The following is a 120,826-nucleotide window of genomic DNA, read 5'->3' on the forward strand; positions in this document are numbered from 1 at the left end:
TTCTCGCACTGCGTTGATGTTTGCCATTACCGAGCCGCCCTCAAGACTATTGTGTCTGCCATCAGGATTTAGCGAAATGTGCCTTAAGTTATACCATACTAGCCTAAGAAGCCGATGTAATCACGCTCTAAAATACTGTAGCATTGTATTCAGTACAGCACTCATCCTGATATTACGTTGTAGTGCTTTTCTTCGTTAATGATCTTCCATGCTTTCTTTTCAGCTGACGTTGAAAGCAAGCACATCATAATTGAACACCAGGCCAGTGCGAGAAAATGATATATTTTGTATTGGGATTGTGTCTGGCTTTTTTTACGGTCAATCTTGCGTCCACTACGTTTAACGTTGAAGTGGTGCGTAACGGCCAGCTCAAAAGGCCTACATATGTCCATAACAGTACGTAGGGGTAATACTTCTTATCTCTATCAGTGTATATTACATGTCTATAATTAGTATGCTTTGCTTCGAAAGTTGACAGTACATTGATACGATATATGCTAAAGAGGAATGCGTACGCCACTGTTTAAACTTCGAAGAGATTTCTCACGCGAGTCGAGAAAGCACCGGGGAGAACATCGAATGAAGTTATAATGAAGCAACGGAACCTAGCCTTACGTTGCCATCTTCAGACACAGAAAGAGAGCTGTCTGAATTCGACAGCAAACAGGATAGTCAGTGTTCTAGTGGACATTACGAGGGAAAAGTAGAGTTAAACACGTTATGGTAATTGTAGTGCAGATGGTCGTGTCGTTTAATGTAGGTACAAAATAGGTACCAACGAGGAGGAGGAGGAGAAGGAGAGAAAGGAAAGGCAGGGATGTTAACCAGTCTAGAAGGACCGGTATGCTACCCTACACTGGGGGAAGGGATGGGGGAGATATAAAGATAGAGAGAGAGAGAGAAGGAGAGCACGCACGCACAAAAAGTCACACACATTTCACCAACGAAATTCAAATACGGCTCAGGATGGCAAAAAAAAAATTGCTGGTGACTTGACAGAGAAAGAATGAAGCTGGCAGTGGCATAGAGGTTAACCAAGCGCATTCTTTTTCTTTTTTGGACGGGAAAATGTTTATAAGTATTACTGAAAATTTTAGTCGAAAAATATTATTTGCTGGCGACATCATGGTATAAGATGGTGTAGTAACTGCAGACTATATTTGGAACGTATCACCACTAGTGAATTGCAGACAGCTGATGCAGTTTCACAACTGTAATTTTTCGTAGATAAAAACAAGTACGATATGTATTCTGTATATCTTGCTTTAATGTCGTTGATTATAAAGAGAAAGTTTTCATAAGTGGCGTTATAAATCGGCGTTTTCATCAACTGATTTGTTGTATAGTGGCACTAAAACTCTGTCGTAAAAAGTTCACTGCAACGTGTAGTGCGAGCGATGAAGACGGAAAAGAAGTACTTGGGAGGACTGCCATTTTTCCCCGTCTTCGCCGTTCCTGTTTTTCCTTGCAATCAATAGCAAGCAGCGCGCCAAATGTCCCGTTAGATTGTGTAGAATGTGGATGTTATTTGTAATTAGCCCTGCATGCCACTTCTACCTCGCTTTTGCGACCTATGCGGATCATCCTTGCACGTACTATAGCGTTCAGAATAAGCTGCACGTGCGAACGCCCGCAGAAGCGATCTTTCAGTGCAGTTGACGGCGTTGGCGTGTGTGGCTAGCAAGAAAATAAAATAGAGACGCACATACTCTCCCTCTTTGCTGTCACCTCCTCTACACAGACAAAGAATACGTTGCCTGAGACACGTTAGGTAGCATATGCCCAATGTGCTGTTCAGTGAGTCATTTTTTATTGTTCTGTAATGAATGTATACCACAAAATGCTTGGGATGTCTTCAATCGGAGAAAGGTAAAACCCTCCGATGTTGTTATTCCTTCCGTGTAGAATCCGTGTGCTCTTTTATCCAAACTATACATGCGTACCAAGTGCGGTGACGGTAAATCGGAAAACAAAAGCACTGATTTGCTTCTAATCTTTGCGGAAAGATGGTTCTACTCCTATATCATGCATGATTTTGTGGAACCGATTGTAATCATCTGAGGAGAAAAGGCTTTGAGCCAGTTAATAGTACAAACATTAAGGAATGTCATAACTTAAGATTGGAGTCATATAATTCGTAGAAGTAAGTATAAACAGCAATTGAATCTCACAAACCAATCATCTCTGACTCGCTGCGGCGCCTGACCGATCAGATCTACAACACTGGCTTCTTTCTCCGTGACTTCGGCAGAGCTCGAGACACCTAACTTTACCTGAGGAATACACGAGGTTACACGAGTGCCGATAACGTACATAAAAGAGATGCAATGGGTTAAGCTAATGGTTGTGTATGATAGAGTGAACCCTAAAATATCAGATACCTTAAAAATACGCTAAAGGACCGCGAACATTTTGCGTGTTGACGTCACCTCCTCCTCCCTGCAAGCTCTCCCCTTCCTCCCGTTGCGCCATCTGTGCGCCGGGTTGCACAGTGTTCGCTTCGCATGCGTCACAGGACACGGCGCGTGCAGGGTGAAGTTGCTCCAGCGTTTGGCGCGTGTCGCGCGCCTCACCTCCTTCCTCCCCTCCACTATGGAAGAGCACGCGCCTGCTTACGTCACCAGTTGCGTTTCTCGGTGTGCCATGATACGTGAAATAGAAGAGGGGTAGTGGTCACATTGGCGCTGAACGCGTGATGCTGCCGATGTCTCCTTGGGCGCAAGCATCGGTCACAGACGCTACATTGATCTCGACAGGCGCGACACCTTGTGCGCAGCAGTGTAAGCACCCTTCGCTCATTCGCGTCGCGTCTCCCTTCTAGCACTTCCCGAATCAGGTGTCGCGACCGTCGAGATCAATGTAGCATCTGTGACCACGGATAACAACAGCAGCTTCACCTCCCCCGTTGCCGCTACCACGCACTGAGCCCTCTACTCCTGTTCTAGTTATCTGTAGCCGTGGAAAGGAGGACCGTGCGTGCGCTGCCCCTACTTCTAAGTGCGCAGCACTTTAGGGGCCCGGCTTGTCGTCCGTAGATCTCATGTGGCGTAATCACGCTCACCATAGGCGTGCGCAGGGTTCCCCATCAGGGGGGCGAGCTCCCCCCCCCCCTGCTAAGTCAATGTACGAGGCAGATTTTACGCCCCCTCCCTCTTAGGTGACTAGGGAGGTCAATGTATGGGGCAGATTTTGCCCCCCCCCCTCTTGGTTACTCAGGGGGGGGGGGCGCTCCCCCTGCGATTTCTCCTCCCACCGACGCTTGTCCGGCGCTTCGTCGCTACATCTGAAGGGGGAAACAACATGACGGAACTCGCTGCAGACGACACGTATCTCAACTGCCGTAACAAGCAGGAAGTCGAGAAAGCGCAGCAAAAAGTAGCGCGCCATGTCGCACACCGAGTTTGTGAATCTCCCTAACGAGATTATACTCCTGCCGGGGAAACCGTACATGCTTACCCCCAAACGTTGACGTCATTGCCGGTTTGGTAGACGGAGCAGTGGGAACTGTACGAAAGGTCATTGAAGCCATAGCGCTGATAAGACAGGGACCACAGAGAGAGGACGGGAAGTGCGCTACTCACAACTCCGTCCTCTTTCTGTGGTCCCTGTCTTATCAGCGCCATGGCTTCAATGAACGTAACCAACCAGCTAGCCCAAAAGTCTGTCCGCTTAGATTTCATTTCTACGAACGGGAATGCTGCGAACCTATTCCGCTTTCCTCATTTCTTTACAGACCAATGCGTCCTGAGCAAGTCTGTTTCATTGAATGATAGCGAAGAAAAAAGCTTCCCACGTCCATGTATAAAACTTACATGCCTTTTAAATGAATCAATGGTGTTAGAAGACTAGTAAGTACTGTGTTATTTCTATTGCTTTATATATCTTTGGGCTCTTTGCACCTCACAGCTTTTTTTCTTTCTAATTTGGTAGTTAACATGAGCATGCCATCTTTATGACTGCTTTATTGTTTAATGCAGCAGCTGTAGTGCGAACTTAATTTACCTATTCCGTAAATTCAGAATTCTGTCAGGCTCTCTAAAAAATTCCTTATTACTTAAACCTACTCGCGAACTATGACGTTACACGCGAACATGCGCCTGGTAACCATAAGATGGTACGGAAAGACAGTGTGTTCAAAGGTATGGCTTTCAAAACAAACATATTATTTGGAAACTGTGCGACAATGATGATGCGGAGTGATACACGCACAGATTCGTGAAGTTCCCTCAGAAGAAGTGACCAAGACATACAAGATGAATGAAGGGCTGCACAAGCGCTTCATGCACTAGTAGTCTTCGTAATCACGTATGTAAATATTCGTCACAGCTACCTCCCGCCTCCGCCACATCTGGTGGAGCTTCTGGGCACGACACGCATCGCAACGAAACTTCATAGCAGCCCTCGTTTGGAGTGTCTCTATATGCAGTGTCGGAAGATACAGCTTCTGCGCCTTATCCCGCAGCATAATCGGTCGTACTTACATGCCCATGGAATCCAGTCACGTTTAGGCTTCGTTCATGCTAGCGAAACGGCAGGAGAGCGAGAACGACACAGCTGTCGGAAATTGTTTTCTGCGTTTCTTCAAGATCTTCGCATTTATTCTGCCGCCGGCGCCAGCTTCGCCACTTCTACCTACTCTTAGTTCCCAAATGATGATAATGTATCGCACATTACTTGATATTTTTCTTTTTATTTCGTAAAGAAAAAATAGTTTTGAACTCTTCGAGCCGTTATTTTAAGTTCTCGCGGGTCTCTTTCGTCCTTTGTCGCGTCCCCGTGTATGCTTGCCTATCCGTTTTGTCGCCTGCTCCGCACCGCCATCGTCGCCGGCCTCTGCGAGTAAGCGCATGCGCACATGAAAGGCGCTTGGAGAATTATTTGCACGTGCTTGGATAGACGGCGCTACGGAAAGAGAGTAGCTCAGACCAAAATGATGTACGAAGAGAGGCTAAGGAATATGAAAGAAAGTAGATGGGCAGAGAAGGTGTTCCGGTATTTGTATAGGAATAGCGATGACTCGCAGTGGAGAAAAAGAACTAGAACTGCCACCAGCAAGTATATGGCTGGCAGTGTAAGCGATATGGCAACAAAGAGCGTTAAGCGAAAAGTCAGCGAGGCGGATAATAATAATATCTGGGGTTTAACGTCCCAAAACCACGATATGATTATGAGAGACGCCGTAGTGGAGGGCTCCGGAAATTTCGACCACCTGGGATTCTTTAACGTGCACCTAAATCTAAGTACACGGGCCTCAAACATTTTTGCCTCCATCAGAAATGCAACTGCCGCGGCCGGGATACGATCCCGCGACCTTCGGGTCAGCAGTCGAGCGCCATAACCACTAGACCACCGTGGCGGGGCAGAGAGGGCAGATAGCAGCGATGAAAAAAAAAAAGCCTCCGACTAACTACCGAAAGGACAAAAGGGTTAAATAAGGAGGGAAGCATTTTTGTGATAATTCGAGGGGAAGCGCTTTACCGTTTGAAGCGAGATTGGGTTGCCTTAGAACGTCTAAATATAAAGCAAGATTCAGTAAAGAAGAAGGAAAAACTTGGATGACGCCTGAGCTTCGCCTTCGAGAGTATTACGCAATAGCGTAATCGCGCCCCGTGCGCATCGCCTTTCTCAATTGCTAGCCTGTGTTCGGCTTTCGGTGCATGCCTCAACCGTGCCGTAAGGAAACGAACGACTGTGCGCGTAACATTGGCCGTTTCATAGTATCCTAGAGTGCCTACCGCAAGTACAGCTGTTACGTGGCCACTACGCTATAATTATTCTTTTTGCGAATCAGCGAAGGGCCCACTACGCGTGGTGAGCAGTTACACATCACGAAATTTGACAGAGGCAAGACGTAGAGATGTAATAAATATTTACAAGCGTATAAGGTCTAACAGACAGAAAAGGCGGCTCAAGGGACACACGAGCAAAGGTTTCACAGCGCTTGTGGTCTTCGTACAATTCCAGAGCATCGCACTAATCCATGTTCGTATCGCATTGTAGCAATATCTTGAACTAGTGAAATAATCTTATTATTAGAATGTATGAATAAGAACACTGCAGTCCGCGATGTTGGCTTTTGCTGCAAGGCCTTTAGAACAATGTGAAAGCCTAGAATAAACTGCACGGAAAATCGGCAGCAAAAACAGCACGTTTAGACAAATCTAACGTCTGTGTGTGCGACATATTGCTAGTCAGAGGCGTCTTCTTTGTGTTATTGTGCTACTTTTCCATGACACTTGTCCTTCGCAAGCCCTCGTGTCGGCCCTGTCTTGTCAAGGAACTCAACCATCACTAGGCCCCTCTTCTAGAACACAGTCGGCCTGCACACCTGCATGGGCGTTTTAAGTCAGGGGTGGTAATTCTTGAACCGCAGTGAGGGAGATTATAAAGGCTATGAACATCGCATGTGCGGGGAACATATGTGTGAGCAAGGCATCGGGGGCTGGCACTACCAAGGAAAGACCTTGCGCTTTTAATCAGCACAAGGCTGAGTCGTTCAATGGATATTGCCTATTCTCCTCTTGTTTTATGTTTCTTGGTGATGGTTCGTGTAGGTATTTATACGCGGCAAACGCAGGAAATAAAGAGCTGATAGTCAGCGCTCGTGTCATCGTGTGTGTTCCTTCCTATTTCAGTGCTATTATGTTCGCGCTGTTCTTAGCGTCATGAATCACCAAAGCTTCATCACCGAATTCGGCACGCGCGCTGGCCTCTCGGTCGGAGCTCGTACGCATGCAGAGCTGGCATGTGCAATGCGGCTGGATTCGCTTGTCGTAACAGGGCTGTCGGCGTTTAATTTGCTTGGCTCGCGACGCCTGCATCGCACAGCGTGGTGTGCGTAGTACTCGAGCGCTGACAGTTTCTGTGGCAATATGTAACGAATGTTACATTGCTACAACTGCGGATAGCCAAAACTTCAAAGTCAGTTGGTGCTGCCCCAACACCAGGATGCGTTCAGAATTCGCATTAGGGAGTATCGTAATCGCTGGTGAATTTTTTGTGACATCTGTTTCCTACTGTATTTTATACGACTTACCCAGAAACAGGGCTAGTTGGTTAGTGGATTCAGCAGAAGTTTTTCTTTTTATTTTTTTACTGCGCAAGGCAGACCCGACGAAAACAGGAACACAGACGCACACACGAGGCACAGAACTTCCGACCGACTTCGTTTCGGCTAAGCAGGTGATTTATAGGCTCTTCATAAACAAAAACCCATCAGATCAAGGAACAATCGCAACGACATTGTTGAAAAACAAAAGCAAGAATACTGTGCGTCACGTGCGCGAGAGTGACCTTATGTGCCTATCTAAGAATTCTATTTTTTTCCTTGATAGTGATATAGAAAGAGGTCCCACACAGCTATCTCCCCTTTTTGTGATGTGAGATGCCTCGATGACTTTCCTTTCGCTTCGAAATTTAGCCTTTGATAGGAGCTTAGTCATTTCCAGATGAGGCAAACAGTTTTGATTTTCGCAACTCTTGCAATTCAAGGCGAGATTACGGCCGATGCCGGTGCGCAAGGGTCGATTGGAAAAATTTTTGCTGAATCATATTGCCCCTTTCCCCAGCATTGGCTAGCCAGCCGGTCTGAGAACTGTATAACCTCCATGTTTTTCCGTCCATTTCTTCCTCTTCCTCCTCCCTAAGAAAAGCATCCCTATATATTTTACACAAGAACAGCGACACCGATAGAGGTATCGGAACCACTCTGGTCTGATGCGGCAAGACGACTTTATTTACTAACTTGAAATCTTACACGCACGTTTTGGTCGCCTGCCAGCTTCCAAAGGTGTCAGCTATATAAACTTGATCCTTCGCTCAAGCTACAGCTACCATGGCGAATTTCCCGCTCCGATGCGACGCTGTTATGCCGCCTTTGGTTGGGCGTTGCATTCACAGAGGCGTACTCGTTTCGCATCGGTATGGCGGGCTTTTCTACATGCGACTCCTGCGGTACCGAAGAGACAATCGAACACGTCCTGTGCAGCTGCGCTCGCTATGACGCCCAGCGATGCCCGCTCCGGACGCTTTTGGACCAACTGGACTCCAGACCATTTTCTACAAAAAAGATTCTAGGACCTTGGGCATGTGCTTCGAGAGTGCAGAAGGCAACTAAGACGCTACTGAAGTACGAGCGTACCTGAAAGCAACAAATCTGAGCGACCGCCTGTAGACTGGATGTGCTCCCCAAGTGTGCTCGTGATTCTATCATCCCTCTTCTCTTCCTCTCTCTTCACTCCTTCATCCCTCTCGCCCAGTGCAGGGTGGCGAACCGGACGTGCGTCTGGTTAACCTCCCTGTCTTTCCTTGCTTGTCTCTCTCTCAGCGACACCGAAGAGGTAGGCCTCGCAGGTATATGTTAGCATTTTCTTGAAGTGACTGAGTGGGAAAAATTATTACTTTTCTAGACAGCGTGTCTTGGAAGGTTTCCACCTTAGTTTGCTTTCGCTGGTAAACATTTTCCCCCTTACCATGGCATGGTGGTACTGCAACCCCTCTTCACGTATATATGCCACAGAGGAATGTAGCGTCCTGGTACGGGATCGTCTAACGTATTTTAAATGCGAAGCATTTCTTAGCGAACCAAAGGCACTTGGAGCGTTTCTATCTACGTATATACCTATCTATCTGTCTATCTGTAGCCGCCTACGTCTGGGTGCTGTCGTGATCACCTCCTTAACTTGGTGTAGACCAAGATTGGCCTGGGAGGGTAAGAGGGCTTGACGAATATGACTGTCTGGTCGTGACATGAATAACGTGAAAATCTTGTCACGTACGTCATCAGACTCTTTCCTCCAGACACGTGTGGCACATACCCGTTCACCACGGGCCGCGGTATACGGGTATGCGCTACAGGTGATTGACAGTTTATATCTACCTATTAACGGCGAGAGCAGACATTGGTAATTTAAATGCGAGAGCGTTAAGAAAAACCGGCATCGGCAGCGTTGACCCGACGAATGCAAAGAGTAAAAAACACGATCCGAGCAGGAATCGAACCCAAACATGCTGCTTGGCAGTCAGATATTCTACCACAGAGCCACGCGAGCTCTTGAAGCTGTTTTGGAAAAAACGCTATGTAGGCATAATATCAGTGCAACGTTAATTGTGGTTGCAATACTGGCTATCTAATTTTATAACAAAGCAATAGACATCACTTATGTACTCCTACGATACAGGCGTCATGTCGCGTTAACGTCAATTGTGGTTGCAGCGTTGGTTACGCTTTTATAGCAGTCTAATAATCATTACATTTCTATTCCTATGACTCAGCAAGCTATATTCAAGCGTTGCTCGACCCCGAAGAAATACGCTAGCGAAAGTTACGTATGATATTCACATCATCGCACCGTAAAGTGCACATCGTTTTGATGATACTGACGTATGTGCTCTAACGTGAGTGCTGACGTTATGACAGATGATAAGTTACCCTTCAACCGCCTGTGTTGTCGACGTTCCTGGTGAGGCCATGATGGGCAGACTACGCTTACAAAAACACGTCTGTCCACCTCGTAACGCTTGGCTAAAAGGCAAAAAATGCAGCATAGACAATTACTCGCCGGCTGCTTCGCATGAAACCGATTCCCACAAGGCGTGGGATCTGGCCAATTTATTTCTTACGGCCACAAATGAACAGTGCGGTCCTTTTGTGCTCTGAAGCGCGGACTTGCAGGGTTGCTGCATGGTATTGTGCATTTGTGACTGCTGTTCTCTAGCTTGTGCGGCTGTCGCCCCGTCCTCCCCGCGACGCTGCGGGCATAGCTGCGTGAACCTGTGCTCTCTTTCACGTGGGCTACAGAAATAGTTTTTGGTATATGTTTACGCCACTGCAGACAACCATGTGCTCCTGTCGCCTTTATTTAAATTAAAAGATCAACCTTAATTGCCGCTATCATTGTCACATTAGTGTTACTTGTCTGCTTATCCAAGATAACTCAATAATAATTTCAATGTCTACAGATTGTCCTATTTATTTATTTATTTATTTATTTATTTATTTATTTATTTATTTATTTATTTATTTATTTATTTTACCCTCAGGGTACACAGTACATTTCAGAGGGGAAGGGCAATGCACAACAATGAAAAAACAAGGAACACAAAGGAAATGGCATACAAATATAGTCACTAATTGGGGTAGAAAGATGAATACTCCTAACAACTTACATCATAAAAAAGCAAATGATGAACAATAATTTTATTTTTATTAGATGGTGAAGGCAAAAAGCAATATAAATCAACTGATGAACAAAGCATAAAGGGGGTAATTAGGTAATCATTGTTTTAAGGACATTCTTAAATTGAATGGAGTCATTGATGCTTGTTATTGATGCAGGCAGGAAGTTCCATTCATTACAAGTTCTTGGGAGATATGATTGGGCATATGTTACTGTGCTGCAATGGGGGACTGTGACAGACAGACAGACAGACAACGAACTTTATTGGATCCTGAGGAGTTACGACCCCCTAATGGGAGGCCGTTGCAACTGCTGGCCGCGCCCACGTAGAGGACAGAACGCCGTGACGCTCCGCCCTTTCCTGGGCCCTCTGGATAGCCTGGGCTTGCTGTCGGAGTGCCGTGCTTCTGATGGCCTCCTCCCATTCGGCTTCGCTGGAGAGAAGGGTTTGAGGCAACGCGGGACATCGCCAGAGCATGTGAGCCATGGAGCAAAAGGTTTCACTGCAGTCGGGGCAACCGGGGTCAACGTCCGAGTACATCTTACTGAGAATGCCGCGCGACGGGAAAGACCCCGTCTGCAACATTCTCAGAGTAGCTGACTGAGCTCTGCTGAGCTTCGGGTGAGGAAGAGGATAGACTCTCCTGCCAAGTTGGTAATGCTTTGTTACCTCATTAAATGTCAGAAGTGGATCATTCTGCTGAGTCCCTTCCTGCCCCTCCGGAGCCTCCAGACCGGCGCGGCGCGTGAGTTCTTGCGCACGATCGTGGGCCAGCTCGTTGAGGTTTGGGAAGCCCTCGAGAACGTTCTTCCCCATGTGTGCAGGGAACCAAGTGATAAAATGAGAGCCGGGACAAGCCCTCTTCTCTAGAATGGAGGCCGCCTCTCGAGCGACGTTGCCCGATTCGAAAGCTCTGATTGCCTCCCTCGAGTCGGTGTAAATGTAGGAACGCTCTGGGTCAGACAAGGCCAACGCTACCGCAATTTGCTCCGCTATACCCGAGGTGGCCGCCCTCACTGAGGCGGAGGAGCGAAGCTCCCCCCGCCCGTCTATAACCGACAACGCGAACATTCTCCTGTTCCCGTACTGCGCTGCATCGACAAAGACGGCGGAGTCCATGTCATCTTTAACTCTCCTCAAGATGGCTCGTGCACGGGCTTTACGTCTACCCTCGTTATACTGCGGATGTACGTTTCGCGGGAAGGGCCCCACCATGTAGGTCGCCCTCGTTTCCCGACTCAGTGTTGTCCGCCGTTCCTCCATGATCCTAGAAGCCATGCCAACCTCGTCAAGGATTCTCCTGCCAGCCTTTGTTGACGATAGCCTAACCACCTGGGCAGTGACCTGCGCCTCTATTATCTCGTCTATGTTATTGTGCATCCCGAGTTGATCTAGCCTGTCGGAGCTCGTGAAAATAGGCAAGCCTAGGACTTTCTTGATGCTCTTGCGCATGAGCGTATTTAACTTCCTTTTCTCTGTTTTAGTCCATATTAGAGCTGACGCCACATAATTAATATGGCTCATGAGAAACGCGTGGTACATCCTAAGGAGGTTGTCTTCACTTAACCCCTTCTTGCAGTTGGACACCCTAGCGATTAACCTTAGCATATTCTCTGTCTTGGCTGTAACGTGGGTAATTGTTTTGGCATTACATCCCCTCGCGTCTACGAGCAGGCCTAGGATTTTGACTGAGTCGACTCTAGGAATTTTCTGTCCACTCGCATATAATGCCACGGGGAGCTGGTTTAAAGGTGTTAGACCTCTAACTCCTTGCCTTGCCGGTCTGTAAAGTAACAGCTCCGACTTACTCGGAGACAGCTTGAGACCCGTGTCCGCGAGGTAGGTCTCCGTCTCGTCCAAGGCCGCTTGTAAAGCTTGCTCGATGTCCGCTAGGGAACCCCCTGGGCACCAAATCGTGATGTCATCCGCGTAAAGTGCGTGACCTATGCCCCGGAGGCCACCCAGCCTGTCTGAAAGACCCTTCATGACTATGTTGAAGAGCAGCGGTGAGATAACTGAACCCTGGGGGGTACCCCGAGGTCCCAATTTGTATTCGCTCGACCGAATCTGCTCCGCTTGAATAGTAGCAGTTCTGTTCATGAGGAACGACCTGACAAAGGCCTGGAATTTGACTCCCAGGCCCATGCCCGCCGTGGCCTGCAGTATGTATCGATGGAACACTGTATCAAACGCCTTAGTGAGATCCAGGGCTAGAATCCCCCTCACGTCCCGAGTGCCGCTATCAAAGATTTGCTTCTTCAGCATTAGCATAACATCTTGCGTAGATAGCCCGTGCCGGAAACCCATCATATTATGTGGAAAGAGGCCCATACGCTCTATATACCCGGAAACCCTGTTAAAAATTGCGTGTTCTGCTACCTTGCCTATGCACGAAGTTAGCGATATCGGTCTCATGTTGTCCGAATCAAGGGGTTTTCCAGGTTTTGGAATCAGTATCACCGAGGCCGCTTTCCATTCGTCAGGCACATCTCCTTCCTCCCATACTCTGTTGATCTCCTCAGTTAGTAGTTCCACTGCCTTATCGTCCAAGTTCCGTAATAGTCTGTTAGAAACCTTATCCGGCCCCGGAGCCGATCTGCTATTTAAATTGTGCAGCACCACCCTTATCTCCGATTCGGTGAAGGGCGCGTCCAGATCCTCCACCGTCGCGCACTCGATCTGCGGATAATCCTCGTCCTGCGTCGGCCCTATGGGGAGGTATTTATCCGCGACCGCACTCAAAAACGATTGTTCAGTACCTCCCTCCTGCTTGTGCCTGTGGATGACTTTACTGAGTGTTTGCCTTTGATTCCCCTTAGTCTGCGCGTCACCCAAGAGGTGTTTTAAGAGGTTCCACTTCCCTCCTGTGCGCATGGACCCGTCTACTGCCGCGCATACCTCGTCCCACTGTAGCCTATTGAGCTCCACGCAATATCTCTCTATCTCTCTATTAAGCTCAGCAACCTTTTTTCTTAGCCTGCGGTTTAGCCGTTGTGTTTTCCACCTCGTCAGAATCGAGGATTTGGCCTCCAACAGGTGCGCTAGGTGGGAGTCCATCCTTGGGACTTCCGCTTCCGTTTGTACTACCTTAGTAGCCCTCTCTACATCCTCCTTGAGCGAGGCGATAACCTCGCTGAACGAGGAATATGTGTCCGTGCGCTCCTTCCTAATTGTCATAAACTGGTCCCAGTCCGTGACTCTAAATACCCTTGTCGGTTTGGCGTCGACCTGTAAAGTTACCGCTGCTATGAAGTTGTCGCTGCCCAGGTTCTCCTGTTTATTGGCCCACGTGACGTTACCTACGTTCCTCACACATGCCAAGTCAGGCGTTGTGTCTCTAGCAACCGACGTGCCCAGCCTAGTGGGGAACCCTGGGTCCGTGATTACAGTAAACGCGAGATCATCCAGGATCCTCACCAGATTCTCTCCTTTTACCGTCTGTCTCGCATAGCCCCATGCATTATGAGGGGCGTTAAAGTCCCCGGCAACTATCAGTGGAGAGCGCTTGGCTATCGACGTCGCCTTCCTAAGGAGACGGTTAAACGTCTGTCTATGGTCCGACGGCGGGCTATACACATTAAGTACAAAGACGCTCTGCTTGAGCCGTCCGTGCGGTATAACCTCCACGAAAAGGGCCTCCATTTTACCCCGTCCGGATTGGATTTGGTGTTCAATATAGGCTAACTTTTTGCTTATCATCGTGGCTAGTCCTCTTCCTCCCTCGTTCCTGACCGACACAGTTTTAAAGCCAGGGAGGGTAGGGACATCACATAGTGTCTCCTGTAATAACAATAACTGCGGCTTTTCCACCTGAATCTCCTTGTTTTTTTTTTGTGATTACGGCGAAGAGAAGTGAAGGGAGCAGGTTGGATTAAGCGGGAACGAAGTTTCGGACTATGATAAAATATTTTATGAAACAGGCAAATTCGAGTGTGCTTTCGGCGGGTAACCAGTGGGATGAGGTTTAGAGATGCCTTCATTTGGGTGACACTAGCTGAACGATGGTAGTTAGCCAAAATGAAACGAACTGCACGATTTTGAACGGATTCCAACATGTGTGATAATGTTACCTGACCGGAGTCCCAAACAGATGAAGCGTATTCCATTTGAGGACGGACGTATGTGGTATATAGTAGTAACTTTAGTGACGATGAAGCAAGAAAGTAAACTTGCCTGCTTCTTCATAATGACAGTACTGCAATTACACGTTACAGGTACCCTGAAAGCGATCCTAATTTTTTAAAGTCTTTATTGCCTTATGTGTAAAGAAAAATATGACATCTGTTCATAATTTAATTTAATTTTATTACCATGCGGCTTTACAAGCTACGTACTTGAAGTGGCTATGTTTTCCAAGACGCTCGGTTGTATGCTCTACTAGTACTCGTGCTTCTCCCAAAAAAAGTTAGCACTGCAGTACAATACAAGCACAACGTCAAGAGTAACTAGCATTTTAACAACAGAGCTGATTAAGCCTAGAGAAGCCCCGTTAGTCATGAATTCAAATTATCACCATCATGAACCGGCACGCGCTCTCTTCGTCCTCTTCTTCCTCTTCGTCCTCTTTTTCATCTTCCCCTTCGCTCCCAGAACACGTTCGCCGATTTGTTCAGCATGGGATACAAGAACTCTGGGGGGCAAGAGAGCGAGTATGGAGAGAGATGGAGAGAAAAAAATCACAGCATATCCACGGAGTGAATGATGATGAGTGGGCGAAGCTGCGGAGGTTCATCGGTAAACCGTGAATCTTCCGTGAATTCTGCCCAGTACATCATCACCGACGTGAGATCGGGCGCGTTTGTACTAAAGGTTCGATGAGAGTTATGACGACTTGCAGCTCACTTTAATTTTACATGTACGCTGTGAATTTTCATTGTTTAATCACGCACAGGAGAAATCGCACACACGCACTACATTGGAGGTCAAAATCCAGTGCCTATATATACGGGGTGGTCAGTGAACGGTTGTGCAGCGCGAGCGGTCGGTTTTTTCAATCAAGACGCTGCCGCGACGCTGCCTGCGTCGGCGCCGCTGCGCCGCGAGGCAAGATAGGGGGGGGGGGGGGACCGTAGGAGAGGAGAGGGTGATACATATCACGTACTGTCGCAGCGCATTGTCTTTAGGGCGCCTTCATGTGTGCACGCCCCCTCCGTTTTTAACACTGGTGATGGGAGGGGGAAGGGGAGAGGGGAAGGGGACATGGGGATTGGTGAGCGGGAGTGGAGAGGAGGTGTGTGGAGAGGGTATGCGCATGCGCAGTAAGGGTGGTCACGCCGCACACCACCACCACCGGACAGATACTGCCGTTTACTGCCGGCTGCCGGGAGATACGCCGGACAACGGAAACGTGACAAGGTTAGACTAAGAGGAGCTGCGCCCCTAAAAGAGCGAGAGTGAAAGAAATAGATAGAAAGAAAGTGAAAGAGAGAAATTCTTGGCGAAAAATTGCTGGCAGCTTGCACTAAGTCGCGCAAAGCTTGGCACAACGAAGCACGGACCTGTCGCCGCTCGTACTCCGTCGACCGACACGCCTAGCTTCGCGATGCGCGGCTTCCTCCTCGGGAGTACGCAGCCAGGCTATGTATGCACTATAGAGTGGAGGCTGCGCGCGATGTCTCCGTCGGGGGGCGTGGCTCAGCGACTGCGCATGCGCCGCTTGGCCAGGTGGCTGGGAGTCTGGTCGCTAGATAACGCAATGCTTGCTTCCTCTTTCTTTCTATCTTTTTCTCTCTCTCTACTTCTTTCTCTCTCTTTCGTTGATGTCGTCTCTGTCTTTCTTTTTCTTTCTGCGTTTTTTTCTAATTCTCTCTTTCTGATTCGTTCTGTGCTGTACTTTACTCTCTCCCCTCCTCCTTTCCCTCTTCCTCAACATCACATCTCTCCTCCTCACGCCCACTTCTCTTTCCCACCCCCTTGCAAAACTATACTATACAAGGTTATGCTATGCTTTGCTAGCGTTCCTAGATAGCCGAAGTCTTTTTGACGAGACTTCGGCTATGTGCTAAATCTCTATATAACTCTTGCCAGCTAGTTGTAATGGCGCACCCTTCAACATGCTTCTTCTCAGTGGAATGCATAGCCTGTGGAAGACGCGCATGTTGCAGAGAAACGCAAAGGCAATAATTATTTCCTCAACAGCCCACTTCATTAGGATGCTCCCTCAGCTAAGAGATGTATACGAGCAAATAGAAGGTCAGCCAAAATGGTACACGGCATTGATTAGATGCTTATCCTTGCCGCTGTTCTAGCGTATAATTGGAAAAGGCCGTTACTTGATGTGTTCGCTATACACATGATTGCGAATTCTATAGTGCCGTCTGTTCCTCATTGTGTCGCGATAAGAGCATAATCAACATACTAGTTCTTTGTCTGTGATGAATTGCGTTCAAGTGCCATGTCTATGTTGAATAAATACCGTGAAAAAAACAAAAAAATCCCTGGTAGCCGGCTGGTTAGGACTCTCGCCTTCAGATCGAGGGTTCGCGTGCTCGAATCCAACCTCAAAAGGAACTTTTTTTCGGCAAGGATGTTTCTTTTTTTCTTTCTCTATACCTTTCTTTCCGTCTCTCTGTTTATTTATCTCTTTCTTTCTTCTTTCTTTCTTTCTTTCTTTCTTTCTTTCTTTCTTTCTTTCTTTCTTTCTTTCTTTCTTTCGCTCTGTCTCTGTATGCGTTCTCAGGCAGCCGCTCAATGACACATACCCGTTAAGATGATGATAGCTTTCTGCGATCGACTCACAAGGAACGATTTGCTAAACAGCTTCGATGTTAATGAAATTCTTGGCGACGTAGGTGATACTGAGCCCGCGTATCCACGACCCAAGGCGTTCGTCGTAACCACTCCGCTATCGAGGTACGCTAGCAGAGCATAGCATCGCCTTGTATAGTCTAGTATAAATCCCTTTCAGTCACGAATTATGATGCACTGTCTGCAAATGCATCAAATTTCCATGGCACGATTTCAAGGCACTCAGTATTACATTCCAAGAAATAAAATAAAGGAATGTGTTGTTTTATGTGTTACAGTAATTAATACTAATTAGCATGTAATTAAATATCTAATTATTCTGCAATCAGTCAGCTTCATTCCTTGCATAAAAAGAATCAACTATTAGGCCCAAAATGCAAACACAGTTTGTTTCTTGGTTGCATGCTTCTCGAGCGAAGAAAAAAAATACTGTTGACGTTGCTCCTTGAACGTCGCACGTCGAACGATCGTCGATCATGGTAGTGTCTCTAGCAAAGTGATCATCTGCAGCAATATACAGCATAATGAAGTTAAATAAGCGCTAGTTGTCCACTCAGGAAGCCTGCACGAATGTGCATACTAAGTTTCAGGTCATTCGAAGAAAACACGCGGTGCGTGATGCTACTTCGAAGTTGATGTGTACAATTGTACACATCGTGACTGAAAGGGATAAGAATGTTGTGGGAAGAAGAGCGAGGGGGAAGAGAAGAGCTGTCAGGGTGAGGAGTAAAAAAAGGAAGAGGGGAGCGAGTGAAGCATAGCGTAGAAAGAAAGAGAGATAGTGATAGAGTGAAAGAAAGATAGAAAGAAATATACATAGAAAGAAAAAAAGAATGAAAAAGCAAGCAGGAAAACAGAGAGAGAAGAAGAAAGAAATGGAAGAAAGAGAATGAAAGATAGAAATAGCAAGAAAGTGAAAGAAGTAGATAGAGAAAAAAGAAATAGAAATAAACAGACACAACAGACACGTGGACATGGAAAAAAAAACAGAGAGTATAAAGAAAAAGAAAGAAAACGAGGAAGAAAGAAGGAGAAAAAATAAAGAGAGACAAGGAAGGCCGCACAGTTCCGCGCTTTCTTCGGGCTTGCAACGCTAGTGCGAGGCTGCCTTAACTTTTACAGCGAAAGCTGTTATGAGATCATTTCACCGGCCGTTTTGGCGCCGTAGTTGTCCGCCGCCGCCGCCGCCGCCGGTGTCCGTAACCAGTATCGCTCGAAATCTAAATAAGAAAAAAATTCCAGGATGGAACGAGGTTCGAACCTGGGCCCTCTGCGTGGGAGCCCATTATTCAACCTCTGAGCCATGCCGGTGCTTGAAACTGCTTTGCAAAAAGGTCCTATACAGGCTTCATGTCGGGAAGGAACCACATTAGCATATGCAATATAGCGTGGTAGAAGAGTAAAATAAGCACCAAGCGTCGCACAACGCGAATTCTGTAACCAGGCGTCACACAATGCGAATTGCGCAACGAGTAGGTTGTGAAATGCTTCCAACCCATTACAAAGGGCTCTGCCATAATTCTTCGTCGTCATCAGGCACAGCATCAACAAAGTGCGCATAATGCCTTACATGCGTTTAGCAGGTACCACGGCTCTCCGTAAAATGACGAAAAATGACACAGTGCCTGCTGCCCTACTTCTCAAAAATTACAATTATTCAGAGCGTAGTGGGTTCCTCGCAAGTGCACTTGTATTGGTTGCCAAGGAAGCCCATAAGCGCATGATCCATGTCCTCGGGGTCTCAGTAAAATTACAATGATTTATAGCGTAGTGGGTTCCTCGCAAGTGTACTTGTATTGGTTGCCAAGGAAGCCCATAAGCGCATGATCCATTTCCTCGGGGTCTCAGTAAAGTTCATCGCCCCCCCCCCCCCCGTCTCTCTCCCACGTCAACGTACGCTATACAGCATGACGGGAGAGGGAAATAGCGAGCGGGCGTCACCCAATGCAAATTATATAACTGGTGGGCCGTTTAAAGCATTCAACCCATTACAAAGGGCTGAGCCATAATTCTTCATCGTCATCAGTCGTCGCGTCAACAAAGTGCACATAATGCCTTACAGACGTGTAGCTGGTGCTTCGCTTCTCCGCAGAATGACGAATAATGGCTTAGTAGGTGCTTCCCAACTTCACAAAAATTGTGATTTATGGCGTAGTGGGTACCTTTCTAGTGTACTTGTATTGTAGCCCCAAGAGAGCTTACAACGCCGCTCTCCCAGCTTTCGCTGTGACTGTGCTGCGGTTTCAGCGCAGGCCTGGCGTTTTTTGTTAATTGCGCCACTATTTCTTCTGTTCCAGCTGCACGGCGGGCTTGCAAACGGATGATGTTCAATTTGGCGCTGATAGCGAGAGAGCACCTTTCCCTTTTTGCTGTCCCATGTACACCGGGCTAAGCAAAACGGCCAAAGAATAATGACTACCCTTGCTTAAAATGATCCTGAACTGCAAATGCGTTATTTGTTTGTTCTTACTGTATATTATTAAAGAGTCATTGAATAAATTGAAGCAATTATTTGACTAAGCACAGTTTTGGCCCAGACATTATGAACGATGCACTATATTTTGTTGCTTCAGATTTAGCAACATTGTTGTTTAGCTGTCCAGTGGGGCCAGAGACGACACGAGGCAAAAAGGACGTTAAGGCTGTTTATCCATCTCTTTTTATTCATACGAGTCTCTGTTTTATAATGTACTGTTAACTGCGCTGTAAAGACTTCAGCTCTATCTCATTCCTCCTTTTTTTCATCACTATCCTTCTTAGAGAATGTGGGGAAGCCCTTTACCTTTCATTACCGCCTTCCATATCTGACACGTGCTGATGTCAGTTCTTCAGGAGGCGAGTCATGCGGAATAAATAATACTGTCTCCTGCCCCGGCCTCTGATTCTTTATCGGTATGCTCACCACTGAGCTCATCTTCAGAGATTTCGGCATTTATAAAATTCATATCATTATCGCTGTTATCAACGACGGGTGCATTTGCGATGGTTGCCAGGACATCGTAGCGTATTTTGAAACAAGACGACTGACCCATACTCGCACATGTCTATGGATGGTCAAATTAAGGCCTTTATGGCAATTACAGTCTGTCACTGCTGCTAGATTCAGAAAACTTTCCTCACTTCAAGAATCAACAAAAATTAAAAATTTGAGCTCAGGAATCCAACCCTCTGCATTTTATGTGGTATAACCAATGGTGTCCCACACTTAAAATTATTTATGAAATCTCGCTACCGTACCCTCTAGTTAAATTAGTTTTACAGAGGTCTACTCTGGGGCCACCTCCATTATGTCATGGGTGTAAGGAACTTGAAACATTCATCATCTTTTACTGAACCAATATCTACTCCAAAACTAAATGAAAAGTATTCTATGATACGGTGGGCGGCATTGTTTTTGGTGTCGTTGATATGTATGCAACAATTCACTACCGAGGTTAAGATTTAGAATGGCGCCACTTTGCAAAATGCCTGGGCAATTGTAAAGCCAGTGCGATTCGCATTATAGCTGAACTGAGTCCACATGCGAGAATTAAAGATGCTGTTTATGTCACAGCACGATCTAAACTACGTTATATGCCAACCGACACATATGCCAACCAGAACCGTGATCTTATACGTATTGATGTTGCCGGCGTCAAATTGTTACTGTCCATGCGTCATACAGAATTATTACACTCTCCATAAAGGAAGCTGTACATTGATTGTGTTCACTCTTCTCTTTGCAGCTGCTATTACTCTCACCTTACACAAGCTATTTGCCAAGCCTTCTACAACGCAGAAACATTTTTATTGCATATAACTACCACCCAACCAATCGGATATCCTACACTTCTTTTTTAAAGTTTTCACTGCATCTAAAATCCTTAGCTCCTCAAATCCATCATTTACTTTCGATCATAGGCAAAAACATCGTTTATATCTCAACAACTCTGGGCGTTGTAAAAACATCAGCTTACTCTATCAACAGCGGCGTTGTTCTAGAGCTGGGCCTGACGACAAATGAGTGTCCGTGCTGAATGTCACACTCTGGACGTCCGCGCTGGATGTCACGTTCCCAGGTATACCCGTAGACGGCGTAGCCTGGGTCAACGCAGCGTTACTGCATAAAGGTAGCATATACAGTAGCTCTTGGTTGACGTGAAGTTGTGTCCTCATCTTTAGTCCTCGTCTTTTAAGAGCCTTCCCACACTCATCGGGTTTATTGTCCATCACATCCAATAAGGTTTATTCTCCAGTTTTAAGCAGCGAAGGCGTGCTGGTAGGTCCTTTCGCGCTGCGGATTTGCGTCCTATATTCCCAGGTTGGCTGAGGTGTAGGTAATGGGCAGGGCTTGAGGAATATGCAATATGAATGCCTTGATGGCCGCAATAGAAGCCACAGTTAAGGCCGACTGGGATCAGTTAGGGCGAGCGTTCGTATGGAGATGATAAAAGAGGCATTCTCCGATCCAATATGAACACTAACGACGCTACTTCTACAAACACATTAAATCCCGATTCCCTACAAATGTCCTCTGAAGACAAGGAAAATATAAGGAAATTTTTTGCTTACAACACTTTCACTTTTGGTCTGGATATTCTAGGTGCTGTCAAAGTGAATGCTGTCGACGAAACGTTGAAAGCCTACATGATATTCTCCGTTGCTGCCCATATAACCCAGTAAAATAGATGGGAACGGTATATTTCTGTTGTCGCGGTCATTGAAGAACCACGAAAATATGATTGAACTCACCCAGATTTGTCATTTGAGAAGATGTTCACCTTACGTGTTTACTGCGTCAAAATACTCTCCACGAATCTCAACCTGCGTAGCAGATCTTTGCCGGGTGCATTCCTAGAAATGAGCAGCCTCGATTACTTGAACGAAGAAGACATTGAGAATCGTCTGAGCTCCAGCTCGACCATCATAGTAAAAGCCATCATCTGAGCGTAACTGGCCTCTGGCAGCAAGCGCGTCTGTGCGTCCACGCACAAAACGAGAATCAATGTTAATGTTAGCCCATGATGTCCATCTTTAAAGCAGACAGAAAAAAGAACCATTATTTAATTTACATCTTCCACCGTAGCGACTTGTGCACTCTAAATTAAAACGTTTCTTATATAGCCACGTACCGGTGACACTCTGTACGACAGGAGTAGCTTCGAAGCCATTGGTAGCATGGAGGCAGTATGTATAGAACCTAGGCAGTGAGCTGCCTCGTGAACTATTGTTCCCTACAATACCGGTGGTTATCAGAATGCGCTAAATGATTACCTCAGAAATCTGATTTTTGTTTGCTTCTTTTTTCGTTATGTACTAATGTTCGGCCACAACGTGCACTTAAATTAAAATAGGCATACAGTTCAGTCCCTACAAATGCTTACTAGCGAAACTGAATTTTATTGCTTGTTTTGTATGATCTTGCTGTAGCTCATCTATGCATTTCCAGCTGTCATATGCCCGCGAACGATACATAATCAAGTCAGGCAATCTCGCACGTTCAGCTATGCCTCCGGTGACAGCACTGCGAATTATCAGAAGTAAATATTGAATGAAATAAAAAAGAGGCGGTAAGCTTGGGCCGGCTCTGTGTTGTACTCTATGCGGTTTCCATGCATAGATTTTAGTAATACTGTAACTTGGGCTAGCTGGGGGTATTCATGATCCATCTCTTCTTTGTCTGTGTGTGGTTGTGGCGCCGCTTATCACGAAATACGTTGTAACTGTGACTTGTTATACAACATCATGTCACAACCGTCGAAAGCTGGGCGAGTTGGTAAGGTCTCATCTTCTAGCAAACTGCGCAGCAGACGGGACACAAAGAGGGAACGAAAGACACAGACGAGCGCAGACTCACAACTGATTTTATTGTAAACGTAGTCGACCTGAATAGTGTCCTGCAAAAGACAACGTGTTACAGTCAAGTTTATCGGCGTACCGCAACGCCATACCAAAAAAAAAAAAAAAAACCCACACATAGGGCGAAGAATAATAGAGGCTTTCCATATTAGAAGAAAGGGAGAAGGGTGCGTCAGTGAACCCTCTATAAGTCTGTCGGATAAGGAGTACGCATATCTCAGTTCTACATGCTACTGTTGACTCACGTGGCCTTGCACGTGCGCCTTTTTAGAATTTTTGTGTGGGTTTTTTTTTGGTATGGCGTTGCGGTACGCTGATAAACTTTGACTGTGACAAGTTGTCTTTTGCTGGACAGTATTCAGGTCGACTACGTTTACAATAAAATCAGTTGTGAGTCTGCGCTTGTCTGTCTCTTTCGCTCCCTCTTTGTGTCCCGTCTGCTGCGCAGTTTGCTAGAAGACGAAACATCATGTCATACCAACTCGCCCAAATGTGCATCCTTCTGCAAATCATGACATAAATTGATGCCCATTTAGATAGCCATTTTAAACACCGAACGCTATGCCTATTATATTCCACTGTATGACACCATTCCCTTCTGCTGGCTGATATTTCTGAAGTATAAGTGATTTGTTGGATCACTGTCCTCTTTACACTTCGCTACGTGAAGCATGCAGTTACACCTCAACGTCACTTTCTTCTTGCATAACTGTACGTGTGCTGCCGAGAATCAATACATTCGTCAGAGCTGTCATGCCGTCTACTGCGCGTCTAAGACGGCGGCCAAGTCTCACAGCAGTCCCGTTGTGCTTACTTCGCGCATGGCTGCGCACGTGACGGAATATTCTGAGAAAACGGCGAATACCTTGTCGCTAAGGGTGTTCCTGAAGGAGAACCACTGGCTCATCAACAACTCTTACATAAAAAAAGAAAGTGCCAGAAACTGACGCCCTGTTTGCGCATGCTTCTTCAGGCAATACATGACCCCAAGCAGAGAAGTTGGAGTCTCACCTAATTGTTTAAAGAGTGAACGTAAAGAACAAAGAAAAATAACTTCTGCACTGCACCCGTAGTTGCCCGCGTCATAGTATTTTTCGTTAACGAGGTTCTTGTTAGCCAATATAAGCGACTCGAAGCTGAAGTGCGCACTTGTCATTGCGCATTCGTGACGAGCAGCAACTCAAGTCTTCGAAGATGCGCACTCTCGGGGCTTCTCTTTTCGTTCTCGTCGCGATCAGTGTCGCTTACTGTGACGTCCAAGAGCGCGGCCATACCTACGTGACCAAAAATGTGACTGTGGAAAGTGGTAAGCACCATTCCGGCTATATTATTTGCTTGATTTTATTGTACGATGATTTCCAATGGCTTCATAGCCGAGATTGCACGCTACAGAAAATGTGTCGCTTCACCCTTTGCTGCCAGCCTAATATTCTTTTTTATTTTATTTCACGATCAACTCTGTGTTTTCTAGACCCTCCTACTGAAGAAGTAGAAACTGGATGTCGAAAAAATTTTCCTACCTGCTACGGTGGTCTAGTGGTTATGGTTATCCATCTTGCAATGCTAGAGTCCCGTGTACTTTGATACAAATGCATGTTAACGAATATCAGGCGGTGGAAATTTCCGAAGCCCTACACTACGGCATCTCTCATAATAATATTTTAGTTATTTATTCATGTTAATAATTACAAAATTTGCTATTTTAAGGGTGCTGCGCAGTCCTTTGAGAAACACTTTCTTACGGCGGTACAAGAAAATTATGGTAGACCTAAAAAACAGCTTGACTACGTGTACGATTAGAAAAGGCTTCGCTAAAATACTTTGCAGTGGGTCAAACCACCTGGTGAGCATACAAATATCCGATAGGGGAATTTTTCAGTGAGTGCTATGAAAATCTATTTGTTGCACTTTCTGGCAGCCTGCTGGCTGATATAATAACATTTTACATGAAATGATGAGTTGCTCAACAAAAGAAACTGCATTTCCTCCTACTGAAAATTCTATCTCGCTTCTTAAACCTAATGGTATTTTATCTGATTTTATTTTTATTTAGGAATACCACCCCAGCCCGAAAAAGGCATAGGCTGAGGGGGGCCTATGGTACAATTCAATACATGATATATCGGATGCATACAAGGCTTCATAAATTGTGAAAGAGCAAATAAATTTCCATTTTACAGACATGAAGATGTTAGAAAAAAGAAAGTAACAATGAAAAAGAAATTAAGAGATAAGCAAAAAACAGCAAGAAGTTGCATAGCATGACAGCCAGTATTGCATAAAAAATGCTTAACACTGCCAGGATGTAGTACAATTGCCTCACTTTACATTATATGATATAAATAAGCGCGTGACATTGCAATGGGCAGTGCAATCAACATTGAGACAACCGAATACCCTTTAAACACCTGTAATCGTGTTATAATTTTAATTTTTAGCGTGATAAATAGCTGACGTTTAATTTATGAGGAAATGAACACGATATACGTGAACCATGTGAGGGTGAGGCAAAGCTTAACACCTCGTTAGATATTGGAGGTTCCTTTAGTTGCTTTATCTTGTCCTTGTGTTATGAAACGCACTTCAGTCATGCATTTGTAATTAGCTTATTGGATCTTGCGTCCCTCGTCGTGTGAACGCATGCTTTCTGTTGTCCTTAGGTGCCTGCGTGTTTGAACGCAACGTTATTCCGGATGGTGAAACCAAAGCACTGAACAGCCCATGCGTCCTTTCCACATGCTACGCAGCTGACCGTAAAGTGAACTCGACTCTGTGAGTATGGCAATCCATTATGATGAACACGCGCCCCTTCTATAGAAAATCAGTGGTCCACCTTCTTTCTATCAGAAAACACTCTGAAAAAATCATTTTAACTGTAAACACCGTAAATATTCTTGAACAGTGATCAGCTAGATTTTGGCTAAAGATCCTGTTTTTTCTTTTTTTTACTGACGTGATGTGACGAAGCTGTTGGCACACAAATAAGGCGCCAGCTACTCCTTCGCTCTGGAATGGATCGAACATACAACACAACAAAGCGCACAAACAGTACGACATGGAAACATAACGCACACACACACATATGCCGAACACCACCATCACAGCTTAAAATCATATGTCCGAAATGCAATTAATAATGTGCCTAATATTGTCTCTAGACATCATGAAGATGAATCCTCACATGTGGGCAACATTGCTCACATACGAGGGCATGTGGGCATTGTTGGGCAAGGACATAACAGTCAACGCATCATAATAACTGGGACATACATGTAATAAGTGACCTTAAAGTAATTGTAACGTAAATGTCTTAATAACTGCCAGCAGTATCGCTGTTTTCAAGAAGCGTTTTAACGCTTTCAAAGCGTACGTCTATAAGGTTCTGGTTGACCATGAGTCCAGACGTTTTGTTACACAGGAAGGTCTGCGGTCAAATGCCATTATTTCTGATATAAGACGGCGTCTCAGCGTGTCATGATGTGCATTAGTTCCATTGGCAATTTATTAATCGTAACGTTAGCTGCGGTCAGAGATGGCTTCTTGACAAAATACAAGTCCGGGTATTGCTTCATTTTGCTTTTCATGCAAAGATATTTCTGAGATATTTTCGGTCTGTTCGCACTCACGCTGGAGACGTACAATTTGCTTCAGTTCTTTTGAGGCGCTTGTTCATTGGGTCTGTTCTTTGATCGATTGTGGTCTCTTGAGGTCGTGTGCTAAATTATTTTCTCTGTTTCCACTACTTTTCTTTCATACGCAACTTCAGTTACGTTAAAATTTGGTTGTTTAGTTTGCTAAACATGTTATTTCTGGTGCAATGCTTGAAACATGAAGGAAGAACAGAGATGGCTCTCTGTAAAGCTTTGCAATTACAAAGCTTTGAAAAGCTTTGTAGTTGTTAAAACAAACTATCAAACGCAAATTAAGTCATGTACTACGTGAACCTTAACCAAGATAAAATTATACCTTACATAGTGTGGTTTCGAAGACGTTATATACTTGTGCGAGCAGAAAAAATTCGGCAATAGCGTAAGAATTCTTTTAAGAAGCAATTTCAAGCTTTAGCAGAACGTTGTTTTTTAAATGGCGCAGACGTTTCGTCTTTTTGGAATAACAAAATGGCAAGGCACCATCGCATATGAGTCAAAGTGAAGTGCAACTTTTGTCAGTAGGCGTGATCAACGGACAGGAAAATTCTCTAAGTCAACTTCTGCAAGTTCTCCTTTTACATCTCTTAGAAAAACAGGTGATATCGAGCACCTCACGGACACAAGCTCGATCTTTCAGTATCTTATAGTTAGGGCAGCGTTATCTATCTCATAAAGCGTAAAGCAAATATTCTCAGCAACCGGGCGTCGTAAAACTGGAGACCCAGAATGATAATGTTTCCCGATTGCACTCATCATGATGCACTCATGATGGTGACAATATACTGTGTTTTTTGGCGCAAGAGCCAGTGGCTCTTGCACCAAAATCAATTGCATCTTAATACAAACAATTTAAAATTGTTTTGATTAAAATGCAGTTGATTAAATACCACGCTAGCATTTGAAATGAACGTGTTTCCGGTTTTGGTCATGTTTTCGCCATTTAACTTGCAGGAATTGGTGAAAAGGTTTAAGCAGGAATAAAAAGAAAATAAAATTTGCTCTAATTCGCTTGCTATTCTTCAGAACGTTCTGTGCATTAAATATCAAGTCTATGCTTCTGCGCTGCTTGATAATTACAAAGTGATATTTCCAGCAGAACTTTTGACCTCAGTGACCGTGAATTCCGTGAATGCCAGCACATGTTTAAAATTGCTTTGGATTGGGAGAAAACTGCATGAAATTCGAAGCTGGCATTACAAACAGACGTTTTCCGAGTATTCAATCGAGTTTTCACTCTTCTACTTCTGTGAATCCGAAGCTGGGAAGAAAACAAAACAATATTTCCTATTTTTTGGCTTGATATTCTTCTGTACATGTTGTGAATTATACTCAAGTCCATGCATCTGCGCTTCTTGAAGATTGCGAAGTGATCTTCCCAGCACAACTTACGGCCTTCATGACCGAGTTGGCCAGTAATAAATGCCTGGTAGCTTACGCACGCACTAACCGTGGTACACAAAGGTAAATCATATGCAGCAGTTGAAGCAGTTAGCTGGGCTAGTTGGAATACTGGTGTGATACATTTCCAGCACGTAAGGGAAATAAAAAAAAGCATGAACACATGGACAGACGAAAGAACAACAAGAACACTAACATTCTTACTGTTCCAGCGTTCTTACTGTCCTTTTGTCTGTCTACGTCTCCGTGTTTTTGTTTTTTTTTTATTCCTCTTAAAGGGACACAAAGAGAAAGACGATTTTTCTCGTATTCGTAAATTTACTTTTCACAATACCAAAATGAAAGTGATTGCTGCCGGAAGATGCTTGGTAAGCGAGAAAACGCATAAAAACAAAACGCAGGTGGCGATGCCACCTTGTCGTGGCCCGTACCAAGTCGAAGTGACGTCATAGATTTTCAAGGCGTATACAAGTGCCTACGCAGTTCCTAATCGGTAAAAATGAAATGCGTTGTCCTCTGATGGTACCAGAGATTTGACATATCAAGTTTCAGGAAATTTTCTCAGCTTTTTTTTCTCAGTTTCCATATCAGCAAAGTTACACGGGCGCCTAAGTATGCTGACTGTTACTGAGTGCCAAAGCACGGCGAATCTTGGGGTTACGATTGTGTTAACGTCCGAAATATGTCGACGTCCATGTCGCGTGACGTTGTGAGATGACGTCATCTCATAACCTCATGTAATGACGTCAAAAATTATATGATCACTTGGTATAGAGGTGACGTTATCACTTGATGACGTGATGATGCCATCGTGATGTCATCACTTGGTTATACGGGAGTTTTCTTGCCATCGGGAGGTAATACTGCTCGCCGGACGGACGCCAGATTTATCGCTTCATAACGCCCTTATAATGCTTTCGCATTAAAATGGCTATTTTTTAGAGTTCTTCATTCGTATAGCAAACCCAAGTTTTTGCACAGAGCCTATCTACGTTAATTACGTTATCTAAAACGATGTTTCTTTACCTGTTCTAAAATTCTGATGCAGTTGACCTTTAGTAACTCTGTACGGAGAACTGTATACTGCATTATCTGTAGCTGTTCGTTAAATGTATATCAGTCTTAAGATCTCGTGCGGCTTTTTGTTTGTATTTCCAGCTGCCCGAACATCGGAGTTGAGGAGGGCTGCCATGTGGAGTGGACCCCCGATGGTGTATACCCGAACTGCTGCCCGAAGCACGTGTGCCCCACGGCCCCTGCTAGTTCTTAATCGCGTCACATCTGCAAAAAATGAAGCATCGAGACATTCTTCTTTATGCCTTAAGAAATTAAACCACAAAGTCTACAAAAATGCATCCGCTTCAAATATGAACAAAATGCAGGACCAAGTGCTGTTAGGTCTCATGCTAAGTGCAAGCTAAAATAAACATCTGAATCAGCGTTTCTATTTTATATTGTGTTTCTTATAGAGTGAAAAAACGTATGCTTGGGCATGTTTGTAATTCATGTTCACTACATGGCACGAATGGGAGGCGCTGCTGTCTAGCCCCGCCCTGAAAGATCAGCTACGACTGATCCAGAGAGCTGAACGGATGACTTGTGCCAGTGGGGCCTTGGAATAGGAGCACCACCCTGCCGGACAGACTACGCTTTTCACCTCCATATTACCTGCGGGGCACTGGGGTTCTAGCATGTCTGGTTTCTGTACACAATAAAGTTCTTCTACTACTACTACTACTACTACTACTACTACTACTACTACTACTACTACTACTACTACTACTACTACTACTACTACTACTACTACTACTACTACTACTACTACTACTACTACTACTACTACTACTACTACTACTACTACTACTTCTTCTTCTTCTTCTTCTTCTTCTTCTTCTTCTTTCTTTCTTCTTCTTCTTCTTCTTCTTCTTTCTTCTCTTCTTCTTCTTTTCTTCTTCCTTCTTCTTCTCTTCTTCTTCTTCTGTCTTCTTTCTCTTCTTCTTCTTCTTCTTCTTCTTCTTCTCTCTTCTTCTTCTTCTTCTTTCTTCTTTTCTTCTTCTCTTCTTCTTCTTCTTCTTTCTTCTTCTTCTTCCTTCTTCTTCTTCTTCTTCTCTTCTTCTTCTTTCTTCTTCTTATTCTTCTTCTTCTCTTCTTCTTCTTCTTCTTCTTTCTTCTCTTCTTCTTCTTCTTCTTCTTCTTTCTTTTTCTTCTTCGTAAGCGCACAATAAGAACAAGGACGGAAAAGACAACGTGAAAGTGTTCGCGTCGTTCTTTTTCGTCCCTGTTTTTACGCTGTGCTTTAAAAGAGGACCTTATGTAATGGCGATGCTCTATTAGTGTGGAAGCTGTCTTGCACATATATGTAGCTTATAGTTTGAAAATCATATTTAATGTTATGAGAGTAATCAAAGGTTTGCACTGTCACAGACACACACGCTTCTTAAAGGGGCCATAACACCCAATTTTCGATCATAATCTGTTGTTAGGAGTGTGTGCGTTCACAAGCAAGCTAGCAAACCTTTAGCTCTTTGATCGTTAGCATAATTTATAATTGTCATCATCATCACAGCCTGATTGCGCTCACTGCAGGGCAAAGGCCTCTCCCATGTTCCACCAATCAACCCTAGTCTGTGCTTGCTGCTGCCACGTTATAACCGCAAACTTCTGACTCTCATCTGCCCATCTACCTTTCTGTCTGCCCCTCGCGCGTTTGCTTTCTCTTGGAGTCGCGTCTGTTACTCTTAAAGACCGGCGGCTATCTTGCCTGCACGCTACATGCACTGCCCATGCCCATTTCTTCTCGATTTCGACTTATATGTCCTTAACACTCATTTGCTCCCTGACCCACTCAGCTGCCTTTTTGTCCTTTATAACAGTATATATTTTATAAACATGCTAGCGGCCTGAGAGTCGGGCAACACTGGCACACTCGCGAGTCGTGACGTAACAAGCTGCTGCTTGCTTTGCGAGCGTCTGCATTCCGGCGAACGATATTGTTTCGTGGTCACCTGCGCCTGCAATCCGGCTATTTCCGCTTTGTTCATTTTATCATTGAATTTGAACGATTTGCAGCTGCTTAAACCTTGGTAAAAGACGACGGCTCTGCTTCATGTATCACATGACGTCACACGTGCCATGGTAAAATGGTGGTCGCCAGCGGTAGGCGGGATTTATAGCCGGCGGCTTCTGGGACTTAGTTTGTACTGAAATAATATATTACAGTCCATTCTTCATATATGTGTAGTCACAATAGCCCCTCTACTTCTCTTTTTCGCTGAAAACCGCAAATTGTTTCGTGACCGTGTCATGTTCGCTTTAGTGCACACTGTCAAAGCTTGACACTTTGGCAACACACTTCAACTCCGCATTGTGAGCGTACAACGGCATGACGCTCAATTGCCGCAGCTGGGGATCACGCCCCGCTTGCTCAAGAGCACGTGTGCGCGTGGGTGATTGCTCTCGAAACGAACAAGCAGCGAATGCTACATGGAGGTGACTAGAATGACATAAGAAACGATGCTGAGCGAGGAGATTGCACTAAGCGCACGCGCCTGACTTCTTGCATTTTGCCATTAAACTCTGTGACTCATTTCAAGCCCTGTCGGTCCATAGACGTTCGCTTGAGTGTGTACAAAACGCATGGAGCATTGCGCACTCGATTCCTTTTATTGTTCTTGTATGCTGAATTGAACCTTAGGCAAGCTTAAAATAGAAAAAGCTCACGCAGGACAGGACGGGTTGAAAGTCATTGGAAGACATAAGATAGGCTCCTGCAGAAGACATAAGATAGGCTTACGATGACCACGATTTGTCTATCGCAGATAATACATTAAACCTGACATAAAATTAAACACGGAATTAAGAGGAATCAATATTTTGTGCTGATTTGCCTAACAGTGTACTTGTTTGTTCAGTTTAATGTACTCATCTTAGAAAACTTAATAATTACTGCATTAATTTATTAGGACATAAAACTACTCTTTATTGTTATTTTATTCAGAGGTACAGCTATTATTATTTTACTTTATTAAGGTAAGTATAATTCACTTTGCATATATTTGGGTGGAACGAAGGCGTGAGCAGCCACTTGTGATAAATTTAATTTCAGAGTTATATCAATAACTGTCATGATTTGGTACCGGCTACGTCATCGCAATAGCCAGAAACTTCTTGGGAGTGCGATCTGCAATTAACAACACACAGAGCTCATTGAACGATGTCAACTGCACCTTAAACCACTTCCTAAAGCACCGCACGTGCAACGCGGGTATGGCTTCACTTGGCTACTAGCCTGCGACAACTTTCTTTTTGTTCTCTTTTGTAAGCGTGTGAAATTGAGCTTGTTGGTGTGCGATCAGAGTGAAAAAACTTCGTGATGAAAACACGAAACAGGACCAGCGCAGAATACCAACAAGTTCGTTGATTTGGGCTTCACAAGTATATGTACGCATTCTGAAAAGGGAAAAAGACCGGAGGAGAAGAAACAGATATTTCTGACTCATACGCAGGTGCCCCCCAAATTCCTAACCCATGAAACTCTGCAGTTGAGCGTTGCACGTTCATCGACAAGCATGGGCACCTGTGCACGGGTTAGCAAAATTTTTCACTTCTCCTACTCTCGTTTTCTTTCCAGAATTCGTATATACTCATGTACAAGTTCGTCTACGAAGGAAGAGGTGTCACAATTCACAAGACAAGAAATTTTGCTTACAAACAAGGTTAATGTTACCGGTAGATTCTATTTCTAAAGGAAAACCATACGCATATATATGAAAAACACTATAATGCCACATTTTATTTTCCATGCGGACAACAATTACTAGGCAGAAAGATCAGAGCGGGAGGATGTCGTGGGTTTCAGGCCGATCTAGCCTTGCGGCCGTATCATTCGGCCTTCATGTCGCCTTTGGGTCTTATCCTCCTACAAACAATTCTGGGACAGCAGTGGGGATAAGGTCTTCGCCCTCTCGGCTTTCTTATCTTGCAACGTTCTGAATCCTCCTTGTCTATCTCCACGGCGCCGCAGCTGCGGAGATATTTCACCCCATATATTTACAAGACACTATGTTATCTGTACGTGCCAAGAATTCACACCCACAGATTATACTATATCATACGCCTTCCTTACGCAGGTTGAAGTGAGAATTGACAATTCGTAGTCTCCCATTGTTTCATAGAAACGCCAGATATGAACAGTCGTTAAAATACTTTTCGGTGGCCTCTATTATGCGAGAAGAAGAGTCAACGGCGCCCCACATTTCCACCAACGTCTTCTTATACACGCTTACTTTTTTTTAATTCAGTTTGCCTGTCATCCAGTGCTTCCTATTTGATGATATTTAATTTCGTGAATTAATAGACAAAAATACGTGCACCGGTTTTAGAAAGTGCATATTTCTTACGCAGACATCAGCTATCTTACTTTGTTTAGCCTAATGTTGCTGACATGAAAGCTGAATATTCAGGTTTCCAACGCTAACTCTCAAGTCAAACATAACAATTTCCTAAATTGCGCCGGTTGGAACATCTAAAGCGTGCGTAACTTACATGATTATGCAGCATTCTGAAAGAGACAAGCAAGGCACAACAGGTAGCGTGGCAAAATTCTCAGAAAGAATCGCCAATGTCTCGAAATCTGTCTCGAAATATTCATACAGGTGTAGGTACGGGAGTGTTGTTACTTTCTCGAGTTATGAATGCGCAAACTGCGCACTTCATTTCTTATTATATACTGACTTCAGGATTCTTTACATCTATAAGGCCTTAAAGGGCCCCTAGGCCACCCAGAGGTCGAAATTTAGTTATCGTGTAGTAGTCGTGCGCGAGCCTGTAACAAGCACCCAGCCGCGACAATTTTTCGAAACGGTGCCGTAATAGCAGAGTTACACGCGCTTGGTGATCGAAAAGCGGCCCTCGCTAGTTTAGCTTTTCGCTACGCTCTGTTCGTCGCCACGTCTCTCCTCGTGACCGAGTGCTTCTTGCGAGGAGGAAAAGCCAAGAGCGCACCTACCTTCGAGCAGACAAACAGGTTCTTGCCGTTGCTCACATGACCAGATGCGCGTGGTGACGTCACGACCAACGCTGGCGATACCAAAAAGCCTGGAGATGAGCTTTTTTATTTTGTTGTACACTCTTGGCTCGTAGCGCTGCTGCGTTTCGCATTCTTAGTTGCGATGTCATTCTGAACTCAATGTGCGCGTTTACTTGAAATTAAAAAATATCGGAGGTAGTTAGGGGCCCTTTAAGTCAAAATTAGGCTTCATCTAGTAATTATCGGCTGACTTTCGACCTCAGCTGAAAGACATTTCATTTAAGTGGGGGTCAGAATGATTAGATAACCAAAGCATTCCTATGTTTCACACTTATTAGTATGGCGCAACCATAGCTGACACAGCTATAACGCCTGAGCTCCGATTGGGCAACGTCGCGATGCCACAAATACAAGTAGGCCACTTATATGGAATTTCTTGTTCGCAGGCGGAAGGCAGATTTAAGTTTGCGAAAGTTTGCCAGCGTGAATGATTCCACGCACACGCTACTTCTGTCACGCATTGCATGCATCACAACGCAGTCATAGTCTATTCGGTAGCACTCTGACGAGATATACTTCGCTCACCCAGCAATAAACACATTGGCGTATGACGCATTCAGGGATTCGCACGTCAGCTGTAAGCAGGGTCTAGCGAGTGCGAGACTTTTGCCATCCTCAATTTTATGCCGTTTGTAGTAACAAGTTTCTGAAACATCAAGAGAAATTCTTTGTCACATCTGTATGAGGATAAACATGGTATCTGTCATTGTAGTCCAAGAGAGGTTTGACCACTGCGTACATTTAAGGCTGATTGGCTGGTGGGGTGTCTAGCACAACAATTAAGGCATGGTTACTAGCCTAACAGAGCAGAGATGTGAAAAACGAACATGGTATCTCGCTAGGCTTCAAATGAATGTTATTGCATTAGAGATGCCACCATGCATACACCCGCTCACCGCATGCGCACTAGAATCCCTTCATCACTATTCGCAGTATGCGAGACGCCTGTGCCATCACACTTCTGAGCAGAACTGAACCATCGGTGGTCGTCCTTTTTTTTATGTATTTAACATGTACGCGTCAGTCACCACATATCATATAAAAAGGGTACTAACATGCAAACAATCCGAAATGTCAATAGTATAGAAATAACAGCTTTCTCATTAAAATCAACCAATGCCTCCACTCTGGCCTCTAATTTCACAAGGTACATCGTGTTTGCGTTGGTTATTCACCATCGATTCACGACTGCATTAACGAAGTTAAAATTTGCCTTACCACGCTGCAGCGGCACTTCCTTAACTCCTACAGATTCTTCGGAGAGGTCCGTCACTACGAACGTCACCATAAAAACAGATATGACATGTGCAGATAAGGCACCCATATCACCTGACCTTAAAAGTATGGAAGTGCTTCTCACAGTGTACTGTACTCTAAAAATAAGTCACGGCGTTGCACTGTTGGGAAATATTAACAACTTTTAAAAGCCTGAATAATGCCTTCTAATAGAGGCTTCACGAACTGCTAGTACCGAGTACACGGGAAATAGTTGCTCCTTAGCGCGATAGAAACCAAATGTACGATCGTTTCTTTTTCACCGCCTCAAATGAACTTCGCTGCTATGAACCTGCCTCTGAAAGAAAGGATTGCTACGGCAGAACAGTGCTTTAAACAACGACGCAAGTATGAAAAGTTGTGTGGCCTCAACAGGGCCTGAAAGAGAAAGTATGACAAAAAACAAAAGTTGCAATATGTTTTGTCCAACAAAGTGTAATTGATAAAGGCAGTCATTTCGTACAATATGTCGTCGAAGTTCCACAAAGCACAACTGCGTGGTGCGGACAATGCCATCAGGTGACATCAGATATAGCGCGCTATTTAGGCCACGGGAGAAAATCTCAGCTGCGGCGGCCTCATTTCTGTAGAGGTTATAACTTGTACTGCGCTGACTTTCATAGAGATGGCTTGTACTGACGTCAATGAAACAGCCACGTTGGAGCACAAACATTGTGTGACGGGAACTTTGCAATGTCACGTTAGTGTTATACGTGCATCACATGCTGGTTGCTCTGTTATTCATGCACAGAGGCACAATAACGTTCCAGCGATGTCGTTATACTCGTGGTAGTCGAAATTACTTGGTAGCTGCGATAGCTGTGTTGTGTACTACGTGTGTTGCTCTTTTTTTCTTTCTTCGTGTTCTAACGGCGAGTCGCAAGTATCAAGTATGCAGAACCAACTAACCCCTACTCTGCCATTTCTACCTTCCTTCAGGCTTGGCACCATGCATTGGTATGAAGCTGCCATAATTTTGTCTGTGTTCATTACTATACCCTTCCAATCATTTTGCCGATGCGCGAAGGTTGCTGCAATATAACCTTACATTGTCCAGCCTGAAGAAAATGGAGTGTGTCCTACATTCTGCCCAAAATTTCGTCGCGGCCAGCAGTCCAATGGTCTTTTGAAACATTGTAATGAAACAATTGAGGCACTTCTAATTTACAAACTAAATTTTAAAAACGTAAACATTACTCCGCTGCTTCTTGACCTGCTTGGTGTTTGTTGCACAATATTTCGCATACTACGCTTTCGCATGCTACCAATTATCGGCATGTAGGAAGGAAATTGTCAGCAGGGAGAATTACGCAATGAGAAAGAAAGAAAGAAAGAAAGAAAGAAAGAAAGAAAGAAAGAAAGAAAGAAAGAAAGAAAGAAAGAAAGAAAGAAAGAAAGAAAGAAAGAAAGAAAGAAAGAAAGAAAGAAAGAAAGAAAGAAAGAACGTCAGTCAAGCACAAGCCAAGCTTCGCTTGCCCGCATTTTCCCGATAGAGCAGGGCCTCCTTAATTTTTATTACAAAATCTCACCGACACTCAGTGGTAAGGCATGTTCTAAAGTCACGATACACCATGTATTCACTGTGCTCATCTGAGATTCACAGCTTCATATTTTAGCCAGTAGAGTATGAGAGTGCAAATGTTGTTCCAACGTTTCCTTGCGACATGCAGCTGGTTGGCGCCAAGGTGCGGAGCATCGTCCTGCGCCCCAATGAGGTGTCATTGCCGTCAACAAAGTTATTGTTTCGTGATTTCTATTCCTTGCGGCAGAAAGTCGGCAGCATGAGCTCGAACATTGAGCGTGGAGATGTCGTGCGTGCGTACATTGTTCTGTTACACCTATTCGCGTAAAAAGCACAGCTGCGGCCGAAACCACGTTGAATGCTTACGTCATACTGCTTCAACCTGTGCGGTTTTCTGGATTTATGAGGCCTTGAATTTGCTGTAAAAACACGCTATGTCGATAAAATTGCTTATTCTAACGTTAGCCGCCTGTTCTCGACTTCGGCTATCCGGCGCTGCAGGATGCTTTAACCCTGTGCCGCTCTGTAAAAGTAAGTTGCTTCGTCTTCGATGCTTCCTTGCACGACGTTGATTTTTCATACGAAAATGATGCCGCTTTTTGCCTTTTCAGAATATTGCTTTTTTGGTATTGTAATAAATTGACTTGCACGGTTTCGGCCCACAATTTGGGGGTAATTGCGCGTGCACCCAGCGTTAAACTTATACGCAGGATAGGGTTTCAATCACTGTACGTCCATACACTGTCTGGAATCCTGGCATCGGGAAGCCTTAGAAGCACTCGCTTATATTTCGCCCACCATGTTAGACCAACATTGCCAACGGTTAGATATTCTGATGTACTTATATATTGCGAGATTAATGGCTATATATGCTTATGAGAATGCTTTGCGCCCATTGTGCTAAAGCTAACGTTCTGAAATAAAGTAGCACAAAAATTTACTATAAAACAAAACCAGGGGTTCTGCATCACCTGGGCTATGCTCGTAATGACGTTGGAAGACATTTATAGATAATTTGCACATTTGTTGAAAGAATTGCCCATGTTCAACTACACGGGCTTGCCTGAGAGATGAGAATATGCATCACTGTTAACCGCATCTTTTTTTTTTTCATCAATGAGCAGCGCAAAGGAAATGCAAGTAAATTTAAGCAATTCACTGCCCAAATGATACAGCAAGTTTCTACATAGATAACTATAATCTAAATTTTAATTATTTTCTGTTGCAGGAGCATGCGTTCACCGCGGAATTCAAGTTCGTTTACGGGAATCTATTAATTTGCGTGAGCCCTGTGAAAACTGGACGTGCCTGGGATTAAACGCTACTCACGGAGACCTTCTTGTGACACAGTAATAAGGCGTTTTCTAACGTTCGCCCCTGGATTTTGCTTTTTGCTGCATTGTACTTTACGCATGAGTCGCCGATGTATGCCTCAGTTAATATGTTCGTGTAACGTGTTTATCTAAGGCTTCTCTAAAAGTCATTCACAGCGTGTTTCTTTATAAAACACTGCCACATTAGCTCAATTTATGATGATTTGAAGTCACAAATAGGAACTGAATGTAATTCCCACGGTTTCATATCATATCTCCAAAGCCAAGATGGCTACCAGGGTGTCTAAAATTCGCATTGAATGTTTGTGATGCATCCATAACTGTTTAAGAACATGAATACAAATTTCGAGCTTCCATGATGAAATGAGATAAGAAAACCAGAATCGTTCATGTGCACCATGTGCCCTTTGACCGCTTGCGCGTAGTATAGTATCCAAGCTTTGGCAGTTTGGCGTACGCATCGGTACACCGTAGAACGAGGAAGGAGTCTCTTGACATCAGCGATTGAACTTATCGCAAATTAGTCTGCGCCAATAGGCGTCTCTTTCGCTTCCGGACGCGAGCCACTACATATGAATGAAAGTGTTTTATGACCGATACAGGGCAAATGCTGTGAACACCGAGGTATTCATCCCTGAACATTAAAAGAACAATCTGACCATGAGAGTGCCGAGATTGCTTCGGTACTTTGCAGTTGAGTTGAAAAAAGCGTAAAGTAAGTCTACCACATCTGTTATTTTCCACTAGGAGGAATAAATGGTGTTGACTGATGAGGAGTTAACAAAAATGACTTGATGCCATTAGGCTTAAAGCTGGAAAACTTAACATTCAATTCCAGTCGATAACATGATTTCACGGGTCTATAACAAAAGGGATAACAACACAAACGATGGGTATGCTGATTCTTGTGTTTGCTCTCGTGGTTACTTGTTAGTAGGCCCATCATTTTTGGGTGATTCCAGTGTATATGATTACACTAGCGAGAAGGAGCACCCAAATTTTAACTGAGCAAGATGTTGAGCCCGCGGTATTAAGGAATTGAGATTCTAGCGAAGAAAAAGTTTACTGCTTTTTTTGTGTGTTATTTACTGTGTATGCTCATGATACTTTGCGGATGCGTTAGAGTTGCTGCACGACCACCTCTTGTCGTCGTGCTTGGCGGAAATGGAGTGTTTCCGGAATGCTGCCCGAAGCTACGTCGTGACCCGAAGTTTGCGGGACTTTGGAATCGTTGAAATTGTACAAAGCACCCCAAGTGTCAGACAAACCAAACTTGAAAAACGTAAACATGCTTTCGCAGTTTTGTCGCATAGTTATCTACAAATATTAATTACGGGCTTTCTGTTTTGGAAGATCCAGATATACAGGTCCTGGTTTACAGGATCTTCCAACGGTTGCATCTTCTTGATAGACACTTTGGGCGATGTGTCAATTAATCATTGATCTATCATTGTTTATCGATGTGTCAATCGATCATCTATCACTCATTTGCTAGGCGATACATAAACATCCTGTGAAAAACTTGCTGGGCTAGGCAGACGTAATTATGTGCTTCACCCAATAAACCTACTTGTAATAAAAATTCGACAGATACCACGTACCATGGGAATCGATGTTGTGCGAAGCATGCGCGGGATGATGACTGGCCTAATTTTTCACATTGAGCGAAGCGTTACGGAATGACGCTAGAGAAATGTGGAAGTAGTATACGCGCACTCATATGTTGAAGAGTCGCATATGTATTGCGTAACCAGTTGTTTACAGTTGCTTAACGATGCCAACAGCAACACGGGTGTTACCAACACCAGAAACGGTAAGCTGATATGTAGTGCTTATATTCTTTAGTACTGGATGGCGCGAATCCGAACGGGATAAAGAAGGAACACATATCCACATTACAGGCGTTGCTAGCAGCTAAGCTTCATTCAGGAAAGTTTCCCTAGATACAACCGAGTGGCACGCGCCGGCGCACTGCACGTACGTTACAGGCTTTGTAGGGTCTTTATAAAGCAATGTTGAAGTCGCCCGTGATGATGAGAGGCCTGGTACTCTCGGCATATTTTTTGTTGTAGGAAGCACTGGCCCCGTTTTTTGCGTAATCCACGTGGTCCACGTTGGGGACCACGTGGACGAGTGGATAGTAGTTGTAGCGTCCTCCAGGGGTGTTCTATCTTCAGCTTCCTCACTTTCCTTGCATCCGCCGCGGTGGTGTAGCGGTTACAGTGCTCGGCTGCTAACTCGAAGGTCGCGGGTTCGATCCCGGCCGCGGCAGTCGGATTTTGATGGAGGCAAAATGCGAGATACCCGTGTACTGTGCGATTTCTGTACGCGTTAAAGAATACCAGATGGTCAAAATTTGCGGAGCCGTCGCTACGGCGTCTCTCATATTGATATCGCGGTTTTGGGACATAAAACCCCAACAATTATTAGTATTATCACTTTCCTTGCGTGTCAATGTGTGTGTCTTCGTGGTTACTGTGTTGGTTGAGACTCTGTATCACCTATGGCACATACCCGCATAATATGAACTCTGGTATGCGGGTATGTGCCACACTTGACTGAGAGAAAGGGTTTCATGATGCACGCGACAGGTATTTTGCGTTATTCATGTCATGACCAGTGAATCGTGTTCGTCATACACTGATCCCCTGCTATGCTAATTTTGGTATATTACAAGTTATGGAGACCACCAGGAGAGCGCCCAGATGTAGGCGGCTAGATAGATAGATAGATAGATAGATAGATAGATAGATACGTAGATAGAAACGGCCAAAGTGCCTGAGGTTCGCTAAGAAATGCTTCGCATTTAATAATATCTGGAGTTTAACGTCCCAGAACCACGATATGAATATGAGAGACGCCGTAGTGGAGGGTTTCGGAAATTTCGACCACCTGGGGTTCTTTAACGTGCACCTAAATCTAAGTACACGGCCTCAAACATTTTCGCCTACATCGAAAATGCAGCCGCCGTGGCCGGGATTCGATACCACGACCTTTGGATCAGCAGTCGAGCGCCATAACCACTAGAACACCGTGGTGGGGCATAAACCTACTTGTAAGGGCAATAACACGCCAGACCGTATGTGAGATGTGGTGGGCACAGTGGGTGTTGATTACGGAATTCAGGTCACACATGGAAAAACCACATTCGACAGACAGGTCGCTGTAGCATTTATGGAGCGCTGCTACATGGGTAGTCCGACAAAAGTAATGCGGGCATGGTGTGTTGCACGTTACAACTTTGTTTACTTTATTGCGAAAATATTGAATTTCAGCCCAGAAATTGAAGATCGAATATTGCAGCCTGAATTATGACGCCTAATTCTCTGCACCAACGACCATTTTGCGACGTCATTGTTATCTGATTATCAATGCCGCATTTAATCAATATTGCCGGGACAGATATCAAACACATTACAGGATGAATCACTTGCATTTTTTTTTTCAAAATAAAGTGAACGTAATATCAATTAACAAGCAAAAGCGAGTCACAAGATTGATTACTACATACCTACGAAGAGACTGTCTCTAAATCTTAAGTGATGGCGCCGTGTACGACAATTGTGAGGCTGTCCTGAGTTTTGGTCCACATGAAATTTTGACTCTAACCTGGTCCATACGGTATGTTTCTCGCTCACAGCACCAAATACAACAACAACAACAACAACAACAACAACAACAACAACAACAACAACAACAACAACAACAATAATAATAATAATAATAATAATAATAATAATAATAATAATAATAATAATAATGATAATAATAATAATAATAATAATAATAATTTATTTCACAAAGTTAAAAAGATAACAGCGTACATACATCAGGCCTGCCGAAGCCACATAGAGCTTAAGCGGCAGTGCCTGGCAACAGTATAACGAGCAGCAATTGTGAAACACGCACTTTGATATCTGAATTGCACCGCACACAAAAAGAAGAAGAGGAACTACGAATTCCCTAAAATCACTAATTAACAATTCGCCTGAGCGCTTTGAATCTGTGTTTAGTTGGAGTGCACAATACACTCGGGGACAACATATTGAAATACGCAGGAACATATAGGTTATAGTCCCGTATCCCTTTACCATACCTCGTGCAAGGCCTGGATGCAATAAAGCAATCGTTAGAACGCAGAAAACGTGCGGGAACATACTTGATCTTGGAGTCGCTTTACCAAAGTGTATTAAAACAATGCTTTCCATTACTAGGCAACGAAATTCCGGCATAAATAACGCCTTTGAAAACTTCACTTTTGGCATTACCATCATAGCTTTTTGTTTTCTAAGACAGAATTGAACAATAATTGATCGTCGTCTGCCAACAGATTGAGCAATGACCATATACTGCGATGCCGTGCTTTAATACACTGTAACCAATAGCATATACCACAGCTTATGTTTGTACATATCGACAAATAAAATGGTCATATGGTCTCTTATGCATTCACCTAAGACCACTAGAAGGCGAAAGCTATCTTCTTTTTTTTTCTCAGTCGATTGCATTAATCCTTGTACCCCCCTCCTCGAGATATTTTTATACCTAACGTAACGTGTTTTTGCACTGCCTTCTGGATCGGCGCACCTCTGACCAAGCGGATGTGGCGTCATCATGACGTCACAAGTTTTGGGGATCTATGACGTCACGGATGACGTCATGTTATATTGATATCGTGTGAACTTCGGTAAGCCTTCGGCACATATATACTTTCCCTTGAAGAGATAAAAAATTCTTGAACACGGGGTGCAGCTGGAGCCGACGTTTCGACAAGCGGACTTGTCTACTCCAAAGCTGCCCTCTGCTCCTCCTTTGTTTTGGGTTGGAGGAGAGCGTACGAGGCGTATACACACACGACCTAAGGAAAGCAGTTGCAGCCTTGAAGACGACAGTCCGCTTGTCGAAACGTCGGCTACAGCGACACCACGCGTTCACAAATTTTTCATCTCTTCAAGCTTCCATCTTCCGATGAAATTTTGCTTTTATATACATTCACTTGAGTTCCACGTGGGTTTTGACTTAGTTATTCTTTTTCTATCATTCGTGTTTACGCCGCCACCCGACAAGGCCTCGCGACGTATTGTCAGCTCTCGCCATATCTCGAAATTTTTTTTTACTGATGAAACATAAAAGGTTTGCGCCTTAATATAATTGTGAAACAGAAGAGTGCGTAATTTGCTAGCCGTAAAATATGCGTATTTTTTCAAAGGGAACCGCTATAATGTTTGTCGTTTCCGCCGGGCCTCAAATGGAAAGGCGGGCGGAGCAGGCGTGCTGGTGCGCCTGAATCGGACGTCTCTCTCGGCCCCGTCTTCTTCACCCTGAGGCGACGTCCTGGATGGTTGCGGTCCGTGCGCGATCCACGCGAAGTCGGCGTCACCCATCATCTCGGGCTTGAGAGTGTCCGCCTTCAGGGGTGGAACATAGCGGCGAGCGAGCCGCCTTCGGAGGGCCTCGACCAGCGCCTTGGGCAACGATATCTGCTCCGCGTAGGTCAACAGGTCACGCCTGCTCAGGTACCTGCGAGTACGACAGCCACAAGGCGTGATAGGACACAATTATTATCGTAAAGAAGACGAGGACGAGAAGAAGGAACATGGGACCACTGTAGTCCCCTGTTCCGCGTTCTCGTCCTGTCCCCCATACGCTAGTAATCATGTGCTATTATGCTCGACACCAGCTAGCACAAGTTTTCGCCTTAACTGTTTCACAAGGTGTGACAATACAAACATTACAAAATGTAGCAGCTATAGATGCCACTGATTTATAGAACGAAACGAATGCATAGACTGCAGACTACGAAGCCAAGGATATTGGTTGTCATCATCATCAACCTATCTTATATCCACTGTAGATCGAAGCTGCCTATCCCAATGATATCCAATATGCCCTGTCCTGCGCGAGTTGATTTCATGTTATGCCTTCCATTTTATTTATTTGTCACCCCACATACCCACTTCCGGCCTCATCTACATTTTCGATCACTTTAGTGTCCATTCCGTAACTTGTGGCAATGAAACCAAGGATGTGAGTCATCATCATCAGCCCATATTACGTGCACTGCAGGACGAAGGCCTCGCCGAATGATCTCCAACTTGACCTGTCCTGCGCGAGCTGATTTTCTTTTACACCCCAAATTTATTCATTTGTCACCCTTGTTACCATCTCTGTCCCTCCGCCACGTTTCCCATCTCTGTCCCTCCGCCACGTTTCCCATCTCTTGGTATCTATTCCGTCGCTCTAAACTATCCTCCGTTATCTTTCTTTCGCATGACGTCACCTGCACAGGTCCACTTCATTTCTCTTGACGGCAGCTAGAATGTCGGATGCACCCATTTGTTTTAGGGGCGAAGCTCCTTATAGCGGCACCCGTTCGTCCCTCGTAGCGTAGTATGTAACCAGTCTTACGCTTTGACCTGCAAGGTGGTGCCGGTGGGAGATTTTTCCTGTGCGTTGTTGAACAATGAAAAATTCGCAGCGTTAGCTAAAAGCCGACTTCTTCTGTCTCTCATTCCCATTAGCAGCCATTCTTTACTTCCAAGGTAGTGCCTGGTGAGATTTCTCCTGTGCGTGATTAAACAATAAAAATTTTGTTCAAAACGCCGTTGATTGATGAAATAAACCAACAAAAGACGCCAGATGTTTTGTAAAAGCAAAAAGAAAGAACGCCAGATGTTTCTAAAGCAAAACGAAAAGAAGCCAGCTGCTTAACGAAAGACGCCAGATGTTTTCTAAGCAATGGTTTTCTAAACAATGAAAATTCACAGCGTACATGTAAAATTAAAGTGCGCTGCAAGTCGTCATAACTCATCGAACCTTTAGTATAAACGCGCCCGATCTCACGTCGGTGATGATGTACTGGGCAGAATTCACGGAAGATTCACGGTTTACCGATGAACCTCCGCAGCTTCGCCCACTCATCATCATTCACTCCGTGGATATGCTGTGATTTTTTCTAATCCACTCTGCTCCCTTCCTGCCTCACAATGTTACGCACCTATCATTTTCCATTCCATCGCACGCTGAGTGGCTCTTAACTTCTTCCCGACTTTCTTTCTTGTCGTCTATGCTTCGAACCCCATATTTTAGTACTGGCCATGTACGATAGTTATACACTTCTGCACTGTAAGCCTAAGATCATGAATCATCAATCAATAGACCACCCTGATAACCTAACCAGACGTGACTCTGTCAGTATAGCTAAAGTGGATGCTTGGTCGTGTTAGTACTACGTAGTAGAAAGAAAACAGCGCAAAAGATGGAGCACCAAAAAAAAGGAGGACACAAACAAGAGCGCTTTCGTTTGTGTCCTCCTTTTTTTTGGTGCTCCATCTTTTGCGCTGTTTTCTTTCCGCTATGTCAGTATAGCCCGCTTTCTATGTTACCCGACTTTCTATACGACTTTGTTCGGAGCAACAAGATGAGGTGGCGTTTCTGGAAAGATCGCTATACGGCGTCTGACCTGTAGTGTAGCGAGTAGATCGCCTCGAAGGCGCAGAACCTGTGCGCCATGCTGTCCCGCATCAGGTCTCGAATCGTGATCGCCACCAGCCGGTCGAGCACGGAAAGCAAGATGTCTTCAGAGACGAGCACGAACGCGATGAGTTGCATGTATATCTCGATCGCCTGGCGAGCCTCGCAGTGCTCCAGAATGTTCGAGAGCGCCGCCGACGAAAGTTCTGGTTCAGCCCGAAGCATGTCCTGCATAGACGTGCGCAGGGGTCCTCAATATCGTGGAAAACTGGGCTAGTCGGTTGATCTTCATAGTAAAAGCAGCACAGAAAGACGGCAACACGAGAAAAAGAAGAACACAGGACAGGCGCTGAACCTGACAGTTGCTAGTTCATAGCCTGTACTGTGTCGTTCTTCTCGTGTTGCCATCTAGTTGCGCTGCTTTTACCATGCAGGATTCCGCATTAACGGCCTCCCCCCTGCATCCTTCCCTCTCCCCACCCCCTCCACCACCGTGTTCACGTGTTTTATGTCCTGCGTTCTTCAGTGGAATGAGCGTCGAGTGACAATCACGTTCCTCTTGTAAGCATATCTGGTCGAGCGCTTACTTCCGATTAACAAGATTCATGGCAGTCTTATAAAAAAAAGAAATGGATGGTTCCCGTTCAAGTTAAGAGTTATATTGGGCACATATGATATGGGAGCATAACTTGATTTATGATAAGGGCCAATCAACTGTCATCATGATAATTAATGAAAATAAATTAACTGAGTTCAATGAAAGGGGAATAAACTGTATTCATACTAAATGGGAAGAGCGAATGGGGAAGCCAGGCTCGACGGGGGTCGATTGTCAGCAGCTAGGATCATTCCGTCACCTGGCGGGGCAGATCTCAACCATGGAGTTCTCTCTACTTGGCCTGTGCAATCCGCTTCGCAGGCGCGACGAAACTCACGTTAACTTAGGGAATACACGAAGGCACACGAAGGTCCACGTGTGATTTCCACTACCAGTCCCCTAAATCAAAGGTTAGGGTCGCCTCCAGAATCTTTTTGTTGTCGTTGTAGTTGTGACCATGTTCATACAGTTATAAGGACATCTCGAGACTATTTTGCTTGACGTCAACTTCAATTCACGTATAGAAACTCGGCATGTCATTGTAACTTGTTGGAGCTGGGGACTAATGAATTCTCCACCCAAGAAAAAAAAGCCATTTCCAACCAGTGGGGCATCTGTATAAAGAGCGGAGCTGTGGGTCGCCTGTGTTTTCCTTGTGATTTTCTGTGACGCTTTGCGATTCTATGTCGATGTCTCCGATTACGTTATTTGTAGAGTAGACATGCACGAGAACGGACGTGTGGCAGCCCCTGCCACACGCGCCCCTGCTACAGCGACTTTGGAACCTGTTCACGCTCGAACTGCCCGTCCCCGTTTCACTGTGTGACTAACACTTCGTCCGCGATCGAGGCGGTTACGCCATCTATGGGCGTATCTGGGAACTGGAGCGTGACATGCGACATGGATACTCATCTTTAGTCAGACCCAGCCTGGAACTGCTGCGTTGATAAAAAGCGAGACCATATTCTCTAAAGAAGTATGTTGGTTGATTATCGGTGAACAAAGAAGACGTGGAAGAGAATTTCTCGACTGACATTCCCCTTTTAGAGAAGCCCTGCTCTTTCATTCCAGGTGAAAATACGTTCCCTTCAAAGGAAACGTGAATAAAGAGGACACCCAGCCCATGTGACTACAAAATAATGATAAACGCACAAACAAAACATCTATGAAGACAAGAAACACAATAACATTCGCCTTCTCGACGCACAATCCTTTAAAGGCCGTCCCAAAATAGCGCCGCACATTTTTCATCTGTTGTAGCTAGTCGCACACTTTCGCGCCAGCAACAAGATTGATCGAGTCATTTTTCCACCATGCATTTATCGCTGTGTAGATTGATTCCGAGTGTACTAGCTCTAACCTATTGACTAAACACTTGTACGCTTCTGGTGTCTTCTTTTAGCCCACGCTGTCACCGCACCTGCTTGATCGGTTTATTATATCGCCTCGAAATAGCGTTTATTATCTCAATTCATGGCTGATACGTCAAGAGACGATACACCGAAGACCTCTCGACTACTGCGACCATGTGTTCTTAAGCGCGCGAAAAATATAGTTTACGAGCGAGTGCGCGCGTTTCGCCTTCATCAAAATGTGGCACGGCCTTCGTGGCCCGCAACCAGAGTTGCCAGTTCCGCTTATATTAAGCGGATTTTGGCTTTCTTTTTTTCGCCCACTTGCTTGTAGAATTTTTCAGTCGCTTGTCGCGTTTTTGGGGCTTATTTGCATTTTTTCAAGTAAATGTAGTTCATTTAGTGATCATCTCGTTCACCAATAGCGCGTTTGTCGTTCATTAAAAGAGCGTTTGTCGACGACTGTGAGTAGTTGTGTTATTGAAGTCAAACACACATGATACGTGTAACGCACCTCTTAAGGTCGGTACGCATTTCCTGCATCATCGTTGTTAAGCATCAGCGACATGGTCATATGCAAAGACGCAGTTGTCAAGTTTGTTTAAGTGTTCTGTTACTGCACGTTTCGTGCACTTTCTTCTTACGCTGGGACTGTGCAGTGCGGCTTCGGAGTTTCGACGTGGTCAAGAGCGCGATGACAGCACGGCCCGCCGCTTTCTCGAGTACCTGAATACGCTCTGCCGAAACGGACATGTCCATTAGATAGACACATGGAGACTAGCTCCCCTGGCAATACCAGTTTTCCTGACATGTGATCTCCGTGATTGACTACCGCAGAGCATCGTTGCTAATCGCGGAGGCCACGCATGGCCCCAACCAAAACCCCATCAAAATGGCACCGGGCAGCGCAGGCAAACGAGAACGCGGACTGAACGCGTGACCTCGTTCTGAGCGCCAGCTGGTACCCCACCTGGATAGTCATGCGCGCCATAAAGAACACTGTAGTTGACGAGGCGGACACCAGGGTGCGTAGAAGGGACGCGAGCAGGTGTTCCAGGTTGCAGGGCTTGAGGCGGTGGCATCGCTTGGCCACGGCGCTGCGCACAACGTCGAGGGCGACGCGAACCACGTGTTCGTTGCCGCTGAACAGATAGTTGTGCAAGACGAGCGCCAGCTCGTCCAGGAAGTCCTCGAGTTGCACCAGCTTGGGGGCGTCGCATTTCAGCGACGCGAGCGCCACAACACCGTCGGCCTCGGTGAAACGGCGGAGGCTCTGCAGCACCTGAAGACGAAGACGATGCACGCTGCGTATTCTGAGTTGGAGATCTCCATCACCATAATATTGATAACCCTCCACGGCGGTATTGTGGTTATGGTGCTCGGCTGCTGGCCCGAAGGGCGCGGGATCGAATCCCGACCGCGGCGATTGAGACCAATATGCTTGAAGCCCGTGTACTTTGATTTAGGTGCGCGTTGAGAGCCCCAGGTGACCGAAATATCCGGAGACCTCCACTACGGCATCCCTCATAATCATATCGTAATTTTGGTACGTTAAACCCCAACAATATTTATTATTTTCAATATCGATTTCTGTACACACTGATTGGCTGGTTGAGGAAACGCGAGCAAGTCGTCGCTCCAGTCATTCAACGTGCCAGATTTTACAGGGTTTTTCAGCTACATGTCCAAATATTTTGAAAAGTCCCACTGTCCATCATGCCATCATGCATTTGTCTAAGACGATCCGAAGGCGAAAGCCATTTTCTTCTCAATAAATTGTGTTGATCGCCCCTTCCCCCGAGAGCTTTCTGCACGCAATGGGGTTTTGCACTGCCTCCGGGAACAGAGGCGTTGCAAGCTTCCTGCACCTCGTGCAGTTTTGCAGCGCCTCCGGGATCGGCCCACCTTTGACCACGAAACAAAGACGTCATTATTCAACGGCACGTTATGTGACTTCATAGTGATGTCATCACATGATTTTTTGTGTCACTTGTGTTGAGCCCTCCGATACCGATGGTCAATTCTCCCGTTTTATGAGACACCTAAGGCTTTCACATTAACAAACATATGCGCTACGCGTGTGGAATTGGCCCGGTATTGTTGCGAGGCATATCAACACGTCATGACATTTTTATTCCAACCCGTCAAGCTGGGCAGTCAAACAAAGAATACTCAAATAACTTTTAAAATAGTAACTCAAGCAAATAAATTTCAGTACACGAATTGTAGCGCTTGTTCAGAAACGTCAGATTATTTAATCTAGGCTAAGAAAATTGCCAATTCGCCACGCTGGGTAATTAAAAGATGGCCTAATTGACTTTTGAAACGATAACTAGCGAAACACACTGATTACAAATGTTATAGAGCTTGTTCATAAACGCAGGAATATCTAATCTATGCTAAGAGGACCGCCAATCAACCATGCTTTGTAATTGGTAAAAATTGCTTATTTAGCTTTTAAAAGAATAACTCTGGCAAAAAAATCTTCAATACAAAAGTTGTAACCCTTTTTCAGAAACGTCGAATTATTTCATCGCTGCGAAAGTTGTGTGAAACATCCTGTGTACTTCACGCGGAGTGACCATCTCGCCGAAAGCGATCGCCTCAGAATACGGCCCCCATCATGAGTGCGTAGCATTATCAGATTACTTTCATGAGCTGCCGTTTACAAAGTCTCTTTAATTTTTTCCCCTGATTATTCTAGCTCCGAAGAGCCTGAAATACTGATTCGATTTCAGAGTCAACGAATGACGCTCTCAGGAAAAAAGAAAAAAAAAGAGCGAGTGTTACTGTTTTCGGTGCGTCCTCCTCTGCCCCGTACATAACTCTCCTTTAAAGGGACACTAAAGGGCAAAACAATTTTTCTCATATCAGTAATGTACTCTTTCACGATACCAAAAACACCACTCTTGCTGCGAGAAGATACTCAATAAGCGAGAAAACGCACAAAAACAAAGTGTGGGTGGCGACGCCACATTGAAGTTCCCGCACCATTCACAGTGACACATTGAAGTTCCCGCACCATTCGCCGTGACGTCACATTTTCGACGGCGTCTACTAGGGACTACGTAGTTCCTAATCGGTAAAAGTGAAGTCCCCTGAGAGGGCCATAGACTTAAAATACCAAGTTTGGGGTAATTTTGTTGAGCCAATGGCGCCAAAATACGATAAATACACTTTGAAATGCGTGACGTCACGCTGGGAGATTTCGGCGCGAAATTTAAAAATGAAACTTTGAACTTGATTTTCTTCTCTATTAATAAACCTATGATGGCGAAATTAACGACATTAGAGCTCTCAGAGCACAATTTATCGATCTAAACCTATTCATTGTTTCTCTTTAGTGTCCCTTTACAAAGACACGTTCACAGTCTCTCGGCTCCCACGACTCTCCGACGAGAGTATTATGACTCTCCAAAGACAGCTCACGTGTCTCTTTGAAGAGGGTCATATACGAGGCCGGGGAGGACTCACAAGAAGAGTCAAAGGACTGTTTTCTTTCGTATATTGTACTTGAAGAAAGTTTGGCGACATATAAGCGTGAACGATGCTATAGCAGACGAGCAAGCTGTAAAGATGAAGGATCCCCGCTGTCTGAACTACGAGTGAGTGCGCGGAGCTCTGTCAAGCACATACGCCGTTAAACTGCACCTCGCTCTTGGCCATAGGTCGGCAAAACAAGTAAGGCTCACTCAGACTCACTCAATATATGTGTTTTTCGCTTAGGACTCACTCGGACTGAGACTCACTAAAGACTGAGACTCACTAAAGACTCACTGAGACTCACTGAGACCCACTAAAGACTCACTGAGACTCACTAAAGACTCACGGACTGAGACTCACTAAATTATCAAACTTACAGCAAATATTCATGGCCCAGAAAAAAGCACTTCGTTCAATAGAAAACGCCTCGTTTCTAGAACACACAGAACCTCTATTCCACAAACATAAAATTATGAAGATTCACAACATATACAAACATAAACTACTGAGAACATACAAAAATGCCACATTAGGAAGAACAGAGCTATTCGAAGCAATAGCAAATCTCCGAGCAAATACAATTTCCTATCCTTTCAGGTATCACCCACCATACCACGTTCCTTTCTCGCGTACCCATTATGGAAAAGAAAAACTTGATTACGTACTCGCAACCACACTAAATGAACTAGAACAAAGAAATGTTGATGTTCTTAACTGTACTAAAAAAACCTTACTAGATCTGTTTATATAAATGTGTTGGAACTACTCATGTTCGTATATTTACAGCAGCCGGTTTTACTAAAGTGATTGCACATTAAAACATACATTGGTGTTTGTTTTTTTTTTTTTTTTTCAGTTCAACAACGTAGATTAGGTAACTACTTTTGGTAGTAGCATTTGTATATACTGCGGCTACATAGACTTGCTTAGATGTTTCGTCCTGTCACTGCTGCTGTACGGGTGACCAGAGCTTAGTCAAGCTGCGCAAGCGCAGCTTTTTTCTCTGGTCCCCTATTTTCGCAGTGACAATGCACTGTATTGTCTGAAGCGAAAATAAAATTTGATTTGATTGATTGATTGATTGCTGTAGCGGACTCACTCGGACGCAGGTTCACAAGGTGTTTCTTCAACCAGGCTCACTCGGGCTCAGGCTCACGAATATTTTTGTCAACTGAACTCACAGCAAAATTTTCCTCAAGCAGACTCACTCGGAGTCAGATTCACGGCTCGATTTGAGCCTGAGTGAGTCTGAGTGAGTCAACTCATGAGTGAGTTTGCCGACCGATGCTCTTGACCTGTCGTAACCTAAGAATGCATCAAATGCAAATCAAATTCAATTCTATTCAGTTATCAACGTATCTGAGACTCTGGAAGAGCGATTGCCGGAGCAATGGCGTCAAGCTGACACTGCCGTTTACATAAACATATTCATTTATAATTTACTCATTTTATTCATTTATCTTTTTTTTTCCTCTTTCTTTATTTGTTTGTTTTTATTATTGCTTTTTTTAATTCGATACAGATTAGTCAACAGTGATTTAACTCTTTCTTTCTCTTTTTTATTGGCAATTAATAAAGAAACCAAGAACACCATTGATATTTTCGCTCGCCCGCAAATAATCTTTTTAGCATTTTCTGTTTTTCATAAATCCTACTGCCGCACAATTCATGGCCGATATCCCCCGGCGGGTTGAGCCAATCCTCAAGGAACCAACGAAGAAACTTTGCCACCGCCACCATGGGCGTCGCTAAATACGACGTTGCTACTCATCTCACCTGGGCTGCGCGCCTCCGTCTCCTGCGACGGCGCAGGACCACTGAGTCCAGGAGACGTTCGTAACGTCGGCTGTACTGTTCCATTACGAAGTGTTCAGCATTCAGAGTACTGTCGGGAACGGTCGCTGTGCACTATTCATTTCTTGACGATAATGATGAGGGCGCATAGCTCGAACAATGGCGCATGCCCACTAAGGATAAATGGCAAAGCACGGAAAAAATAAATATGTAATAATGAAACATTATTTTAAGCCTGAATAAACCAAACTACAGTCGGTTGCCATGTTCTTTGTAGCAATTAGCATATAGATGTGAAGAAACTAAAGTGGACGAAAATATAACTTGCCGCCGGCAGGGACCGAACCTGCGACCTTCGAATGACGCGTTTGATGCTCTACCACTGAGCTACGGTGGCGGTCATCCCCCCATCCACTTTACAGGGTATATCCCTTTCAGTCCCGAAATTTTCGTAGCGTAGAAAAAAAATTTTCAGTGCTCCTTTCTAGCTAAGACGCTATTGAAAAGCATGCGAGAAAATAAGGGAGACCGTAGGTACAATGGTTTTCACGGGAGAATCATGTCCAGTATGCTGGACACTAGGATTCATTTGTTCCACTTATGGGTACACACATTCTGCTTTCTTCCTTGAAAAAATGTTGCTGTTGTTCCTGTCACAAAGTTAATTGTCTTTTAAAACATAAAAATGGTTTGTTTTGACTTGAGAAAAAGAAAAAAATTATCGTTAACTGTCGTGCATAGCGATCAGCACCACGAAGGGGTAAGAAGCTAGGAGGCAACGCGCTGAGCGTCCACAAGCCAACGTCCTCCGACGCCGCTGCCTCCTCGTGCTCCAGGCTCTTGATAGAATTCCCACCGTGCTCCTGGTTCAATTTTTATGACTGGGTTTCAAGATTTACACGTGACGTCCTTCCTAGTTTCTTTTCTCTCCTCCATGTTTAGCACAATGAGCGCCAATTGCATCCCGGTGTCCAGTGCACTGGACATGAATACAATCTCGCATTGCGAGCAAACTTCTGATTACAAAAGCTACCTTTTTGCAACATTGTTTCAAGAGGGCATAAATCAGCTCGCACGATTTAAGTTACTTGAATTGCGCGAAGATAACTCCTCAAATAATTTTCTATGCTTGAGCACACCATGCGCGCGCGTTTCCTCTTGATTGACACCACTACTCTGATGCGCCCCCATAAGAAAATGGGGCTGAAGAAGGAACTACATTCAAAAAGATATTTCTCGCCTCTTACACAAGCTGTCAAAGTGGTTTCGGCTTCGATTGTGGGTTTGCTTGCTTTTCTGCTCCGCTTTTTTTGTTATGTCCAGTACACTGGTCACTGGGTCGGAAAGGGATATATGTGCCTTTAAACCTAGGAGTGTTAGTCAGCACCGATCGCAGCCATGGCGGCGAGTGTTATGTTATCACAATGTTATAAACTTTATCTGACACACTTAGGCTTGGTTGCTTTCATTAGGTACGACGACGCGCCTACGTTTCTAAGCGGTTTTTTTTTCCTACGCGTCTGAAATGGTCACTACCGTCGGAAGAGCGTTCGAAGAAAACCTGCTGTGACGTCATTTTCGTCTTCGTGTGTCGTTATCTGTTGCTCCGTGTGACCACCAGTCATGATATTTGAGATGGGCCGGTATCTTCATAGGTGCCTATGAAAAGCTTAATAAACGAAAAAAAAAGGAGTATCGGTACAAAATATAACTTTTGTCACCCCACAATATAGTGATTAGGCATTACAGAGATTTAGAATTAGGTGTAACAATAATTGTTGGGGTTTTACGTCCCAAAATAGCAATGCGTTTGAGAGACGCCGTAGTGGATAGCTCCGCAAATTTCGACCAACTGGGGTTATTTTACGCGCGCTTAAATATAAGTGCATGGGCCTTTAGCATTTTAGCATTTAGCATCGACGGAATCGCGGCAGCGATTCCGTCGCGCGACCTTCGGGTCAGCAGTCAAACACCATGACTGAAAACTTGGAGGACGCTTGAGCTTCGCCTTGTTGAGTAGAACGCGATAGCGTAATCTCGCCCCGTGCGCATCGCCTCCTGAATTGCTAGCTTGGCTTCGATCCTCGGTGCATGCCTCCACCGTGCCGCAAGGAAACGAACGTCTGTGCACGTAACATTGGCTGTTTCAAACTATCCGAGAATATCAATGCAAGTACAGTTGCGCACTGCCCACTACGCCATAATTATTCCTTTTGCGAATCGCCGAAGGGCCCTCTACGCGTCCGTGAGTCAACAGGCCAACCTATGCAGCTGCTCACTTTGCTCGTGATTTTGCTGATGATTATGATTAAATATATCTGAGTGCTTTGTAATGGGTAGGCCTATAAAATACCCACTCATTGCACAGTTCACATGTTTTGACGCCTACGCGATTCTACGCTTCTGCCACGCAATATTACATGCGTCAAGGAGACTCCTTCCGCTATACTTGACATTAATATAGTGGGTTTTTTTTTTTTTCGGAGCAATTTCAAGCAACGGTTTCCTTCCCTGTAATAAAGAAGAAAAATAAAAGCGATGGCGTTGCTCTGTGGTAGAACACTTCCTTGCTACGCAGAAAGCATGGGTTCGATTCTTACTCGAACCGAACATTTTTATGATTTTTTATTTGCATCTTTCTCGATTGTTTGGTCACGGACAACGCAGATTGTTTGCGCACAACCAACGACGCCGACACCAGAATTTCTGCGAAACGAGCTTTTTAACGCTATCGCGTTAATAGACCACCGCGGCGGTCTGTATAACAGGGTATCCGGGCCTATAAATGGAAACCCAGGGTTCTTTGGTTTCATGTTGTTTGCGTAAGCGTGCCGTAGATGCTTTGAAATGCGATTGAGGAAGAAGTGCGTTCGGGCAAAAAAGAGCTTTGCTTTTTCTTTTATATGTACATTTGATCGAGCACCAAAATTTCGTATAAAATTTGTAATGTCTCTATTCTATAACCTCCCTTATTCTAAAGTTGTGTAACAATTTATAACAAGCACTCAATTCTTGGCCAATCCCCCACAGTGGGTGTGAGCCACGGTTGAAGGTGAACAAGAAGGACAAGAGTACTTGCGCCTTGGACTGCTCGACGCTGACTGATCACGTGAAACGGAGGACGTCATCCGGGATGGACGACCATCACCCCAACGAGACTGCGGGCCCTAGCCGTATGCGTACTGATGAGACGAAGACGGGTGACCGTGTCGTCGCATCCGTTCTTTGCGGCTCCACCGACAGCTTATCAGTGGAAGAGATGTCAGCTTCAAGGGACTCGCAGCCGGCGCTGGATAAAGGCAAGTAGTGTTTCACAATATCGTATGTGCCTGCTTCTACAACAGACAACTTGAACTCGCTTAACAGGCAGTCATTAACTGAACGATTTGAGGGAGTCGCCACTGTGCAAGTGAATTAAGGTCGCATAAGTGGTAGGGAAGAAGAAATTACCATTCGATGTAACAAGCAAGGCTATTCTCGAGAGACTAAAGGCCGTCACGCAACTGTGAAGTATCTCAGTGTGCTCGTCCCTTGCTCACGGGCAAGGAACAACACACTAAGGCAAAATTACCAGAAACAGGAGTAACGGAGCCCAATAGGCGCACGCGATGACCGGATAGACTGCTGAAGGAGCAACTTCAGACGGATGCGTGCCGTGTGCAAACCAGCTAATCTGCAAAAGGAGCAACCACGCAGGAGATGCAGGCCTTGCCCAGAGATACGTTCCGTGTGCAAACCGTTGTCAAGGGAACTAACCGTCCTCTTCGCTCTTGGGTGTCTTCCCACTTGTGTTCGTGGTTGCGAGTTGGCGGTGGTGTCGCGCTTGACAATTAGTTCGACGACGTAGGAACCAACTTTGCTAGCAAATCTAGTGGGAACACAAGTGGGAAGACTGACCCAAGCGCGAGGAGGACGTTTAGGTCCCTTGACAACGTCACTAGCAAATCCAGTAACTTTGGTATGAACTATGCCGCGGCGTCTTAGATATGCACGTATGCGTGAATGAGTGTGGCGCTGCTTTTACGTTTCGCCGCACCCGTGAAGTCCGGAGCTGGTCTCGACACGCCGCGCTGTAGTCACGGCACTGCGTCGCCACCGGCGGGAAATGGCGACCGAGAAGACAGTATACCAATCGGATCCGTGATTTCAATCTTACTCTGGGTAGAAATCGGTGCGGGATTCTTTCACAAGTACGCGTTACGCACAACTCTGAGACAGACTAAGATGGGGCTCCTCTGAGAAAAGCCTCCTGCAGTTGTACCAGGCTTTCTTCGTTGGCAATCAACGGTACAGCTCACCCGTGCTTTCGAGCATGCGGGCAACATGCATTCGTACTTTGGAGAGCCTTCAAGCGTGAGCGCTGCGAACGTGCCTAGGTCTACTAAGGTGTGCATCAACCACAGTTGTACGTAACGCGTTACAAGTAATCGATTTCTTGTAATCAATTACAGCTTCTTGTAACGTTGTATCATAATTTATTAGTTTTTCGAAGCAGTAACGTCCTGGGTAATTCAATTACATTTTCTGGTAATTGATCACCAATAATCAACTTTTTTTCCAAAATCATGTTGTAACCAGTCTTCTATGGCAGCTCTCGTCCCGAAAAATATGCCACCGCTCCGTAGGAACCCCCATCCTGTCAGACGGGGGGCGGGGGGGGGGAAGGGGGGTCCCTACGGAGCTTATTTTTTTACCTTTTTCTTTGGCCTTACCTGCAACGCCTTGCCCGAGCGCCAGCAACATCAAAGCGCGACGCTTTACAAAGGACATGGATACTAACATCGAAGCACTCCGCAACTACGAGCTGGTGCGCAAGGTGTTCCTAAGTTGTAATACCGCCCTTCCCTTCAGCGCATGCATTGAGAGAGTGTTCATTGTAGTAGCTTACCTCTTAACGAGGAAACGTGGAATATTCAGCAACGACAACATTGAAAAGCAACTGCTGTTGAAAGTTAACAGCATCTCACACTGTATCACAGAAGCCACAGTAAGCCTCCCAGCCGTCAGGCAACCCTCCAGCCTTCTCTCTAACATGCAATTCACAGTAGTTTGTTGCAGTTTGAGTAAACTTGTGTTGTGTTACGGCAATAAAATCTTGAAGGAAAGTAACGCAAAAGTAATGGATTATACTTCTGCAATTGATTAGTTCCTTTTCTGAGCCTGTAATTGACCACTGTAATCAATCGCATTTTGCAGGAAACAATTGTAATTGTAACCGGTTACTTATTTTCTGTAACGTGTAGAAGTCTAACATAAACCTCAAAGCCACGTACATATCCTGTAGAGGTTTACTTATCTTGTGAGCCTCTTCGAGTCCACCTTCGACTGCTGACACAACAGACGAACCATTCCTTGTTTTCGCTACAGACAGACCGACCAGGCTGCACCTGCTGACGATGCCTAGATACACACAGGCACGTCATTGCTTCCGATTTTGCACCTGCCATCATCCCCGCAATGCCACCGTAGACGCTGCACAGACCATTGGTGTCGCTTCAAATACGTGGGATTACGAAGAAGCGTCGTGTTCCTTGTGCTGCCCTCACACAACGCACCTTGAAGCATTTGACTCAACGATACAACTATCTGCACATACACACCGATGGGTCTGTGAGTGCGTGCCCTTCGACTGCAGCCTTTGTGATCCCTCATGTGGGTACCTCTGGGAAGTACAAGTTAGACCACAAGTCGTCTTCAGCAGCTGCAGAACTTGTTGCGATACGGGCAGCCATCCAATTTTTGTCCGGCCAAACACCACGTAAATGGACCATACTATCTGACGCAAAATCCGCCGATTGCAAGTCATTGACTCTTGCTCAAGAAGGGGACAATATTTTACATTAGCTTTAGAAATTATCCAAGCATTTATCCTTACGCAGAGAAATGGTCGCTCAATCACAATGCAATGGATCCCTGGACACTGGATTGGCAGGCAACGAGCTTGGTGATGCTGCTAGAGCCGCTGTGTATAACGCCCCCATTGACGGGAAAGTAACGTACTTCAGAAGACGTGAACTCTTTGTTGAGATCGCTCATGCGAGAGTGCACAACGACTTATTGGTCGCAGCCGGACCACTCGATACAGGCGCCTGCGGGAAACACATCCTGAAAGTGCTTTTCACCTCCCGGCTAGAATGAAGCGAAGCAACTCCAGTTTGCAATACCGTATTTGTCTAAGTGTTGCGTTCACTCGCCGCTACGCACACCTCATCCGCCGTGCGGACAGCCCGAACTGTGAACGCTGCCAAGTGTGGGGAACAACAGCGCATCTTTTTTGTGACTGCCCACGTTACCTGTCGCAACGAAAAACGCTTGCTTCAACGCTGGCAGGAATCGGTGTGACAACGCTAAGTGAAAGTGGCATTTTGTCAGCAACCTGCGATAAGACAAAATCAACAACTGCTATCAGGAATGGTATAGGTTTTCTTAAGAGCACAGGACTGGAAACCAGACTCTAGCGCTGTGGTTGGAAACCAGACTCTAGCGCTGGAACCCCAGAAATGGCTATACGGCCAGGCAGCCCGTATAGCCATTTCTGGGGTTCCGCAAAAACCATTATCGGAAAAAAACGCGTTTTTTTTTTTTGTATGCACACTATATCCCGTGACAGCGTCCCCTTCTGATGTTTGGTATGCTTTACCGCATAGCATGTTTCCATTGTGGCGGAGCTGACTTCTGTTTCCCCTTCTCCGTGAGATGGCTGTAAAGCTTTTGTTGCAGTTCTCTATAACATACGCACGCAAGCATGCTTCCGCTAGCCTTGCATATTTGAAGAGCAAATATATATAGAAACAGGTTGAATGTTGCTGCTAACCGGACGACGTATATTCACAAGCTGTTGAGATCGAATTGGTGTGGTCCTTTAGTTTGACCATTCTTTGTCAAGGGGAAATAAGAGTCACATATTTCACGCTGCATGTTGTGTGAATTTGTGACCTTTCCCTCTTTCTTTTCTCACTAAATGAGGTCCCTCATCACTTCCAACGGTCCACAAGGGGTCCCCGAACGTCCATGGTTGAGAACCACTCTTCTAGCAAAACCACAACGTTACGTGGTTATTGTACATACGCTTAAATTGTTTCTCTCCCCATCATCACCTTTCGTCACTCCTTTTTTTCTTCTTACCCTCTTCCCCTGTGCAAAGTAGCAGGCTAGATAACACTTACTGAGGCCAACCTCTCTGCCTTCTAAGAAACCGTCTCTCTCTCTTAAAATATGATTTGTCCTTCTCAAACCTAGTCGCAAGTGAATCGTGCTGCGATCTTCGCGATATCAACGAAAATGCACTCAGCACGTTTGAGTTGATATCGCGCGTGTTGATACGCGCAATAAACACGCGCAGGTCGAAACGCAAGAAAACGCGCGTGTTTAAAACAAAGAAAGAAAAGAAAAGGTGGCTTCTTACTGTCTGCCGTTTGTCTATGAAAAGCCCAGTTGTTTGTTCATTGCGACAACAGTCCCTATTTTTTTTTAAGCGTTCTTCCCACTGTCTTCTTCAAAAACTTTTGCAGATCCAAGTACCTGTGGCGCTGAGAATACTCTCCAGCGGCCTGCGCATTCAAAACTACTTCTCGAACCCCCCATCCGCGACATCTGGGAGCAGCTTGCCGTCGACATAGTGGACAAAAAGGCCTGGAAAGTGGACAGTTTTGACTCCCTTACCTCGCTGGATGCGTACTCCGAAGACGTCCGACATTTCCCAGCCGAGGTTAGACGATGTCGCTTTAAGCTGGATATAATTTCAAGGCTGTGTATTGCAAAGAGATGTATACTCACGGCATCGGCGTAGCCAGGAGAAGGGGGGGGGGGCAGTTCAACCCCTCCCCCGCAAAATTTTGCAATTTTGCATGTATGTATATACACGCACACACACAAACGCACGCACCAACATACATTAAGTATGGTTGAACTCCCAACCCCCCCCCCCCCCCCAAATAAAAAAAAAAATTCTAGCTAGACTCCTGACCGACGCCCTCGATAACGGAGACCTATAAGGCAAAACATTAAATTATCAGAACAAATAAGACAGTATGAAAGCCGACATCGTATACAAGCCCTTGTTTAAGCGGGTAGTGGTTCATCACAGTATATTTAAACTGTGTTTAAAGAAAGTACCCAGTGTACGTGACCTCGTAATCAAGTGTGTAGTTGCAAACTGTAGGGATGCATAGCCTTGTGCGGTAAATAATTACCTGAAGTCATGAACATAGCACAATTTACAGGCATAATGTCCCACAAAAGCCTTGCAAGATATGCATGCTAGGAGATCAATGAAAGAGGCCTTATTCCTCGAGTAGCCTTAAATATGCTGTTAATGATAATGCTGAAAGGATTGCCAATAAAAACAAGTTATTTGTAACCTCAATGCTCCGCGATTGTGTTTATTTAGATTCGCTCATGATATACGTCGTGTTGCAAAAAAATTACATCTCTGTGTTTTGTTTCTAGGATGAACGAATACGTATGAAGAAGCGAAGGGACGCCGCGCTGAGGCTGAGATCCAGTCCGGAACGTTGGTCTCGGCTAGCGCTGGACGCGCTGAGAGAGTTGGCTACGGATTCGTCTGGCCCCGCCGTCGCTACCTTGGTCGAATCCGGCCTTCTTGCCGTTTTCAAGGACTTCGCTGTTCACACCCGCTATTTCCAGGTAAATGCAGCAATCACCGGATGGCGACTGCTTTATTTCAGGCCTCGTGAACTGAAACTTGCAGTTCTTTCTAGAAAAACAATTAGGTTGACGGAATTCCATTGCAGAGGTTGTTGCGAAAGGAAAAGAAAACGGACAAATATCTAGTCCGACTTGTCTCCAGTGATCATACCGCATGAGAATTCGATTTAAACTTGTGGCTCATAGCATTTCCTTACCTCCCCCCCCCCCGCCCCTTTGCATTTCATCCGGTTTTGTACTACCTCCGGGATCGACCAACCTTTGACCACACGATAATGTCATCTAGACGTCATAAGGTGACATCAGAACATGGCGTAATTGGTGACGTCATTAATTACGTCATTAACGTCATCACTTGGTCACGTGATTTTTGGGGCCATTCGTGTTCACGATGGCGCCGGATTTTTTTTTTTTTTTACACTTGAGCTTTATAAGACGTTCGCCTAAATCATTTTCAATTACCACAAACGCAGGTCACGAAGAAGCTAATGGAATCGGCTGGCATCACGGTGTTCGTGGCGGGTCACGCATCTTCATCTACCCACGACATTGACAAGCTGGATCCCATCATGCTCGCGGGCTACACCGACCGGTGGGAGGACACCAAGCGCACGGCACTGTGGTACTTGTGCGTCCACTCTCACTACTCGCTCAACACACACCACCAGCAGCACGAACTGTGGCACGCCGAAGACTCTGATGATAAGTGCGTTCGCAGTGCTGATAGCGTAACCAATTATCGTGGTTGAGATAAGCCGAAAGTTGTAGAGCTCTGTAGCCTAGCTAATATTGGGAAGACAGTTTACCATGCATGATATTGCAGAAACTTCACTCCCCCCTCAAACCTTTACACAACCCAGAGTAGCCAGCCGTTCTGAGAAATGGCTAACCTTCCTGTGTGTCCATCTCCCCCTCCTCCTCCTTCAATAGGAAATGGAAGGGTGAAGCATGTAGGGTAAAGAGATTATAGCAAGTGACCTACGATCGCGAGTAGTTTTCTCGGTTAAAGGGGTCCCGCAACAATTTTTGAGCATAGTCAGAAAACGCTGCCCATCGGTAGTCAAGGCTCCCGAGAACACGCGAGCCCAACATAGCACAGCAAGCGGCCTGGAACTTAAAAGCAATTCTCAAAGTCAACTAGAAATCGCTCCCTCTTCTCTCTACAAATGATGCAATATGCCCAAATTACTGCGCCGTATACCGAAAGTCTATGGCCGTTGGCTGATTTGAGCATCGTGAGCTGCATGGTTACAGTGGCCGCCACGAGATGCCGCACGTGCCCGCACGCACGCTCGCGATCACACGGAAAGTAAGCCGCGCGTTAGAAGAAAAAATGAAGAGAAAGTGATCAAGGTCATGACGCGCCCTGATGGTGGGACGCATCTTGTCCCCTTGTCATCCCCCTCCGTCCTGATCTGTCCTGATCTGTCCTGATCTGTCCTGATCTGTCCTGATGACGTCCTGATCATCCCCCTCCCTGCGTTGCTTTCAGCGCGCTCTCTGATGCAGAAGGAGAGGGAAAGCGCTTGAATAGTGCGACGGAGCCCTGTAACTCCGCTCGTACTTGACGGATTCTAAAAAAAAGATTTGCTGCATGTGATTCGTGAAGCGTCATGCGCTAATAGTGGGAGTATTCCATTATAACTCAGAAAAGTGTTTCAGGGCCCCTTCAAGCAAAACTAGTCACTGTATTAAAGTTAGTTTGGGCACGCTGGTATTCCATTTCGACATCCAGCGCTGACACGCTAAAACCGGCGAGGACAAACTCTTGCCCTCGGCGCTTGCCCTCGTCGGTTTTCACCCTGTCCTTGTTATTTGCTGCACGCTAGGTGCTGAAACAGTCACGGTAGCGGGCTGTGTGATGAGAGCTAACCACACCAGTGAAGCCTTAAAGGGACCGACAATGGGCCAGAACGTGTGATTAAAGGCCAACTCCGGCGATTTTTCGAGGTCGATGGATCTCAGTGAAATTCGCTGGGTACGTTCCTTTGCACGTTTCCGTCATTTATGCCAAATTACAGGCTTGAGACATGCGCAGATTGCTTGCAAATGAATTTTAAATATTGTCTGCAAACGCCCTCCTGGCTTCCCACAATTATTGGCAACATTGCGTCTGTGACGTCAGTATTGGCAAGGCGGCGGAAGTGACGCAGCCGAGGGCACCGCTAACTTCGGCGCTTAGGCCGCTACAGCGAGCGTCTGCTGTGCACAAGGCGACAGACAGCGTTGGTTTGGCCGGCGCTTCGCTGGTCGTCCCGGCTGTCACAGTTTCCATACTCCGCGCCGGCGTGACCGGCATGCCTTGCACGACTTCCGGTTCGTTCGTAACAACGTCTACGTCATACGTAGACAGTACACTCGGTTGGGTTTCGGTTTCGGTGTTGCGCTTTTTTGCTTATTTAAAATTATTCTCCAATTTGCCGAGTATTTTTGCTATCGGGCCCGTAACAGGAGCGTCTCAGGAACATAAAAGCACCATTACTTTGACATGGCCAAAAATCGCCGGAGTTGGCCTTTAAGTCCTGGTGGAAATGAACAGGTTCGGAATTATAATGACAGATTGAAGCATCCTTTGCGCGTTCTTAGTGGGGTTGATATTTTCAAATCGCGCTTAAAAGTCACAAAAAAAATGGTAGGTCGCACAGCCTAGCGGAAGAGTCTTGAACTTTAATTAGGGAGTCGTTCACTTTGCTTACGTAGTCTGGTGCTTTCATGCGCACAATAATAAATGCTCAAAATTATATATGTACATTATTGTCCTTTTGCGCTAAATTCTGTGCTGATTATGAGGTAAAAAAAAAGTTGCACGCTGAGAAGCGGCGCTGCCTTCGCGGCAACTAGTGAAACATGTCGAGCCGCGGCGCACACGCGTGGTGTGTACTGTTACGGGTGGGTATTTGGATCCATCCCACCGCTGCCATCCATTTGTTACGAGCGGGGTCGTTGGCCGACGCGGACTCAGGGGGTAGCGTGGAGCTGAGCGGCGGGAGTCGTACCGCAGGCCCAGGGACGTCCAGAACACCAGGAAGCCGAAGCAGAGAGACCTTAACTTAACAGACGTTTATTTACATCATAGAGGACAGGATCGTCAGAACGACATCTAGTCCGATCGATCCGTCCCGAGCAGACGCTCTGCTGCTCCTTAAATACGCTTCCTTCACAAGATAGGGAAACTCCTTAATTCGAAATGTCCAATCACAAACGTGCATGCCTTTTGAAGCTGCATTACTAGCAAACGTCCAATCACAAACGTGCATGCCTTTCGAGGGTCCGTCTCTTCGACACATAGGTCACCGCCCCCAGGATAACAATGCCAGGGACCACTGCACTCTCACTCTCCACGTCCGACCAGTTCGGAAGAAAGGGGGGCAATGTCACTTCGGGAAACTGAAAATCCTTTTACGAACAAAGGCACCAGCTTTAACCAAAAACAAGCTCGTTGCAAATACGCGTTCCACGGAGGAGACCCGCGCGTAGCTGCCACCTTCCAGCCGAAGCGCCCAGTTCGGGGAGAAGACGGCAGGTGTAGGTGTCAAATCCGTTCTCCGAAATGAGGGGGGGGGGGTCCAAGAAGCGGGAAGACTCGCTTGGGGACAGCTGGCCCAGGACCCTCGCATCTGCTTTGTAACAGTACGCATGCGCAGCAAACCGCCGCGCACAAACACGAACCGCTCTCGCGCTCACCTCTCACTGTTTGCAGCATGCGTTGCGTGTATACGACTTCATATTTCGCATATGAAGAAATTTGATTAAGTGTTTGACGGCGTTTTCCGTGTTACCATTCCGCGATTATACAATCTTAGCGGCAAGCTTTCCATTGCGCTAAAGAAAACAGGTACGATAAACATTGGTTGTCGGTCCCTTTAAACAGCGATACTCTTAAAAAAAAAAACATCTGACTTTTTTTTTTGCCGTGTTATAACTCTCACTCTCTTTTGTAGAGTCATGCGTCCCACAACTCTCCAAAAGACAATTAACGAGACGCTTTGCAGAGAGTTGTATATGTGAGGATTCTATACGTGACAAAAAAAAAGAAAGTCAGGGGATTCTTGTTTACTTACAGTGTAGCGTGCGCACAATGAAACTGAACCTTATCTATTTCTTCCGAATGCCCAGCGAGGTTTACGGAGCTTATATCAGCGATTCACTTTGTACGTTTTTACTCGTACAGTCCTAGAGTTATACGCTCATTACGGAATTCACATGCTTCGAGCGGTCACGCAATTGTTTTCACAGCGAAGCTATCTGTCTGTTCTGTGCTGTCGTCGTCTACGTAGTCGTCGTCGTCGTCGTCGTCGTCGTCGTCGTAGTAGTAGTAGTAGTAGTAGTAGTAGTAGTAGTAGTAGTAGTAGTAGTAGTAGTAGTAGCAGTAGTAGTAGTAGTAGTAGTAGTAGTAGTAGTAGTAGTAGACGTCAGGCAGGTCACGTCAGCAGAGGGGCGAGCGAATAACGCAGTAAATAAAACGAAATGATGAGCATGTTCGAAATGATGACGTTCGAAATGGCGACAATAATGATGACTTGTACCTAAAATCATCATCACCATCATCATCATTTCAGCTTCGCTCTCCGTCGGTTTCTATGGCGTGGAAGTTGCTTAATTGTCTTTTTTAGCAGCTAAGCTGCTCTTGGCCGAGCATTTCATTTCCGGGATCCGTGGTAACACTTGTGGGCATCATAGACGGGTATGCGCCACAGACATTGGGTAAATCCCACTACTCACCACTGGTCCACTAAAAATGGAAGTGACAGCCCAACAAACGGGTATGTGCCACAAAAATCTGTGCGGCCTATCAGAAAACTATCATCATCATAAACGCGTATTTGCTGCAGAAATTGGGTAAACCCCACTCCACACAACTTTCACTAAAAAGGAAGAAGGCAACAGTTATCCCAACAAATGGTGTGCGCGTTACCACAGTCACACCACTGTCACGTGATACTTTGTGGTTATAAAAGGTGGTGGCTATACTACCACCTGAAAGCTCAACAAAGACTGTTTAATAGAGGGCAGCGATACAACATATCGGAGCATCTTAAGCGAGGGCTTCTTTGTAAGGCTGCGTATAAGAGTGGTATGGTCAAGTTGCAATAGAACTATACTACCACCTCAAAGAAAGCCCTAAAGGGAATGCAAAGAGGCAAAGCAGCTGGTGAAGATCAGGTAACATAAGACCTGTTGAAAGACGGTGGAGAGATTATGTTAGAGAAACTGGCCACCCTATATACGAAGTGCCTCTCGACGGGGAGGATACCAGAATCTTGGAAGAATGCCAACATCATCTTGATCCATAAGAAAGGGGACGTCAAAGACCTGAAAAATTACAGGCCCATAAGCTTACTGTCGGTTGTCTACAAGCTATTTACAAAAGTAATTGCTAACAGAATTAATACGACATTAGAGTTCAATCAACCAAGGGACCAGGCAGGATTTCGTACAGGATTCTCAACAATAGACCATATTCATACTATCAATCAGGTGATAGAGAAATGCGCGGAATACAACCAACCCCTATACATGGCCTTCATAGATTACGAGAAGGCATTTGATTCGGTGGAGACATCAGCAGTCATGCAGGCACTGCGGAATCAAGGCATCGACGAAGCCTATATAAACATAATGGAAGAAATCTACAGCGGATCCACAGCCACTATAGCCTCCATAAAGAAAGCGACAGAATCCCAATAAAGAAGGGCGTACGGCAGGGAGACACGATCTCTCCAATGTTATTCACCGCGTGTTTACAGGAGGTTTTCAGGGCCCTAGATTGGGAAGAGCTAGGGATAAGAGTTAATGGAGAGTATCTCAGTAACCTACGATTCGCTGATGACATTGCATTGATGAGTAACGCGGGAGACGAATTGCAGCTCATGATTACTGAACTGGATACGGAAAGTAGAAGAGTAGGTCTGAAAATTAATATGCATAAAACTAAAGTAATGTGGAACAATCTTGGTAGAGAACAGCGCTTTGCGATAGGTGGCGAGACACTGGAAGTTGTAAAGGAGTACGTCTACTTAGGACAGGTAGTAACCGCGGAGCCGAACCATGAGAGTGAAATAACTAGAAGAATAAGGATGGGTTGGGGCTCATTCGGCAAGCATTATCAAATCATGAATGGTAATCTACCACTATCCCTCAAGAGGAAGGTATATAACAGCTGTATCTTACCGGTACTTACCTACGGAGCAGAAACCTGGAGACTTACAAAGAGGGTTCAACTTAAATTGAGGACGACGCAGCGAGCGATGGAAAGGAAAATGATAGGTGTAACCTTAAGAGACAGGAAGAGAGCAGAGTGGGTCAGGGAACAAACGGGGGTTAATGACATCATAGTTGAAATCAAGAAGAAGAAATGGATATGGGCCGGGCACGTAGCACGTCGGCAGGATAACCGGTGGTCATTAAGGGTAACTGACTGGATTCCAAGAGATGGCAAACGCGTGAGGGGGAGACAGAAAATTAGGTGGGTAGATGAGATTAAGAAGTTTGCAGGTATTACGTGGCAGCAGAAAGCACAGGACCGGGTTGATTGGCGGAACATGGGAGAGGCCTTTGCCCTGCAGTGGGCGTAGACAGGCTGATGATGATGATGATGATGATGATGATGATGATGATGACCACCTCAAAGCATAACAAAGAGTGCTCAATAAAGAGCAGTGATAGAACATATCTGAAAGACTTGCAAAACATAGAAGTGTGTTAGCCTGACGTAGGGAACGCCACCAGCTTCTCAGTTTCATCGGTGTCCGAGAAGCGGAGCTGGTTGAATTTTTTTCTTCACTGCTTGGACGGAGCCTAATCGTCTCTGCAGGCATTTTCATAAAGTTCTTCTCTCTCTCACTTTGTGTAAAGGGAGAGGGAGCGTTGCAAAGCCCTGCCGGAGCTTCTCTGCGACAAGGCGTCCCGGAAATTGCAGAAGGAGCTCAACGGCGTCGTGTCGCCCGACATGTGGAGCGTGGAGGCGAAGTTCTACTTGGGAATGCCCGAAGTGTGGTTGGATCGCGTCACACGCATGGCAAGGCAACTCGCCGAAAGAACGCCATCCGGAGAGTCGAACGTCACAGTCACGTGAATTCCTCGCTAATTGGAATTTAATTATTTCTCAAGTAAATGACACACAATCATGTAAAGTTCCTCGGGGACGCTTGAAGTACGAATAAACCATCTTTCTGCATTAGAAGAACATGTTCCTAGGCGAGTTGGCGATTATATTTGCTGAAATGTCATTGCTAGCGCAATGCTTGAAACACGGAGAAATGACATAGATGCTCACGTGTGCCGCATTTCACGCAATTTAAGATTATTGGCAAAAGCACTGACGAAATGGCGAGGACACTATTAAAAGTGCTTCGCAATTAAAGGAACCCGATGATCGCGGGATCGAATCCCGCCCGAGGCGGCTGCATTTCGATTGATGGGAAAATGCTTGAGGTACCTGTACTTAGATTTACGTGCACTTTAAAGAAATCCAGGTGGTGGAAATTTCCGGAGCCCATCACTACGGCGCTCATCATATCGTGGTTTTGGGACGTTAAACGCCAACAATTATTATTGTATGACATTAAAAGGAACGGGTTCACTTGTGTCAGTGACACATCAGTTTTGCTATATAGATCTGAATTACGCTGATTTTTAATGGACAGCTTCCATGATTACATGTCCGACGTCCCGTGTGCACTCCACTGCGCATGCTCAGAAGTTTACTTCGTGTTCCACCTTTGACCTCTGTCTCTTCTGTGTCATTTCATCATGTTTGTTTCAAGCATTGCGCCAGGAGTAGCATGTTTAGCAAACACCTTTTTGCATTCGCTAGAAAAAAAAAATGGAGGCAACCCTAACTGTTGAGTTGGGTCGCTAGTTGGGTTGAAATAGTGTGCCCTGATGGGTTCCTTGGGTTTACCTTGTGTTTCGTCGCTCTGCCGAAGAGGATCTCGGAGGCCACGTAGAAGAAAGCGCGCGTTTGAGATCTGCTCTGTCAGGTGCCGCAATCATCCGAGCTGTTCACAAGAAAACCGTCTGCTCTTTCATTGAACTCATTCAATTATTTTACCCAAATAATCGTGACAGCTAATTGGCCCTTATCGTAGGTAGACGTATGCTACGATATCGTTTGTATCCCGTGTAAATATTAACTTGAATTAGAACCATCGGTTTCGTGCCAAATTTATGTTTTACAAGTCGCTTTCTCGACCAAAAGTGCTTGGAAGGGAAACGAGAGTGTCACACGGGGCTCGTCGCATTGAAAACAAAAACATTAAGGCACCTTCGCAGTGCACTAGTTGTACCAAGCCTGAAGTAAGTGCGGAGCTGGGTAGCCTTCTTTCAGATGTTTCAAGTAACAGAGCTAGAATGTTTGTGGTTTCTGCCAGGCCAGTAGCTAGAAGGCAAGCGGCGCACGCGTGCTGGTGCGCCTGAAGCGGACGTCTCTCTCGGTCCCTTGTTCCTCGGCCTGAGGAGACGTCCTGGATGGTTGCGGTCCGTGCGCTATCCACGCGAAGTCGGCGTCACCCATCATCTCGGGTTTGAGGACGCGTCCGCCTTGAGGGGCGGCACGTAGCAGCGAGCGAGCCGCCTGCGCAGTGCCTCGACCAGCGCCTTGGGAAGCGAGATCTGCTCCGCGTAGGTCAACAGATCCCGCTTGCTCAGGTACCTGCGAGCACAGCCGTTAAAGAGGTCTGGGCGGACAACAGGTATATAGCCATTTTGCGATGGCCAGCGCAATGATTACGTTCGCGCTCACGACCAGGAGTTACATCGCTACGCGCCGCGGGAGAAGGTCAAAATTCAAACTGAACGTCCTCTGCTCTTCTCGCGGGCGCGTGGCTCGAAGATGGGGCGATGACGTACCTATAGAACCCACCACGGTGGTCTAGTGGTTAAGGTGCTCGACTGCTGACCCGCAGGTCACGGGATCGAATCCCGGCCGTGGCGGCCGCATTTTCAATGAAGGCGAAAATGCTAAAGGCCCGTGTACTTAGATTTAGGTGCACGTTAAAGAACCCCAGGTGGTCAAAATTTCCGTAGCCCTGCACTACGGCGTCTCTCACAATTGCGTCGTGGTTTTGGGACATTAAACCCGAATTCTTATTGTACGTACCTGCACAAGACTGCTCTAAATATAGTTAAAGGTGCATATGCGAAGCTTCATGTGATCCTCCGCCTCCGGAAAGGGACAACATATAGGGCAGGAGTTTGGCTTGCTAAGGCTAGACAGGGTAAGCATCAAGGGTGCGAAGCTCGATCGTCTCCTCACATCATGGTTGCGCGCCACTTGAATATATTTTTCCCTCTACTACTAATAAACCAAATTTTAAAAAATTATTGCGGTAAGATGCTCTTTATTTGGCACTTAACAACTTCCAGTGCGCAACTAAAATCTACTATGTGGCCTTGTGAGGTGCCCTTTAAAGAGCATCGTGAAACCAGCATAACAGCCTGCAGCAACTACGTATCGATGCAGATACATAGTTGCTGTATGTACAGGGTGGTGCTTGAGGCCTAGTCAGGCGACTCATAATGTCGCCTTTAGTCTCCTGCACCACGACAATCATGTATTGTCAAACAAATGAATGAATGAATGAATGAATGAATGAATGAATGAATGAATGAATGAATGAATGAATGAATGAATGAATGAATTATGTGCAGAATAAAGCGTAGCCCACACATATTCTACAGACAAAGAAGACAAAGTATATGGGGAATTACTTTTCTTTAGTAGAAACACAGAGTTATACATTACGGTTCAACTTCTGATCAGCTTTGTTTTACTAGAGTGTACTAGAACAGGGGAGTGCTTGGAACGGCCGCAGCACCAATGTACAGAAAGTGAAGCCCGAACAGGATCAATCCGCCTGCCGCGCTGCGATCGGTAGTTTGCTATGTGTCGTCGTTTAAGAGTTGCACGCGGCTCCGCCAAAGTGGTGCAGGGGTAGAATGTCCGCTTCCCACTCAAAAGGCCCGGGTTCGAATCGCAGCTGTAGATGGTGGGTTTTTATTCTTAGTGTCACCTTTTATAGCTGTGTTGGTTTTCTTTTGTTTCTTAAAACTAGCTTCTGTTGCTACTTATTGCTACAAAAAGTAACGTAAAATGTAAAATCTCGGAGGCCATACTTTACGTTTTTGTTCAATCACGGGCGGTGGCGCTGCAAATAACTGCGCTCAGTGTCAAAATTTTTTTGTATTGTACTTCACATCTTGCGTTTCTTTTTGAACCAACACGTAGCAACTGAAGCTAGCTTTAAGAAACAAGGAGAACCAATACAGCTATAAAAGGTGACACTAACCCCCGTATTCAGAAACGCTCCTTGACTTGAACTTGACTTGCCACCGCCTTCAACGCGTTTCGAACGCGCTGCCTTTAGGCGGTGGCAAGTCAAGTTCAAGTCAAGGAGCGTTTCTGAATACGGGGGTAAGAATAAGGACCCTTAGTTCATGTCGTAATGTTATTTGAACGGTTGGTTATACTGTGCGAACCTAATGAAACACCTGTCAAGACATATGTGCAAAGCTTCGAACAAACCAGGCGAACGCATTAAATATAGCCCGGGGCAGGCGCTGAACCAACACGTCTTCACATTTATATCCTAATTACTACAAATAACACCCCCCATACTTTCCTTGGCAATATTGTTGGTTAGTTCTCATTAATATTGTGCTTAACAAAGTAAAATGAGCCCTTAAAAAACGAAAAAAGGTTAATCCAAGGAATACACTACGGCACACGAACGCCGACGTGCTAGTGCCGCTACCAGACAAGTCAGAGATTACGGTCTCCTCCACTCTTTTTTTTTTTTTTTGTAGCACCATGTTCATACAATCCTAAGAACAGTCCAAGACGTTTTTGCTTGACGTCAACTTTTTTTTTTTTTCATGTATGAAAACTCAGCATGTCATTGTAACTTGTTAGGGCTAGACGCCAAGAAACTCGTCCCCAAGAAAAATGGGATAATATTGGTTAAAAAAGTTTGTTGGCGGATTATGCGGGATCAAGATAGCTGGGGAAGAAAATTTCTCGATCGCCATTCTAACGTTTGTTGAGAAGCCCTCCTGCTTTCATTCTATGGGGAAATACGTTCCTTGCAAGGAAGCGTGAATAAAAAGAACACCGGCACATGTGCTAACAAAAAAAGGAAAAACGCGCAAACAAAACCGCCACGCAACAGGAAACACAATAACGTTGGCGTTTTCGATGCGTAATTATTTAAAGAGCGTGCCAAAATAACCGCGCGCATTTTTCATCTGTTATAGCTTGTCATAGAGTTTGGTGCCACCAGCAAGATATATGGGGTCATTTTTTCAACATGTATTTATTTATAACTGGCAGTCGGATTCCGAGTATCCTAGCGTGAACTTTTAGAAAGGAATAAATCTTGTACGCATCTCGTGTGCTCTTTTATCCGCGGTGTCACCATATCTGATTGATCGGTCTATCACCATGCAATAGCATTTAATATCTGAATTTAGAGCTGAGACGTCAAGCGACGTCAAGAGACGCGACACTGAAAACCTCTCGATTAATGACACGACGTGATACTAAACATGCGAAAGGTATTGTTTACGAGCGAATGCGTGCGTTTCGCACTCCTCGAAATGCGGCCTTCGTGGTCATAGAGTTACTATGACGACTCTAGAGGAAAAGCTCCTCATGGTATCCATGCATCGAAATCTGCGACCACAAGGGCCCCGCCATCACCGCCATGATGAGAACGTTGACAGCTCCTGAGACGCGTGCTAGATCTGACGGTAGTAATCAGTTTTAATCTTCCAACCTAAGCCGGCTACCTGTGCGCGCTGTGTTTTGATGCGTGAAGTCGTCTGTTAGTGTAATGTTGAGTGTTATATTAACTCTATATTAACCCTCTACAGTGTTATATTAACTCTATATTTCTGACCCGCAATCCGCCTTTTTCACAGTGTCATTGCTCACGCGCCCTTCCCCTAGCGGAAAGGTCGGGAAACACCTCTTTACCTCGGAGACTTTCGTTCTGGCGATACCGGTTTTCCTGGCACCCACAAAAACCCTACCTAAACGGCAAAGGGCAGCACTGGAAAGCAAAAAAAAAGGGGTATTGAACGCGTGATCTCGTTCTGAGCGCCAGCTGGTGCTACACACCTGGATAGTCATGCGTGCCATAAAGAACACGGTAGTGGAGGAGGCGGACACCAGGCTGCGCAGTAGGGAGGCGAGCAGGTGTTCCAAGTTGCAGGGCTTGAGGCGGTGGCAGCGCTTGGCTACGGTGCTGTGCACCACGTCGAGGGCGACGCAAACCACGTGCTCGTTGCTGCTGAACAGGTAGTTGTGCAAGACGAGCGCCAGTTCGTCCAGGAAGTCCTCGAGTTGCACCAGCTTGGGGGCGTCGCATTTCAGCGACGCGAGCGCCACCACGCCGTCGACCTCGGTGAAACGGCGGAGGCTCTGCAGCACCTGAAGACGAGTATGATGCACGGTGTGTATTCGGAGTTGGAGATATCGCCATAATATCGATTTCAGTGCACGCTGATCGGATGGTGGGTGAAAGGCGAGCAAGAAGTCGTTTCAGTCATTGGACACGCCAGAATGCATAGACCAGAATTTTCATCGCTTGCAGGGGCAGCCATATTTGGTTGGGGGCTGCGGCTGAGTTTGAACGGATGACCTGATAGCATAGAGCCAGTGCTTATCGCTTGCTGGAAGCCAGTTTTCGCTCGCCATCAGTTGTGACTTAAACAAACCCGCAGCCCCTACGCTGGCAGCGCCGACAGATGATAAATGGGTTCAAGATTATGTATGTTTGCTGTCAACCTGGGTGCAAGAGTAAAAGTAATCACTCAAAGTGAGTGTCACCGGATGTGATCTTCTCAGAATACAGCCCCATCAGGAGTGTGGCGTTATCAGAAGATATCAAGGCGATGGACTGGGCTAGTTGGTACATGTTGAATTAGATTAAAAAAACAGCGGGAAACACGAACCACCAAGAAAGAACACGACTGGACAGGCTGGTTCAAGTTTTAGTGGTCCGGCCAGCCTGTCCCGTCGTGTTCTTTCTCTGTGGTTCGTGTTTCCCGCTGGTTTTTTATGCAATTCAAGTTATGAAAAGACTCACCTGTCGCCTTTAAAAAAATTTTTTTTAGCTGTTTCCTGAATATTCTCTCCCTGAGGAGCCCGCGGGCATATACTAAATGCAAATAAGGATTCGACATGGATTGTGGAAATAGCGTTCCAGAGATCACCTAGTGCTTGTTTCGTGCTAAGAAAATGCATAGTTTAAATGAACAACACGTTTTAGTGGTCCGACTACCGTTAGCGCAATACAAACCGCCCACCTCCAAGAACTGCCTTCTGACGTAGCCAAGCCCGCCCTTTACTCGCTTTACTGCCCGATAGCCGGCGCTGCGCGCAACGGAGCAATATGCTTTAGCATATTGCCACACGAGCTCCTTTCTTTGTGTTTTATGTTACCGGCCCACAACACGTCTATTACGGCCTTGCGCAAACCACGCCCAAAAGTCTGGGAACATTCCAGATTATTTTAGAATCTTCTGTTAGGCCTGAGCGCGCAAACGCGAACAGTGGAGTTTATTCTGAAACTAACGTGTCCACCAGCGATAGGTTCGAATGTTCGATTCCGCATGTATAAAAGCCGACGCGCCTTACCGCAGATCAGATTATCGACGGCCGACGCTCTGTTCGCCGCTGTAAGTGTACAGCGTGTATTGCTTGTCGTTTGACTTTTCGTTTCTTGGGCACATGTTTGCCCCAAATGAAGATTTACATCTTGAATAGCCCGACTTCCGTCTTCTTCGTTGCCACGACCACGTAACAATATACTTTAGCGGTGCTTAGCTCGGCGAAAACGGAACTTCCGTCGTTCTCGAGGGTAACGTCGCGAGGTTCTTCATTGCACGAATTAGACTGAAATGCACTATAGTTCCATTTTATAACGTCTTGTGATACACTGCAGTGTTATTTTCTGGTATAGGTAGTTTGAGTACTTGGGATTAATGGCACTGAGGCCCTGCTACGTCACGGGGCTTGTGTTCCAGAATGTCCCATTGGTGGCGCAAATCGTGTCCCTTATTTACCCTAATTTCTCGATTGCTAAAGCACTGCTGTGCGCAATGCTGACGTTTCAGACGTTCTCAAGCATTGACCTTTCACTCTGACATAAGTATTTGTCTTTAGTGTCCCATTATTTTAGAGTTAATCAGTTGCTTAAAAAAGTTTCACGACATATCATTATGTGTCAAGCTACAGAAGACTAGCGATATGCTTTAAAGATGAGTGATATCCGTGTCTTAACTATGCGTGAGTGTGCGGACCTCTCTTCGGGCACATACGCCTCTAGGCCTCGCCCAACCCTTAACCTGTCGCGAAAATAAAATGCATTCAGTTAAAATTCAATACAAATCGAATTCAATTCGATTAAATTAATAACGTATATATGACACTCCGGAAGGGTGATTGCCAGAGCAATGATGTCAAGCTCAGAATGCCGACTCTCCAACCATGCTTGTTTCGCGCTAATAAAATGCTTAATTTGAAGAAAACCACCGTATGGGCGTCACTAATTACGACGTTGGTACTACTTCTCTCACCCGAGCTCCGCGCCGCCGTCTCCGGCGACGACGCAGGACCACGGAGTCCAGAAGACGTTCGTAACGTCGGCTGTAGTGTTCCATTACTGAGCATTTATCGTCCAAAGTACGGCAGTGAACGGTCACTAAACGCTGAGTGAATTCTTCACGGTAATGATTAGGGCGAGGAGCTCAAACCATGGCGCACGCCCACTAAGCGTAGATTGGAAAAGCAGAGAAACGATAAATATGGAATAAGGAAACATTATTTTTAAGCCCGAATAAACCAAACTACAATTGGTTACAATCTAAGAATAGATGTGAGCTCCGCCAACAGCCATCGCTATCTTTCCCAGAGAGAATTTGCGTAGATGTCCTATCCAATCTCATTTGCTGTTTAGAAAAATTGATTATTTCATAGACGGTTCAATAAGAATCAACAGGAATTCAACGTAGCATTTGCTTGCTAGATATGCGTTTACGAGAATCGCAAAACAGACTTCAGTTATGTGGAGATAAATCAACGCGTGAAATGACGTAGAGCCAACACGTGCAATTGTTGTTTCACGTATTCACGCACATATACAAATATATAACTTGTTGGAAAAAGTTGGGTATATACATGCAGATTACATGGTCAGACGGAAAGCTCAAACAAGGCGTGAATATGTACACTTTGCGTATTTACGTGGCATTTCTGCCGATACAAACCCAAACATCTGTTTACCGACAACTTGGAGGACGTTTGAGCTTCGCCTTCACGACTAGAACGCGATAGCGTAATCGGGCCCCGTGCGCATCGCCGTCTCAATCGCTAGACTGGCTCGGCTTCTCGGTGGATACCGGGCCGCAAGGAAAAGAGCGTCTTTGCGCGTGTAAACTAGCCGTTTCAAACTATCCTAGAATGCCTACTGCAAGTACAGCATGCGAAGTGCCCACTACGACATAATTCTTCCTTTTGGGAATCAGCATGGTACCCACTAAAATTCCGTAAAGCAACACGCGCACTTGCTTCGCCGCACACTTTGTTGAGGCTGTTTCCGATGGTGATGATTAATTAGGCCTGAGCGTTTTGTAGCGTTAGCTACACCTGCCTAGCCGGAGCCGATTTCGTGTGGAGCGTCATGAGCCGTTCTGCGCGTGCTCCAGGATCAGTGATGTCACACAGCTGGGTCACCGGAGCTGGCATCTCCCGCGCTCTCCGACACCGCCGCGCGAGGCTCGCCGCTGCTGGTCTGCGCTGCATTTGAGAGGAGTGACGTCTTAGACACAGTGGCGCCAGCGCGCGCGCCGCTATTCGCCTTCGCTGTGCAGTCGCCGTCTGACACTGTGCTGGGGCCGCTTGATAGCGCCTCTGACTGGCGTTTGCAGGTAAGTAACGCCATGGAGAAGTAGAGCGCAAATGCTGCTCGACGGCGCAGAAGAGCCGAGAAGCTTATCTCATTGGATCCCGAAGTAGTTGCCTGGCAATTAGCGGTTACTGTGTTGGGGCCATAGAGATGGCAGCTTGTTACTTCACTGACCACCGAGCCGTCCTTGTGGCAATAGAGAAGCAACCTGACGTTGAGGAAAAATAAATATGCATGTGCCACATAATACGTATACCGTGAGTGTGTCGTCGGAGCAGCAGTAAGCATGACAATCAAGGTAATCCTAGACAATCTGGAAAGCTAAGAATAATCAGCTGAACCTTTGCTAACGCTACGTATATCCTGGCATAGCCGAGCTAAGCCACTGCAATTTTTTTATTGGGTGGGCCTTTAAACTACCCATTCGTTGCGCAGTTCACGTTCTGACGCCTGGCGCGAATCCACGGTTCTGCCACGCCGTAATACATGCGCTAAGGAGACGCCTCCCACTACATGACGTTCGTATAGCTTTTTTTTCCCGAAGCAATTTCAAGCGCTGGCGCAGCTCCGTGGTACAACACCTGCTCCCCACACAGATGTTCTGGGCTCGATTCTCTTTCGAAACTAAGGTTTTTATTTCTTTATTTGCATCTATCTCGAATTTTCGCTCACGGAAAACGATCATTTTTTGCTCATAACCAAAGACTCCGAAACCGGAATTTCTGCGAAACGACCTTCTTAACGTTATTGCGTTAACATGAGAGAGCCCGTGCCACAACAAATCATTATTTGGAACAATTACAGCAACTCCCGCTAAAGGGGACCATGAGGCGATGAGAAGCAGCGTTTCGGCATGTCGAGCCCGCGTTTCATCCGTAGCAGTTTCCCGCCGACGTTGCCGTTTGCGCTGGGCTTCCCTAGCCCGGAGCTCGGGGTCCGCTTGCCGACGTTTACGTTGCGCTTCGGCGCGTCGAGCCTTCCGCTGCTCCGCGATCTGGGCAGGCGTTAAGGTATTACTGCAACTGGTGCCGACGTGGACGTTGGAACTCATGACACCGGCGCAGCCGGCGCAGTGACTGAGCGTGTGTACACCTATATAACGCGAGCCTTTTATCTAAACGAGGAGGATGGGAGGTCTCGAGCGGGAGAGGGAGAGTGTGGAGAGGACTTGCGCAAGCGCAGTAAAGGTGGTCACGCCGCACACCGGATTGAACTCCGCCACAAGATGCTTCGCATCTAAAAAATGGTTTGCGACTTAGGGTACTATACGTACTCTACTATAGGACAGCAGTAAGCCGCCCCGGTGTAACTTAACGTTGCATGTAGATGATATTCACCGACAATCACATGGCTCATGTACGTCGAACACCTATCGCGAGTTTCAGGTAGGTGATTTTTCCCATACAGACACATGCTCGTGTCGCTGGTTTTCGATAGAAAAATTGAACTTCGTGCCAAATTTCAGCAGTGATTTTGTCATTAATTTTTAGCCAAGCGTAGTATTTCAAGTAGGGACGACGAACTTTTAATTCTTAGTTCACACAGGAATTGAATTTAGCATCGAAAAAGTAGTTGCGGTTAGAACGGAAACCACCTAGCACGGCTGTCTTCCACAGTTGAAAGGCAGATGCGCCGTAGTTCTGTCTCTGAGCTGCTATTTATTTTTAGGTTGTAACATTAATACTCCTTGGGTTGTAACAAATAAGTATTTGGGTTGTAATCGAGTATAATAGGAGCCCAACATCATAATTGTGAACGCCTAAAGGACCACTCACCAGGCTACATAGGAAATTTTAGTTGGACGCTGGAAGTTGTTGTGTGCCGAATGAGGAGCATTGTGCCGCAAGAATTTTTGAAATCGGTTCATTACGAGCTGAGAAAACCAACAATAATTTACAGCGGCGCGAAATCATGTTGCGAGGTGGGGAGCTTGAAACTCTTGCGATTCGCCCCGTGCAGCCTTCGCAAGCCAAATCCCTTCCCTGCTCTCTTCTTCAATGGAGCCGGAGGATCACATGACGCATACGCATAAACACGTCAATTCGCATGCAAGGTCATGTGCGCATGACGTGCCCGAGTCAGCCCGAGCACGGGAGCGGCGTTGTACGGCCGCTACTTTTAGGGGCGAAGCTCCTTAAAGCGGCAGCCGTTCGTCCCCGTCGTAGTGCGCAACCAGTCTTAACGCTAGTACCAGATCTTGACCTCCAAGGTGGTGCCGGTGGGAGATTTCTCCTGTGCGTTGTTGAACAATAAAAAATTCGCAGCGTGCGCGTTCTCTAAAAGCCGAATTCTTCTGTTTCTCATTCTCCATTAGCAGCCATTGGCATGTTCCAGTAGGAAACGTTAGTAGAAGTAGAAGTGTAAGTGTTAGCTAAAAGCCGACTTCTTCTGTCTCTCATTCCCATTAGCAGCCATTGTTTACCTCCAAGGTAGTGCCTGGTGAGATTTCTCCTGTGCGTGATTAAACAATAAAAATTTTGTTCAAAACGCCGTTGATTGATGAAATAAACCAACGAAAGACGGGAGATGTTTTGTAAAAGCAAAACGAAAGAACGCCAGATGTTTCTAAAGCAAAACGAAAAGACGCCAGCTGCTTAACGAAAGACGCCAGATGTTTTCTAAAGCAATGGTTTTCTAAACAATGAAAATTCACAGCGTACATGTAAAATTAAAGTGAGCTGCAAGTCGTCATAACTCATCGAACCTTTAGTATAAACGCGCCCGATCTCACGTCGGTGATGATGTACTGGGCAGAATTCACGGAAGATTCACGGTTTACCGATGAACCTCCGCAGCTTCGCCCACTCATCATCATTCACTCCGTGGATATGCTGGGATTTTTTTTTTTTTTTTTTGTAGCGGCTGTGGGCGTTGTGTCGGCGTTCTTTGTGGTACTGCCTATTTCTGCGGGACGGGCATGAAAGCTGCGATATTTGTACGGGCACGAGACCAGCGGTATCAAAAGCCAGTTCCGCATGAACATTTAGGTACATGCAGGAGGAAAAATGAGCCTCGAAACGCTGGAACGGGGCCTGAAAATTACAGTTTCGTTGTCAGGGCTGGCGTCTGTTCGACGCGCAAACCGCGAGGACAGGAACGCACGCGAAACGGAGCCAGATTAGGCGCGCATCTCGCTGCGATTTGCAGTAAAAATAAAGGCAAAACAGGCACACATTCCGTTTGTGTGTCTTATTATTTCCCTCAAATTCCGTTCATCTGTTCAAGCAACAAATTACACAAGCTACGCATGTCGCGTCAAATAATTATCGCAGTGTCACGTGCTATTGTGGGCGACGTCAGAACACAGATACCTACGTAGATGAGCCACGTCAGAGCACTGACAACTACGTAGGGCCATTTCTGTTCATTCTAAAAAGAGACAGGGCGTGCAAACACGGACACAAGAAAGAGATCAGGACACCACAAACGCCGACTAAGGGCGCGTTCACACTGAGACATTCGGCGGCGAGAGCGCGCGGAATCCGCTTCGGCGGTAGCGAGATCCGCCGGAAAATCCCTTTCCGCGCCGATCGGTCCTGGACCGATTTTTGCGGCAGCTGCCGCCGGATTCCCTCACCGCGAACCAATCGAAACGCGAGTCGAACATTCGAAAAATGGCGGCGCGCTTGTAATATCGCAGTCGTCGAAGCCCGCAGGAACAGCGATGTCTTTCGTAATCATCCTGTAGCTCTCGACAACTGCCAAGTGTTGTCGCGATTAGCATCTTTGCAATACATCATCGCGATCTATCTCGGCTCGACCAAGGTTATCGCGTCTTGCAAATCGGGACGAACCACCCACAACTGCTTGCGTCGTTTCTTGTTCGGCGAATGCATGTTTCTCCTCGTCAGACATCGCCAGAAAGTTTCTTTCCAGCAAGCCCAGCAGTTCGATGACCCTGCTCCTGTTTATGCGCTTCGCCACAACGAAACGCGTACACAACGCCGAGCGCGTCGACGCCAGCGTTCCTTCGCGCGAAGGGACGATGACAACTAGGCGCCCTAGTTTCGGCGGTGCGGTTGCTAAGTGGTGTGAACAATGTGGAATTTCGGCGGCGCGCGAATTCCGGTCGCTGTGGCGGGCGGATTCCCCAGTGTGAATGAGCCCTAACAACTGAAGAAACGCACAACGGCTGAAAAGAAAGAAGGCACGAAAACTTATCTGCGCATGCCCATGCAACCGGCGAACCTATCAATCCGGCACGCGTGGCGGTCTACGTGGAAGATAACTGTTAAGGCTACGTGGAAGATAACTTAACAGTTATCTTCCACGTAGACCGCCACGCGTGCCGGATTGATAGGTTCGCCGGTTGCATGGGCATGCGCAGATAAGTTTTCGTGCCTTCTTTCTTTTCAGCCGTTGTGCGTCTCTTCAGTTGTTAGTCGGCGTTTGTGGTGTCCTGATCTCTTTCTTGTGTCCGTGTTTGCACGCCCTGTCTCTTTTTAGAATGAATACGTACCAACTAGCTCAGCTCTCTGTTATTCTAAGCTCCATTTCTGTTGTATGTCATCTCCTCCATCTTGGGGCGCGCGCCCACGAGACGAAGGGCAAGCGGCGTCCAGCTTGAAATTTGACCTATTTGCGCAGTGCGTAGCGGTGCAAATTTTGGCAGACGTGATCGTGAACGTCTACTGTATGCATTGCGTTCGTCAGCTCAATATGATCACAACTTGTGAAGGGCCATTTAAGTAAACGAAAGCAAGAAGGTAAATGTATGCAATTTTAGACATGACCATGGCGAGAAAAACAATCACATTAAAATTCTTGCGTTCGAGGTAGAAATAAAATAAATCAGGTGCTGTCCTACCCGCTGTAGCAGCTGAGCGGCTAAAGTATTGCGTTGCCAATGTACAGAAGACGCGGGTTCGATTCCCGGCCACGGGGGCTTCCCTTCGATTGCATTGATGAAATCAACGCACTGCTCCAGTGGCGGTGCCACAACAAACCATATCGCGAAATCCGCTCCAAAATGGTTACCGCTGTCTTATGGTTCCCGCTGTCCTATGGACGGCTTGCCGGTCTCCTATGGTTATAAGAAACTGTAGTCTGTTATAAGCACACTGCCGTGTCCGGCTCGCCCATCGTAGAGCGGAAGCCACACTAGATCGCTCACATTTTCCCAAACATTCAAAATTGATGTAGAATCCCACGCCATGCCTCGTAATCAAGCCGTGCAAACCACGCAAGTAAATTTAAATTTTGAACACCTGCACACAAGTACACTATAAAGATAGTCGCGCTTTATGGCATATCTTTGTGTCCCATGTTAATAATAATCATATCGTTTTACCTCGCATGTCGTTTTACCTCGCCCGGCACTTCCCTACTGAATAGTTGCTTGTGTCATCCCAATAATTCCACTTGTTTCCGTAACATAGTTACAGAAATAAATAGAAAAAAATGTAGCAGTGGCTTAGCTCGGCTATGCCAGGATAACGTAGCGTCAGCAAAGGTCAAGCTGATTATTCTTAGCTTTCTTGATTGTCTAGGATTAGCACGATTATCATGCTTGCTGCTGCTCCAATGACACACACATGGTATACGTATTATGCATGTGGCACATGGATCTTTATTTTGTCAGGCAACTACTTCGGGATCCGATGAGTTAAGCTTATCCGCTCTTCTGCGCCGTTGAGCAGCATTTGCGCTCTCCTTCTCCATGGCTAAACCACACTGGCAAACGCCAGTCAGGGGCGCTATCAAGCGGCTCCGGCGCAGTGTCAGACGGCGTCTGCACAGCAAAGGCGAATAGCTGCGCGCGCTCTGGCGCCAGTACGTCTGCCACGGCTACGACGTCACTCTTCTGGAAAACGCAGACCGGCGGCGGCGGAGTGCGCGGGAGGTGCCGGCTCCGGTGCGCCAGCTGTGTGACATCACTGATCCTCGCGCATGTGCAGCACGGCTCTTGAGGAGGCACGCGAAACTGGCTCGGCTAGGCCAGTGTAGCTAACAATACAAAAAAAATATTTTATAAGTTCAGCAGCCCTTGCCTTACAGCGAGAAGTGAAGCTAGGCTTGTGTGTGCCTGATGTACTTTCTTTCTTTCTTTCTTTCTTTCTTTCTTTCTTTCTTTCTTTCTTTCTTTCTTTCTTTCTTTCTTTCTTTCTTTCTTTCTTTCTTTCTTTCTTTCTTTCTTTCTTTCTTTCTTTCTTTCTTTCTCACTCTGTAATGCTCCCTCCTAAGTGCTTCCTTCCTCTATGCCGGAAATTGGACCGACATCCACGCGCTTAGCAACGCAACATTTCTGTTGCTACAGGCGGCAACGACGGTGAGGCGTTCATGTCCAGGCAACAATGAAATGTAGCAAAGTGAAATGTGAAGTGATAAGTACCTCGATAAAAGATCAGATTGGCGTGTAAGAAACTGCTGTTCGCCGACAAGCCCACGGTCGAGAGAGCATTAATTATTAGAAAATGGCGCATAGAAATACGCGTGTGGCCGGTACACCTTCGAGGACCGCATTGCTTTGCACTCGCGGGCGCCGTTTCTTTTTTGTTTTTTGCTGCCACACCTACAACGCCAACGACACTTGTGAGGCAATACTACACCTTCCCTTGAAAAATTGAAGAGTCATTTCAACCTGTGAAGGAGGGTGACCAGCGAAGCTATCTTGCACAAGACATAGATGTGACACAGCGGAGGCCAGTTTCGGTATGAAAGACCAGGTTGTGAACGTGCCCATCATCGTTCAAACAGCTGCACAGACTCTACCGCGACACGTCGACAACGACAATACCATCGAGGTTATGAGTAGGCTTCGCCGCAATACATCATGTGGAAAAGCCAGCTTACAAGGACTAAGTTTGTGCCCCTTCCCTTAAAGTCGGCTTCACTACTAAACGCAAATGTATTGCTGGAAAGACATTTTTCCAGGGGCAATATAAGCAGTCATACATCAAAATATGAAGGCCTTGTGGCGTTTTGTTTCATTATTTTATTAATCTTTGCTGTTGTCATTCCCTTCGTCTTTCCTGGGAGGCGCGTTGCTCTTCCAGCGTTGCAACCACGGTGATAGATAATACAAGGAATTCATATGGTTCGGATACATTCGTATTTTGCAAACGTGGATGTGTAGTCTAGCTGTTAAGACTGTTTCCTTCGGATCGTGGTGGCCCGGGTTCAAACAACAGCACTTTTAACAAAATTTTTTTCCAGTGTAACACACCAGTTTCCTCCACCACGTCATAGAGGGCGCCAGGAGTTCCACTTTAATGCTTCAGTAGAGGGCGCCAGTGGGTTCTCTGCGTACAGTTATACAGTAGACTTATATATAGCTTCGCTGTAACATACCAAAAAAAGAAAAAAAAACTCACACGGTTCCTTGTGCATAAGCCTAAGGCGACTCGGAGGCGAAAGCCACTTTCTTTTCCTTATCATTCGGTGTATTTATTCCCCCGCGTCCCTCCGAAAGCTTTCCGTACCAAACGCGATTTTGCACTGCCTCCAGGATCGGAGGCATTGCAAGTTTTCTGCGCGTCACCTGGCTTTGCACTGCCTCTGTGATCGGCCCACCTTTGACAAAACGGCGATGTCAACATGATGACGTCATCATGTGACCTCACGTTATGTGTCATCATAGGGACGTAATGATGACGTTATGAAATTTCGGAAATGTGTGACGTCATCACGTGATGATGATATTTTTGCATCACTCACATTGACGGTCAATTTTTGCGTTTGATGACGCATCTAAGGCTTTCGCCTTAATATATGGGCTCCGTATTAGATCCGCAAGAAAACATACGCAACGAATGGAATCGCATACGGAACGTTCTAGTAGGGTTTCAACTCTCGAATGGCAGACATACGAAAAACGCACACAAGTACGCATCCCCTAGAAATTACGTTTAACGTCTCTGTTTTCCTACTTGCACCCACTCTTCTTAAACTTGCCGCTCAAGCCGTGCCAGATAGCCGACGTGTAAACAATGAGTCACATGTTCGCGCAGTTTGCGGAAGGACGACGAAATAAGCGTGCGCCGGAGATGACGTCACACTGCACGTGACAGATGGTGTAGGCGAGAGCAACTTCCGGGCGGGGAAAACCGAGGTGCGCGACGTTACGAAACCGGATGCAGACACGTCACAGCCGATAGCTGAGAGTAAGCGCGGGACGGTGTTTTTCCCTTTACCGGTGTGTAAGCATACACCGCGGGCGACATCGCTTTCATGCGTCGGTAGGGTGCGTGGGCAAATGGTGTACACTCTCTCCCTTTCCGAGAGTGAGCGCCCGCTCGCCGAGGCATATTGCTTCGTGATGTCAAGCGTACGTGCTGAACACTACAGCGGCCCGCACACATTTGTTGGAAGAGCGTCGGACGCAGAAAGGTGGCGACGAGGCAGCTTTGGCTCCTGACTGGCAACTATCGAACGTAACAGTGGCGATAGATTATACTACGGGAAGCAACACCCAACTGTGTGGTTTATTCCGTCATCAAGTTGGACGTACCGCAAGAGAGCGCGCCGGTGGAGGAGTGCACCCGCCGTCCAGCGAAAGGCCCGCGTGTTTTGACAGCTCGTGAAAACATTCTTGTCACTTGGCTCTCGTGAGGGAATTGCGGTTGACACGAAACTATGGCCTCCACTACTCCTCCTGGAAGGGTACCAGATCCAACGCAGCCGGCTCGACAAGGTAACGTGTTTCCATAATACTTTTCAGGCGAAGCTTCTGTAACTCGGAGATTTCGGTGGCGGCGTCGTACGCGACAAAAAAAAAAAAAAAAGGAACCGGCGATCGTACAGAAATGCAGCCCTCGTAGGTGTACCGGTCACACGCGTATTGGTATGTTCTCTTTCCCAATATCCGATGCTCTCTCGGTTGTGGGATTGTCAGTGATCAGTCGTTTCTGATGTGGCAGTCTTATCATCGAGGTCGCCTGACATTTCACGTTGCCAGATTTCATTGTTGTCTGGATATGATACCATGACAGTTGTTACCTGTAGCGAATGAAGTGTTGTACTGCTCAGCACGTGGATGACGATCCAATTCCCGGCGCGGAGGAAGGAAACAGTTAGTAGGAAGCATTGTGCAATGCGAAAGAAAAAGAAAGAAAGAAAGAAAGAAAGAAAGTCAGGCACGCAAACGCAGAGCTTCGCTTGCCCACATTTTTCCAATAGCGCAAGGGCTCCTGAATTTGTATAGTATTATTTTACGTCGAACTAAAGTGTTTCAGGGTTATAATAGTACTGCTGTGTTTGCTTTTTGCTAAACTAGATGTGACAGTGAAAATGAAAGTGCATCGGCTTTGATCGAGGAATAGCTGGAACAGCAATTATTTTCAATGGGGGGGGCATGTACTCATAGCTTACTCGTGTCGTCATCGACATAGGTTCATTAACGCACAGGTATTTCAGCGTGACAGCTGTGATGACGTCAAGGCAACATAACCACGTGGCGATTAACCGGCTTCGATGTGATGATGACGCGGCCAGAACGTTTATCGCTTCTGTGCATGAAAAACTAAAGCACCCGGCACGTGATTCAGTGATAACGTTAGAACTTCAGCGTAAAAAGCACACAGCGGACAAGTAAACGACGAGGACAATGTCCGCTGTGTATTTTTTGTGCTGAAGTTTTAACATTATGGAATACCAACTAGCCCACTCCCACACCTCGCTTCAGTGATAACATTTAACATGGCGTGACCGACTTCGCGCCCCACCATGTTGGTGCTCAAGTAGGGCGGCTTCAGAGACGTCAGAGCAAGCCATCTATGGATCCTGCACCTTGTAACGTCGGTGAGAAAACACCTAACAAAAACACGAAGCGACAGTTTCATGTGATGACATCATCATATGAAGTCACGTTATGTGATGTCATGATGACGTCACAAATTTTGCCTGTTCGTAACATCACGTGATGATGATTTTGTGCGTCGCTCGTGCCGACGCCGCGGTACGCCGACGATCAGTTTTCGCATTTGATGTATCGTACAAGGTTTTCGTTGTAATACAGTAATAAAAAGCTTTACAGTTTTTTATTACTGTAAAAGAGACCTGCTTAAAAAACAAAAAAGAAGAAACCGTATTGAGGGGTACTTTTAAAGTTATTCCTCCCCTCCCCCCCCCCTTTTTTTTTGCCTTTTTTTTTGGTCCTACATATCGACAAGTGGCTGCTTGGTGCGATAGCATACAGGAACGCATTGCTTTAGATATTTTTGAAAATTAATCCGTGCGTAAAAGATGTTTCAAGTTCCTTCTGCGTCGCTCGAACAAGATAACGGCTACGGAATTAAGGTGTGCAGTACGACTGAAACTTATACAGTTTGACTCGTCATAAAGGCACTCATAAAACAATAAAGGCAAGATAGCCGAGTGGAATCCATTGTCAGAACACCGGTTATGTGAGCCGCCACAATAGACGCACAGTTTCGACGTGAGAACAAAAGGTACAGTGCCAAGCCGACGATGACTAAGTGCCACACGAACAACATACATTACCCTTTCTCTGCCTTTGTCTTAATGTTTTCATATACATAACCGCCGGCTTCTTGGCCAATCCCCCATAGTGGGTATAGGAGCCAGATCTAAGGAACAAGCAAGAACACTGACTGAGTCTTACCTCGACCTCGCCTGCTTGGCGCGGTACCGTTTGTCGTGGGAACAACCACCCAGCAACAAATTCTGTAATGATGTGCGTCATCTGCAAGTTTTCGACGGTGAGACAAACATCGTTGAAGGATGATGCAACCGGCGATAATCCATTACTAATATCTTGCGATAATACGCGATACGTTGTGATAAGTGCGTCGTGACGAGTGTTGTGATAAGTCCACGCGTCGGCGTAGACATGTCAGTTTTCAACGATGAGACGGAGATCGTGAAGGATGATGCAACCCGCGATAATTCACCCCTAATACGTTGCTCTAATAAGCGATGCGTCGTGATAAGCGTGGTGATAAATCTACATGTTGGCGTACAAGCTGTTTGTGCTCGAGGTAACAAAAAAGTTTCATTGTTTCTGGACACAAAAAACAGTGGGTCAGGGAAGTAATCAAGGCGGTTGAGATTGCACGTGCGGGAGAGGGTTTTTGTTAGCATGGCATCGAGAAAGGATGAGCGAAGGTTTTTAGAAGGTTAGTGATTAGGACCATGGCAATATTACCTTACGTCTTTTATGATGATTGGTGTTATTCTTTCTTTCTCTTTTTTCTTTGTTTCGCTTACCTGCTGGCGCTTCGCACGTGTACACCCTTGCAATCTTTTGTAATATCGCGCGAGCGTGTACCCCAGGATACGGTAGTTTATAATATAACCGAGAAGCAACGAGATCAACGATACGATAATCAGTGCCACACGGGCTTTTTTGAGCGCATGATCGCACAGATAAGGTTGATAGGGTCACTGGGAAGGGGGGGGGGGTGATTGGGGGTTCAATCTCCCTCCTCCCGAAATTTTTCCGTTCTTCATGTGCATATATACATGCACACATACAAACGCACGCACGAACATACATAAAGGCCCCCCCCACCCCGCTCCCACAAAAATTTCTGGTTACGCTTCTGGACAGTTCGTATGCATCTCTAAGAAAACAGCGCAGCAGGCAGTGCTTGCGCACGAGTATGCTCTCTGCGCTTGCGCATCACGTCGGAAATCCCGTTACTTCTCGCGTACATTAGGGGCTATCGTGTCCTAGGGGTCAACGCTCGCGCGATATTATTAAAAAATTGCAAGGGTCTATGGAGGCCCACACCTTTAACTACACTCTTTAAAAAGTTAGTAGAGAGTTGGTAACTTCACGTATTCGCCACTGTCGAGCGTATTTTACTGCCCTTCGCGGCATCTCTTTACCAGCCAGTAGCTGTAAAGCTTGTAAACTTTGCCGTTACTGACCAGGGAAGCTCTCTTAATGATTTCAACTAGTTAACCGCCAAGCCACCTACGTTACCAGTCCAGATGCTTCGTAGGTGCCGTTGTATATTACGCCGTAATTCTGACAGTCTTATGCAAAATTACTCAAAATTTAAGTTTCTCGTTTATTTAGGTTGGAATAACAGTAATGTGCTACGCGATGGCACGCTTATGATGGAGCATAAGATGCTGTGTAGCAGATATCGATTATTCCTCGATGTCTGCTAAAGCAGTTAGAGTAGATGACTCATGCGTAGTAGTCTCAATATTTTGTGTGGTATGTGCACTTGCCGCGGTAATTATTTGAGGTAATTAGCAGTTACTGATTGGTGTAACAGGCCAGTGTCATTTCGTTTGTTTTTAATCTTATATATGCTATTGTAATAAAATCAACCTGATATGGCGATGCATACGGCACATATAAACAAAATAGGCGTCAACCTCTTGTTGGGTAATTGCAGTTCATTAGTGTTAGCACTCTTACTAAGTTGCTAGTAACAGCTACTAACACCTCAGTAAGAAACTAACAGTCTGAGTTCGTAATATGCACTGCCTTACAAAGTAGTGGATTTCACTAACCTTCAAGTTACTACCCGCGACGGTGGTCTAGTGGTTATGGTGCTTGACTGCTGACCCGATGATGGCGGGATCGAATCCCGGCTGCAGCGGCTGCATTTTCGATGAAGGCGAAACTGCTTGAGGCCCATGTTCTACACGTTAAAGAATCCCAATTGGTCGAAATTTCCGCAGCCCTCCACTGCGCTGTCCCTCATAATCTTATCGATGTTTCGGGACGTTAAACAATTATTAATATTCATTTTACTACCTTCACTTACAAAGAGGTTAGTGCGTTTTTGTGACTAGTAAACGGCTAGTATGTAGATATTGAATGCGCTGGCGTTTTTTTTTTTTTTTTTGTAAGAGTGTAGTCGGTGTAGTGCGCGCGGAGCAGCGCTTTTTCTGTGCGTCAGCGCCGTATGACGGAGCCAAATTGCAAACAGGGAGAGGGTAAGCGCGTGCCCTCTGTGCGCGCTCACCTGGGCCTATCGTCTGCTGGGCAGATCGTTCTTGAGGGCGTCACCCCGTAAGAGCGCACTTTCAGACGAACCGTGCTTATGGACTTATATCACGAGTGAGGGCGCGTGGCGTATATCGAAACTATATTTCCTCGATATATTGGTGCAGCGTTAAGCTTCGAAAACTAAAAAAAAATTAGCAAAACCATTCGCCTACTCACGCTGTCTGTTCGTCCGAAGTGCGCTGATATGGTGTGCCGTCCTCAAGAAGGACCAGCTTAGCAGTCGATGGGCCCAGCTGAGCGTGCATTGCGGGCATGCGCTTACCCCTCGCCCGGTTTGCAACTGGACTCCGTTATATGGCACTAACGCACAGAAAAGTCGCCGCTCGTGCACGCTTTAGTGAAGAATTTGGGCAACTGTACACATATCTAGAGTAGGTTACAACAAAAGAATTGATGTAAGCTCAGCCCAACGCCGTTGCTCGCCCTCCTAGAGATAATTTGCATAAATGCCCTTCCCATTCGTACTTGCCCATTTCCATGACGTCAAGCACCTTTCGCGTATTTCAGGCTGGGGATTTTCCCGTACCGGCACATCTGAGTGTCGATGGTTTTGACTTCTAAACTTGAACTTCCTGCCAAATTTAAGCAAAGATTCCGACGCCACTGCTCAGCCAAACGTAATATTTTAGGTAGGGAACCCAAACTGTTAATTCTTAGTATGTTTAGTATTTACATTAGCAGCCAAAAAGTACTTAAGGTGTGAACCGAAACCACCGAACACGACTCTATTGCACCGATGAATGGCAGGTGCGCCGCATTTCAGGGGGCGGAGCTTGTATAATAGGCGAAGCACCTTAGGGTCTCGCCTTGTCGGCGTGTCATGTCGTAGTCACGGTCCATCATAAACGGGTACGCGCCACAAAAATTGGGCAAATCCCACTACTCGCCACCGGTCCACAATATGCATATTACGAGTTAAAGGTTTGTCGTTAATGCCTAAAACGTCGTTTGGCTTAGCAGCGGTGTCAGAATCCCGGACGAAATTTACCAAGGCGTTCAAGTTTCTTATCTAAAACCAGAGACTCAAAAGCGCATCTCTGCGGTAATGCCATCTAGTATAAAGCAGTAAAGAGTAACGATTTTGCTGTGGGAAACGCCGGCGCACACTGCATACCTCTCCCCTCCCTTGTTTTTTATTCTTATGTTGTGAACGACTGGAGTGTAGTCAGCATAATAAACAGTTGGAAGTCAGCGCCGTCTTCTGGGACTCAACAATGTTGCCTTTCAGTGGCGTAGAAGCTCTCGTTTCCAATCAATGAGGCGGCTATAATCGCCTGCCTTTTTCCTCCAGCAGCCAATGAGCGCGAAATGAAAGGTATATCTCTGAGACGGATCGTCTGATAATACCACACGTGGATTCGCTTTTCTTACCTTCTACTTGATTGTTCTTATCGCATAGACCGATAGGGCCACGGCTGCAAAGCAGGTGGACCTATCTGCTGATATCGACAGTCATGGGCTAATGTCTCACGCACGTACTATGAAAGAGTCCACTGAAGAACGTTGTCACCTGCACAAAGCACTCAGTGATAGCTGTCCAGATGTAGCTATCTTATTAGGTGTTGTCTGATTGTTATAGACTTAGATATGACGAAACAGACAATTCAGTTCAGTTCACTCTCTTATTCTGCAGTCATCCGTCTGTACGATATTATTAATATCTGGAATTTTACGTTACAGAAACCAGGATATGGTTATGAGGTTAGTGGAGGGCTCCGGAAGTCTCGACCATCTGGTGTTCTTTTGACGTGCACGGACATGCACGATCCTCTAGCATGTCGCCTCTAGAGTGCCTCGATGGGGGGAGGAGGATATCGAGGCACTCTAGTCGCCTCCGTTGAAATGCGACCGCCACGGCCGGGATCGTACCCGCGACCTTGGGGTCAGCAGTCGAGCACCGTAACCGCCGTAACACCGAGGTGGAGGAGCCGTCCGTGCGAATATGCGTAGCCATCAAACTTCGAAGTGCATTTATGTGGCCGTTCATATATGGTGTTATAACTAGCCAACTAGCCCAAGCTCATTCTAAAAAGACAGGGCGTGCAAACACAGACACAAGAAAGAAGTCAGGACACCACATTTGGTGTCCTGTGGATGTGGTGTCCTGACTTCTTTCTTGTGTCCGTGTTTGCTCGCCCTGTCTTTTTAGAATGAATACTTACCAACTAACTCAGCTCTCTGTTATTCTAGCCCCTTGTCCGCCGCGGTGGTATAGCGGTTACGGTGCTCGGCTGCTGACCCGAAGGTCGCGGGTTCGATCCCAGCCGCGGCGGTCGCATTTCGATGGAGGCGAAATGGTAGATGCCCGTGTACTTAGATTTAGGTGCACGTTAAAGAACACCAGATGGTCGAAATTTCCGGAGCCCTCCACTACGGCGTCTCTCATAATCACATCGTGGTTTTGGGACGTAAAATCCCAGATATTATTATTATTGTTACTCTAGCCCAAGCTGTGATACTATAAAACCTGCATGAGGGGGGCAGTTGATAAAGGGCTCGTTTTCTTTCTTAGACACAACTTAAAAAAAATGAAACCAAGGAAGCCATAGGGGATAATAATTGTTTTATTCAACTGTAGTGTAGTAATCATGGCATAGATGAAAAGGGATTAAAATGCGCTAAAATACACCCGTTCCGTTGCTGGGGATCTACTGAGTTCGGGGGTTGTGAGTTCGGACTCCACCGACGAAAAGGATTTTTTTTTTTCCGTGCAACGAATACGAGCTCTCGTGCAACCTTGTTTTTGTCAGTTTGTCCGACGTCCGAGTAGATATCGAATATTGATTACGGTGTCGAAATGTAGTGAGATAAGGGCAATCGTTCCGCACCCTTATTCATGAATCCCGCTGATTTCGGACAATCAGTTATCAGTATTTAACCCGCTTAAGCTTAACAACGAGCTCGCTTTGGTGGGCGCGACATAGCGCGACGTTTGTACCGCTGTTTGTACTCGGCGCTTTTTAGGCGCGCCCTCGAAATGATCCCTATCGCCAGGAGAGCGTCCAAAGGTAACCTGCGTTTTCTTCTTCGTATGCGGTTGTTATCTGTCGCTCCGTATGACCAGTCCCGATATTTTGGAGAGCACGGTACCATGGCAGCTATGTGCTGCTTTAAAGGGACACTAAAGGAAAATATTAGGTCGACGTTGATTGTTGCAATAGCATTGCAGAAACCTCGTAGTGCTTGTTTCGTGCCAAGGAAATGCTTATTTTGAAAGAAAGTCACGTTTAAGTGGTCCGCACGGCGTTAGCGCACTTCAAATCACCCGCCTGAACGGACCTTCTGACGTAGCAGTTGCCGTAGAGTTTCCTAAAATGACCTAGAGGGAACTCTGGCGCTGCGATCGTTCAGCCACCATGGGAATGATGGGTAGTACACGGATTTGCCTAGTCTTCGTGCTTGCGGGCTTCGAACGCACTTGTGGCTTTGTTTATTGCTATGTTTTGGTTTTCTTTCGGAAAAAAAAATGGATCGTTGTGAACTTCGTGACCAGATTTGAATCGGTGAGCCTAAAGAAGTTAAAGTGGTGAAGTGAAACTGCTGATTTTTGCTGAACTTCGTTTTGCGACAAAGCGGATGCAGCCGACGCGGAGCCAAACGGAGCCGAAAGAACGAAGTTTAGACAAATCCGTGTACTACCCATGATTCCCATGCTGGCTGAAGCGCGATGCATTGCTGCTCCCATAGACACTAGCGCTAGAGTTCCCTCTAGTAAGTATTGTAGGAAACTCTATGGCGGTTGCCGTGCCCAACGTTGCCTGCCTTGACTGCCCGGCCGCCGAAGCTACGGTTTCTTGCGCAACAGCGGCCATCAACCTTGCCAAGACGCAGCCACGGGCCACTCCGTAACTGCATAAACTGTAACGGAGCTTAGCTTGGCCAGCAGCAGCAGCAGAAGTAAAGTATCGACAGGGCAAAATAGCGAAAGCCAAGCACACGCAGCAGTACGCGATACCGAAACTACCACTGAGACGCGCAGCTCGGCGAAAACGGAACTTTTCAGCCACTCACGCCGTTCCTCGTGGTAGCGCCAAGAGGTTCTTTTCTTCATGAATCAAAGAGAAACGAACAAGCAGCATTTTATTATGTCTTGCGATCATGGAGGAAGGAAAAACTAAGGAGAGGCCCTATCGTATCCCAATGCATTGCGAAAAGTGTGGCGGAAGTGACGTCAGATTTATGGGGCAAACAAGCCGATATGGGGCAAACAAAACAGCAGACGCCCCGCGGCGTGCTCTCCGCGGTGGTTCGCTTCTGTTCGGATTTGTAGACCCGGCATAAACTTAGCGCGTATTGTGCGGCTCGCACGCAGTAAAATGTTGCAAGCAGACGTTTACCCGGCTGTTCGTGCGCGGCAGGCCCGAGCGTTGCGTGCTGAAGTTCTTCGAGGAGCGTTTTTGTGCAACAGTACAGAAATTACCGGTACGTGCCGTAATCAAAAACATTCTGCCCCTGCCTCATCGTATTCTAACTCACCTAGCAGTGACTTACGCGTTCTGCTGGTCGTTAGGCCTTTCTTTTCCTTTCTTGTAGCCCGATTTCCAGATCTATTGCCCGATTAGCGGTTCTTTGCTCGTGTATATGGAGTGAGCGCAGTAGCTATTCGGCGCAACGCCAACCTATAGTTGACGTAACTTCACGTCGAAAAGAAGACACCGCTGTATTGTATACGCGATCGTGCACGTAAAGTTTGTAATTCCAGTGCGCACACAACACAAGCACGCAGCGAGCGCACACCGCACGATACATACATCACGTAGTCCGGTAACAACAACAAAAGTTTATTGCCCTTTCGTTTGAACGACACAGCCTCTAAAACGTACGATGTCTTCAGCGCATGGTATGTACGGCGCGTCAGACGCCAAAAACAAAATTTCACGTGTGTTCCGAGTTGACACAACGAGTAAGAAGCAGCAGAGCGTACATCCGAGTGCTCCGCATGCAAATACCATGCCTTAGTGATCAGTAATGAAACGAACGTATACGTACACATGAAAAGTGACACCCGGTACTGCTCGCAGTATACACGCGATTTGCACAGGGTATACGCAACAGCTGGGCATTGCGTAGCTTTCCTAAAGAACACACACAAATAGCAGCGTGCGTGAATCGACTACACCTGACTACACCGCTTGCACGGCGAAAAACAAACAAACAAAAAAAAGGCTGCAAAGTTTCGCGATGCGCGCATGCGCTTGCAAACGTCGCAACGGAAGTCGCGAAATGTTTCGGTGTGCCTTCGCTAGGAGGCGATGCGGGTGTTTGCGATGTGGGGGCTTCACGAGTGTGACGTCAGGGCCTCTCCTTAGTATTCCTTCCTCCATGCTTGCGATGCACGGAACGTTCTTTTTTTTATTGCAACTAGTTTGATTAGTAGTGGTTAATTGTACTTGGGACTCTTTGACATCATCGGGATCATTTCCTAAATGCTCCACTCGTGGCGCACATCGTGTCCTACGTTTACCTTAATTTCTCAATTACTAGATTACTGCCCTTGATACTATTGCCGTTTTAGACATTCTCACACGTTGACCTTTCACTCTGACATAAATTGTTATTTGCCTTTAGTGTCCCTTTAAAGAGAAAATACAGCGTGAGCTGGAGTAGCGGCCTTAATAGAGCCCGTTGAAACTCTCTTAGGGCACCTACTGCAAGTAGAGTTTAGAGGTACCGACTGTACGCCGTAAATCGTCATAATTTTGCACAGTAGCGAAGTACAGGCTACATCATAATGCGAATACCCACTACGTGTGGAACGAAATACGGCACCTATGAAGATGCACACTTTGATGATGCTGTGAATGATCATGAATCATGGCGATAACCCTTTGTAATGGGTGGGAAGCATTAAACACCTACTCGCTACGCAATTCACAAGGTGCGTCGGATTCTATCATCTCTTCTTCCACGCAATATTTCATCTCTTAACGTGACTCCTCTCTCGACTTGACGCCTGTAAACTGTATTTTTCGAAAGACCTTTCAAGCACTGGCGTGGCTCGGCAGTAGTATACTTGCTTGCCACGCAGAGTGCCATGGCTTCGGTTCCGGCTGGAACTTAGTTGTTTTTGTTTTTCTAACTCCGTGTGACCCGTCGCGGTGGTCTAGTGGTTGTGGTGCTTGACTGCTGACCCGAAGGTCACGGGATCGCATCCCGGCCTCGGCGGCCGTATTTCGGTAGGGGCAAAGTGCTAGAGGCCCGTGTGCTTAGATTTAGGTGCACATTAAAGAACCCCTAAGTGGTCTAAATTTCCGGAGCCCTCCGCTACTGGCAGCGAGATCGAGCGGAGTCGGCACCTGGCGGCTCCTGACTGAACCGCGCCTAGTGTGGATTGCTCCATGCGTCGTCTGCTAGCCACGTTGTGTTTGCATGTGCGTGTACGTCATGCAGGACCTCAAACGGCGGTTTGTTTCGTGGGTTAGTGAAACTTTAACCGCTCGTACGTAAGCCTAATACGATGTAAAGAAGCATTTGGCCTTGATCGGCTGTATATGTACTGTAATAAGATCAGTGAGTGCACTTGTCGGGAGTGGTGTGTGTGGTCGTCTTACCCTCCGTTCACGAGAGTCATATCAGTGTAGGTGCCGCTCTGTGGTTCAAGCGCATTGCAAAGTGCACTTGGCGTTGTCCTAAAGCATTCATGTGAAGATAGCCTTTTATCGGCTCGGTGGTAAAAAAAAAGGCTCTCATGCACTTGCGCGTTGTGGTTAGATGTATAACTTCGGGACTGTCGGTTATAGGTTACGCGACGAGCTTGAGTTGTGTATGGTCCTGGTCCCACTACACAGAAATATTTCTGTCAAGTCACGTCCGACAAAAAGGACAGAAAATAGAATGACGCGGAAATCGCAAAACTGAGTGGCCTTGCCAATTTTAACTTGTGGCAAAATTTATACAACAACACCCGTGTACTTAGATTAAGGTACGCGTTAAAGAGCACTGATGGTCAAAATTAATATAAACGGCGTACTTTACATTTATGTCGTGGTAATTTGACGCGAGCCACATCATTTTTCTTTTTTTTCTTTACATTATCTTGAGCGTTTGTGTTGCGTTGTAATAGATTGATGGAAAGCAGCGGACATTATTCGCGTGAAAAAACGTACTTTGGTCCTGTGAAATAAGCGGGCCTTTGTTCCATTACTGTTGTGCAAGTAATCAATCGAAGAAAGTTCCCTGCTGTGCAGTTACCTTTGCGTACTGTTACTGGGATAAAAACAAGCGTGTGTGTGTTAAATGCTTCTGTAGCGCTAAAGCGCTGTCAGCCACGTAGCTTTCCTCAGTAAACCTATCAACTGTCCTACATTGGAAAACTGAATAAGAAATGCGGATGAATATTTGAACACGCAGTGTACAAAGTGCTATTTGAACTCATCGTGCAGGAATACGGGCTTTCTTTTTGTTGCGGGGTATCCAGATCAACAAGAAGTAAATACTTAATTCACTCGCTCTACAGCAGATTTGGTCGCTAGGGGGCCACGGAGTGCGGACGCGCGTCGCATCGGCTCCGCAGATTTTCTATGGTTTTCGGCGATTTCTATCTAGCCATTCAGTTCCGAGTAATCCCAAGTGACTGCGAAAGTCCTGCGGTCTCTCTCGATACCATTGGTGCAGGTGAGCCCGTGTTTCGGTCACTTTTCGAAGATTTCCCGTACCGCCACGCTGGCACGACAGCCAAGCCAGTAGACAAGGCACGGTAGGCCTGACAAGTCGTCGGAGCAAACAGGTGTCCCATCCGCTGCGTCGGCGCCCGAAATGGAAGTCGTGCAAGTCGAAGGAGAGGAGATATCGCCGACAAAGTTCGGAAAAGAGCAGGGATGGAGCGAGATCAAACGAAACACCAAGAAGGCGGCTGGAGACGCCGACCCGGCGAAGAACCAGCAAGCAACGCCAGCGTCTACAGAGAAGGCGGCGTTTATACAGAAAGCGACGCAGTACGTGCGGAAGATCACCATGACGAGCCGAATGCCCAACCTGCCTACGGATGACTACAAGATCATCGTGCGACCCCGGGATGGCTTCAACGTATCGCACTACCAGAAGGACCGCGTCCACTGCTGCATACGCAACGCTGCAGGGGTGGGGCGCGAGGTAGCGGAGGAGGACAGCGTCTGTCTCAATGAGCGACAAAACGTTATTGTGGTAAGCACGCCGTCAGAAGATCGCGCTAGACGATACGGAGGCATTTGCAAGCTGCGAATTGGCGACCGCGAGTTCGAAGCGAGTGCCTACAGAGCGGCTCCGGAGAACACGTCCAAGGGCCTCATCAGGGGCATATCGCTAGACGAAAAGCCGGCGGACGTCGTGAGAAGTCTGGTTAACCACCGCAACCCGAACGTCCTGCATGCCAAGCGCATGGGAAACACGACCAACGTGATAATCCTTTTCGACGGCTACTACGTGCCTCGTTACGTGAACTACGGCGGTATGGTGATAAGGTGCACTCTTTACAAGAAACATATCGATATGTGCTACGAGTGTGGTCGTCTGGGACACAGGGCCGACGTGTGCCCCAACCCGAACGACAAGAAGTGCCGTGGGTGCGGATGCGGCAACCCGCCCGACGATCATCGGTGCGAGCCGGTGTGCCAACTGTGCGGAAAGGGTCACCTCACCGGAGACCGCAAGTGTAAAGCCAAGTACAAGATACCCTACCTAGTCAAGCGCCGACAGTGGGAACGCAGAATGCGCGAGGAGGCTGAGGCCGCCTACAGCAGTAGCAGCACCGTCAACGACGGGGAGGAGGGCTACCGACGACACCAAGGACCGAGACGACGCAGCGGCAACAGTCGATCGGCCTCGAGGGAGAGCCGCGCGCGGAGCCGCTCTCGCTCCCGTACTCGTTCTCGAGCCCACTCTCGCAGCGTCTCCCGACCCCGTTCAGCGAAGCCTCGTAGCACGTCGACGGCCCGAGCCAACCACACAGCTGCAGCCAAAGGCGGAGGAGAAGTTGACACCCATAAATTGAGGTGGGTGGACGTCGCCTCCGGACGCGCGCCCAGCGCACCGCTAACGCGAACCGAGACTGCCATTGATAGAAACCCGGACGTAGACAGACGCAGCAGCTCTTCTTACAATCGCAACAGTGAACCAGAAAGTGTAATGCAGAAACGATTGGATCAATTCGAATCAATGATCCAAAAACTACAGCAGGAAAATGCTAGGTTAAGAAACGAAATTGCCACGTTGAAGGGGGAGGCCCCGACAGTTCCCTTTCCTCCTCCTCCAATTAAACCCGTCGCAGCCGACGTGGCTGCTAGTACAGTCGAGAGTGTGGAGGAAGTCATGGAGGCTCAAGACGCGCACCCCGCACCCACTAAACGTAAGGCACTTGACCCGGAACAGGCTGACGTCAAATCGCAGAAACGCGAGGAGAAACTCCGCGAGCGAGTCGACAGACTCGACGACAAGGTAGACGCGATGATGACCCAACACGCGCAGCAAACCGCGCAGCTTAACAACGCAATTGCTCAGCAAACCGCGCAAACCGAACAGTTGAGCATTGCAATATCTCAGCTCACAAAAATGGTCGCGACGCTGCAAACGCGCATAGACAATATCGAAATGCGACTTCCGGGCGCAGTGGGTCGCCCAGTACGAACGACTGGGAAACCGTACTTTAGGCCGATACCCGACGAAGAGGCGCAGGATCAGCCGGACGGCAAATCATAACACGTACAGTCACCATGGCTCGACACGAAACCACACAAACACAACGCCCACGACAGCATAACACACGGAACACGTTCACTATCTGGCAGTGGAACTGCAGGGGGTACAGGAGGAAACGGGCGCTTCTCCAACAATTCTTACGTAGCCGGCAACGACCGGACGTAATACTATTGCAGGAAACCAATGACCCGGTCAAACTGGCGGGGTACAAAGCTATAGACGAAGCTGTGAACGCGGGAGCACCACCGGCCGCTGCAACGCTAGTGCGACGCAACCTCACCGTGGCGCAACGCGAACTTATGAACGTTAGCATACCGCATGTACTCATAGAGCTATTCCGACGAAAGGGCGCGGCCCCGGCTTGTTTGTGCTGAACGTGTATAGCAGACCCAAAGCCAGACACCGCTTTAGCACGTTACTGCGAGAGGCGCGCGAGGCAGCTGGCGACGGGCCCTTGCTCATCGCGGGCAACTTCAACGCGCCCCACGCGGCTTGGGGGTACGGCTACGAAACGCCAAAAGGTAAGCGCCTTTGGGACGATGCGCAGAATGAGGGGCTCGAGCTCATTACAGACCCTTCCGCGCCTACGCGCCGGGGCAACAGCGTATGTGCAGACACCTCACCCGACCTCACATTTACCAGGAACGTTGCTAGCGCGCGATGGCACAATACACAGGAGGACCTGGGTAGCGATCACTCAGTGATCGAGATCCAGGTCGACGCTGGACCTCACCACCGCGTTCATCGGGAAGGCACCAAGGGCAAGAAACACCGGCTGGTGGATTGGGACGCGTTTCGCAAAGTCCGGAAAGAGCAGAATCGTGGCAGTGCGGCTATCGAGGATATAGATAGCTGGACTGCGACGCTCAAGGGGGATTTAGAAACGGCGACGCGGGAGGTTCCGCCAGAAGCAGAGCTCGAAGTGATAGACAGCAAACTCCTACACATGTGGGAAGCCAAGCGCAGCCTGCAAGACAGGTGGAAGCGTCAACGCCACAATCGAACGCTGCGCAGACGCATAGCACGGCTAAGCAGGGACATGGAAGAGCACGCGTTACAGGTATGCAAAACGCAATGGGAAGAGATATGCAACGGGATGGAGAACCAGCTGGGACGGGCCAAGACGTGGCATCTCCTCCGGCACCTCTTGGATCCGGAGGAGACGAAAACATCGCACGCGCATAAGATTAACAAGTTGCTGCACGACTACAAAGGCACAACCGCGGACTTTCTAGATGACGTGCGAAGCCGTTACTTCCAGTCACGTAGCCCCCTCGCGCACTCACCATACGCCTGGGAGGGTGAGGGTAACGCGGAGCTAGACGAGGACTTCAGCGTTGCAGAGGTGAGGGCGGTACTGCACAAGCTCAACACAAAATCGGCGCCAGGCCCGGACGGGATAACCAACAAAACGCTACGTAACATGGACGATGAGTCGATAGAACAACTGACGGCTTACATGAACGAGTGCTGGAGTGCGGGCGCTATACCGAGCTCGTGGAAAACGGCGCGCATAATTATGATCCCTAAACCGGGCAAACGAGTACACATTGACAACCTTCGACCGATATCCCTTACGTCCTGCGTTGGTAAGGTCATGGAACATGTGGTCCTCGCTCGCCTTACCAACTACCTCGAGGACCTAAACATGCTCCCACACACGATGCTGGGGTTCCGTTGTAACCTTTCCACGCAGGACGTTATGCTTCAACTCAAGCACGATATCGTAGACAATCCCACACGATCCACCAAAGCGATACTCGGGCTCGACCTCAAAAAGGCGTTCGACAACGTTAACCACGCTGCGATACTTGAAAGCATACGAGCGTTGGGACTGGGCGAGAGAACGTACCACTACGTACGGGAATTTATTACGGGCCGCCGGGCCCGCTTAGCGATCGGCGGACTAGAATCATAAGACATATATATGGGTTGTACGGGTACGCCGCAGGGCTCCGTAATCTCGCCCATGCTCTTTAACCTCGTGCTTGTCGGATTACCACGAAAACTAGCTGAGATAGAAGGCCTCCACCACAGCTTGTACGCCGATGATATCACCCTCTGGGTTGCCGAGGGAAATGACGGCCAAGTAGAGCAAACGCTGCAGGAAGCCGTCGACGTGGTGCAGGACTACCTTCGCGACACGGGCCTCGAATGTTCCGCTGATAAATCGGAGCTCCTGCTCTACAGACCCTCGCGCAGGGGCCGTAAACCCAAGAACGCCGATTCCGCATTCGAGTGCGCATATAGAGAAATTAATGTACTCACATCAGACGGCGCTGTCATCCCACAAGTTAACACCATTAGGGTACTAGGCTTGCGCCTGTCCGCCAACGGCCACAACGGCGAAACCATTCGCAGACTAGAGGGCGCAGTCAATGAAACAATCCGGTTGCTGAAACGAATAACAAATCGACATAGCGGAATGAAGGAAAGCAATACCATTCGCCTTGGTACATGCTTTCGTTATGACCCACATAACGTACGTCGCCTCCTACCTCAAGTGGCAGGCGACTGAACGCGCCAAACTAGATCGTCTCATCCGCAAGGCGTACAAACGCGCAATTGGATTACCGGTCAATACTAGCACGGAAAAATTTCTCGAGCTGGGGTTACACAATACTCTAGACGAGATAATCGAAGCACACAACATCTCCCAGTACGAACGTCTGGCGAAGACCAGAACCGGTCGACACATCCTCGAGGCACTGGGCATCAACTACCATACGCAGCGCGGCGAAAAGGTCGGGATACCCAGACGTATTCGCGAGCGCATCGTCGTTCTGCCGTTGCCTAAGAACATGCACCCGACACATCACATCGGTCGGCGCAACAGGCGCGCCCAAGACCTTGAAAAGAAATACGGCAGCAGCAAAGACACAGTTTACGTGGACGCGGCCCGTTACGAGTGCCACCGCGGCTTCGCGGTCGCGATCACGGATCACGTAGGAACTTGCGTCACGAGTGCGACGATAGGCACGGAAGAGACGGAGGCGGCCGAAGAAGCTGCCATAGCCCTCGCGATAGCAACCACGGACGCCGAGGTGATAATAGGCGACTCGCAGGCGGCGATACGCAACTACGCCAGCGGCCGGATCTCCCGCGAAGCGGCCCGCATTCTCCAAATTCACGAAGGCAACATTTGCCGCAAAAACGAAAGTTTCCTCATATGGACCCCCGCCCACACGGACCCTCCGCTTGCGGGCAACGCGACTGCCCACGCCGCGGCTCGAGGACTTACACGCCGAGCTGCGACGCCTGCCGACAGTCCCGATGTCTCGCACACTTCGACAGCGATGCGGGAATGGACGTGGGGGGATCGCATGACCACTTTCAGAGACATCACACAACACTACAGACTGAACAGATGCAAATATCCACCACCCCACGCCAAACTAAACAAGAAACAGCAGGTTGCCTGGAGACAACTACAGACACACACGTACCCGAATCCGGTGATCCTTCGCCTCTGCTACCCAGACATTTATACGTACGACGCGTGTAAAGCATGCGGAGCCAGAGCGACGCTGCAGCACATGCTGTGGAAGTGTACCGGTAGCGAGCAGCAGTCCCCTACGAACCCGGTAGACATGGCAGTCTCGAACCGCGAGGCGCGGTGGGAGGCGGCTCTGCTCAGCCACGACCTTGCCGATCAACTGTGGGCCGTCCGGCACGCCCAGGATGCCGCCAGGGTCCAAGGACTCGAGGCCGTCACCTAGGCCGGGGTGCTTGTAGCCCCACCCCACCCAATGACGCCGGACATGTCCAATAAAGTTTTTACTCACTCACTCGCTCTACAGCAGTGCGTAGTAGATAGAACACAAGTTGAACATGTACAAATAAAACAAGAAAACGATATCCATTGCGAAAACGCCGACTGTTGCCGAAGGCGAGCAACCCCGTTCGTTGGTAGAATGCGCTTCTCTCACAAGTAATAGTAACGTTCGGCGCGCCTCGTGCATTAATTCGGGAATGGAGAGCGCACATGTTACCAGAAAGCTGCAGTCAACGCAATTTGTTTGCCGGAAGTCGGGTCAAATCGCTCACAAGCGCTGTTGTGTGTGTTTGTATACGCGCCAACAACCGCCTATCGACACTAGCGCGGCGACGGTGCTGCCACCTCTAGCCCGATCTCGCGGCGAATACGGTCTCTCTCATAATCAATCGTGGTCTTGGGACGTAGAACCCCAACACTTATTATTATTACGCAAACCAACCGGGACTCACCCGCCGTAATCCGAGACGCAAGTGAATCACGCTCGGATTTTCCCCATGTCAACGAAAAGGCGCCTTGTGCCCGTGCGTTTGATATCGCGTGTGTTGATACGAGCGATAACACGTGGACATTGAAACGCGAGCGCTGAAGGAATAAAAAAGCGGCTTCTCTACTCCTTCGCCATTTGAGTGTCAGAGTGGTGTCACTGAATATGAAACGTCCATTTGCTACTCCACTGCGTCAACAGTGCTTCCTTCATTGGACATTTTTTGCACTGTTTTATTTGAATCGTTTTGCAGAGCAAACTCCCTGTAACGCTGACGGTACTCTCCGACGTCCTGCGCATGCGCAAGTACTCCTCGAACCCCGCTTCCAGGAATTATGGGAGCAGCTAGTCATCGACATAGTGGACCGACAAGCCTGGAAAGTGGAGAGTTTTGACAACCTCACTTCGCTGGAATCGTACTGCGAGGACGTCCGACATTACCCGGTCGAGGTGAGACGCTCTTTATTCATTCTGTTGCGGGGCTCGGCTGCACGACCCGAAAGTCATGAGTTCGAACCCGGCCGCGGCGGTCGCATTTCGATGGAAAGGAAACGCTAGAGGGCAGTGTACTCAGATTTAGGTGGACGTTAAAGAGCCTCAGGTGGACCAAATTTCCGGAGCCCTCCCCGACGGAATCACGCATAATCGTGATATTCCGGACGTAAAACCTCAAGTGTTATTATTTTTATTATTTATTCATTATTTATTCAATGATTATCCCACCTAACCCGAACGCGCTACAGCAGGGGGGTTACAGTGATGATAAAAACAAATCTTCATTTACACAACGCGTTCGACGATTTCCATTCCAGAAGGTGCGGTATTCTGAAATCTCAAAACAGTAATCAGTATGTGCAGAGACGTACTGAGGCCTGTGTAAGTGTATTTCCTGTCGAATGCCGTTTTTTTTTTTTCATTTGGGAGTTTCCTTGCTGCAGGCAAGGACACCCCCATATGTAAGTGACCACTTGTTGACTTTCGTATTCAAGTGTGTACTTGCCAAGTCAAGGGATGCACAGTCCTGCTTGGAGGTAAATCATTACCTGACGAGTGAACTTAGCACAATTTACGTGGCATAATATTCGACAAGCTCTTGCAAGACATGCAAACTTGGACATCAGTGAGAGAGGGGCCTTGTTTTTTTGCTTGAGTCGACGTAAATAAGCTGATAATGATAATGCTGGAAGGCCCGCAAACAAAAAAGTTATTGATAAGCTAAATTTCCCGCGATTACATTTATTTATGTTGGGTCGGGAAATCTGTTGTGTTGACAATAAAGTGTCTGTGTCCTTTTACGGCTAAGCTGTCTTACTCTACCCTGTGCCGTCGCCGTCGTAGTAGTAGTAGTAGTAGTTGTAATAATAGTAGTAGTAGTATAGGCGTCACGCAGGTCACGTGACCACAGGTTGAGTGAATAAATAAATAATGAATAAAACTAAATAATGATGGCGATGCTATTAAAGTGATGATGTTAGAAATTACAATGGCGATGATGATGGCTGTTTTGTATTGAAACTCATCACCATTACTATCGTTGCACTTTCTCTGTCCAACGGCTTTCACGCCGTGAACTGGCCGACTCTCTCTTTCTCTCCCTCTTTGTAGAATGAGCGAATCCGCATGAAGCAGCGAAGAGAAGCCGCCCTGAGGCTGAGATCCAATCCTGAGCGTTGGTCTCGGCTTGCCCTGGATGCACTTAGAGAGTTGGCTGCGGATTCGCCTGGCCCCGCAGTGGCTACCTTGGCGCAATCCGGACTTCTAGGTGCATTCAAAGACTTCGCTGTTCACACCCGCTATTTTAAGGTAAGTACAACAATCACCTAACGACAGGCCTCGGGTATTCGAACTTGGAGTACTTTGTAAAAAAGCGATGAGCTGGACGGAATTATTTTTGATAGCTTGTGGCGATGGGAAAAGAAACGGCATATGCATCTGCAGTACTACCGGCGTCCGTTATCTTTTGTCTGTAGTCCACTGTGACTGAATCCGAATAGGTATTTAAATTTGTGGCACGTAGAATTCCCTGGTATTAAATATGCACTTTCATTTACACTCTGAGACGTATATTTTTTCACGTCTCTTACAGGGCAAAATCCGTTGTCCACTGGTTGCGCATGGGGTACGTGATATTTATTACAATGCGTTAGCACGCGAAAGTCGCACGTTCGATCCCGGCCGCGGCGGTCGCCTTTCCAATGGAGGCAAAAATGTTACAGGCCCGTGTACTTATAGTTAGGCGCACGTTAAAGAGCCTCTGGTGGTAGAAACTTCCTGAGCCCTCCTCAACGGCGTGCCTCATAATCATATCGGGGTTCTGACGCGCGAAACCCCAAAAAGACGCCCTTTTATCAGCGGAGCTCTTTAAGCTTTGGAAACCCCCGGTTTGCCTCGACACGAAACTATCGTGAACGGCCTTTCGGGTGCAACGCAATGAATCGGCCGGAGGGTGCTCTTTTCTTCCTCTTTATCTTATGCTTTGCTCCCCGAACACGTGCGCCCAGCGCGCGCTCTCCCGCTGCGCCGTTTTGACCGGCGTGGGAAGCAATAACTCGGATGGGCGAGGGAACGAGTACAGAGAGAAAGAGAAAGAGATAGAAATAAAGACAGAGAGTAATGAAGAGAAAGAAAGGCAAGAGAAAAAACATACAAAGACAGAGAAAGAGAGATAGAAGGAAACAGGCACAAAAGAGAGATAGAAAGAAAGAAAGAAAGAAAGAAAGAAAGAAAGAAAGAAAGAAAGAAAGAAAGAAAGAAAGAAAGAAAGAAAGAAAGAAAGAAAGAAAGAAAGAAATAGAGAGAGAGAGAGAGAAGGAAAGAGGAATCGAGAAAAAGAGACAAAGAGAAGAGGGAAGGGAAGAAGGAGAAAGAAATATAGAAATTGCTACAAAGAGTACGAAATAGATAGAGAGAGAAAGACAAGAATAGAAATAAAAAGTGTCAAAAAAGAGATACGAAAAGCAGAGAGAAAGATATTGAAAGAGAAAACTAAATAGAAAAAAAGGGCAGGCCGCCCAGTTCCGCACTTCTTTCAGGCTCGGCACCACAATTGCGAAGGGCCTTAATTTTTTTTAATGAAGTAATATTGGCAGTACGAGGACAATTAGCAACAATGAACCGAGCTGAACGATTTTGGACGGTTTGTAGTGCACTTACAAATGTACGTTCTTCACGTTATCTTGCATTTCACCTCACACGCAGGTCACAAAGAACATCATGGAATCGGCTGGCGTCACGGTGTTCGTAGCGGGACACGCATCCTCGTCTACGCACGACATTGACAAGCTGGACCCCATCATGCTCGTCGGCTACAGCGAGCGCTGGGAGGACAGGAAAGACACGGCGCTCTGGCACACGTGTCTCGCGTCTCACTACTCGCTCAACACGCACCACCAACAGCACGAACTGTGGCACGCCGAGGACTCTGACGATAAGTGCGTTCGCAGTGCTGTCAAGAACAGGTTAAAGTTAAAGGGACGCTGTAGTCGGGTACAACTTTAGAAGTCAGCGGCATTTCCTCCTCAAAGGCGGATGAACACAACCCTGCACCAATGGGCGCCCACTCGGGACTGACGTCATGAGCGGGACGGCCGGTGGCTCCGCCTTCGGAGATTATCGGCGCGTGCATGAGCGGGATTATTTCTTAAGTCGCGGAGGCGATCGGCTGCCGCGCTTCGGTCGCCTGGCCGGGGCCTCTCCTGACTTCTTAAGTTGTATCCGACTATAAAGGGAAACAATGAATCGGTTTAGATTGATAAATGGTACTCTGAGAACGCTAAGTCATTAATTTTCCCATGATAGACATGGATATTAATAGGGGAGAAATCGAGCTGAGAGTTTTATTTTTTTGAATTTCGCGCCGAAATATCCGTGGTTGACGTCGAGGATTTCAAAGTGTATTTTTCGTATTTTGGCGGCATTGGCTCAATGAAATTCATTCCAACTTGGTATGTTAAGTCTCTGGCCCGCTCAGTGGACGACATTGTTCGTTTTAACCGATTAGTAACTAGGTAGGCCCTAACAGACACCGTCGAAATCTGTGACGTCACGAAGATCGGTGCGGGAATTTCAAGGTGGTGTCGCCACCTGCATTTTGTTTTTGCGCTTTTCCTCGCTTACCAAGCGTCTTCTCGTGGCAAGCGTAGTGAATTTAGCATTGCGAAAGCGTACTTTACTGATACGGGAAAAATCGTTTTTTTTTTCTCTCTTTGGTCTCTTTAAATTGAGGACAACGCAGCGAGCCGTGGAAAGTAAAATGATAGGAGTAACCTTAAGGGACAAGAAGAGAGCAGAGTGGGTCGGGGATCAAGTGGTTGTTAGGGACATCTTAGTTGAAATCAGGAATAAATGGGCATGGGCAGGACATTCAGCGCGTAGGCAGGATAACCGCTGGTCATTAAGAGTAACTGACCGGATTCCAAGAGAAGGCAAACGCGTGAGGGGGAGACAGGAATTTATGTTGGCAGATGAGATTAAGAAGTTTGCGAGTATAATATGGCCGCAGTAAGCACAGGACTGGTTAACTTACTAATTAGTTTTCTGGAGGTAATCCGGAAGCTGTAGCGCTCCGTAGCCTAGCGTGGGAAGAAAGTTTACCATGCATGATGTCGCAGAAACTTCAATAGCAAACGCTGCAGCAGTACGAGAAAGAGATTATAGCAAGTAGCCGATGCCCAGAGCAAAACCAATTGCTGGAGCAGGTTCTGCGTGGATAGCGATCGACTCCAGTGAAGCGCTAAACTGAGCGAGCGTGTGCACAATGAACCTAATCCAACTGAACCTAAACTAAACCTAAAACTCAAAATTGAACCTAGACCTAAGCCTACAGCAATGGATCTAAACCACAATGCACTGCTTACAAAACCCAGCGAGGTTTGGTGAAAATCAGCAGATAATGAAACCGAGGAAGGTATAGGAAACGTTAATTGACACTGTTTTAAGTGTATTGTAACAACTGTGATATAGATGTCAAGAAAAGTAAAGTGGACGAAAAGACAACTTGGCGCTAGAAAGGACCGAACTTGCGACCTTCGGACGAAAAGACATCTTACCGCTGGCAAGGACCTAACCTGCGACCTTCGTATCCGAAGGTCGCAGGTTCAGTCCCTGCCACCGACAAGTTGTCTTTTCGTCTACTTTACTTTCTTCACATATATATCACAATAATACAATACACTTAAAACAGTACAGTTTCCTTATACCTTCTTTGGCTTCCTTATCTGCTATTCTTGATTAAGTTTGTGCCAAACAAAGAAATGAACCCTCGAAAATTTCCTTCCTTCGTTTATTCATAGCGAGCTTTAGGTAGTTCATGTAGGCATTCTACTTTTTGTGTTCTGCAGGCGCAGTGTTTGTTACATGCAATTACGAAATTCTCATGCTTCAAGTGTTCACGCAAATGTTTATCTTTTTTCTTCACCTTGCTTCGTGCTAAGGGAACGGGAATGCTGGAAAGCCCTTCCGGAGCTTCTCTGCGACAAGTCTTCCAGGTGCTTGCAGAAGGAGCTCAACGGAGTCGTGTCACCCGACATGTGGACAGTGCAGACGCAGTTTTACTTGGGAATGCCCGAAGTGTGGTTAGATCGCGTGACGCGGATGGCAGAGCAACTCGCCGAAAGAACGCCATCCAGAGAGTCGAACGTCACAGTCACGTGAATTTGCTATTAATTCGAATATAAATATCTTCAAGTCAATCAAACACCATTAGGTGAAATCACTCGGGGACCCTTGAGGTGCGAATAAAACATCAGTACGAATAATAAGTACGAATAAACCATCAGTCCGGATAAACTAGGTACGAATAAACCATCTTTCTGCACTCTCCCTAAAAAAAATTTGAGGTGGCCTTAACTCTTGACTGTGTGTATGGTCCGATGTGCACATTCAACATTTTTGAATTTTATAACCTTAATTAAAGTGTTGAATTTATTTCTTATTTCAACTCTTAAAGCTCAGACCGTTACAAGGGCGGGTTTCAGTAGAAATTTCAAATAACCATAGGTCGGCAAGCTCACTCATGAGTCGACTCACTCAGACTGAGATCGGCCCGTGAACCTGAGTCTGACCCACGAAACACAAAACGTCGAAAAAACTTCTTGAAACAAGTAAAGTATATACACGCCTTGGTATATTGTGCGATGTTGAATAAACGTTTTCCATTAGAACCTTTGTAGGAAACGTTGAGGAAACGTTTTGTGCAAGAAGTATTTTCTAAAAGTTTACGAAACGTCTTTTTCTAGAGCATTTAGGGATGTATAGCGCAAATTAAGCAGTTTCGGTCGCTGCACGTCCTTGATGGTAAATTTTGATTGGTTTAACGGCGTGCGCAGTGGCGAAAAAAAAGTTGCTTTAGGACGCAAAATCGACGCACTTGACATATGCATTTTATTGCCTGCGATCATTTGATCGCCGAAGATCGATCGTTGCTTGTTGACAAATTGCGAAGCCTTGATACAAAAAAAAATTACACCATCTCCCGCTAAAGGGGACCATGAGGCGATGCGAAGCCGGAGCACTTGCACGATCGCGTTCCGTTGGCGATCGTTGGGCATGCTACCGACTTCGCGTCGTGGAACGCGAAGAGGGACGCTACGCGCGTCGTATCTTCCGTCTAGCCTGGCCGTTAGTTCTCACAGGGCGAGCGGGGAACGCGGTCGACAGGTGGGCGAGAGGGGGGCAGCGTAGGAGAGGAGAGAGAAGGGGAGGGGACGCGCATGCGCTCGAGCTCACCGCGGCGTTGCGCAGGATTTCGGCATGTCTAGCCAGCGCCCTCTAGAATATTTTTTTTCTAGGTGGCATTGGTCTAGCCCGCGTTTCAGAGGAAGAGAGGAAAGAGGGAGGGGAGAGGGGTATGGGAGAGGGGAAGGGGAGAGGGAAAGTGGAGAGGGGAAGAGAGGGTGAGTGGAGAGGAGGTGTGTGGAGAGGGTATGCGCATGCGCAGTAAGGGTGATCACGCCGCACACCACCGCCACCGGATTGAGCTCCGCCTTAAGATACTTCGCATCTAAAAAATGGCAGCGCTGCGCCCACGTGCGTCGATAACTTTCTTCGCAAGTCATCCGACATTGACCTCGTCCGGTTTGGCGTTTGCGTTGGAAAAGCATAGCCTTTGAGGTTTATCCCGACAGGAAGACGAGGAAAATGATTTCTCCACAGCAAAAAATTGCCACTTGAGATCGAAACGTCGTTTTGAATATGTCATGTACAAACCGTGCCGGAAATGATACATAATTGGCTTCGAAAATAGAATCTGACGCTTGGAGTAATAAAAACATTCCGAACATTGATCAGAAGCATTGCCTTAGAGATTTTTTACTAGAACTACTTATAGAAATCTGTTACTTACGCGTGAATCAGGACGCCACCTATTTCGTTTTTTACGCGTAATATTAGTCAGACATTCCTTTTACAGTTTTGCTAAATTCATAGTGGTTTTTTATTCGTTTGTTTTCTCAATTTTGCTGTTTGTTGCGAACACCGCTAAGGTACGCTCCCTATTGTCGCAGTTGGTTTCGCTCTAGGGTGCTATTCTGGACTTCCGCCATTTTCTGTCAAATTTGACGTAGGCGTGACGTGTACACAATGATGACGCAAACGCATGAAATGCTTGCGAAACGTGACGTGATGGGGACATAAGATGCAAAGAAACGTGCAATTAAATAGTATTTTGTATCTGAAATTGTTAATGTAACAACAAAAAAATAAAAGAAAAGTGAAGCGTTTAGTTTTAAAGTTGTGAAGCAGACGATAACGTCTGCAATTTAGCGCCATATTTGGAGATGAGCGACAAAGCATAGTAACTTTTTTAGCCAGTAAGCGAACCAGCCAAGCCAGCGTCGACATTGCCGACATCGTTATTTCGCTGGTTGTTTTGTGTAGGTGTTCTGTGGTTATGTGGTTATGTCGGCAGATCGCGAACAGTGGGCCGCGATGTTGCATTTTTTTACCGATCGTCCCTGTATGGGGAGGGTTGTTTGCAACTTACTACCGGAGGTACGATGGGAGCCGTGACAGACGATGACAGAGCGCCTTTACCGCCTGGGCCCCAGCAGCAGGCCGCCGCTGGAGTGGCGGCAGCTCGAGCTCGAGGCGCGGAATGACGGTGCAGTCAGGTAAGCTTGCGTTTCACTCAGGTGGTGTTGAAGTTTCAGCTATGCACATGCTTATTGCAGGAGAACAGGCGGATGGCCGTTCGATTTGGCGACGCACGTTCGGTGGACGACGCCCGCATCGTTACAAGTATGCGCGTTGACCCCGTCTTGGGCTGCGGTGGCCCTTCGTTCCCAGGGCCCGCGGCGTCCAGAAGCGCTATAAGGAGCTGCACAGCATTGCAAGTATTAATAATGCCCCTTCTGTTCCTTCTGTCTTTTTTGTTGCGGTGGCTGTTCCGCGTCTACTTTATCTTAAGTAATGTGCCAACTAGCCCAACAGCCAGCTGAGTTATTTATAACGTCTCCGATGTGCAAAGTATCTTCCTGAACTGTCGTGATCATTAAGATGGTGCTATATGTTTTGCTGAGGATGCGTAAGGACTACTGTAAGTAAAAGTTACAATCATGTAAATATACATAAGCAGAAGCAATAAGAGTTAAGTTTCAGGACCTCACGTTACGCGCGATCAATTGAATCTGAAAGATAAAGTCTAGGCGAATCTCAATCCACAGAAGTGATGCACCTCCGAAGGTGTTAACTGTGGAAGGTACTTCCACGTTGCTTACAACATACGGATAAGAAGTGCGTAATGGCCACAGCAAAGAGGAATTGTAGTATTTCATGCAGTTGATGTTACATTGGACTGGCAACACTAAGAAGTGCACAAACTGCATTCAAAGAGATGTCTTTTATGCAGATGTGCTGGTTTCAAAACTGGCTGGTACAATATTAGAGGCATCCTTTGTTGTTGTTGGCAGCAGTGAATGATAAGACAATGATGTAAGCAATGAGACAACTTGACTGCTTTTTATTATTGCAAGGATGATGAATTGACTCACAATGATGAATTAACAGAAGAAGATCAATTGACTCACAATACATTATGAAATATCATGTATTACTCTTGCATGTAAACTTTTATAGTCCACCAGAGAAACCAGGACAGAAAGTAGCTACACAGTGCTGTGCCCACGTTGCCCCTTTCGGTACTGGTTCGTTTTGTGCCTATAAGCGTTTACATAGATTACCAACCACAGCAAGCTTGTGCTCTTGCATGTACGAGTGGCTACTACATGAATAGAGCTTTTGTACACACCTGTCAGACTCGTACAGTCATCACATGGGTTCGCATTGTGAATAAAGTGCCAAAAACAATGCTCTGGAATGGCATTCAATGTTGCATGCACTGCTGCAAAATAACACAGGCTGTTTACAGAGTCACTATGGTCTCAACAAACTAGTCCTCCTACGATTTGCGGCAGAAACTGAGCATGCTTTTGCCTAACTGCTTGGTACAATTAGCATGCTCTCAATGAACGAACACAATGAAGCTTTTGTCAGAATACAATTCCTGCAAGAACACAAGTACAGGGGATAGGTATAGGATCGAATACAATGCAAGTGGCTACTTTGTCATGAGAAACAGCAAGAGCTTCTTGTGTTTCACGTTTCTGTGCACATCTCGCAGGAATGTAAACCCCATTACATCGAGTCGTGCCCAGCTGTGAACCACTACAGAGCGTGATCCTGCCTTTGCCTACCCGCCTGGTTCATGTCTACTGCAGCCGTATCGTCGCTATTGTTGTTGTAAAGGTCCGCATATTCGCATTCGAGTTCTTCAGTGCAAGGGATGTCGTCTCGCTCAGGCAGGTGCTGCCAACACCGAGGTTGTGAAGCACGACACAAACTGCGATGATCTTCGACGTGAAGAGTGGGCCATAGTACAGTGTTCTGTACCTCTGCAAGCATCGAAAGTGGGCCTTGAGGGCTCCAGTGCACAGTTATACGACGCACCGCAGTGAAGAGTGGGTGCGGTGGAATCGGGCAGCAGAGGATTCTGCAGGATGTGCTCCAGGGATGGGGTTAAGTAGCCAAGGTTGAAGCGAGTGTGCACTATCACCTGTGGAGGACAGTGTTTCAATTAGCATAATATGAATGTATACATGAATATGTACTAATCCTTTATCACTTCTTTTAACTTATTCGAAGACATCGTGTCACTGATATGCACTGCTTTCCTTTTTTTTACAGCTAGACATATTCACAGAATTGCTTGTCTGGTTAGGTTACATAATTACGGCTTTTGAAATGCTCCAACGAAAAAATTGCTTTATCAACTCAATTCCTTCGTCAGGAGGAATGACAACGAAGCTACTGAACTGCAGCCCTTAACTTCTTTTATAGAGAAGAAGGGGCGAGTGACAGAAGGCGCATCTTCTTTGGTGGTAAGGGTGTTGTGCTTTCTTTTGATTGCATGGGACTGATGCGCGGCTGCAGACGGTCAGCGCACTCAAGGCTTGGTTTCCCTTAGATTTTTTTTGTGCTTAGGCCGTCAATGAAACGTGACAGCAGGTTTCTTTTGCATCCGTTTGAGTTGTTTTTTAGCGCTTTTTATGAACCATGACTGAAATACCTTTGAGTTGTCAGTTGACTTATTTTATTGCTATATAGCACATGGCTGTGCTTGCTTATTTGTATTTTTTATACAAGTTGTCCTTTCTACACCTAATTGTATTTATGAATGTTCTGTATCATCGCATGCTTACTATTTATTATTTCACCACTTTATAATAAAGGATCATACAATCTCTTCATGAAAGTTTATTTCATTCTTGACCGTTCATTGCACTAGTAGTCTTTCCCATGACCATAGAAAGACAAGTTGCAATTATACACTGAGAGCAAGTCGGATTACTGTGTGCCGCCTCGGGTCTCAGTATGACTTGTTTTCTCAAATGTGAGAAAACAAGTCATACTGAGTCATTGCTGACCCGAAGGTCGCAGGATCGAATCCCGGCCGCAGCGGCTGCATTTTCGATGGAGGCGAAAATGTTTGAGGCCCGTGTACTTATAGATTTAGGTGCAAGTAAAAGAACCCCAGGTGGTCGAAATTTCCGGAGCCCTCCACTACGGCGTCTCTCATAATGATATGGTGGTATTGGGTCGTTGAAACCTAGATATTATTATCATATATTTCTGCACAAGAAGCACTACTTCTGTGAAGATGTGAAGACACGTTTCACTTTTGTGTTATGCCGATTCCTATGACGGAGGGATCAGCCATGTTTTTTTTTTTAGTACGACATGCAAAGAGTAGCGGAAAGCGTCACCCTTAAAAGGTATCTCATGTATATTCAACAGGTGATCCCGCCTTTGAGAAACATAGGCAGGCGGCTGAAAATACAGTTGTCTAATTATCTCCGGTTTAGGGCGTTATATATAGGACTCCGTGTTTTCGGAGTTTACTTTTTGGAGGAAATTCAGCGTTTATCGGAATTTATTTCTCGTAAATCTCCAATTCACTGAAATTCGGTGTTTAATTTTGCATTATATGTTCTTGCAATGTCTTCTTCTTAATTTTATTTCCAATGAAAATGCGTTGCATTGTTGCTGATAATCCTTTTTTCAATCCGTTCCTTGTTTCTCACTTCCGATTAATTTACCCTGTTACTAAGGCGGTTGATCTGCACTGCTGTAAACCTGCCAGAGTGCACTTTTGGGGGCAGCAGGACCTAGTCAAGCTGCTTTTCAGCTTTTTCTCCTTGCCTCCCTCATGCTCTTGGTGAAAGACGAAGGATTTATTATTATTATTATTATTATTATTATTATTATTATTATTATTATTATTATTATTATTATTATTATTATTATTATTATTATTATCAATACTCCGAAATCTTAGATGAAATGATATCTGAACATGGAAACATGTGAACACACTAAGTGTATTTTAGGTGTCTGGAAGGTTTGAACGCGCAAACACATATACATGCAGCAAAAGGGGGAGTTGGGCTAGTTGGTTTGCGCTCACATTAAAACAGCGCAAAAGACGCAGGACACAGAAAGACTTGACAACGCGAGCGCTGAACTGACAACTGAATGCTTTATTCAAGCGAAATATAGAAAGAGAGAAGAAGAAAGAACAAAAAATACGCACGCAACCTATGCACATGACAAAAGACCACTTGTAACATCATTATGTCTTCTCCAAGTACGTCAACTCGCAATTAAGTAACGCAATCGACGGTGCGCTTGCACACGTGTCACCGCTTTTGCAGATAGCGAAGGCTTCAGCTATCTCTCTTATGCGAGAATCCCTGTGTCTAAAAATGGCGGTCGTGCGGCAGAATTCTGGGGTGCAACCACAGGCGGCAGAGTGGGCAGACAAATGGGAGAACTGCGCACTCTTTAAAGAGCTATGGCGCTCACGCAGGCGAATGTTGAGGCAGCGCCCCGTTTGCCCCACATAAACCTTACCGCATGAAAACGGAATAGAAATAGAATAAACAACATTGTTTTTGCAAGGGACAAACGGCATGCGGTGCTTGACTGTGCACGTTCTGCTAGACGACATATTCACACTCGTGGACAACTTATCAATTCTGGCACACAAGCTGTTGAGCTTATTTTTGGCGGAAAAGTGAACATCATCTTTCTTTCTCTTTCTTCCCTTTCTTTCTCTCTCAGTCTTTCTATTTCTCTCTTTCGTTCCCTTTCTGCCTTGCTCTCTGTTTTTTCAATCACTTTTTTGTGTCTGTTTATTTGTATCTCTTTCTGCCTATTTCTTTCACTGTCTTTCTGTCTCTCTATTTCTTTTTATCTCTATCTTTCTCTCTTATCTTTCTCTCTCTCTCTCTGTACTCGTTCTCTCACAAATCAGAGTTATTGCATCCCACGCCTCACAAATCGTCGCACGTGTTGTGGTTGCGGAGCAGAAGATGAACAAGAGGACAAAGAGAGCGCGTGCTGGCCGAGTTATTGCGCTCATGATGATTATGATCGCTTTGTACACGACCGACGAAGTTTCTCCTGGCGAAAAATTTCGATTTTGTTTTTACTCGGTAGTGACGCTTACCCAATTCCTGTGGGTCATATCTGCCCGACGTCTTTTGTTCCCGACGGACAGACTTAAGCTCGGCTTAAAAAACATTGCAGCATATCCATGGGGTGAATGATGATGAGTGGGGCGAAGCTCCGGAGGGCATCATCGGTAGACCGTGAATACGAGTAATTCGCCCCACTAAAGTAAACACGTGAGAAATGTTAAACATCAAACTTTCTCGCATCGGCTGCTCAACAGTCACCTGTGAAGCGCCGGCGGTGGCCATTTCTCCTGATGTAGGGCTTGGCTGGAGAAGTTCCAGAGGGATGGTCTCGGGACTAAGGCCTCGCAGGCGGCGACTGTAGCGGTGGACAGGAGTATCCACTGCAGGAACGGGTTGCGGGATCGGACTGGCAGAACCGCTTCGTGAAGGGGTGGTGAGCATCAGGCATTGGTTGGTTGGTTGGTTGGTCCTCAGTTACTTGGCGCAACCCACCACGGGGGATCGGCCATGAAACAGGCGGTACCTTATTTTAGAAATTAAATTGTTTTACAATACGAATAAGTTTAGGAATGAATGTTTTAAAAAATTAGATTCACTGGTACAATCCAGATGTTAAAAAAAAAAAAACATTTGAATAGGTTGAAACAGTGAAATGGTGCATAAACTTAACATTCTATTCTTTTTGTTTCCCGTAAAAACTCGCACACGGCTGCGCAAACGTTCCTGTGGCTAAAGCCCATTTCAGTTGCACCAAAGGAAAGAATCACCGGAAGGGATAAATTTAAGCCCATCCTTCGGAGAGGTTGATCTAGCAATCGTTTTCTTTGATTTGTGAACAATCTGCATGTTAAAAAGAAATGATGCAGAGATTCACTCTCGTTGCAGTGGAGGCATAAGGGTGACTGTACCAGACCCGACCTGTGTAGGTAGAAGTTCAGTGGGGGAACTCGGCATCTTATCCTGGTAATTGATACTTCTTCCCTTCTAGTGCAGCACCAACGATTTCTTTATGGATACTTAAGGTGTGGAAACTCAGATGTTGCCAAAGCCGATTTGGCAAAGGTATCCGTCGTTGCAAACTTTTCAAATCGTGCTGCTGACACGAACGCCACCGTCGGCAATATCGAGATTATGGGACCATTATGTGATGCCACCGCAAGTGCATCTGCATATTCATTGAGGGTTAGACCCTTGTGCCCTGGTACCCACACTAAGCGAATAAGGCGATAATGTCTTGGGACAAGGGAATAAAATACTTCTAAGGCATTCGAGAAATTAGGTGCAGTTAATGCAGAGCAGATAGATAAACAATCTGTCAGAATGACAGCTTCTGTTATTGATAGGGGCAATTTACGTAAGGCTAGGACAATGGCAAGCAATTCCGCTTGATAAATAGGCGTAAAGTCGGGTAATCGAATTGAAAAAGACCAATCCAAAGCTGAGGATGCAATTCCCACTCCTGCCTTTTCTTCACAAACTGAAGCGTCAGTCGCTATAACGATGTTTGTTTCTAAATGTGACAGGTGGTCTTCCAAAACGGCATTCAGGTACCTATTGGGTAAATGTTTGCATTCTTTAGGAAATATATTGTCGAACTCTATTCTAATTGTTTGAGGAGATCTGTTAAGTACAAGTACTTCACGAATGTTTACTTGTATTTTTTCCATAAGCTTTTGTGCGACAATCACTTGTGGGCACCTTAATCTAGACCACTGCTGGTTAAAAAAGGACGTCGGCTCATTGATAAAAACATAAAGTGACCTTCTCTGAGGTGTCGCATATATCTTTAGGAAGGTACGTACGGTTAGAATTTGGAACCGTGTAAGAAGAGAAGGCAGGCGCGCTTCTTTATACAAAATATTATTTGCGACAAATTTAGTAAGCCCAAGACATAATCTTAATGATTCGCGTTCTAGCAGAACCAGTCGTCGAAGTTTGTACGCAGGTGCTCCGGAAAACAAGACGCAGCCAAACTCCAATATCGGGCGTATATACATACAATAAATCATAATGAGCACATCACGACGTAAACCAGATCGTTTACTGCTGACTCTACGAAGCATCCCTACCGCCCGTGCTCCTTTAACTGCCATATTTTCTATATGCGCATCCCAATTGAGTTTTTCGGTATAGATCACCCCTAAATACTTGACTGATTCCACCTGCGGAATGACATCTTGTCGGTAAAGTAACGAAATTTGCACTGGGACACTTAGTGGGAAAACTGTCATTGCGCTTTTCCTTATGTTCAAAGATAAATTAATGCCCTCAAGCCACGTTTCCAGAGTGTTCATATATATTTGTAGAATTTGATACAGTGTATGTATATCTGCAGCTGAAGCAAAAAATGCAATGTCGTCGGCATATACATACACCTGCACGTCACGTTGTAAAGGGATAGTACACAGTAATATATTAAATAATAATGGTGACAATACCGAGCCTTGCGGAAGACCTCTAGTTTGTTTATAGTTTGAAGAAGACACACCATATTGAGAGCAATAAAATTCTCTGTTTTTTAAAAAGGAATACACCCATGCAACGAAGTAGTGTGGTAAATCTACTTGCGTTAGCGAATTTATTAATTTAACGTGTTCTACGCTGTCATAAGCTTTTGTAATATCGAGAGTGACTAAAGCGGAAAAGTGTTTCTTAGAACGAGCTAATTGTATCCTGCTTTCTAAGTCAGGCATTGAAGTCCGAAGAACCGAAGACCCGAGCGTCGTCTTCCTCAGAGAAATCGTGGTTGCTCCTCGAGCTTCCCACTTCGTCGTCCTCAGTTATCTAGCCGGCCTTGAGCCGTGTTTTCATCATATACAAGTACCGCCATGTAGCGGACACTCCACGAACTAATCATATACAAGTACCGCCATCTAGCGGACACTCCACGAACTAAACGAGAGGTGGCTACTACATACATCGGGAACACACGACCCACGGCTTAAGGAGCTTTGCCCCTAAAAAAAACGCCAGGCCTGCACGGAAAGCGCAGCACAGTCACAGCTAAAGCTGGAAGAGCGGAATTTCAGGAGACTGTTGTAAACTCTCTTGGGGCTACTAATACAAATACACTAGCAAGGTACCCACTACGCCATGAATCACAATTTTTGTGAAGTTGGGAAGCACCTACAACGCCATTATTTGTCATTCTGCGCAGAGTCGAGCTTCCAGCTACACATCTGTAAGACATTACGTGCACTCTGTTGACGCGACGACTGATGACGATGAAGAATTGTGGCTCACCCCTTTGTAATGGGTTGGAAGCTTTAAACGGCTCAGCAGTTAAGTAATTCGCATTGTGTGATGCCCGGTCGCTATTTCACTCTCCCATCATGCTATATAACATACGTTGACGTGAGAAAGAGAGAGACAGGGGGTAAGAACTTTATTGAGACCCTGAGGAAATGGATCACGGGCTTATGGGCTTCCTTGGCAACCGATACAAGTGCACTTGCGAAGAAACCACTAGGCTATAAATCGTCATAATTTCTGTGAAGTAGGGAAGCAGCCACTATGCCAATTTTCTTAATTCTACGGGGAGCCGTTGTACCCGCTAAAATCATCTAAGGCATTATGCGCGTTTCTGGCTGGAGAAGTTCCAGAGGGATGGTCTCGGGACTAAGGCCTCGCAGTCGGCGACTGTAGCGGTGGACAGGAGTATCCACTGCAGGAACGGGTTGC

The 120,826-nt window shown here is 46.4% G+C and overlaps 4 protein-coding genes and 1 long non-coding RNA gene across 5 annotated transcripts; 3 read left to right on the top strand and 2 right to left on the bottom strand.

Moving 5' to 3' along the window:
- Window positions 1-23,839: 23,839 nt before the first annotated feature.
- LOC119400213 (U-scoloptoxin(16)-Er13a-like) lies at window positions 23,840-29,083 on the top strand. Its single transcript, XM_037667216.2, has 3 exons — window positions 23,840-24,070; window positions 25,425-25,536; window positions 28,971-29,083. The coding sequence occupies exons 1-3, from the start codon at window positions 23,959-23,961 to the stop codon at window positions 29,080-29,082; spliced, it is 336 nt and encodes a 111-aa protein (XP_037523144.1). The 5' UTR covers window positions 23,840-23,958; the 3' UTR covers window position 29,083.
- A 3,497-nt stretch (window positions 29,084-32,580) lies between these two features.
- Window positions 32,581-35,466, bottom strand: LOC119400939 (uncharacterized). Its single transcript, XR_005185317.2, has 3 exons — window positions 35,119-35,466; window positions 34,426-34,546; window positions 32,581-32,835 (listed from the first exon to the last, which is right to left on the bottom strand). It is a non-coding gene; the product is annotated as an uncharacterized LOC119400939 (long non-coding RNA).
- A 7,781-nt stretch (window positions 35,467-43,247) lies between these two features.
- Window positions 43,248-52,797, bottom strand: LOC119399129 (uncharacterized). The gene is made up of 4 exons (XM_049417545.1): window positions 52,714-52,797; window positions 48,425-48,736; window positions 45,494-45,732; window positions 43,248-43,551 (listed from the first exon to the last, which is right to left on the bottom strand). Exons 1-4 carry the CDS (start codon window positions 52,795-52,797, stop codon window positions 43,248-43,250), a joined length of 939 nt encoding a protein of 312 aa, XP_049273502.1.
- A 3,067-nt stretch (window positions 52,798-55,864) lies between these two features.
- Window positions 55,865-68,567, top strand: LOC119399130 (uncharacterized). Its single transcript, XM_049417546.1, has 5 exons — window positions 55,865-56,030; window positions 60,207-60,439; window positions 61,180-61,377; window positions 61,872-62,104; window positions 68,254-68,567. Exons 1-5 carry the CDS (start codon window positions 55,865-55,867, stop codon window positions 68,471-68,473), a joined length of 1,050 nt encoding a protein of 349 aa, XP_049273503.1. The 3' UTR covers window positions 68,474-68,567.
- Window positions 68,568-85,460: 16,893 nt separating this feature from the next.
- On the top strand, window positions 85,461-109,861 carry LOC119400215 (uncharacterized). Its single transcript, XM_037667217.2, has 5 exons — window positions 85,461-85,938; window positions 104,425-104,621; window positions 105,777-105,974; window positions 107,370-107,602; window positions 109,604-109,861. Exons 1-5 carry the CDS (start codon window positions 85,881-85,883, stop codon window positions 109,821-109,823), a joined length of 906 nt encoding a protein of 301 aa, XP_037523145.1. The 5' UTR covers window positions 85,461-85,880; the 3' UTR covers window positions 109,824-109,861.
- Window positions 109,862-120,826: the final 10,965 nt, after the last annotated feature.

This window comes from Rhipicephalus sanguineus, chromosome 7, assembly GCF_013339695.2.
Source record: "Rhipicephalus sanguineus isolate Rsan-2018 chromosome 7, BIME_Rsan_1.4, whole genome shotgun sequence".
NCBI lineage: Eukaryota > Metazoa > Arthropoda > Arachnida > Ixodida > Ixodidae > Rhipicephalus > Rhipicephalus sanguineus.

Coding starts and splice junctions, on each gene's coding strand:
- LOC119400215 (XM_037667217.2), top strand. CDS start 85,881: ATGGCCTCCACTACTCCTCCTGGAAGGGTACCAGATCCAACGCAGCCG. Junction 85,939..104,424: donor AACGCAGCCGGCTCGACAAG/GTAACGTGTTTC, acceptor ATCGTTTTGCAG/AGCAAACTCCCTGTAACGCT. Junction 104,622..105,776: donor TCCGACATTACCCGGTCGAG/GTGAGACGCTCT, acceptor CCCTCTTTGTAG/AATGAGCGAATCCGCATGAA.
- LOC119399130 (XM_049417546.1), top strand. CDS start 55,865: ATGGACGACCATCACCCCAACGAGACTGCGGGCCCTAGCCGTATGCGT. Junction 61,378..61,871: donor TTCACACCCGCTATTTCCAG/GTAAATGCAGCA, acceptor CCACAAACGCAG/GTCACGAAGAAGCTAATGGA. Junction 62,105..68,253: donor GCCGAAGACTCTGATGATAA/GTGCGTTCGCAG, acceptor CTTTGTGTAAAG/GGAGAGGGAGCGTTGCAAAG.
- LOC119400213 (XM_037667216.2), top strand. CDS start 23,959: ATGCGCACTCTCGGGGCTTCTCTTTTCGTTCTCGTCGCGATCAGTGTC. Junction 24,071..25,424: donor AAATGTGACTGTGGAAAGTG/GTAAGCACCATT, acceptor TGTTGTCCTTAG/GTGCCTGCGTGTTTGAACGC. Junction 25,537..28,970: donor CGTAAAGTGAACTCGACTCT/GTGAGTATGGCA, acceptor TTGTATTTCCAG/CTGCCCGAACATCGGAGTTG.
- LOC119399129 (XM_049417545.1), bottom strand. CDS start 52,797: ATGGAACAGTACAGCCGACGTTACGAACGTCTCCTGGACTCAGTGGTC. Junction 45,733..48,424: donor TGGCGCGCATGACTATCCAG/GTGGGGTACCAG, acceptor ACGTCTATGCAG/GACATGCTTCGGGCTGAACC. Junction 43,552..45,493: donor ATCTACTCGCTACACTACAG/GTCAGACGCCGT, acceptor TCGTACTCGCAG/GTACCTGAGCAGGCGTGACC.